General features: G+C 35.8%; 4 protein-coding genes and 3 pseudogenes across 4 annotated transcripts; 5 read left to right on the top strand and 2 right to left on the bottom strand.

Annotated features, from left to right (window-relative positions):
* Positions 1–24,026: 24,026 nt before the first annotated feature.
* LOC116130657 (mannan endo-1,4-beta-mannosidase 5-like) lies at positions 24,027–26,180 on the bottom strand. The gene is made up of 5 exons (XM_031416386.1): positions 25,851–26,180; positions 25,176–25,370; positions 24,950–25,072; positions 24,614–24,816; positions 24,027–24,432 (listed from the first exon to the last, which is right to left on the bottom strand). The coding sequence occupies exons 1-5, from the start codon at positions 26,178–26,180 to the stop codon at positions 24,027–24,029; spliced, it is 1,257 nt and encodes a 418-aa protein (XP_031272246.1).
* Positions 26,181–34,536: 8,356 nt separating this feature from the next.
* LOC116130623 lies at positions 34,537–46,923 on the top strand (annotated as a pseudogene).
* Positions 46,924–55,933: 9,010 nt separating this feature from the next.
* LOC116130656 (zinc finger BED domain-containing protein RICESLEEPER 2-like) lies at positions 55,934–57,582 on the bottom strand. The gene is made up of 3 exons (XM_031416385.1): positions 56,888–57,582; positions 56,618–56,791; positions 55,934–56,531 (listed from the first exon to the last, which is right to left on the bottom strand). Exons 1-3 carry the CDS (start codon positions 57,580–57,582, stop codon positions 55,934–55,936), a joined length of 1,467 nt encoding a protein of 488 aa, XP_031272245.1.
* A 6,082-nt stretch (positions 57,583–63,664) lies between these two features.
* On the top strand, positions 63,665–64,003 carry LOC116130655 (uncharacterized mitochondrial protein AtMg00810-like). Its single transcript, XM_031416384.1, has one exon. It carries the CDS (start codon positions 63,665–63,667, stop codon positions 64,001–64,003), a length of 339 nt encoding a protein of 112 aa, XP_031272244.1.
* A 1,695-nt stretch (positions 64,004–65,698) lies between these two features.
* LOC116130654 lies at positions 65,699–66,801 on the top strand (annotated as a pseudogene).
* A 15,255-nt stretch (positions 66,802–82,056) lies between these two features.
* On the top strand, positions 82,057–84,658 carry LOC116130639 (annotated as a pseudogene).
* A 13,427-nt stretch (positions 84,659–98,085) lies between these two features.
* On the top strand, positions 98,086–100,829 carry LOC116130611 (endoglucanase 9-like). The gene is made up of 6 exons (XM_031416333.1): positions 98,086–98,323; positions 98,690–99,193; positions 99,790–99,939; positions 100,030–100,141; positions 100,248–100,411; positions 100,497–100,829. The coding sequence occupies exons 1-6, from the start codon at positions 98,117–98,119 to the stop codon at positions 100,827–100,829; spliced, it is 1,470 nt and encodes a 489-aa protein (XP_031272193.1). The 5' UTR covers positions 98,086–98,116.
* The last annotated feature ends 30,541 nt before the right edge of the window (positions 100,830–131,370 follow it).

Genomic DNA, 131,370 nt, shown 5'->3' with positions numbered 1-131,370 from the left:
CTATACACCAGACTTTTAGCAGATCGCTTAAGCGATCTTATGCCACATACCTAATCGCTTAAGCAATCTATCTACTGTATTACCAGCGTACCAGATCGCTTAAGCGACACACCAGATCGCTTAAGCGATCCATCATATCCAGAGTACATTTTCAATCTCTCCGCCTACAATCAGTGCTACCACCCCCAGCTACCCATAATGCAAGACATTTTTCAACAAATTTCACTCCTTTTAACTTCCATTACATCAAACAAAACCTAAACAACTAAATCAAAATCAAAATCATAACCCGAACCCAATCCATCATTAAATCTTTGTAAATCAAAATATAAAATCGAAAGGGGAGATACACATACCTGGACGAAATGTCACGAGGAGGAAGAAGAGGACGACGACAACGGCGATCTATGTTGGAGAAGATATCAATGGCGGAGGAATGCGTTAATGTCGCGGGAGGAAGAAGAAGGTGTTTGGGTTTGTTTGCAAGAATTTCGACTCTTTGGGGACATATCATAATTTTTAAAAGATTACAGAATTATTCATTATTCGTAATTAACCCCTAATCAAGTTTAATTAAGCTTAATAAAAAACATGGCTATTTAGTTAAATTTTACAAACTGTAGCCTTTTAATTAAATTTTAACTCTAAATGGTCTTTTAATAAAATCCCCCCCACTCTGGCAGTGAAAGACCAAGCTTTATGGTTACAACACAAAAATTGCATAAAAAGTAATGATAAATTTGAATGCAAATTTAATAAATCCGATGAATAAAAGGAGAAAATTTAACTCCCTGGCCATCCCAAGTTTCCATTTAACAAAATGGCCTTGAAAATGTTTTTCATGTTTTTTAATTTAGAGAAGTTGACGTGGCACAGTTAGGATTCATTAAACATGTAAAATGGGTTAAAATTAAAAAATTAAAACATATGTGGGAAAAATCATAATTAATGAAAGTTTTTCAAAGTTTGAAATTTAAAAATGAGTCCCCCAATTCAAATCGCTTAATCGAAACTGATTAGGGCAAAAATCGATTTCTTGAACCCTAAACGGAGACTGTGCGATTTTTTATCGAAACTACAAATTTTTACACCATATTCAATCCTAAAATCGATTTCTTGAACCCTAAACGGAATCTCTGTGATTTTCGATGATACAGTCTAGATTTTCAATCAAAACTGCAAATTTTCACACCAAAGTCAATCCTAAAATCGATTTCTTGAACCCTAAATGGAATCTTTGCGATTTTCGGCTATACAGTCCACATTCACAATCGAAACTGTAAATTTTCACACCAAATTCAATCCTAAACCATGGCTGACATTCACAATGGGGAGAAAAACCCAACGCCACTTCGAATCCTAGAGTCCAGTGGTGCAAGTAGTTCAATGGCTGCTCTGGTGGATCATCTGATCAGTGAAGGTGGTCCACAGGTAGAGGAGACGACGACGACACAACAACAGAGAGAAGAATCACAAAACGGTTTTGAAGAGGAGGAGGCCAGCGAGAATTTAAGCGAGGAGAAGACCGAAGAGAATGCAGGCGACGAGGAGGCCAGCAAAGAAAGGGTACGTATTTGTTTTGGGAGTATTACTCTGTACTATCGCTTAAGCGATCATTTGTATCGCTTAAGCGATTCATCTCTTTTACTCATGGTCGCTTAAGCGATTCCAGATCGCTTAAGCGATTTTGTCCGAGGCAGAATCAACATCTGCCCAGATTTAAGATCGCTTAAGCGATCTTTTGTATCGCTTAAGTGATTCATCTTTACGATTCCAGATCGCTTAAGCGATCTTGTCCGACGTAAAATCATCTGCCCAGATCTAAGATCGCTTAAGCTATCTTTTGTATCGCTTAAGCGATCTTGTCCGAGGCAGAATCATCTGCCTAGATCTAAGATCACTTAAACGATCTTTTGTATGTTTAAGCGATTCATTCAGTTTACTCTTAGTCGCTTAAGCGATTTCGGATCGCTTAAGCGACCACATAGGTAATTTTTTGTTGCTGATATTTTGTTTATTAGTTGTTTTGGTTTATTTTTGTTGCTGATATTTTGTTTATATCGATTGTGCAGATTGTGCGAACCGTAAACTATAAAGACTACGGGTTGGACATTATAAGCGATAATGTACCGTACTTCCCTGTAAGGGTGACGTTCAGGTCGAGTTGGGATGTTTTTGAGAGAATAAAGGGGATTTTAGATGGATTGAGGAATGGTGAAGAACGATTCAAAGAGACTTGCTTCGGTCGGTTTTTTAAAATCGGAACAAATTGGAAAAAGGCATTATGGGGGCAGGGAGTGCATTATATGTTGTTGCACTCAGTAAAATGCAAAAAAAAAAAAAAAAAAAAAAAAAAAGCAAGAAATGTGGTTCGTGGTGGATGAAAAGTCACTACATTTTGGGATGATGGAATATGCCTTGGTGACCAGCTTAGGATGTGGGAAAATTCTAGATGAGAATGAGGCAAAGGCAATAAAGGAGAGTAAGGCAGCCATAAGGTTGGCTAACAAGGTTTTGTAGGGGGAAGCGTCTATTACATGATGTGATTTAGAGTAGAGGATAGAAAGAGTTTGGTTTACCGATTTAGAGAAGTTCAAACTGTGCTTGGTATTGTTCTTACATTCGATCCTAATGGCTGGTGACTCAACAAAAGCCGTTGATATGGATTGGGTGAGGTTTGCAAGCAACTTGGACTTTTTTAATTCTTATCCGTGGGGACGGGTATCATTTAAGTGAACCATGGACTCCTTGCAAGGGAAAGACATGGCGTTGAAGCAGTCACAATGGGTCAGGAAGGATAAACCGAGCATGTACAATTTGTTTGGCTTCCTATGGGCAATGCAGGTAAATATTAATAGCCTTTTGTTATATTTTTTGTAATATATGTGTTTGAATTATGATATGGACTATTTTTTTACAATGTAGGCTTGGATGTATGAAGTCGTCCCTGTCTTTTCTAGGGCCCGGGAGAAGGGGAGGAGGAGGAAGAGTTCAAATGTGCGACAGCAATTTCCTAGGATGTTGCGGTGGCATGTCAAGAAGTGTACCCATTGGGATTACGACCAAATAGACATTGAAATTGAAGCGGTTCTGGTAAGATTAAAGAATTAAGCTTTTGAATATGTAGTTGCTTTAAAATGTCGCTTTGCAAGGAGTCATTTGTCCTTTTCTCACTGCTACTATGGGTGAAGCGGAAAAGGAGTTTGTCACATCTTTCGAACCATTGGAGGATGAAAGGGATTAATGGATAGACCGCCTGATGCAGGAACTAGCAGGGGTCACGCATGTGATGGCAGTTGCAGGGCCACTGTTTGAGAACTTGGTTGAAGCCGATGATGATGAAGCTCCAATCGGCGGGAGGGAGAAGGAGGAGGAGGCGGAGGAGAGGGAGGAAAAGGTTTGTGTGCCTCAGCAAATCGATACAACAAGTACCCCTTTACCGAGACGTCGGCGTCGGGAAAATGAGGTGGTTGACCTCATAAATAGCCTGTTTGAGAGTTTTACAACAGCCGTTTATGACAGGTTTGACAAGATGGAAGAGCGGATGAAAAGGGTGGAGGAGAAAGTGGATAAGGTGGCAAAGAAAGTTGGTATGGTGGAGGAGGAAGTTGGTGGAGTATTAAAGGCAGTTGAAGTGCAACCTAGGCTGAAAAGAGAGAGTCGAAAGAGCAAGTTTGTCAAATCACTTTACACGGTAGTAACACATGGAAAGAAGAGAAAAATTAAGAAACAAATAGAGGAAGAAGCAAAAATGGAGGAGGTTGGTGGAGGAAGTGGGGCAGTGATAATAGAGGAGGGTGAGGTGGGAGGCGAAGGAAGCGGGGATGTACAAATGGAGGAAGGGGTAGGAAGTGGGCAAGCAAAAATAGACTCAAAGGTCAATTTGTATAGGCCAATAGAGGAGGAAAAGAAAAAACTCTTCTATGTCTATTACAATGAATCATGAAGTGATGCCCATGTAGAGTGTAAGACAGGGGATTATCGTCGGGAATGATTTGAACAGTTGTTGACGATGGGCATGTGGCTTGAGGACTTGGTGAGTTATTTTCGTTTAATTTTCCTTAATTTTTCTTATGTTTTCCATACTTATCATGTTGTTTTTATTTGATGCAGCACATCGATGAGGTATTGGCATTGATAAGGCTACGACAGACCGGTAATGGTTATCTATTGTATCCCAACTGTGTCATCACCGATGTGGTGTTTGGCCAAACGCTTGTTTCGACATATCGCAATTTAATTAAAAAGGCCATTGGTAAAGGTGTAGCAAAAGGAGCCAAGCGAAAAAGATTGAGCCCAGAAGACTTGGTCTGTGTCCCTGATGATTTTAAGTTTGATGACAGGATGATGTAGTATGTACGGGGGGGAAAGGCCCAAATATGGCCACAGTTAGGCAAAGTTAAAAGAGTCTACTGCATCATCAACATCAAGGATATGCATTGGATATCAGTCGTTACGCTTCTAGAGGAGGGTTGCTGAACATCCTTGACTGCAACCTATCTATTTGTCGAGGCAAGCAGTTGGAAACCGAGTTGGAGCCACTATCCGTGTTGTTCCAAGGGTTGTTGCGCGACAGCGCGATGTTTGAGCACTTTGGTGATCAAGTACTGACCGGAAAATGGCCAATTAAGTGCTCTCCCGTCCCAACAACTGATTCAGGTTAAATTTTGTATAAAACTAACTTACATAATACAATTGTTATATAAGTTGATTCTAATGCTAATGTCTTCTTCCTATTGTAGTGTTGATTGTGGGGCATATGCCCTGAAATTTATTCAGTTAGACATGACCAACACCCTGATGGACGGCTTGAATGACGAAACAATGAGCAACTGTCGAGAGCGCTAGGCTTTTGAGTGCTTCCAGGGGCATATGGATCCGTTTTAAGTCACCAGAACCCAATCAAAAGGTATGGAAGTTGGACTTTGAATATTATAGTTTATGTGATGTTAATGTTGATACTTGGGTTATGGTGCTGATGCTGCAAGTGTCATGCTTATACAGAGCTTTATCGAAAGAGACGGACTCAGTGAACTTCTCAATCTTGCACTTCATAACTTTTTGGATTTTTTTTTTTTAATTTACAAAAGCTGACATGGCTGCAAGTATATGCCGGATAATTTTGCAGGTTCTTGGCAAACAATGAGAGGAAACTTCTCAAAGGCTGGTTGCCAGGAGGAGGCATCTGCAATTAAGGCTGTTGGCAAGGCATGGTACCAAACAATGATCTTAGACAATGATTATACAAAATTTGAAAACTTCTCAAAGGCCGGTTGCCAAGAGGAGGCATCTGCAATCAAGGCTGCTGGCAAGGCATGATACCAAACAATGATCTCAGATAGTGATTATACAGAATTCGAAAACTTCTCAGAGGCTTGTTGGCAAGAGGAGGCATCTGCAATCAAGGCTGCTAGCAAGGCATGGTACCAAACAATGATCTCAGACAGTGATTATACAGAATTCGAAAACTTCTCAGAGGCTTGTTGGCAAGAGGAGGCATCTGCAATCAAGGCTGCTAGCAAGGCATGGTACCAAACAATGATCTCAGACAGTGATTATACAGAATTCAAAAACTTCTCAGATGCTGATTGGTAGGAGGAGGCATCTACAATCAAGGCTGCTAGCAAGGCATGGTACCAAACAATGATCTCAGACAGTGATTATACAGAATTTGAAAACTTCTCAAAGGCTAGTTGGCAGGTCACAAGAGGGAAATGAGAATGTATTGAAGGGAAATGAGAATGTATTGAAGGGAAATGAGACGAAAAATGATACTTGGAATTGGGTTCTTCTTTGCAATTGTTTGGATGGAGGAAATTTTATTACAATCAGAACTAGAGTTAAATGTCTTAGGAATTATTGCGTTTCGGCACTATTATGGATGATTTTAAGTTTAAACTTTCAATTACATTGATGTCTCTTATATTTTGATTTGTGATGAATTAGATTGATATAAATTACTTAATTTTGAGATACAAATTCTTTTTGGATTTGGGAGGGAAATGAGTGAGGTAGAAATGTATCCCAATCACAGTCATTTCGAAATTGATTAACTTAAAGACAGGCATGGTACCAAACAATTACGTATATGAGCGACCACGTATATCTCTTAAACGATCAAGAGTTTTCTAGAAATGAGTGCTTAAGCAATCTTAAATCGCTTAAGCGACCAAGAGTTCTTTTACGAAGAATCGCTTAAGCGATACATAAGATCGCTTAAGCGATCATAGATCTGGGCAGAGTTTGATTATGCCTCAGACAAGATCGTTTAAGCGACCAAGAGTCTTTTACGAAGAATCGCTTAAGCGATACAAAGGGATCGCTTAAGCGATCATAGATCTGAGCCGAAGATTATGCTTGGAACAAGATCGCTTAAGCGATCTAAAATCGCTTAAGCGACCAAGAGTAAAAGCCAGGAATCGCTTAAGCGATACGTAAGGATCGCTTAAGCGATCATAGATCTGGGCAGATGTTGATTCTGCTGCGGACAAGATCGCTTAGGCGATCTGAAATCGCTTAAGCGACCAAGAATAAAAGCAAAGAATCGCTTAAGTGATACAAACGGATCGCATAGATCTGGGCAGATGATTCTGCCTCGGTAATGATCGCTTAAGCGATTTAAGATCGCTTAAGCGATCATGTCCGCAGACATCGCTTAAGCGATCGTCCGTGTGGGCACTTATGTATTCTTTGCTCATGATTGCTTAAGCGATCGTAAATCGCTTAAGCGACCAAATGTAAAAGGTTAGATCGGTTAAGCGATATCATAAATACCACTGGATCTCTTAAGCAACTAAGTCTAAATACACAGGATCGCTTAAGCGATATAGTAAATCACTTAAGCAATCTTGTGTATTCGGATTCTATTTATTGTATTTCAGAAGATCGGTTAAGCGATTAACGCTATCTTAAACATATAAGGTGTACGATTCGTTCTCAGTAGAACATGATCGTTATTATATTTTAATTAAACATATAGTTCTTTTATATCAATATGAAACATATAAGGTGTATAATGTTTACGTCTATGCTAAACATATAGGGTTTATGATTCATTTAGTGGACCATGACCGTTATTATATTTATATCAAACATATAGTTCTTTTACGTCTATATCAAACATATGAGATGTAGAATGTTTACGTCTATGCTAAACATATAGGGTTTACGATTTGTTCAGTGGACCATGACTGTTATTATATTTATATTAAACATATAGTTCTTTTACATCTATATCAAACATATAAGGTATATAATGTTTACGTCTATGCTAAACATATAAGGTTTATGACTCGTTCAGTGGACCATAACCGTTATTATATTTATTAAACATATAGTTTTTTTATGTCTATATCAAACATATATGGTATAGAATGTTTACGTCTATATTAAACATATGTACATAAACTTGGGAGATAAATATTGAAGTAAATTACCCTTAATCAGTTATGCGATCCCGTCTATTTAGCCTTAGTCCCTTAAGAAGGTTACAGCAGTTGTGCTGAAAAACTTATTGTGATAAGAGGAGCGAACCGTTGTTCATAGTGAAAAAGTTTCTGAAAAATTCTAGCACTCTCTTGGTCTACATAATGCAGAGCATATGGTTACATAGTTCAATTTTATATTTTTTATATATTACTTTCTTGCCAAGAACTAACAAAAATAATAGAATAACAATAGATCTTTCAGTGTTAAACGAGAAATTAAATCGCTTAAGCGATCAAGCGAATTTCTTCTTCTTCTTTCTCCATAACATAAATGGTGCGTTTGGTTGAATATTCCTATCCATATTCCTAATCCTATTCTCAAAATATTTGTTTGTTTAATTATTTAGGAAATATTAGTATATATTTTTTAATTATTTAGATCCCTTAAGTTTATTAATTTCATAAAATACCCCCATAAAAAGAGTTTAAAAATTAATAGAAACACCCTCACTTACCCATACTTGCCAGATTTCGGCAACCACAGTCGGTCGTCTCCAGAATCTGTCATAACGGCCTACAAACGACCGAAACTGGCCCATAATTCACCGATGTGGCCTTTTCCGGCCATATCCACAGTAGATCTGGCCGAAAAAAATCAGATGTGGCCGTCATCGCTTTCCGACCAGATCTGGATTTTTGCAGTTGTCGACGGCCACATCTGGCCGTAGATCTGGCATTTTTCGGCCAGATCCGTGGTCGATGTGGCCGTAATAGGCCATATTGATGCCCTACCCGCCAAATCCGATCGATTTGCGTCGTAACACCTTATTCCGGCCAAATTCCGGTGGTGGTGGCCGGAATCTGGTACCGTGGGTAGGTGGGGGTGTTTTTGTTAATTTTTAAACTTTTTTCTGGGGGTATTTATGAAATTAATTAACTTAAGGGGACTAAAATAATTATTTTGGAAAAATACTAATGTTTCCTAAATAATTAAACAAACAATCATTCTGGCAAAAAATTAGTATATTGTTTTACGAAGGAAATTAGGATATTAGTTAAGTAAATCATGGCTTATGTATAATGTCTCGCTTAACATTGAAAGATCTATTATTTTTTGTTAGTTCTTGGCAAGAAAATAATACATAACAAATATAATAATAATATAAAATTGAACTTTGTAACCATATGCTCTCCAATCTGTAGACCAAGAGGGTGTCTGAACTCTGTAATCATGGAGTAAACGAAGTTTGAATGACTAATCAACAGATTGTTTGTGCCGATAGTTTTGCATAGTTACAGCTCCATACGATTCGTTGATTAAAGAATACTTAATAATAATAAATATTAAATAAAAAAAAAACTAACAACAGTATTATAATAAGTGTAGATAATTTAATTTAATGTACGGAGTTGTGACTGTGCAAAACCATTTGAACAAACAATCTGTTCAGTAGTCATTCAAAAGTCTAAATACACAGGGTCGCTTAAGCGATTTTTGATCGCTTAAGTGATCAAGTCCGAGGCAGAATCAATATCTGCCTAGGTGCATGATCGCCTAAGCGATCCGTAATATCGCTTAAGCGATTCTTCTCTTTTTCAATTGGTCGACTAAGCGATCGTAGATCATTTAAGCGATCATGTGATGGGTAGAATCAATATCTGCCCAGGTGCATGATCGCCCAAGCGATCTGTGATATCGCTTAAGCGATTCTTCTCTTTTTTCACTTGGTCGATTAAGCGATCATAAGCGATCATGTGATGGGCAGAATCAATATCTGCCCAGGTGCATGATCACCCAAGCGATCCGTGATATCGCTTAAGCGATTCTTTTTTTTTTTTACTTGGTCGATTAAGCGATTGTAGATCGCTTAAGCGATCATTTATGAAAAAACCTTTGTCGCTTAAGTGATCATGGGCAATACATACTTTTCCATCTTTTCCCCTGAATTTTGACAAACTAAAATTACCAACACATATTAATTCCATACTTTCTCCTCAATTTGACAACCTAATTCCAAACTAAAATCACCAACAAATATTTACGCCATGTAACAAGAATACTAAATATAAAGAATGATTTATTCAAGGTAACAATAAAATTAAAAAAATCAATAATTGAAAACAATAACTCATCAACGATTGGCCTTGGCAACTCCCTGAATTTCATCCTTCTTCGAACCTAATTTCTGGATCTGCATGTGATTACTTATGGCAACTGCTTCTCTTGTGGCCAGGTTGCTTGCAAATTGAGCACTTATTCATCTTCCGGGGAACCTCAGAGGCTGATGGAAAACGATTAACTCTTTTTCTCCCTTTTGTTGTCTTCTTGAATGGCGGATGGATGATAATGTGTGCCAACTCTGGCGGCACTACCCACTGCTCTTCTGGGGCACTGGATATATCGTTTCTGAATAAGCTAGCATGTAGTGATTTGCCATATAGAGAGGGGAGCAAAGTTCCATGTAAATTCTTGAACCAAAATCCGACTTCCCTTGGTGTTTCAGTGCTACTAGTGCATGAGGACAAGGTAAACATTTATTGTCAAGCACTTTACAGTTGTAAGTTTTACTAACAAGGTTAACTAGGGCATCCGGACCATAGCCGCGCACAGTGAACTCTTGAGCATTAAGAGGATAGACAAACAGTGCATTTGACAGGTCCATACGTTCTCGCAATAATTTTTCAGCCGATGGAACAAGGGTTGTAGTAAAATTATCTGACTCCGTACAACGTTCATGGAACCACCGTGACAATGTCCTCTGGATTGTATCAAAAAGTGCAACTATTGGAAACTCTCTTTCTATTAACAACTTCGAATTTATGGACTCGGCTATGTTCGTGGTCATGACATCAAACCTTCTTCCAAGAAAGTAAGCTCTATTACATCGCTCGAAACCAACATCCTGCTCAAGATACTTAGCAACTCTATTATCCTTGATTCGGATTTGCTGGAAGTGCTCCTCGAACTCATCAACCCGATAAGCTTTTGTTTTATGTTCTCACCAAGGTGCCTCATACAGAATATGTGATGTGCTTGAGGGTAAATAGTGGCAATCCCTTTCTTTATAGAGTTGTGCCTATCGGATATTATGCACAACTCGTCACTGTTAGGCGCTATCATATGTAATTACTGAAAAAACCAAGTCCACGACTTGTCATTCTCATAATCAACCACACATCATGCAACAAGATATATGTGATTCTCGCTGTCTTGGCCCTCCACCAACAATGTACTTCCATACTTTCCCGTCAAAAAGCAACCATCAACAGCTAACACCTTTCTTATGTTTACAAAACCCCTTAGAACAGAACCGTAAGCAACAAAAAAATATTTAAATATCATATTCTTGTCCCACTTCAAAGCCGTCTTGCTACCTTGGTTTGTCAACTCAAGCATATAACGGTATGCTTCTAATACTGCGTACCCATGCTCTGGCGTGCCCTTCACAAAATCTTGTGCATGTTGTCTCCATTTCTAGCATTTCCAGTAACTAACAGCACATCCCAACTTTGTGCGCACAAGTCTCTGAATCTCTTTAGGAGATGGACCTTTCCCTTCAACGAACTGACTTTTGACAAATTGTCCAATAACATCAGCGGAGGCTTGTCGATGCTCACCTGAAATATGTCCCAAACCATATGTGTGCTCATGTGTATATGTGCTAAGAATAAATTTTTTTGTCTCTGTCATCCTTCTATAATAAACTCGTTACTTTCACTTTTGGTCACGACATGTAATTGTCATTGCCAATGAATTTGACTTTTTGGTGATGAACTCAAAATTACCTCTCACGGCAACAAGTTTTAGCTTCCTCACCACTTCATCTTTGTTGTCAAATAAATACCCTATGCGCAACTCCGATCCATCCGTAAAAACATGAGCTGATTCACTACTACCTGCAATTGCCCCTTCTGAACCTACATAAACGGCCAATGTGTTCTCTTCCTCACAAACTACACCTTCTGCATAATCTGTATTTAAAGGAATCTCTACATCCGCGGGCACATGTACGGGGTCCTTCTCCTCAATATTTTCATTCTGCCCCCCATGACCAACCTCTTCTACAATGTCCTCCTCACCACCCAATTCACCGTCTACTCTTGATTTTTCAACTAACAAATCATTGCCGCCCTTGTAGTTCAAATTAAGACCAGGCAAATCTCCGCCAACTTCCTCGTTATCCCTTTCCTTTGAACCAACTTCCAACGGTTTTTCTACAAAAGAAACCCTTAAAATCAGCCTCGAACCATTATCGGCCACATCAATCATATATAACTTCACACTTTCATTCGACTTTAATATAGCAGGAGGTACCTTATAATGTTGAGGAACTCTTCTTAAAACACACCTCACAACTATATCACTACGTGAGCAACTCAATTCACCTCTTCTAATTATTTCATCAATCAACTCATCAAAACTAACCTCTGTGCTCACAACAATTGGTATAACTTCTTTGCTCTTCCCAATCCACTTCCAGCTACTTTCTTCCTCCACCCACTCACCAAAATATTCAACACCCAAAACAACTTGTTCCATGTCTCATAATAGCCAACTACCTATAATGCAAGAAAAAAACTATTCTTAACTGATGTACTAAGGGTTGATATATTTTAAAAAGCATTTGCACAGTCGCTTGACAGATCTGGTGTATCGCTTAAGCGATCTGGTATATCGTTTACTGGATCACTTAAGCGATATCATGGATCGCTTAAGCGATCCAGTATAAATAAGCATGATCGCTTAAGCGATCTTATGCCATTTACTGATCACTTAAGCAATCTACTGCTATACACCAGACTTTTAGCAGATCGCTTAAGCGATCTTATGCCACATACTTGATCGCTTAAGCGATATATCTGCTGTATTACCAGCATACCAGATCGCTTAAGCGACACACCAGATCGCTTAAGCGATCCATCATATCCAGAACACATTTTCAGTCTCTCCGCCTACAATCGGTGCTACCACCCCCAGCTACCCACAATGCAAGACATTTTTCAACAAATTTCACTCCTTTCAACTTCCATTACATCAAACACAACCTAAACAACTAAATCAAAATCATAACCCAAACCCAATCTATCATTAAATCTTTATAAATCAAAATATAAAATCGAAAGGGGAGATACACATACCTAGACGAAATGTCACGAGGAGGAGGAAGAGGACAACGACGACGACGATCTGTGTTGGAGAAGATGTTAATGTCGCGGGAGGAAGAAGAAGGTATTTGGGTTTGTTTGCAAGAATTTCGACTCTTTGGGGACATATATAATTTTTAAAAGATTACATAATTATTCATTATTCGTAATTAACCCCTAATTAAGTTTAACTAAGCTTAATAAAAAACATGGCTATTTAGTTAAATTTTACAAACTGTATAGCCTTTTAATTAAATTTTAACTCTAAATGGTTTTTTAATAAAATCCCCCGAATAAAGGCTGATCTATTGAAACACAAATTACTACAATACCCTTACCTGTTATTACTGATGTCATTATGAAATTACTATAATTTCCTGATATTAAATATGAATAAGAATAACACGCTGTTTCATTAGAGAAAATTTTGTTTTAGTTTAAACAGATGATTTTTTTATTAAAAAATAAATATTAACCTCCTTTTTAGTTAGTCTCGCCAGAACTTTCCTCGCCATTCGGAGGCGATGTTTCTTGGCAGCTTCATTCACAACTTCTTTCGTCGGTCTCGTCGGCACTCAAGCTGTGGTAAAGCCGTGTTTCTGGCAGATTGGATTTAGGTGGTGTTAATAGAAGCTTCGTCGACAACTTACTTCGTCACTATTGCTGGAATTCAGAGCTGCTCGTGATTCCTTGCTCGCGATGTTGCTTTGTTAGCCATTTTCGTCACTGAGATTGAGAAAAGTGACACTTGAGTGTCAAATCTGAAAATGACACCATTGCAATACATAAAATAAAATTTATTAGAAAAATAAACATAAAGATTATAGATGGACACTCCCAGCCACCCCCACAAAAGACTGGTTTCCTCTGAAAATAGTTGGTCAAGCCAGGCCGATGGCTAAGCATGGCCACGCCTTGCGTAGCCAATAACTGACTAGGATCTGGTAGCGTAGGCCAGATCTGACGCTGCAAGGCCATAGGTGTTGGTCGCTCTTGCTGGCCAATTTTTTTAAAATTTTTTAACACTTTCTATATATTTTTCAGATTTTTTTTTCAATTTTCATATTCCTTAACTTTTAATTTTTTTTTAGATTTTAAAATATTTTCATATTTTCATATCTATTTTGTTGATTTGTTTATGTTTCAAAATATTTTAGTTTTTATGTTCTTCTTTTTCAGATTTTTTTTTTAATTTATTTTCGTTTTTTAGATTATTATATTATTAATCTTTCAGTTAGTTTTAATTCTTTTATTTTATTCTTTATAAAAAAATTATTTACAAAATATAATATCTTTTTTTTTTTAACTTAAAAGGTCCGTTTTATCCTTCATTTGTTAGAACTAATGGCTAAAAATTAATAGACAGCATGGGGTGTTTTTGGTAGTTTTTGAATATTAAGGGGTGCCATTAGTTTCTTGAGTTTCAGAGGTGAAAAATAGTATGAGTAATACTATAGTTACCGACGGGTGTGCACCGAATTTGTGCACCGAATGACGTGGCAAAATCCTGACCGTTTATTTATTATCAGTTAATATTAATCAACGGTCAGGATTTTATCACGTCATTCAGTGCACAAATTTGGTGTAAACTTTTCGGTAACTCTATCATTTTCCAAATAGTATTAGCCCTAGGTTTGTTATAAAAAAAAAAAAATGTATTTAAACAAATTTTTTTTGGTGACTTAGGGCATGTCAGGGCCAATTTACAAGTACCTTGACCAATCATCCGGGGTTAATTTAATCTCCGAAGCCTTGAAATTATTGATCGGATAAACCTTCTAATGATTATCCCTATTAATAACTAAGTAGAATCAAACTAAAAAATAATATATTTATGAGTCCCTATCGTCCCACCCAACCATTTAGGGATGGTTAATTGTATGTAAAAATTGAGAGAATAATAATGTAATACAACTTCCATACATTGGCTTAAATTTGGCCAATTATTCGGCGAGGGCAAAATTGTTTTTGTTGTTATTTTATTTATTTATTTTAAATCCTAGAAATAATTAACCCTCTTTCCCATTACAGGTAATGAATTTTTTGTTATTGAGGATTGGGAAAAGTTACAAAATAAAATTTAAAAAACCCTGAATTTGTTTGTTTATTTTGAGTTTGTCAAATTTCCAACGGCTGTGTTAGATTTAACCGGTAGTGGCTGTGTTGTGGCAAGAGTTAAGGGTATCATAAAGTTCAGTTAGTTTCTCAGAACAAAATATGCAATCAAGCAACATAAAATTTATTGAGCATAGAAATTTATAAGTTTATTAGTATAACTTAAAAAAATAATATCGACATCAAGTTGCATTTGTTGTGCCTCGTGCACTCCAATTTTTCTACTCCCTAATCCAAAGACTATTGCGAATCAATAATGCTACGGACACCGGGATTATACATCGAAATCTTTCACCGAATGACGTGTCTCGTGACTCAGACCAGCCATGTATAAATTTGAAAAATATTTTGCGAGTGAACGGCCGTCCATAAATTAGGGATGGCCGTTCACTTACGATGGACCCTCATCCATATTATATGGACAGGAGTCCATTTACTATGGACGGGAGTCCATATAATATGGACGCCCGTTCATCAGTAAATGGAGAAAAAACACATTAACAAAATAATGGACGACCGTTCACTCGCAATGGACGGTCGTCCCTAAATAATGGACGGGCGTCCCATAATTTAAATAAAATAATTTATAGCCGAAATTCAGGGATGCCCGTGGACAGGAGTCCATTTACTATGGACGGTAGTCCTTATAATATGGACGCCCGTTCATCAGTAAATGGAGAAAAAACACATTAACAAAATAATGGACGACCATTCACTCGCAATGGACGGTCGTCCCTAAATAATGGACAGGCGTCCCATAATTTAAATAAAATAATTTATGGCCGAAATTCAGGGATGCCCGTTCATCAGTTATGGACGGCCATCCTTGAATTTTGGACGAGCGTCCGAAAATAAGGGACGCCCATCCATAATGTAAATATAACAAATGGTTGGACGGGCGTCCATAAGTTGTGGACGGCAGTCCCTAACTTGTGGACCGTCATCCCTAACTTGTGGATGCCCATCCATACTGTACATTAAAAAAAATTAAACAAATTTTTGGATGCCCGTCCATTATTTAGTGGACGAACGTCCCTAAATTGTGGACGGGCGTCAAAATATAATGGACGCCCTTCAATACTTTCAATTAATACAAAAATTTTTAAAACAAATTTTTCAGACGCCCGTCCATATTTTATGGATGGGGGTCCATATAAAAAGGACGGTTGTCCATGTAATATGGATGACCGTCCATAATATAATAAATGTTTTTTTTTTTTTTATTTGCAAAAGACATTAGCTTATCCAACACGATTTCTCTAAAACAAGCGGCAAAATTTTGCGAGCGAAAGAAAAAAGAAAAAATCTCATTTTATACCTATACTTTCTGCTTCATCGTTCCTGTTCTTCGCGTCTGCATTCTTCTCATCTGTGGCTCTACCAGATTCTTCCTCAACAACTGTTTCTTCCTCAACAACCAACTACCGTGACAAGAACAAAAGCCATAAATTTTTCAAGCAACAATTGTTTAGGTTGGAAAGAGAGTTAAGAAGATCAAAATTTGTTCAGTTTAGAAAGATTTGTTGAGGTTGTTAAGAGGTTTTTATTTAACTTATGCATTTATTTAGTTTTGTATTATATTTTGGATTGAATATATGTTACAATAGAAAATAACTGATAGATAATATTTGTTGGTGATTGTTGTGAATCAGATTCGTGAACGTGAACAGTAGTATTGGTTTTGCATTAAATTACAGAATATGGAAGAGTCCAGTTTGCCTCATTTCAATGATGTTGAGGTAAATTGTACTCGAAACCTTAACTTTTTCGTTAACATGATTTTAAATTTATTGTATCATATTGTTTCTTATGATGTGTTGTATTAGTACATTCTAATTTTGTCAATTATAAAACTATTAAATGATCAAGAAAATGAACGTGATGAATTACAAGATATGGGATGTGCAGAGGAAGAAGTGAAGCCTCATATTGGAATGGTGTTTAATTCAGTTGATAGTTTAGTGAAGTATTACAAACGGTATGGTAACAAAATGAGATTTGAAGCAATGATACGTACGTCAAAGAAAGGCGATGATGGAGAGATGAGATATGTGACAATGGCATGTTCTTGTTCTGGGAAGGAGAGATGTAAATCCAAAAATATCTTGAAAAAGCAACCTGTTGCCAAAACAGATTGCAAGAGTCGAATTAGTGCAGCTTTGAATGGTGAATGCAAATGAGAAATTAAATTAGTTGTACTTGAATATAACCATGATCTTACAAGTCTGACAAAAAGAAGATATTTCAAGGTTAACCGAACAATACAACCTTATGTGAAAAGGAGGCTTGAAGTTAATGATGTGACTAGGATTAGACCATGTAAAAATTTTCATTCATGTTTAGTTAAGGCAAGAGGTGTAGAGAATTTGATGTTTCTACAAAAAGATTGTAGGAACTATATTGAAAAAGTGAGAAGGCTATGACTTGGAGTTAGAGATGCTTCGGCAGTACTTGAGTATTTTATGAAAATGCAAAAAGAGAATTCAAATTTCTGGTACATGATTGATGTAGATGAAGAGAGTCGATTACAGAATGTGCTATGGGTTGATACTAGATGTATGGTTGCATATAAAGAATTCGGTGATGTTGTCACCTTCGACACAATGTATCTGATGAACAAATATAATATGCCATTTGCTGCTTTTGTGGGGGTTGATCATCATGGACATTCGACGTTGTTAGGTTATGGGTTAATTTCTCATGAGGACACTAAGACATTGTATGGCTATTTCGTTCTTGGCTTGAATGCATAGATGTTCCTCCTAATGGAATTATCACTGATCAAGATAAGGTCATGCAAAATGCAATTGAGATTGTTTTACCTGGTACAAGAAATAGGTGGTGTTTGTGGCATATAATGAAGAACTAATTGAAAAGTTAAGAGGGTATAAGGAATATGAAACTATAAAGTTTAAGTTGCAAAATATTGTGTATGATTCCTTAACGCGTGAAGAGTTTGAAGAACAATGGAACCAATTCGTTGATATGCACAACCTTCATGAGAATGGATGGTTATGTGGATTGTACAAAGAAAGAGTACGATGGGTGCTTGCATTTCTTAAAGATACTTTCTGGGCAGGTATGTCTACTACCCAATGTAGTGAAAGAATGCATGCATTTTTTGATGGATATGTAAATTCCAAAACTACTTTGAAACAATTTGTGGAACAATATGATAATGCATTGCGAGAAAAAGTGGAAAAAGAAAGGGAGGCTGATTTTAGATCTTTCAAATCTTGGATACCATGCATAACTAATTACCCTATTGAGAAACTATTTCAAAATGCATACACAACTGCAAAGTTTAAAGAGTTTCAAGAAGAGATTGCGGGGAAGATTTATTGTGAATTATCTTTTCTGAATAAATGCAATTCATATGAGAAGTATCAAGTTTTGGAAGATGTTTGGTTTGGAGATAGTAGTCGTCGTGTTCCCTTTGTGGTATACTTTGAAGAAAGTTCGTGTGATATTTGTTGTACTTGTCATTTGTTTGAGTTCAAGGGGATTTTATGCAGACATGCCATTATGGTGTTGATTCATAAAAGGGTTTCACATGTTCTAGAAAAGTACATTTTATGGCGTTGGAGGAAAAATATAAACAGATGTCATACGGAAATTAAGGTGAGTTATAATAGGTGGAGCACCAACATTGAAGGACAACGTTTTGATAACTTGTCTAATCTAGTGCTGACAGTAGCCGATATGGCATCAAACAATGAGGAAGATTATATTAATATGTTGATGGAGTTCATGATTGACATGAGAAAAAAGTTGGAGCAAAAGGAAAATGAGGGAGGGCTTGGTACAAAAGTGAACATCTCTTCCACAACTGGTTTGAGTAGTAAAGATAAGGACAGTCCTCCGAAAGAGGGGAAAATTGTAATTATTAGTCCACAGGCAGCTCGTAGCAAAGGTCGTCCTCCATGTAGAAGAAAACAATCGAAGGTGGAAGAAATTGTACGTAGGGTTAAAAAGAAAAAATTACAAAATCAAATAATTAGTATGAGTTATACACATATTCTTATATAATATTTCTTTTTTGAAACATTATTTACTTATTTGAAGTTTATAATAACATCGACTTGATTATTAATGTGTTATAATACTTTTTAGGAAAATGACCATCAGTAGAGTGAGAAAAGGAACAGTTTCTTTCATCTATTTCAGTGGCCGATGCGGAAACTCAAGTGTTGTCGAATGATGTTGTTACTACCTAGGTATGTGTTATGTATGTTGTATAATTGTAATTGGCTTAAGTTTTCTATAATGTGTGCTAAATTGTGGTTGTTAAACAATGACAGTTGTCCACTGGTCCGGTTCAGAATCTCACAGGACAAAGTAATTTCTGTACTGGATAAGAGTTTGTAAATGATGAACATATCTCATTGGGAGATGTTTGATATTGTTGACAAGTTGAAGCATATAGAATTGTATTTGGTAGAAATTATTCATGTTTTGGTTAATTTCTGTCGAATGCAGTTGAGTTGTATGCTGGTAGTTTTGTTTTTAGTATTTTGTCATTGGTTGTGTATGAGTAGGCTATCTGCTGTAGGATTGTGAATTCATGATAATGACCTTAATGTAACTTATTATGAATGTTTTCAGCATATATTATCGTCATATTGCAGACTCCAGTTGTAGATGGAATTTTGATGTCTAGTATTACATATACATATGCATTCAAAAGAGTAGTTCAGATATGTATAAACAAAAAGCAAATATATTTATAAACAAAAGGCAATCTTTATTAAGAACATCTACTGAAATTAATATATTTATAAACAAAAGGCAAATATAATATTCATACATAAAGCTTAATATTTGAAGTACACATAATGACAATTAATATTCATAGTGCGTTCCCAAAGAATGTTGACAAGGAGGAGGCTGTTGAGAAATTTTTCATCATGGTGCAAGGGGCGGAGGTTGACTAGAGGAGGAGGACGTTGTTGAGAAGTTCTTCATCATGCTGAAAATTTCTGTCATGCATTCCCCAATGATGTCAACTGTTTCTTCTATTCTTGATGCGAACGAGTTGAAATCACTTTGCAATTGATCATGTTGTTCTTGCATTTTCCTCTCAATACGTGAAAAACGCTCCTCTTGAAACTTTTCCACCCACTCAAATCTGCTTACTACTTCGTCTAAAGCATGAGAGGACATATCTTTTACATTTTGAGATGATCCAGGTTCAATACTCATTCTTCTTCTTACATAGACTTGTCCTTCATTAACCCCTTCTGGAACACTAACACCTTCCTGAACCGTTGCATCTCCCTCCATTTCATCCCTAATCACAAACCATTCTCCTGCAATATTCTTTTTAATCAAACCCATTTTAGACAATGTCACATCCCCCAACACATTATTTGTAGAAAACTTAATCTTATTTGCTTCATCATTAGGGGTGATCTGAATATCCAACTTCTGACATACTAATGTAACAAGCATCCTCCAATATATTTCTCCTTTTTCTGCTTGAACCTCTCCCAACTTCTTAATCAATAACTTCGCTGAATTTACTTGCCTCCCTGCTATTGCTGCTTCCATGAACATTAAATCCTTAACCATCACATTTCCATTTGTCTCTTTCCTACTATTAAATGTGTAAGTCAGATATCTGTGAAATACTCTGATAGCAGGATTCTTTAACTTTGTAGATTTACACCTATGTGGATGATAAATCCCTATCCCAGAAATATCCATCCAAGCTTGTTTGGAATCCCACGTTCTAGATACGTTATCTAAACCTTCAAAATCAAATCCTATCCAAGTTGCTAAATCTTGTGGTCTCACTACAAAATTCTGATTCTTTAATCTAAAAAACATTGTATACACTGGAAACTCATCAGTATCTATCTCCACAACTTCCAAACTACCAAAAAACTCATAGATCAAATGCTTATATCCATCACATCTAATACTCACCAACCGGTCCCATTTCAAATTATGAATCCAACCATTCATTTCATCACCTAAACCCAAACTTGTTATAAGTCCTCAATCCAAACTTCTTCCAAGGCAAGTATCTCTTTTTGACACCTCCTCATATTGTTTTTTATGTCGCAAGTCTCAAAATTAGATTACAGATGACGATGTGCCTTCATGAGGAATGATTGTATTTTTTGCTCTCACCATTTTCTGCTTTCTTCTAAAACCTGTATACATAAAAAATTCATCATCATAATTAGTCATAACTGAATTCATCATCATTCCTTACTGTTAGTTTGCAGATAAGACAATATGAAAACTTTGAAACAAGGAACTTATTTAATCAACAGCATCACATGAAAGCTTTCAATAAGTAGAGATCCATTTAGTAGAAAAAAGCACCACTTAAATGATCAGCCCATAACTTAGGCTTAAATAAACAAAGACATCATGACAAAAGATTTGATTGAAAATATAAAAGATGTTTAGTCAATTCTCAATTTTCATATCAGTCAAGAGTTCCTTCAACCTCAGCCCTCTCTATATCTTGTTCTCTTCAATCCTTCATGTGTGAGTTCAGCAAGGATGCAAATGGAAACCATATAATTGCTGCTACTCTTTCCAATCAAATTTACTTAAGAGTTGAAATTTGTAGCGCATGACTGTAATCCAGCTTGAGGGTAATTTAATTTGATTGAGGACAACAAATGCAGTTGTGCTGAATATAACATAGTATTTGAGTGAGAACAACTAATGCGGTTTTGTTGGAGTGAAGAAAAGAGTTCAAAAGGTGCTAGGGTATTTAAAGCGTGAAATTCATTTTTGGCAGTGTTGAAGGTTGACAAGCACTAAGAAAATGCTTTCTGCTTGCCAGCTTTTCGATTATGTTTATATTTAACACAAATCAAGAAAATTATATAATTATACCAAGAAATGAAAGATAAAATCAAAGCCGAAATATATCAAACAACTCTCATGTCTGGTCAAGACCTTTTGAAATGTAAAGACATCCCAAGGAAAGAACCTGCATATATTCAAGAGCCCTTTTTGTAACACAAGTTTTGACACAATTTTCAAGCACTAGAAAATGCATAAAAATGGTTAAGATTGCATCAAAGTGCATAATTTCCAAGATAACATCAATTGTGCAAGTGAAATTGAATCTCAACTGTTTTGAAAGTGTCTTAATCTAGTGGCTAAAAACTTGTATCATAGTTTGTGTCAAAAGTGGTGGCCTTGAATCTATATGTATATACATTAGGTTGAGATATTGTAACTTAATCTATGAAACTATTTGTTAACAACTGATTTCTTTTCAATCCAATGTTGTTGAGAGTTGCTAACTTGGCCTTAAAAACACCAACCTTAAAATTCCTTTTCAACATCATTGAATTTAAATTAATCAATGATTAACAAATGATATCACTAAATCAAACCCAAAATTTAAGTTATATATATATACACACACACACAAACACATTACATATATACACACAACTGCCCTTTCAACATCATTGAATTGAAGTTAAAAAATGTTATCATAAATTAAACCAAAAATAAAAATACCACACACACATGCAATAATGCTCTAATCCAGACTCCCAAAATTCATACAAAATACTGACTTCTCTTTCTGGCTTTAAGAATATCCAACCATCCACAATCACATTCATACGTTCTTCATGCAAGGGTGGTCAATAGCTTCTTTTTCAATGCTGCCTGCAACAATTAAAAGCAGGGAGCATTATATACTTTATGCACTATATATTACCTTAATAATAGAAAAAACTATTTAAAGGAAATGATGAGTAAAGATTCTAAGTAAAGAATTATGTGTAGTTAAATGATTTATGTTACTTTTATTTTACTTCTTTGCGAAAATCCCCATTTATAGAGATTCAGATTTCATAAGGATTTCAATTAGAAAAATTCAATTTGATTTTGTATTCTTTTAGCCATATTGTTTTTACTCTCTTCAGCGAAGATAAATGATTTCAATCAAATATTTGATAAATTTATTGAAATGAAAATGTATTTTCTAAATTAGTGTCATCTCAAACTGTCATTTTTTTATTTTATAGGAAACACGGAGTATATAGAAAATGAGAATAAAATTTTACATGTCAATGGTTAAACTACACATATTTCTCTAGGTAAATTCTTTGAAGCATGATTATCATAAATATCTCAATGCTAAGACAATTTCAAAGCAATACAAGATAATACATTTTCCAAGATGCTAGTGAACAGGGTTGGTGAAACAAGAATATGAGTCCATTCAACCAAAAACTCTGTAGTAAATACAATCTAAGCTTTTTCCAAGCCAAAAACACTCAAAAGAGATAAATTTCTTTGAAGTGGCTTTTAAAAGCAAAATTACAAATCACAATTGCAGGTTGTTATTTGACAACACGTTGGGAGGATTTTGAGGTGAGATAATGTAACAAATCACAATTACAAACTGTGAACACTTCTATTTATCAATCACACAAACTAGTCCCACCAAATTGATTGGATTTCTCTTTATCAACTCAATTCAAGAAATCACAACACAAATAATATTCCACTCCAATTCCATTCAACACAAATTTCAAATCCAACACATTCATCCAACATTTAAAAAAAAAAAATTGAGAAACCAAAGTGACTAATTACCTTACAATAATAATGGCAGATGAGGAACTTGAAGAAGAATCACGGTAGATGAGGATCTTCGATGAAGAAGATGAGCACGGCAGATGAGAACTTTGAAGAAGAAGAAGAGTGCAGATGAGGAATGAAGACGAAGAAGAAGAGCGCAGATGGGGAATGAAGACGAAGAAGAAGAAGCGATTGTGTTTTAATTTTAAAAACTTCCCCCAAATTTGTGATTTAACCCAATATTTTTTTTTTTAATTTTTCTTTTAATTTACAGTACGGACGCCCGTCCAAAAATAAAGGACGGTCATTCATAGGTTATAGACGGTCGCCTATTTCTAATGGACGAGCATCCAAATATAATGAACAGGAGTCCTTTATATGTGCACGCCCGTCCTCAAATAAGGGATGCCCGTCCAAAATTTTGCTTTATTTTTTTTAATTTACATTATGGACTGGCGTCTCTTATTTGAGGACGCCCGTCCAAAATTTAGGGACGGCCGTCCATAAATGATGAACGGGCATCCTAATTTTTTTTTTTTTTTTTTTTAAACCATTAATAATGGACCGGCGTCTATTAACATATGAACGTCCGTCCATTAATTTTGTTTATAAAAATTTTATTATTTAAAGATTGGACGGGTGTCCATTATATGTGGATTTCGGTGTATAATCCCGGTGTCCGTAGCATTATTGATTGCGAATTGTCTATTTGAGGGTATTTTAGCAAACAATTAACATCATCTAATAGTATCAAATATATCCCCTTAATTACACATTGTTTGGTTTGCGCTTCAAATTATCAAATTTCCTGTTCAATGAGTGAGCTAGGGCAGTGATATTGTTTGAGTGTTGAGTAATAACGTTGGTTGTTGATGGATTTTGTGATAGAACAACCTCATATCCATCATAATATGATTCCATTTGTTCAGCCATCACTTGCCAAACCATGCTACCGTCAATTGTGCCACCATTTTTTGCAAAATCGTAGATGTTGGTGTAAATTGTATTCAAGAATGAATCTCTAACACTTATACTGAATCCAGAATCTTTACTTGATTTTCCAAACTCTGCGAAAACTAATGGCTTCTTTAAAATTGTTCTCGAATCTGTCCAGTGACTCGTCATCCACCTTTGCATGAATTCTATATGGACATTATCGCTCTGTCCTGGTAACCTGTTGATTAACACAAGTAAGAATCAAGTTTTAAATTCAAATATCATTACTCAAACACAAACATCGAAAATTCTGGAATGGACAAATCACTTATGCAGATATGCTAATATTAAGTTGGTAAAAGAGATATATATATATATATATATTCGGTGCATTTGCTAAAAAAAGGTTCTCAACTTACCATTGATCAGGATATGCATGTATTGTTGTGAAATCAATTTCCTTAATCTGATTGTTGGTAATAAAATCTGAGCCAAGTTGGAAACCAGGATTAAATTGCTTTCTGTCTTCAATTGAGTCGCCATAGAAACCTTCCAACCCAATCTCCAGCAAGTGTCTGTTGTCAATAGATTTAACATGAGATGCCATCTCTTGAACCCATCCCTGTCCAATTAAACACATATGTCGGTTAAAAAAATACATAACCCCATTTGAGAACCCGGGAGCTTCAAAATTGGAACCCCACCAAAGCCAACAATCTTTGTCATCAGCCATAACAAAACAAAAACTAACATACATTTAAGGTCTTTCCAGAGTAATCAACTTGGCAGCGTGGCTCATTTATCAGTTCCCATGCCATGATCGTTGGGTCATCTTTATAAGCGATTCCAGTCATCGTGTTGATCCTTGTAAGCACTTTCTGTAGCCAGAAAAGAAAAAGGGCATAAATTAATATATCCAAAAAGTAATTTGTGACCATATTAATTAAATTTGTTATAATTTTTATGAAATTAATTTCTTACCGTGACATGGTTCTTGAAATATCTCTTCACAACTTCGTTAGTGTAAAAATCATCATCGCTTTTAATGGATGCACCGGCAGCTCTACCCCAATTCACATACTGTGGTCTTCCTCCAAAGTCATGGTAATTGTTGCTTAGACTCAATATTAACTGGATTCTATAGTTTCTTGCCTCAGAAATCACAAAATCAAGTCCCTACAAATTGTAATAGCTTTTTAGAAATTAATGCACTAAAATTCTTATTTATTCTTCTGATAATACATATAAAAAAGCTCATGATTTAAAATCATAAAAATGTACACGTCCAATAAATAATTGCATGTGTATTAATCGGAGTAGGGACAGACCCAGGATTTAATGTATGGAGACAAGTGTAAAATAAATAAATAAAATATTAGTGGGGAAGAAATATTCTACTTACCTTTTTTTTTTAGATTTTACTCTTTAATTGATTTCTAATGAATAAAGACAATATAAAAAATATTTTTATTAATAAAATACTTATCTTTTTAAATAAAAAAAAAAACCTAATTTGTTTAATAAACAATAAACAAAAAAAGTTGGTTTTACTTTTAGATGGATGGAGTTTTACAAAGTAGATTACATCAAATTAGAAAGGGAAAAATAATAAGGGGGGTCGTCAGCCCCCACTAATCAGAAATATCTGAAGAAAACCTGAAAGAAAAACTCATTGTAAACCCCAGGAGAAATCTGGAGAGCTCGATCACCTCCATCACTGAAAGCCCAAGTTCTACAGACAGTGAGGCCAGCAGCAGCAGCGTCACGAAACACATTGGTGATTTTATACCTTTCATTTGGCCGCGATGCAACGTTCATTAACCAGTAGGAGTTGAATCCATTGAAGAGGAATGGGGAGCCATTGAGGACAAATTGGGTACCTCTAGTTTCAACAAAACTTGAAGGAAAAGGAACCTTTTGACCAGAAACTAATGTTACAAAGAGAAGAATCGCTAGAAAAATGGTTGTTTTTGTAGAGTTTTTCATTGTACTTGAAGGGCTTTGTTCGACGAATGATGAAAGTATTTTGGTGGGTATTTATAGGTTCAAAAGAAGGATGGAAGTGAGAATGCACGTGAATTTGAGAGGAAATTATGGGAAAGAAGATGGGGTTGGTTGAAGATGATGACGAGAGGGAAAAGTCATTTTAGAGAGATTAAAATAAGAGGTTTTGGTTAGTGTTAGTTGAACGAAGAAGAGGAAGTAGTGAAAATTTTTATGAGAGTTTTAACAGAAATTCCTCAAGAGAAGGGTTAAAGTGCTTAAAGAGGTGAGATGATTGGTGCTAGTTAAAATTGGAAATTCCATTAACTGAATTTATTATTATCATTATTATTATTACTTTTACTTTTTAATTGAATAAATTATTGGATTTGAGAGTTTTAATGAATTGCATTTTATGATGTCTTAAAAAATAAATATTATTTTCTACCAAATTCTTGCCATCAGTCTTTTCTTCTTTCTGATCAGTGATCATGTGTGCTAACCTTAACAGGATAAGGTAAAAATGGTAAATGATATACATTTGAGATGCTTGATTTGATGGCAATATTCATACTATCTCTTATTTGTATATATAGTAATCTTTAATGGAATATTTATTGTCATATAAGCAATAATGGGTAGGCCAAGTGGTAAAGATTTGGAGTCAAGGGATTTGCTCTTCTTATGGTCTCAGATTCAAATTACAAGAACGGTTGTTAATATTGTTAGTCACAGACCGTAAGACTTGTCCTGTTTCATAAACCTTGTTCGAGATCGAGAGATTAGTTGAGATGCATGTAAGTTGGCCCGAATATCCCCCAATAAAAAAATAAAAAAAAAAAATTATTGTCATATTTCATTATATCTAAATAAGACGAAAGAAGCTTGAAATCCATGATGATATAATTTTACATAAAATTTCATATAAGTTTTTCTATTACTAAACATCAGTGCATGATCTTGATACCTTATATTTTTTTGTCATTCTCACTCTAGGAAAATGAATAGATATTTATATCATCATATGGGATATGAAAAATCATAATATAATATTTATGTCATCATTCAACAGGAATTCCGGAGGGATTTTTGTGTGACACAGAGTTTGGCTAACAGAAACTTGATGCGTCTGGGTAGTTTGCTGACTTTGAGCTAACGAATTTTACACTAAATTAAACCATTCATATTTCATGCTATAACATGGGCTACGTAATCTATATGATAATTTCAGTTGAAATTCACATATTTAATGTTTTATTGTTTGTTTTCCCATTTTAAATGAATTTTAGAAAATTAAATGTACTGTTTTAGAAGAACTTTAACTAATTTAAGTATATAAGATTCGGTCTCCAAAAATTAAACAGTTGTATTTGCATTGCACGTGAAATCTGTATTATTTTTTTATGTAAAGGAATGTCAACTTCTTGGGATTTTTTAATGACAAGTCAATGTTTCAAAAATCTTGATTTTTAACTTTTTTTAGAAGTTCTGTGTTAAGTGATTAAATTATGTTGATCATAGAAATCACATGTATTTATAAAGAAACTAATGCTACAGTGGACAAGTTGATTAGTTTAAATTTGGGTTTCTCTTTTGGTGGGATTAACCGTCTTCTCAAATTGCTACGTTACTCATAATAAATTTATTGGGGTTTTCAACCTATCATTACTCTCAATTCGATTTACTTTTTATATTTTTCCTATCTTTGTACTGTTGTTTTGAGCGGATCTTGTTCCTTTAATTATGTAACTTTTTTCCTTCTTTGTTTTTCTTTATTAATCTTCCTTGATTGGAGGTTGATTAATTAAAAAAAAAAAACCTAATATTGTGGACTAAAATTGAAAAATAATGGCATCTCTTTATCATTTTACAAAGTGATTAGTACGAGTGTTGACACAAATGATTGATATACTTATAAAAAAGATGATGAATTAAAATCCTATGATATATTAAATATATGGGTTGAATGTGTATTAAATTATAATACTAAGTTGTTAAGAGAATTTAAGAGACATAATATTTGATCCAAAGGTGTATCCCTTTATTTATTTAAATGAAAGTATACATCTTAATTAAAGGGTCTATTTAATGAATGTGACTTTATGAAGATATGTAATTAAAATATATAACCTATCTGAAGAGGTACAATGACTTATAATGAAGAGTTATGTAAGACGGTATAAATAAAAAACTAGAATTCTAATTCCTACACAACTTTAAACCTCTCTCATTCAAATTACGATCGTCGCAAATTCTCTTGCACACAACTCTTGTATTTTTCTCCTAAATTCATACCGTTTCCAATCAAAGTGTTTTAGGGGAATAATTCAATATATTCTGATTTCATTAACATAATATACATACTTCGATTTTATTTTATTTTTTAAATTAATCATCACGGTGATTGGTTGTTTTAAATAAATAAAAAATTATCAATATAATTGAACATAAATGAATATATACACAATGATATGATATCTGCTACCTCAAGCCTGCTAGTGGGTTTGCTGACCTAACCATCTCGGCTTGCTAGCCTGATGAGATGAACCCACCAGGCCCATAAACTTCAAAATTGTCCCAAAAAAATCAAAACTAAAGCCAATACAAGAGATGGGCTGACAGGCCGAACTTTTCCAAGCCCGCCCAGCTACATATGGAAAGTGGCTTTATGGGAAACTCTTGAGCCTATATTTTATTTGTCTATATAATCTCATTTCTGTAATCCTCACATGATTGATATCATGAAATTAATCAATATTTATGTTTGGATATTAATTTTATGTCACGTCTGTTTTAAAAAATGAGAAAAATAAATCAAATCCTATATGTTTAATTTCCTTGCATGTCACCTGTTTAGTTGGGTTTATTTATTGGTCGAATGAGCTTATTTAAAATTATAAACACTTTTGAAATTTTTTTTAGATTGTTTAGAAGGTGTTTTTCTAAGCTTATAAGCTGGTTTTCTAAGCTTATAAGCTGGGCAAACTAGTTTATAAGCTCTAAAATTAAGTTGACATATTTGTTTATAACTTTTTTAAGCTTATAAGCCAAAATAAATAAGTTGGGAGGAAGGTGCTTTTTTTTTTTCTCTTATAAGCACTCAGCTTATAAGCTAGTTTGACCAAATATACATTATCCTTGTTTAATTTTAAAATTTCATAGTATACCCTTGTTTAATACAGTATCATTTTTAGTTATTTTATAATAAAATGTACTTATAAACCACATTTTACCAAACACGTTAATTACTTATCAATCACTTATAAGTATTTTAAAATTTCAAATGCTTATAAGCTAAAATAACTTATATAAGCTAATTTTCATAAGCTTAGATAAATACCTCTTTAATTGTATTTCATAAGCTTTTACAAGATCTAAAATAAGCTATCTTACAGTTTATGGATAAGTATTGAAATTTTAAAAATATCTTTATTCTATTGTATATATTTGACTTGAATAAGTTCTATTCTGATAAACTTTTTTTCTATAAGCTCTACTCAAATAAGCTATGCCAAATGGAAATTTTTGTTTTATATATATATAAAGTTTGTCTAACAAAAAAGGCCGCCACGAAATCATAGACGCGATTATTCGAAGCAAGTTGCTTCCATATACTGTATTTATACAGGAGAAAGAGTAAAGTGTGAATGAAGTTTATGAATTATTGCTAACTGAGATGAAATATTAAGCAGAGTACATTGCATTAACAGACGTAAACCATTCATTTTCACATTTTTATATGATATTGTTTTTTCAAGACTTGAAATTGCGACAACAAATCTTTAGAAACATTTAAGTTATTAAGAGATCTCCAATTAATGATTATTTCTTGGGTAATTAATTAGTTGCTTTTCCGCTAATCAAGCTAGCTACCTACTTGATTTTGAGCCGTCTTCAATATCCTTTTGAATTTTAGGTAATATTTTGCATAACTAATATGCTAGTAACGCAGTATCATTTTGTTAATTAACAAATCATTTAATATTAATTCTAATGCATCTTATCCTCGTCTATATACTGTTTCTACAAATTCGTTATTGGGAGTTGGGATGTTTTTCCTTCGTTTCTACTTAATAAATATGATTTGACTAAAGCTTTTGCCTTAATTTTATACTTTTAGTTGCAATATACGAAAATTCGGATACTTCGAAGGATTTGCTTTTTTGTTTTGCTCAAATTTTGACAAAATCCCATAAAACCATATTGCATAGAGCCTCGTAATTTGCGCTTACACAAGCAATTCGAAAACGAAATTCAAGCACCAATTACGATAATGGTTTATAGCTTTCACGTGCCTCACATTTTCTTGAATTCTTGGCCCATATCATTTTATTAGACATTTCTTTTAACAAGTCTTTTTCACATTTGTATAAAATTGATCGAAAATGTATTTATTTTAATGTGTTTTTGTCTGTTTGTAATCTCAACATGTGTTTTTCAAATATGTTGACAAAACTTATTATGTATTTGTCTTATAAATTTATATTACATTTATAACTATCAAATGAGTTATTAAATAAATAGATGTCTCAATGGTTTATAAATATACGTTCCAATATCAATCTCTCATAAAGGATCAAAACTCTCATTGCTTTTCCTATCCAAACCGAATTCAATTGTATTTGGTAAAGAAAAAGTCATATTAAACATAAAGAAAACAAAAAGAATAACGAGCTTAGTCCTAAAGCATAGGAAGAAAGTAAGAAAATCCCAAGAAGAGATGATGTGAAATGAAAGCAACAAATTGCAAAAAGCAAGCAAAATTGATTGCGCGCCGGTTTCTTTGCGCAATACAAGGGCCCAAAAAAAGCGCCATTCACGCCTCCACTTTTTAACTACAAAAAAAAAAAATTGTCTAAATAATTTGGCAGATTTCAACTCAACTCATTACCAATTGATTTAGCGGTTTTTTCGGTTGGAATTTCTTCCACTAAACAAGCAATCTAATTTGCCCATTAACGAGGCATGAAACAAGCATTTTAGGGAACAACATCAAAGTTTTGCTGCATGAGTAACTCAATTTGTTGCTATTTAACTGACTATGAGTTTAAAGTACAAATAATGGTGATTTGGCTAGATTATTTTATTATTTCTAACTATGAGTTTAAAGTAGAATAAACAGGTAAATATACAGAATCTTCGTTTTATAAAGTTGGTTCATCTATAAATTTAGTTTAAAAATTATCAATAATTAGGATGATAATGTTTTATTAGATGAAATAAATAGAGCAAACCAGTGTTTTGAAACCCGACCTGAGGTGTCACCCAGCCAAGAGGCCAGTGCCAGGTTGACAACTTAAACAAGTGCTCTATTAGTGATCCAGCAAGTTTAAAATCTAGCAAACATGCCCCTAATAAAATACATATCAGTTCATGTAAGTTTGAAATCTAACAAATACACCTTTGTGACAATTAGGGTTTCGCTTTTCTTGGTCGAATTTTGATGGCCAAAATTCAATTCGACAGTACCACCTAAACCATCAGCCTTTACTCTAGAAAACCACTCTAACCCCAACACTTGGTAGCCCCCTGTTCGTCGATCGTGACTCGCGTATATCGTCGCGATTGGATTGATTTTTGCGGCCAAATTTCGGCATCCAAAATTCAATTCAACACAACCACCTGAACCATTGGCCTCCACTATATAAAACCCCTTTAACCACAACACTTAGTAGCCTTCCATTCACGGACTTGACTTGCGTATACCGCCACGATTGGGTTGAAACAGTGGAAAGCGGTAACCGGACCCAGAGAAGGCCCTAGGTCTCTGTCCAACCAGTTAAACCGATGAGGTCGGGCCAGGCCAAGTTTCAGAACAATGGAAGTAAACATGTAAATATACGCTTATTTTGCTAGCATTTTGTCTGAATATTTTTCAAGTATATCATATTTTTTTTTTTTTTACATTTTACATATTTTCATTTTTTTATATACATATTTTTTTTTTTTTTTACATTTTACATATTTTCATTTTTTTATATAATCAATATATTTATCTAATCGTTTTATGAATAACCTTTAATTTGACCCAAAACTAATTCAACGTTATTTCGGAACCCCTATTTATTGGACTACTCTTATTTTCTAAGGGTATTACAAATGTGTACTCTTAGAGGGTGTTTGGATCATATAATATTTTTTTTTATCTAAGTAATAAGATTATTGGAAAGAAATATTACATTGTAGATTCCTGGGTTTAAATTATTATTGTGCTTGGTTCAATTGGGATGTATTAATAATTAATGTGTTTGGTTGACAGTAATAACAGATATCCTGAAATACCCTTTTACTAGAATGTCTTTGGGATGATTACTTGTATTACTAATTAATCTATTTGGTTGGCTGTAAGAGCAGATGTTTTAATTACATTTTACTAAAATGCCCTTTAGATGATTACTGGGTATAAATAATTAATGTGTTTGGTTAATAAAAGAAATGATCAATTAACAAAATTCTTTTTCTTATATTTTAGCCAATTATTTTATTGTTAAGTCATTGTTAGGAGCAAACAGATGGAGACGAGGACCCGAGGTTGCTGCAGCGGAGATGGTCAACCAACAACAGAGGGAAGAGGGAGAAGTTAGACTAACGAATGCAAACAAAACAGAAAACGAAAAATACAATGGAAAGAGGGCGAGGGACTTACCGGAAATGGCGAATGGAGTGTTGTCCAGATCAAACAGATGGAGACGAAGACCCAAGGTGCTACGGCGAAGATGGTCAACCAATGGTAGAGCCAAGAGCAAGATCTTAGACTAACGGACGCAAAACAAACCCAAAATGAAAAATACAATGGAAAGAGAGCATTTGACTTATCAGAAAATGGTGATCGAAGTGATGAAGTCGCGAATGAGATCAAGAAGAAGAAGACCAGCAGCGACGATGGAGGTTTAGGGCAGAGCCTCAGTCGAAATGTGTATTATTCCCTCCCCCTAGGTAATAATACACATTTTGACTAAGACATAAATTGTCCACTGTTTTGGGGTAAAATTGGACATAAATTTGGATTACCGGAGTAATATTTTAGTGACACCCTCCCCCTAGGTAATATTATTCCTGGTGATTTACCCCCAATTTAGCACCGTTTGACGTTTTTTTTTTTTTTTGTGCGAATGTTTTTTCACAAAACAACCAAACATGGTTATCTACCTAATTTAAAATATATTACCCCCATTATATAATATCAACCCGATCCAAACGGCCCCTTCAAAAGATTCTTGACGTTAGGAGTATTAAAATAAAAATTAAATTAAATATGTACATTTAATTATTCAACAGTGATTGATAAGTTCGTGACTGAGTCAATAGTGGTTTTGCTCTATTTAGTGTGATATGTTTTCTTTTATTTTCAGTACTGGGTCAATATATAGAGTTTAGATTGTAAGATGAACTATTTTTTTTTTTTTTTTTTTTTTTGGTTGAGTAGAGGTTAGTGTGAATGTGTGATGAGTAATTAATATGTCGTGCATAAAGGGTTTTTTTAAAGAAAAAAATTGACCTACAAAGTCATTCTCAATGGGTTAGTTAGAGAGTCACACAAATAGGTCAATGTCGTGGAAAAAAATTATATAGTTGTTGATGATAAAGATTAATGCCAACTCAAGATAGAATCGTTAGACTTCAGTATCAGAAGAAAGTCGCTAGCGTTCGAGTTAACTCGTTCAACTGGGTTCCCATGAAAGAGGTAAAATCAAGAATTTATATTGGGAATAAAAGTAAAGCTTTATCAGCAAGATTATATATTTATAATTAGAAAAAATAAATGGAAAAAGATAAACAGCTAACTTGGGAATCAAAAGAAAATAAAATTGAGAATCAAGCAGCTGAGTCAACTGAAATGAATAAAAACTTTTGTTTTCTACATACATTGCATGGACTAACTTTTCATCATTATAAACCCTAAAATGTTGGCCACGTTGTTGAACTTTGAACATACCAAATCGGTGATATTTAATAATTAATAACAAATTACTCATGCAGTGAGCAAAAGCCTAATATTGCGGTATAATATTAACACTTAGCTTTATTAAGGAATAAACTGATTTTATTCCCTTATTATCATGATTTGTATAATATTTTTTTTTTCTTGTAGTTTTGATTAATTTTATTAGTAGGATGTTTATCTTTCCGTATATTGTATTTCATTGAATAGAATATATTAAACCTATACATTGTACTTTTTTATTAATATTGAATACACAAACTTTTATACATTTCTTCGAGCTTGAGCTCTTTCTCCTATATAAACCTCTCTCATTGTTGAAACTAAACCATAAACTAATTCTTCAGAATAAACCCATTTGGCATTTTTGCAAATACCAAAATATGGCGACGAGAAGGGTAGCTTCTTTGGCTTGCTGCTGCGTCTTTCTTTTGTTTTTCATGGAAAATGTCCATGGTAACCCTAATTATGGAGAGGCTCTTGCAAAATCTTTGTTGTTTTTTCAAGGCCAGAGGTCAGGCAGACTCCCCAAGACTCAACAAATCACTTGGAGATCCAACTCCGGCCTCTCAGATGGCAAGCTTGCCCAAGTATACTCTTCTTTGTCATTCTTTTTTTGAATATTTTTTCTTTGATTTATTTAAATTTTAAGAGTGAATTTCTGTTTGTTGAACTGAGAATGATGGTTTACAGAGATTGCACCATTTGTATTGCTGGTCGAGTAGAGCTCATTTTGTAACTTCAAATTTTCCTTTTGTTTCCTTCTGGTGGCTCGTCGTCCATGATTTTCATGCTTCTTTTTCCCTCCAATTGACACGTGTGGTTATTAGACTACAAAGTGTTATTAAAATGTGTTTGATAAGCAGCGTTTAATTTTTTTCACTTTGGTTATTTGGAATGTTTCTTCTTCTTCTTCTTTCATATCAGCACTTGCTGGTCATTCTTCAACATATATATATATATATATTTCCAATTTTATATTGAAATCTCTCTGTTCAAAAATACAATTATTTTCCGGTCAAAAGATGTCTTGAACCTCAAAAAAAGAAAAAAGAAAAGCAATGAATAGAATTGGGCTTGGGTTCGCAACATATCCACGTACACATCATCATTCTATCTTTTAGCAATGGTTAGATTGTGACCGATATTAAAATTAATAGTCATTTAGGATGATCACTTAAAATTTATCTAATCATTAATTTTAAGGATTTAAAGAAATAATTAAGAGGCATATAAACTGATTTGAACACCCTCAATCACAAAGTTTCAAACTTAATCAAACGTGGTATTTTTTTTTTTTTTTTTTTTTTTTAGAATTAGAATTCTCTCCTAAGCTGAATTCTCTAGAACTTCCTAATCCGTATTCTTCTAAACTTTATAGATTGTGATACTTGTATATTAATCAACATTTTTTTTTTAATCTTTGTTACTACCCATTAATTAGAAGCTTATATTCTATTTGGGTATATTTCAGATAAAGACAGAATACAAATTGTTATAATACATATGATCTCACAGTTTAATAAAATATACGTACCAATATCAATCTTCATAAAGGATCAAAACTCTCATTGCTTTTCCTATCCAAACCGAATTCAATTGTATTTGGTAAAGAAAAAGTCATATTAAACATAAAGAAAACAAAAGAATAACGAGCTTAGTCCTAAAGCATAGGAGAAGTAAGAAAATCCCAAGAAGAGATGATGTGAAATGAAAGCAACAAATTGCAAAAACAAGCAAAATTGATTGGCGCGCTGGTTTCTTTGCGCAATACAAGGGCCCAAAAAAAGCCCATTCACGCTCCACTTTTTAACTACAAAAAAAAAAAAAATTGTCTAAATAATTGGCAGATTTCAACTCAACTCATTACCAATTGATTTAGCGGTTTTTTCGGTTGGAATTTCTTCCACTACAAGCAATCTAATTTGCCCATTACGAGGCATGAAACAAGCATTTTAGGGAACATCAAAGTTTTGCTGCATGAGTAACTCAATTGTTGCTATTTAACTGACTATGAGTTTAAAGTACAAATAATGGTGATTTGGCTAGATTATTTTATTATTTCTAACTATGAGTTTAAAGTAGAATAAACAGGTAAATATACAGAATTTCGTTTTATAAAGTTGGTTCATCTATAAATTTAGTTAAAAAATTATCAATAATTAGGATGATAATGTTTTATTAGATGAAATAAATAGAGCAAACCAGTGTGTTTGAAACCCGACCTGAGGTGTCACCCAGCCAAGAGGCCAGTGCCAGGTTGACAACTTAAACAAGTGCTCTATATGTGCCAGCAAGTTTAAAATCTAGCAAACATCCCCTAATAAAATACATATCAGTTCATGTAAGTTTGAAATCTAACAAATACACCTTTGTGACAATTAGGGTTTCGCTTTTCTTGGCGATTTGATGGCCAAAATCAATTCGACATACCACCTAAACCATCAGCCTTTACTCTAGAACCACTCTAACCCCAACACTTGGTAGCCCCCTGTTCGTCGATCGTACTCGGTATATCGTCGCGATTGGATTGATTTTTGCGGCCAAATTTCGGCATCCAAATTCAATTCAACACAACCACCTGAACCATTGGCCTCCACTATATAAACCCCTTTAACCACAACACTTAGTAGCCTTCCATTCACGGACTTGACTTGCGTATACCGCCACGATTGGGTTGAAACAGTGGAAAGCGGTAACCGACCCAGAAGGCCCTAGGTCTCTGTCCAACCAGTTAAACCGATGAGGTCGGGCCAGGCCAAGTTTCAGAACAATGGAAGTAAACATGTAATAACGCTTATTTTGCTAGCATTTGTCTCAATATTTTTCAAGTATTCTATTTTTTTTTTTACATTTTACATATTTTTTTTTTATATAATCAATATATTATCTAATCGTTTATGAATAACCTTTAATTTGACCCAAAACTAATTCAACGTTATTTCGGAACCCCTATTTATTGACTACTCTTATTTTCTAAGGGTATTACAAATGTGTACTCTTAGAGGGTGTTGGATCATATAATTTTTTTTTATCTAAGTATAAGATTATTGGAAGAATATTACATGTAGATTCCGTGGTTTAAATTATATTGTGCTTGGTTCAATTGGATGTATTAATAATTATGTGTTTGGTTACAGTAATAACAGATACCTGAATACCCTTTTAGAATGTCTTGGGATGTTACTGTTTATAATTAATCTATTTGGTTGGCTGTAAGAGCAGATGTTTTAATTACATTTTACTAAATGCCCTTTAGATGATTACTGGGTATAAATAATAATGTGTTTGGTTAATAAAGAAATGTCAATTAACAAATTCTTTTTCTTATATTTTAGCCAATTATTTTATTGTTAAGTCATTGTTAGGAGCAAACAGATGGAGACGAGGACCCGAGGTTGCTGCAGCGGAGATGGTCAACCAAACACAGAGGGAAGAGGGAGAAGTTGACAACGATGCAAACAAAACAGAAAACGAAAATACAATGGAAGAGGGCGAGGGACTTACCGGAAATGGCGAATGGAGTGTTGTCCAGATCAAACAGATGGAGACGAAGACCCAAGGTGCTATGGCAAATGGTCAACCAATGGTAGAGGCAAGAGCAAGATCTTAGACGAACGGACGCAAAACAAACCCAAAATGAAAAATACAATGGAAAGAGGGCATTTGACTTATCGGAAATGCAATCGAAGTGATGAAGTCGCGAATGAGATCAAGAAGAAGAAGACCAGCAGCGCGATGGAGGTTTAGTAGAGTCTCAGTCAAAATATGTATTGTTCCCTCCCCCCAAGTACATTAAAATATATAACCTATCTGAATAGGTACAATGACTTATAATGAAGAGTTATGTAAGACGGTATAAATAAAAAACTAGAATTCTAATTCCTACACAACTTTAAACCTCTCTCATTCAAATTACGATCGTCGCAAATTCTCTTGCACACAACTCTTGTATTTTTCTCCTAAATTCATACCGTTTCCAATCAAAGTATTTTAGGGGAATAATTCAATATATTCTGATTTCATTAACATAATATACATACTTCGATTTTATTTTATTTTTTAAATTAATCATCACGGTGATTGGTTGTTTTAAATAAATAAAAAATTATCAATATAATTGAACTTAAATGAATATATACACAATGATATGATATCTGTTAATCTATGATCCCACCTCAAGCCTGACGGTGGGTTTGATGGCCTAACCATCTCGGCTTGCTAGCCTGATGAGATGAACCCACCAGGCCCATAAGCTTCAAAATTGTCCCAAAAAAATCAAAACTAAAGCCAATACAAGAGATGGGCTGACAGGCCGAACTTTTCCAAGCCCGCCCAGCTACATATGGAAAGTGGCTTTATGGGAAACTCTTGAGCCTATATTTTATTTGTCTATATAATCTCATTTCTGTAATCCTCACATGATTGATATCATGAAATTAATCAATATTTATGTTTGGATATTAATTTTATGTCACGTCTGTTTTAAAAAATGAGAAAAATAAATCAAATCCTATATGTTTAATTTCCTTGCATGTCACCTGTTTAGTTGGGTTTATTTATTGGTCGAATGAGCTTATTTAAAATTATAAACACTTTTGAAATTTTTTTTAGATTGTTTAGAAGGTGTTTTTCTAAGCTTATAAGCTGGTTTTCTAAGCTTATAAGCTGGGCAAACTAGTTTATAAGCTCTAAAATTAAGTTGACATATTTGTTTATAACTTTTTTAAGCTTATAAGCCAAAATAAATAAGTTGGGAGGAAGGTGCTTTTTTTTTTTCTCTTATAAGCACTCAGCTTATAAGCTAGTTTGACCAAATATACATTATCCTTGTTTAATTTTAAAATTTCATAGTATACCCTTGTTTAATACAGTATCATTTTTAGTTATTTTATAATAAAATGTACTTATAAACCACATTTTACCAAACACGTTAATTACTTATCAATCACTTATAAGTATTTTAAAATTTCAAATGCTTATAAGCTAAAATAACTTATATAAGCTAATTTTCATAAGCTTAGATAAATACCTCTTTAATTGTATTTCATAAGCTTTTACAAGATCTAAAATAAGCTATCTTACAGTTTATGGATAAGTATTGAAATTTTAAAAATATCTTTATTCTATTGTATATATTTGACTTGAATAAGTTCTATTCTGATAAACTTTTTTTCAATAAGCTCTACTCAAATAAGCTATGCCAAACGGAAATTTTTGTTTTATATATATATATATATAAAGTTTGACTAACAAAAAAGGCCGCCACGAAATCATAGAGGCGATTATTCGAAGCAAGTTGCTTCCATATACTGTATTTATACAGGAGAAAGAGTAAAGTGTGAATGAAGTTTATGAATTATTGCTAACTGAGATGAAATATTAAGCAGAGAACATTGCATTAGAAGACGTAAACCATTCATTTTCACATTTTTATATGATATTTTTTTTTCAAGACTTGAAATTGCGACAACAAATCTTTAGACACATTTAAGTTATTAAGAGATCTCCAATTAATGATTATTTCTTGGGTAATTAATTAGTTGCTTTTCCGCTAATCAAGCTAGCTACCTACTTGATTTTGAGCCGTCTTCAATATCCTTTTGAATTTTAGGTAATATTTTGCATAACTAATATGCTAGTAACGCAGTATCATTTTGTTAATTAACAAATCATTTAATATTAATTCTAATGCATCTTATCCTCATCTATATACTGTTTCTACAAATTCGTTATTGGGAGTTGGGATGTTTTTCCTTCGTTTCTACTTAATAAATATGATTTCACTAAAGTTTTTGCCATAATTTTATACTTTTAGTTGCAATATACGAAAATTCGGATACTTTGAAGGATTTGCTTTTTTGTTTTGCTGAAATTTTGACAAAATCCCATAAAACCATATTGCATAGAGCCTCGTAATTTGCGCTTACACAAGCAATTCGAAAACGAAATTCAAGCACCAATTACGATAATGGTTTATAGCTTTCACGTGCCTCACATTTTCTTGAATTCTTGGCCCATATCATTTTATTAGACATTTCTTTTCACAAGTCTTTTTCACATTTGTATAAAATTGATCGAATACAGAGAAGATATATTTATTTTAATGTACCTAATATTGTGTTTAAAATTTGGGTCCAAATTTGTTTAAATTTTTTGTCTGTTTGTAATCTCAACATGTGTTTTTCAAATATGTTAACAAAACTTATTATGTATTTGTCTTATAAATTTATATTGTATTTATAACTATCAAATGAGTTATTAAATAAATAGATGTCTCAATGGTTTATAAATATACGTTCCAATATCAATCTCTCATAAAGGATCAAAACTCTCATTGCTTTCCTATCCAAACCGAATTCCATTGTATTGGTAAAGAAAAAGTCATATTAAACATAAAGAAAACAAAAAGAATAACGAGCTTAGTCCTAAAGCATAGGAAGAAAGTAAGAAAATCCCAAGAAGAGATGATGTGAAATGAAAGCAACAAATTGCAAAAAGCAAGCAAAATTGATTGCGCGCGGTTTCTTTGCGCAATACAAGGGCCCAAAAAACGCCATTCACGCCTCCACTTTTTAACTACAAAAAAAAAAAAAAAAAAAAAATTGTCTAAATAATTTGGCAGATTTCAACTCAACTCATTACCAATTGATTTAGCGGTTTTTTCGGTTGGAATTTCTTCCACTAAACAGCAATCTAATTTGCCCATTAACGAGGCATGAAACAAGCTTTTAGGGCAACATCAAAGTTTTGCTGCATGAGGAACTCAATTTGTTGCTATTTAACTGACTATGAGCTTAAAGTACAAATAATGGTGATTTGGCTAGATTATTTATTATTTCTAACTATGGATTTAAAGTAGAATAAACAGGTAATATACAGAATGTTCGTTTTATAAAGTTGGTTCATATATAATTTAGTTTAAAAATTATCAATAATATGGAGATAATGTTTATTAGATGAAATAAATAGAGCAAACCAGTGTTTGAAACCCGACCCGAGGTGTCACCCAGCCAAGAGGCAGTCCAGGGTTAACAACTTAAACAGGTGTTCTATAGTGATCAATAAGTTTAAAATCTAGCAAACATACCCCTAATAAAAAACATATCAGTTCCTGTAAGTTTGAATATAACAAATACACCTTTGTGACAATTAGGGTTTCGCTTTTCCCGGACGGATTTCGATGGCCAAATTCAATTCGACACTAACCATAAACCAGCCTTTACTTAGAAAACCACTCTAACCCCAACATTGGTAGCTCCCTGTTCGTCGGTCGTGACTCGAGTATATCGTCGCGATTGGATTGATTTTTGCGGCCCAATTCGGCATCCAAAATTCAATTCAACACAACCACTGAAAACATTGGTCTCCACTATATAAAACCCCTTAACCACAAAACTTGGTGCCCTCCATTCACAGACTTGACTTGCGTTACCGCCACGTCGGGTTGAAACAGTGGAAGCGGTAACCGACCCAGAGAAGGCCTAGGTCTCTATCAACCAGTTAAACCGATCATGTCGGGCCAGGCCAGTTTCAGAACAATGGAAGTAAACATGTAATATACGCTTATTTTGCTAGCATTTTGTCTGATATTTTTCAAGTATATCATATTTTTTTTTTTTACATTTTAAATTTTCATTTTTTTATATATCATAATATTACTAATCATTTTATGGATAACCTTTAATTTGACCAAAACTAGAATGCTTGGGATGATACTTGTATTACTAATTAATTATGTTTGGTGGCTGTAAGAGCAGATGTCTTAATAATATTTACTAAAATGCCCTTAGATGATTACTGGGTATAAATAATTAAGTGGTTTGGTAATAAAAGAAATGATCAATTAACAAAATTCTTTTTCTTATATTTTAGCCAATTATTTTATTGTTAAGTCATTGTCAGAGCAAACAGATGGAGACGAAGACCGAGTGTGTAGCGAGATGGTCAACCAACAGAGGGAAGAGGGAAGAGGGAGAAGTTAGACTACGAATGCAAACAAAACAGAAAACGAAAAATACAATGGAAAGAGGGCGAGGGACTTACCGGAAATGGCGAATGGAGTGTTGTCCAGATCAAACAGATGGGGACGAAGACCCAAGGTGCTACGGCGAAGATGGTCAACCAATGGTAGAGGCAAGAGCAAGATCTTAGACTAACGGACGCAAAACAAACCAAAATGAAAAATACAATGGAAAGAGAGCATTTGACTTATCGAAAAAGGTGATCGAAGTGATGAAGTCGCGAATGAGATCAAGAAGAAGAAGACCAGCAGCGACGATGGAGGTTTAGGGCAGAGCTCAGTCAAATGTATTATTCCCTCCCCCAGTAATAATACACATTTTGACTAGACATAAATTGTCCACTGTTTTGGGGTAAAATGGACATAAATTTGGATTACGGAGTAATATTTTAGTGACAACCTCCCCCAGTAATATATTCCTGGTATTTACCCCCATTTAGCACCGTTTGACGTTTTTTTTTTTTTTTGTGCGAATGTTTTTTCACAAAACAACCAAAATGGTTATCTACCAATTTAAAATATATTACCCCATTATATATATCAACCCATCCAAACGGCCCCTTCAAAGATTCTTGAGTTTGGAGTATTAAAAAAAAATAAATTAAATATGTACATTTAATTATCAACAGTGATTGATAAGTTCGTGACTGAGTCAATAGGGTTTTGCTCTATTTAGTGTGATATGTTTTCTTTTATTTTCAGTACTGGGTCAATATATAGAGTTTAGAGTGTAAGATGAACTATTTTTTTTTTTTTTTTTTTTTGTTGAGTAGAGGTTAGTGTGAATGTGTGATGAGTAATTAATATGTCGTGCATAAAGGGTTTTTTTAAAGAAAAAAATTGACTACAAAGTCATTCTCAATGGGTTAGTTAGAGAGTCACACAAATAGGTCAATGTCGTGGAAAAAAATTATATAGTTGTGATAAAGTTATGCCAACTCAAGATAGAATCGTTAGACTTCAGTATCAGAAGAAAGTCGCTAGCGTTCGAGTTAACTCGTCAACTGGGTTCCATGAAAGAGGTAAAATCAAGAATTTATATGGGAATAAAAGTAAAGCTTTATCAGCAAGAGATATTATTTATAATTAGAAAAAATAAATGGAAAAAGATAAACAGCTAACTTGGGAATCAAAAGAAAATAAAATTGAGAAACAAGCAGCTGAGTCAACTGAAATGAATAAAACTTTTGTTTTCTACATACATTGCACTGGACTAACTTTTCATCATTATAAACCCTAAAATGTTGGCCACGTTGTTGAACTTTGAACATACAAATCGGCGATATTTAATAATTAATAACAAATTACTCATGCAGGGAGCAAAAGCCTAATATTGCGGTATAATATTAACACTTAGCTATTAAGGAATAAACTGATTTTATTCCCTTATTATCATGATTGTACAATAATTTTTTCTTATAGTTTTGATTAATTTATTATTAGGAGTTTATCTTTCATCTATGTATATCTATTGTATTTCATTGAATAGAATATATTAAACTTATACATTGTACGTTTATTAATATTGAATACACAAACTTTTATACATTTCTTCGAGCTTGAGCTTTTTCTCCTATATAAACCTCTCTCATTGTTGAAACTAAAACATAAACAATTCTTCAGAAAACCCTTTGGCATATTTGCAAATACCAAAATATGGCGACGAGAAGGGGAGCTTCTTTGGCTTGCTGCTGCGTCTTTCTTTTGTTTTTCATGGAAAATGTCCATGGTAACCCTAATTATGGAGAGGCTCTTGCAAAATCTTTGTTGTTTTTTCAAGGCCAGAGGTCAGGCAGACTCCCCAAGACTCAAAAATCACTTGGAGATCCAACTCCGGCCTCTCAGATGGCAGCTTGCCCAAGTATACTCTTCTTTGTCATTCTTTTTTGAATATTTTTCTTGATTTATTTAAATTTTAAGAGTGAATTTCTGTTTGTTGAACTGAGAATGATGGTTGCAACATTTGTATGGCTGGTCGAGTAGAGCTCACTTTGTAACTTCAAATTTTCCTTTTGTTTCCTTCTGGTGGTTCGTGTCCATGATTTCATGCTTCTTTTCCCCAATTGACACGTTGGGTATTAGACTACAAAGTGTTATTAAAAGTGTTTGATAAGCGTTGTTTAATTTTTTTCACTTTTGTTATTGGAATGTTTCTTCTTCTCTTCTTTCATAGAAGCAATTACTGTTTATCTTAAACATATATAATATTCCAATTTTATGTTGAAATCCTCTGTTCAAAATACAATTATTTTCCGGTCAAAAGATGTCTTGAACCTCAAAAAAGACAAAAAGAAAAGCAATAATAGATTGGGTTGGGTTCGCTCATATCACCTCCCATTAAGTAGAAGCTTAAATTCATTTGGGTGTGCTTAGATAAAGACGATATTCTATGTTATAGTTACAATAGTTTATACTATTCTATCACCGTTACCATGCATAAAATTTTACTTTCCGAGTGTAACATAGTGTTTTTATTACAATTTTTTTTTTCCTTCAGGTGGATTTAACGGAGGCTACTACGATGCTGGAGACAACGTAAAATTCAACTTCCCAATGGCCTTTACAAACCACAATGCTCTCTGGAGCACACTTGAATACGGCAAAAAGTTGGGCTCACACTCTCAAACGCTAGAACATCCATTCGTTGGGCCCCACGAAACTTCCTAAAATGTGCCCCAGCACCCCTGGCAAGCTCTACGTTGGCGTGGGTGACCCCAGTTGACCACAAGTGCTGGGAAAGACTGAAGACATGGACACAGTGAGGTCCGTGTACTCGGTTTCACAGAGCAACCCCGGCTGACGTGGCAGGAGAGACGGCAGCAGCATTGGCTGCAGCCTCCATGGTGTTCAAGAAAGTTGATCCGAAATATTCAAGTTTGTTTAAGGACGCTAAGAAAGTTATGCAATTTGCAATCAATATCGTGGTGTTTATAGTGATTCTCTCGGTTCTGCGTTTGCCCTTTTTATTGCCATATTCCGGATATAATGTAAGTTGAGATATGTTTTATTATTTATTATTTTTAATTTTAATTTTTCCAATCACGATGGAATTACTAAAGTTTATTAATTTATTGATTAGTTAAATAGTAAGTAATGAGTAGTATTTAGTGGGTTGGGTTTATAAAGAATGAGAATTAAGGTATTATTTTGTCGAATTGTTTATGGGAATTATAGTTCACTTTACTTGGGATTTGCATAAAGTACAAATAGATTATGACGAATCTACTCAACGGCCAAGGGGCCCTCAAATTAGGTTTAAAATCGATTAATAATGAATAATATTGTTTATAATTTCAATAAGAGAATTGAATTCTTTGTTGACCCCTTAGTTGTGGGCTTTCAAATACTGGGCTCCCAAGTTTGAAAGTCTGGCCCTGACCCAGAGACAGACAACAATTTGGAATGTTTTAAATTCTTTATAAAATATTAAAATCATAAAAAATCTTACTAAAACTTGTTAAAGACCTTGCAAAAGTTATATTATACATTATATAAAAGATGGTTTTTTTTGGTAGAGTGATTAATGTCTTGTGATAATAGCAATAAGGAGATGAATATTGAATATACCCTTAATTTATTTATGTGCATAGTTTACAGGATGAGCTTATGTGGGGAGCTGCATGGCTTTTTAGGCAACAAATGATGTTACTTATTTCAATTCCTGAAATCCGTAGGAGATGATAGTGGCACTGACATATTCAGCTGGGACAACAAATATGTGGCGTCATGTTCTCTGGCAAGGGTAAATTTTCACTTTATCAAGTCCGTAAAAAACTTGTAATATATCAGAATCTTTTTTTAATTAATTTTTGTTTGATTATATTTTCCAGCGAGCTTTACTGAACAAGGATAAAATTTTGAGCAATATAGACAAGAAGCCGAAAGTTTCATGTGCAAGATTTACCCAACTCGCCGATGACATCTACCCATACACACAAGGTAAACTTATAAAATTATATACTTATAAATTATATAATTACTTTTAGAAGTTAGATTTAATATTACTGAGTTGTATTAATTGAAATGCAGGTGGGCTCATGTTTAAGCTACTGAAAGTAATCTACAATACGTTACATCCATAACATTTCTTTTACCACTTGCTAAGTACATGAAAGCCACACACACAATTTTGACTGTGGCAATTATGTGGTCACCCCAAATCACCTGATAAACCTTGCAAAAAGACAGGCAAGTTGCTTAATTCATTAACTCATCTTCATAATTGTTTCATGATTTCTTTTCATCCATTAATTTTTATCTTGGGAATTTCAGGTGGACTACATATTAGGTGTGAACCCAATTAAAATGTCTTACATGGTTGGATTTGGACCAAATTTTCCAGGGAGAATTCATCATAGAGGGTCTTCTTTGCTTCTGTGTCAAATCACCCACAAAACATAGCTTGTGATGACGGTTTCCAACCATTCTTTTACTCATCGAGCCTAACCCTAACATTTTAGTTGGAGCCATCGTGGGTGTCCAAATCAAAATGACGGGTACCCAGATGACGCGGCGGACTATAGTCACTCAGAACCAGCCACATACATCAATGCTGCTATTGTTGGACCATTAGCATATTTTGCTGGGAGCCGTTCTAGCTGATGATGATGTTATCTTCTTCGTAACTGGTTATTGTATATAGTTTTCTTAGCCTGCCTTCAAAACGGGTATGTGCTACCAAAACAAAGTGGCTAGTGAACTATTTGAATGTTATGATTTAGTTGTACTTTAATATGATCTATGTTGATCTTATTTATCCAAAAGGAAAATATTATCATCGATCAAGATCTAAATTTAGAATCAATACAATCATCATTGTAATCAATGATTGATGTAGAACTCTATAGTAGAATGAACTCTAAGTTTTCGTATTTTTAGATCTAAGAAAAGTTTCATTCACTGTACAATTGCAAGCAATATCTTCATTTTTAAAGACAATATTCAAAAGAGAACATTCAAACGCATCCAATTTCAATCAAGACAAACACCATTTATCAAATTAGATAAAAGTGAACATTTCACAATAAAGTGTCTATCAATCTCAGCCAGCGAATTAAAATCCATTAACTCATACAAGCTAATCATGTCCAAATTAGGGGTGTTAAAAAAAAAATATAGAAACTGAACTGAAAAACTGGTTCGGTTATGGTTCAAAGAATTCAAAAACCTGGATTTTAGGTTCGGTTTCTGGTTTGGGTGAAAATGTAAACCGGTTAACCGAAACTGATTTTATTAAACGGTTTACTAAAATGTATATATATATTAAATTAAAATAAAAAAATAATCGTAACAGATATTATATATTAAAATAAAATAAAAATTAAATTTATTTGTATCAATTTTTAATGTAATGTTAGTTGTGGTCAATGGATATGAATGTTTAATTTTTATTTGGATATGTATTGTTGATGTTTACAATTTAACTCAGGATTTTTTTTTTTTAAAAAAAAAGTTTAATCCAATTTAAGGGGAAAATCGGTTAACCGGTTTTTTCAAAGCAGTTAACCGATTCAATTTCGATTCAAGAAAATTTCTGAAATGAAAAACCGGTTCGATTCAAGAAAGCGGTTAACCGAATTTGGTTAACCGCTATTGAACACTCTTAGTCCAAATGAGAATATTCGATGTCCTTTCAACATCTCAACTCTTAAGCATAACAACACAAATTTATTGAAACAAGAAAATGCAGAAAACTTTACCAACTTTATTAGACGGTCAAAAGATTCTTGCTCGTGAACTCTTAGAAACAATTTAATGAAAACTATTTACAAGCCTACTTTATATATTAAAGAAGATTTCCAGTCTTATTAGTTTACACAAAGTAAATGTGCCCCAACTATTTGGGAATTTGATCTTGGGTTAATTTTTATTTGGGAATTTTTGCTCTAGTTAAAGATCTTCTCAAGAAAACCATTTTGACTGCTTGAGACTTCATTTGGATTCTTGCGCCACCTAGCTCAACTCTTGGTTCTTTAGCTGTCTCTTGGGCTTTGGGCTGGCTCAGGCCTACTTTTGATTTATATTTTGCCTTATTTTGGGCTTTTATCCCTCATTGGACCTTCTGCCTAAGTTTCGGCTTTTGGGCCACTTTTTGTGGGCTAGAATAGGTTTGTATTGGGTTTACCCTTTGCCCTATTTCGGGCTTCTGAACTTCTTGTTGTGCCCTTGCTACAGTATTGGTTTAGTAGAGTCTCATGGGCCTTTCTTTACAACATGGACTGATTGGGCCTGCATATGATTTTATCAATTTAGCCCTAATACATTTATACCCCTTTAACAAAGAAAATAACTTCAGAGTCTTGTGGGCTTGAGCTGCGGCACTATCTTGCTCCATATTTGTGAAGTTAATTATTTTTATAGTCAAGCAATGAATGATTAAAATTAAAGATTAAACAATCAGGAACTAGTCTTTTAAAGAGATCTTAATTGGTATGGATTTAGAAAGGAAAAGGCTTAAAACAAACGTGTAGATAAAAATAGACAAAGTGATATAAATATTAAAATGAAAGGAGATGGAAAACATACAGAATGATTGTTTTATGGGATCCATACATCTAAATTTTTTAATAAGATATCAAAGAAACATGATAAACGAAAAAACAATTACCCAACCTCCCCTGAGGTTTCAATTTTAGTCACACACACCCCAAAGGTGTGAGAAAATATCTTTGACCTTCCTTAACATTTTAAGAATTGTCTAACACCTCCCCTCATTGGCCTTAATTGATAAATTTCTTATGTTTGGTCTACTATTTACCTCCTATGAGATCAATTGATATCACACTTATCCACTATGTTTTAAAAGTATTAAAAACACCCTTATTGTTAGTGATATGTTCTGGTTCCATCCAATTTTTAAATTAAATGTCTATTTTACTGTTCCATCACTTACTGACTCAACAAATTTCTTAAATCCTTCAATTAAAAAATATACAAATCTACAAAATGGGTATGAACTTACAATTACATTTTCCAAGGGAAGGTTACATATTTATATAACACATTTAAACAAACATTTAAGGAAAGAAAAATTTAAAAAATGAATTTTGGTAAAATTAAGTCTTTTCTTTAAAATAAAATTCATAAATAAATGACAAATTATGTAGAAACTATTATACCATTTTAATGTTTTGTAAAATCAATAAGGTAGGAGGAATTAAATAATATTTTTTTAGATTGATAAATGATTGGAAAGAACAAATAGACTTAAATAGAAATATAATATATTTCTATGGGCAAGGGTTTTTTTAATACTTTCGGAATAAAATAGATGTGTTTGATATTAATCAATCTCATAAGATTAGATAAATAAATTATATGGAAGAAATTTATCAATTAAAGCCAATGAGGGGGAGGTATTGGATAATTCTCCAAATGTAGAGGGAGGTTATGTAACTTTTCATACCTTCAGGTTGTGAGCAAATGAAGCGGAAACCTCAGGGGAGGTGTGGGATAGTAGCCGTAAACAAAAATCAATGCTTTGTGAACCAACAAGAGTACTTTCAAAGCCAAATCTAGAAGATAGAAAATTAAATGGGTGAGTATAGTCATGCATGATAACGCTTCTCTTTCCAATATCCTGTCTTATAAACAATTAATTAAGTGTTCTTCTAGTTTATATAAACTAAAAAATTTATAGCACAATTGGAATCACTGATAAAAAGAAATGGATTTTTGACGTGTCCGCATTGGAATTACTTATAAAAAAGAAGGGATTGTCGTGTGTCTTGTGGGGGTCTAAAATCATACGAGCCTTATCAGGCCCAAACAAGAATGTTCCACTACATTGGCCTAAGCATTGTGATCCAATTTCGGTTGGATCAGCACCAAAGCTTGTGACTTGGGCTGAACTGTGACCTTCGGATCTAGCTTTCTTCTAGAATGGGCGACTCTAGCGGCCCACCTAAGGCCAGGCCTTCCAAACCAAGGTAAGTAACGTTCTTCCTGTTTTACTTTATCTTAATTCGCCTAAGATTCCATATCTTAGCCAGATTATGACTCTTATTACTATTAAGTAAGTGAATTAGGATCCTTCCTATTCACGAGACCTTTACTCTTAAGGATTCAGAGTCCTACCAGGATACAAAGACGCAACAACTACTATATAAACAGAGGTCGCACCCCTGTTTAGGCATTCAACTTCAATATCTTCTACCAAGACCCAAGCTCTTACTCTTAAGAGCTATCCTACTACGCCATGGTTCTAGTCTCTGACTCGACCTTTGGTAACCTTTCCTTCCTTTACCCTCACTAAATTGCCTCATTCAGCCTTACTGACTTGAGCGTTGGAATGCCTACGGCAGACACCACATCAGTGTCCAAGTAAACTCCACGCTTGTTTGCTCTTTGTGCATATACAACGAATTGCTATGGGCCTTAACCCCACGGGATCAGACCCTACTTTTGCAACCGTAGATTTTAGCATCTATAGTTTGGCACCTACTGTGGGGCCTTTAGCAATCGACATACGTTCAGAATCCTACTCTACAAAGATTCACGCAATGGCTGAAAACAAGGATACCGCCTCGGCGTATCTCATAGCTAAGGTTGAGGCTCTTTCGGCACTAATGCAACAATAAGCCGACAAAGTCATAGCTCTAGAAGCCTAGAATAATAACATTCGGGCCGAAAATCAAAACCTACGAGAAAAGGCAAACCAGTTTTACTCTATTGATTTCCCATTCAATCAGATACCCAAGAACTGCTTCTGCGTCTCGGTAAACCCCATGTAACCACTAATGACCCAAGACCCTAGAAACTCGGCTTCTGACCCTTAGTCTTCCCAGATTCAGTCATCCATGACAGATGGACTGGCACCCACCACCACAAATACAACAAGCTTAGCCATGCAAACACACACCCTATCAGTCGATCCCTTAATTACTCGTGACCAGATCACCTCAATTGTCCCCATCGGCCACAAGAGATCACCAACCTTGACCAATCCCTTGGCTTCAATGATCCACAATACATCCAAGACCCCTTTAGCTCGGCTCACCCACACAGGTCGACCGATTGATCCTTTCAGATACCATTCGGCTCGGCTCGGCTCATACTAACGGGTTGAACGACACCCAAACCGCACCTTTAACCGTCCATGTCGGTGGAAGCACCCGAACAGTAACACTTGGGATGACTCACTATGAAGGAATGAATGGAGTCTAGAAAACACAAGATAGCCACAAGGCCTACCACAATGACTCGACTCACCCCACCAGACTAAATGGGAGAAACACACAGCATCAAACCATGGACCCAGACCTTTTGTCCGCAACTTCTCCTCTTAAGTAGATATTAGCAAAGAAGCTGGTTGACGTGAAAGCTATGATGAGACGCATACCTGGAGTACCTATCCCAGCCAAGAAGAGCCTTTCCCAGAGTTACGCCGACTCACCCTTCTTAGACTCTATAGCCTTAGTTGAGATGCCCCAGAAATTTTCCATCCCAAACATGAAACCATATGAGGGAATGACCGATCTAGACAATCATATAGCTTCATACAAACAGAAGATGTTTGCTGTCTCCATACCATGGGACCTCGGGGAAGCATGTATGTGCAAGAGCTTTGGTTCTAGTTTATTAGGCCCAACCCTTTAGTGGTACACCAACCTCTCTAACAACTTCATAGGCTCATTTGTCTAGCTCACTGACACATTCGTTAAGCAGTTTGCAAGCAGCAAGAAGTTAGAGAAGCTATCATCCGACTTATACAAGATTTATCAGAAAAGAGGAGAGCCGTTGCATGAGTATGTTAGTTGGTTCAATAAAGAAAAGATATCAATCCCATCTTGCCATCTTGAACCTGCAGTAAATGCTTTTAGAAAGGGGTTGTTTCCTGACGGGGAACTCTACAAAGACCTCACCAAGCTGGGTTACAATTCAATGGAGGACATCTTGGCCCGAGTGATCATCTAGATAAGGTGGGAAGAAGATGAGGTACACCGGAGAAGGCATACATCCTACGATGAACATCGACAAAACTATAGTGAGAGGCACCCAGACACATGATAGTATGAAGCAAACAACTCGGCTCTAGCATGGAATTCCAACAAAAACAATTAGAAACTGTATGATCGGTTGCCAGCCCGGCCTGCATATAAACCATCCAACCCTTCTTCGTTCGTGGTCCTTGAGTGCAACCTCAATGTTGAGCCAACACAAGTGGTTGCCATAATGAAGGGGATGGGTCTAGCAGTTAAGTGGCCATCTAAGCTAGGATTGGATGCCAAGAGAGACACTACCAAGTGGTGCGAATTCCACCATGACCATATACATAATACTGTCGACTGCATAGCTTTGAGATTGGAAGTCGCGACCTTACTTAAGACAAGACATCTTCGCGACTTATTGATCGACAAAGGTAAAAGCACAATAAAAAACAGAGACAAGAAGAACCGATCCTCCCCTCCGCCTAACCCAAAGCCGAAAGGATTTTACAACATGATATCAAGCGGTTTCGAATTAGTAGAGTCAGCTACTCCTCGCAAAGAGGCACGCTTGAGCAAGCTATCATCTGGAAGTTCATTCTTCCCATCCATCCACACAGAAGCCTACTCAGCAAGTCATCCAGTTCGAAGACGAAGAACTAGCCACCTTGGCAGCCCTGCGCCATGATGCCTTGGTTATCTCATTACAAATAGCAAATATTTTGATAGAAAGAGTGTTTGTAGATGGAGGATTTTCCTCCAACATTCTCTTCCTAGAGGCAATCAGGACAATAGGCCTGGACGAATAAGATATTAGCAGGTGTCCCACCATCCTAGTCAGATTCAACTTTGAGCAAAAGTATACTATTGTAGAGATAACCTTGCCTGTCTACATGAATGAAGTAAACCGACAAACCATTTTCCTTGTGATGGATTGCCGTTCACCTTACAACGCCATCCTAGGTAGACCATAGATTCATGACATGAGAGCTGTCCCTTTAACCTTCTATCAGACAATTAGATTCCCTATCAAATAGGGAGTGAGAGAGATAAAGGGCGATCCAAAGTCCTCTAGAGAGTATTACAAAAATGCTTTCAAGGGAAAGTCTAACACCTTATAGCAACTACAGACGAGTTCGACTCGCCCAGTCGAGCCTGACCAACCCTCCATGGAAGAGCTAGATGAAGTATAGATTGATCTCGATCATCCCGTCTAAAAGACTTAGATAGGATACAGGTTGAGTCTCGAAATCAGAGAGTGACTGATTAATTTCCTACAGTAGAATCAAGACTGCTTTGCTTGGTCCTATGCAGGTATGACAAGGATCAGTCTTGACACAATCATGCATCATCTCTAGGTCGACCCCGACTGTCACCTGGTAAGACAAAAACAGAGAAAGTTCGCCCCAGAGTGAAACCGAGTGATCAACAAAGAAGTAGAAAATCTCCTGAACAATGGGCTCATTCGGGAAGTCCACCACCTCGACTGGTTAGCTAATGTGGTCATCATCCAAAAGAAGAATGGGAAGTGGCGAGTCTGCATGACCTGAATAGAGCCTACCCCAAGGACTCCTTCCCTCTGCCACACATTGATATGCCAGTCGTCGCTATAGCAGGCCACGAGTTACTTAGTTTCATGGACGCTTTCTTAGGGTACAATCAGATATTTATGCATTCGGACGACCAAGAGAAAACCTCATTCATCATAGAGAGGGGACTTACTATTATAAAGTGATGCCGTTTGGACTCCAGAATGCTAGGGCCACCTATCAACGACTTGTTAACAAGATGTTCGCAACACTTGGGGACTACCATGTAAGTATATATCGACGACATGTTCATCAAATCACTTCAAACTGGGCAGTACCTAGACCACTTTAGTCAGGCGTTTGTAGTTCTGAGGAAGTACAACATGAAGCTCAACCTAGCCAAGTGTTCACTTAGGGTCTCTTCTCGTAAGTTCGTGGGTTATATGGTGACTCAACGCGGGATATAAGCTAACCCCAATCAGATCCAAGCCGTCCTAAACATCCTATCACCGACATGCATCAAAGATGTTTAGCATTTCTCTAAAAGAGTGGCTGCACTAAGCAAATTTATCTCTCGGTCGATAGACAAATGTTAACCCTTCTTTGCGGTACTTCGAAAGTCAAAGTAATTTGAATGGACCCCAACCTGCGAAGAAGCTCTGTAGAAACTCAAAAGGTACTTGACTTCTCCACCTTTACTTTCTAAACCACTAACTAGAGAAAAAATTATCTACATACCTGACAGTCTTGGAGTCGACAGTTTTAGCCATCCTGATTACGGAAGACAATGTGAAGTAACTACCAGTTTATTTGAGCAAGTCACTCCTTGACGCCAAGTCTCGGTATAGTTAGTTGGAGAAGTTGCCCCTAGCACTCATTCACGCCTCTAAGAAGCTTCGACCATATTTTCAATGCCATTCCATAATTGTGGTCACTACATATTTGCTTAAGAAGATTCTACATACACGAGCTTTTGGGGCGACTCACTCAATAGATAGTCGAGCTAAGTGAATTCGACGTCTCATTCCAACTGCACATGACCGTAAAGTCACAAGTGTTAGAAAATTTCATAGCAGACTTCACCCCTAGCACCTCCACTCAGGCAGAGAAAGAGCTACAATGCCTATCAAGTGAGAAACCTTTAAAGTGGCCACTCTTGGTCGACGGATCGATCAATGTGAATGACAACGGCTTGAGAATCGTGCTAATAACTCCAGATGGGAAAATCATCCAGCGGGCCATCCGGTGCAGCTTTAAATGCATAAATAATGAGGCCGATTATGAGGCTTTGATAGCCGGTCTCTCACTCGCATAGGAGATGAGGGTAACAAGGTTGGAAGTGAAGTTTGATTCTTAGTTGATAGTCAATCAACTTCAAGGAACCTACAAGGCTAGAGACTCAAAGATGATAGCCTACTTGAACCTGGTGAAAGAGCTGCAGTCTGCCTTCAAAAAATTCATGATCACCCAAGTACCAAGAAAAGAAAATACATACACTGATGCCCTCGCCAATCTTGGCTCGGCCCTTCAAGGTACGTCTGACTCTTCCATCCCACTTATTTTCCTCCAATGGCTAGCCAACTGGAAAACGCCTCCATCCGAGGCAATATTGGTCCCTAAAGAACCTTAAGAGGTCATGAACATCGAGCCAGCCAAATCATGGTTGACTTCGATTCTGAAATACTTAGAGAAAGATGAGCTTCCTGTAGACAAGAATGAAGCATGTCGTCTGAGGGGTCGTCTGATTCATAATCTATGAAGGACAACTCTTGAAGAAGTCATTTTCTGGCCCATACATCCAATGCATAATTCCAAAAGAAGCCCAGTATGTATTAGCAGAACTTCATGAAAGCGAATGTGGAAACCACACTGGGGGACACGGCCTGGCACACCGGGTGATCACCTCTGGTTTTTATTGGCCCACCATGCGCTCGGACTCAATCGCATACATCAAGAAGTGCGACAGTTGCCAAAGTTTTGCTAATGTTTCACACCTTCCCCCCGAACAACTTAACTTTGTACTAACCCCTTGGCCATTCATGAAGTGGGGAATGAACATAGTGGGCAAGCTTCCAACGACACCTAGGTAGCGAGTGTACATGTTGGCTGTGATAGACTACTTTACTACGTGGATAGAGGCAGAAGCATTCGCCCAAGTATGAGACCGGGAGGTAAAAGGCTTCATCTAGAAGAACTATAATGATTTATACATTTATNAATTTATCTAAACTAGCCATTACCCCCATCTTTTCAAAATCAGCCTGAGAAGAGCTACTAGAGGATACAGTGAAACTATAAGATTGATGTGTTTGGCAGCCTTGGTGGTTACGCTGTTACTAAACATACAAATCATTACATAATCTCCGAATCCTCATAATCTCATCTACACCATCCTCTCCATAAAGCAAAGGAAAAAAGAAATCTAACAACTTCATTTTAAACCTAGGGTCTAAAACCATTACAATCCCCATGACACCATTAATCACACTCCAATACTTTTTTAACTTTTCATCCATCTGAGTTGCCATCTTCCTCACCAAATCATCCTCATCTGTTAGCATTTTAGTCACACGAAGTCTAATTTCACAAATCTTTGGAAAATAAGAATTGGCAATGGGTTTTTCTGTTGCAAAGAATACAAGTGTGGTATCATAAAATATTTCTAGCTTCTCATTGATATTTTCTACAAACTCCCATTCTTCATCACTTGGTAAACATCTATAATTTGGATCTTGAAACTCTAAACGCCTAAATACCCCTTTATAAATGAAAGCTGTTTGAAGCATCAAATACGTTGAATTACAACGTGTCTTACAATCAAGACCTGGCTTCTTTGTGCTTGGAATGCCTGCATGACGTGCCATTTCCACAAATTTTTGCTCCCTTTTAGGCGATGCCATCCAATAGGAAACAGTTTCACGATTTTGGATATTGCTACTCCAATAATCGATAATCCATCATGAACAGCTAAATTGAGATTATGCACACAACAATGCATATGAAAAAATTCGCCATGTAACATAAGGGTGGAACGTTGAAGCTCACCTAAAATATCTTGGACAACTGCATCATTGGTGGAGCAATTGTTAACCGTCAATGCAGACAGCTTTGAATCAATGTTCCACTCAGAAAAGCAGTCCATCAACACCGTAGAAAGCACATCTCTAGTATGTGGGCAACGCACATGTACAAACCTACAATATAAATTGTAGATAATTAATATTTTAATTTATCTTAAATATTTACAAAGAAATAAAATAATGAAACATAAAAATTAAAAAACAAAATACCTTAAAAGTTGATTATGCAATACCCAATTATCATTAATAAAGTGCACTGTGATGGTCATACATCCTTTGTTCTGGTTGCTGGCAGTCCATAAATCAGTAGTGATGGCAACTCTACTCTGGTTCTTGCTTAACATTTTCATGGACTTCTCTTTCTCAACTTCATACATCTTCATAATGTCTCTCTTAATAGTTCTCCTAGAGACAATATTGAAGGAGGGTGAAATAGTGTTGCAGAATTTTCTAAACCCCAAATCGTCAACCATGCTCAACGGATACTCATGAAGAATAATCATATTAGCAAAATCATCTCTCCCTGCATGTTGATCTAAATGGTAATTGCTTAATGTCTTTATGGAATCTTGTTTTTGCATCCCCGCAAGCATCATTTGTGATACATCTTGATTCTTTTGCCTTGCAGAAATTTTATAATGATCATGCAAATGCCTTGTTCCATTTTTAGAACCACCGAATAGCTGCCGATGATAGTAATTACACTCCGCCTTTTCCTTCCCATCAACTATGAATTTTTTGAAATGTTGCCATACAACTGACCTAGTCCTTCCAGTTCCAGTGATATAAGTTTCCTTTGGGGGAAGCGGGGGAAGGGTTGAACAAGGGGTATCGGTCGTGATTGGTATGCTAGTTCCCTGAGCTGGAGATTGTTCTTTGTCATTCCCATCGGGTGGAATATTCATGTGGGAACTCGCAATAGATACTTTTTTGGATGCTTCAGAAGATCAGTTCACATCCTCTTCTAAACCCCTTCTTTTGGTTGATGTTGACATTGTATAATATAACCTATTAATAACCTGCAGATAACACCCACAAAAGAATAAACATGTTAAAAAATAACTGCAAAAAAACCCCTACAGCAGTTTACACATTTGTTAAAAAAAAATTGTAATTGCAAAAAAAATAATAATAAATAAACATGTTAAAACAAGTGCGAACTGTAGTGCACTTTGCACAAGCAAAACTGCAAAAACTGCACAGCAGATGCAAAAGCAAACTGCAGTGTGGTTTGCTTGGCAATGTGCATTGCAGTTCGCACTTTGCACAAGCAAACTATAATGTAGTTTGCACTTTGCCAGATAAAAAAGCAAACTGCAGTGCATGTGCAAACATAAACTGCAATTACTAAATTTTCAAGCACATAAAATCTTCAATCACATCACATGAACCAATCTAAACCCTTAAACCCCACATAAAATCTTTAATCATAACTCAATTAATCTAAACCCTTAACTCCACACAAAATCTTCCAGTATAACTATAGTGCATAACTCAATCAAACAATCTAAATGGCACATAAAATCTTCACTCATACGAACCAAAATTGATGAAAGTCTGAAACTTTAAAGGAAAACAAACCTATTTTTCTTGAATCTTGAGTTCTTAACGCAAAGGGCATGGAGAAAGAAGAGGTGAAAAGCCACCGATGAAATGTGGAGGCCGGAATCGGCGAAGAGGCGGTGATATTCTGATATTCAGGATTTCTGGTGAAGGTTTGACGATGAAGAGAAGAGGCATATCAAGCAGCAACTTTTTTCAAGATTAGGTATTTAGGGTTTCACTTTCAAACTTTGATTACTTGGGTCCCTTGCGAGTTGAATGGATTTGGGCATAATTTTTGTTTATAAAGGAAGGGGCAAAATTGTTACTATGAAAACATAACAAGGGAAAATGGTAATTATGTAATGGAAAGATGGAATTGCAAATTTGAAATTCCTTGAAAACGAAGGACAAAGTCCTGGTCCATACTTCATTACTCCACAAGGTGTCAAGGACTTTATTTATAAATTATAATGATTAAAAATAATTATAATGATTTATACATTTATTATAATCAATAGCGAATCCAAAAATTTCTGTTAGGGTAGGCCAAAATCTAGAAATTATACATATTAGTATTTTTTTGTTAAAATGCTCACCCTCAACAAGTGTTGGATTCACCCCTGATTAATGATTATAATGAATCCAAATATCAAAATGATAATTATAATACATTATACAAATATATAAATATATTATATATTAACAGTATAATATTATGTATTATTGTATTAAGTAATAAGTATTAACATATATAATGTCTCTTTAATATATAATGTATTATATATGATACATTATACATATATATTATAATAAATTTTAAATAAATAACTACCATATATATTATAATAAATTCTAAATAAATAGCTATCACAATTCACAATATAACAAAGGCAATTAGGTAATAGAATTGAAATAATGATTCAATAAGGGACAAAAAAAAAAAAATTATAATGATTTATTGATTCATTATAATCAATCAAAACAACAAATAATATATTACATATATATTATGTATTAACATAAGATTATAGATAATAGCATATTACGTATAAATTATAATGTACAACATACATGTGTTATATTCATTATACTTATATAGTATATACCATATATAATATATAATATATAATGTATAATGTCAAATGTATACCATATATAATGTATAATATATAATGTCGAATGCATAACTTTTGTTTTATAGCATTAACATATTATGTATAATATATATATATTACAAATATTTATAATGATTTATTATATTTAATCTAGTTTTATTTATTACCTATTTGTATATAGTTTCATAAAATACTTACATAATTATAATTTATCATTGTATAATATATAATTGATTTTCAAATATTAAAATTATTATAGGTATATATGATTGATTTTCAAATATTAAAATTAATATAGGTATATATGATTGATTTTTAATTATTAAAATTAAAATTTATATATATATATATAATATACGGGTCGGGCTGGGGATTTCAGGGCCGGGGTGAGCCGGGGAAAAACCTATCCTGGCCCTGGCCCATCCCCGAATTTCGGGATTAATCTTAGGCCCGATCCCTACCCAAAGCCTGAACGATTCTGGAAAAATCTGCCCCATTCGGCCAGGCCGGGTTGGGTCCCCGTGGGGCCGGGCTTTGTACCCATCCCTATTCAAGTCAACTAATTTGTCAGCTTTTATATCATTCTCGTAAAATTTGGACCTTTATAACTGAAGTATAAATTCTTGTAAAATTAAATTTTTTTTAATGAAATTTTGTAATATTGGCACGTGTTTGATGAATCTCTATTTATTGGACTAGTTTCATTCACTTAGGATCCAATAACATTTTTTTTTTTAAAATTTTGTATCTTATTATATATTATATGTGCATATAAATTTTTCTATAGACTTCTAGTTCACTCTATAGAAAAATATAAATTTTAATATCATATAAATATTTAACAAACCATTAAGAGAAAATAAACTTAAATATGATATGGGTAACTTATTTCAAGATCATTTAGAAAATGCTAAAATAAGCTTTTTAATTTAAAAAGAATTAATTATTTTCCATGAAAAAAAAAATTGTTAACAATCTTTTGGACAAGTTCGGTCCCAGTACTTTATGGGTGCGTTTGATTTAGGGAATGTTGAATTACTGGGATTGTTATATTAATAGAAAGTTAGATTACTTTGAATATTACTGGGAATCTTTAAGGAAATGTATTTGATTAGTTTGAATAAATTGGTAGGAATCTTCGTTTGACTCCAATGGTAACATAACTTTTATGCCCATGAGTAATTTGTTTCTACTAAAAAAGTTTGTATTTATTTAAAGCACATATCTTATTAGATTGTGTTATAAACATTTTACGACTGAATACTATAAAATTTTGTTTTAATGTTAATTGGCATCATCTAATGAAATGATTAAGTTTTGATAAACTAATCGATTAAGTAATATTATAGATTCTAGAAGTGATCATTCAACCCCATTGGCGGAGAGATCATTTTCAATGTCATCAACAACATCAAGTAACTTGAGTGCTCTAGATAATGTAAATTAAAGAGCGGAGGATTTCATAAAAAATATACCCATGAATTTTAAATGCGAGAGACAAATGGACAATAACCCTTGGGAATCGCTTGTAACCCACGCAAGAGACAAATGAACTTTCTATTGTTATATTGTTTCTGATTATAATGTTTTTATCTCAATGAATAGATAAACGTTAAATTAGCGTTTATTATAATGGATAAATACTATTTATAAATGAAAATTTTCAACCTTTTATCATTGATACTTTATGAAAAAGTTGATTAATCAAGATTTTTAAACAAAAAATTTATTGCAATTTGTTGCGTAGACGGGCATGGGGAAGCATCAAGATAGAGCTAGTATTCGCCCTACATTGGATGCTTCATCAGTTTCAGACTCTCAGTTATAGCTTGTGTTAAATGTAAAATAAAAAACATGAAATCAAAATGTTGTAAATCAATACCAATCCTTCAACCTGCAAGATTAGTCACAACACAAAACAGAAACTGCAAAAACAACGAACAATCACACAACACAAGATATACCGTGGTTCGCTTGTTCAATATAGAACAAGTTACATCCACGTTGAACTCCAGAATATGGAGCTCGCTGCACTAGTATTGATCACCTCAAAGATTACACTTTACAGAAGAATCTTCTTCACTGTCACTCACAGAATCAAACACTCATTCATTTCCCTGTATCCCGCAAATCCTAATAAACCCTAGAGTACTCTATACCCTTTAAGGAACCCCTGCCCTCAAACAATACTCTAGAAAGATTCACACAAAGAAAACCCAGAATGAGCGTGAAACCCTAACCCAGAAAAAACGATTTCACAGAGTAGACGAAACGAAGACCTAAAACTCGATTCCCCTCAAATGCGTGAATAGTCCCTTTNATTATGTCAAACAATGAAAAATAACAACAATAATTATTGCTTTGAAACGAGTATAACCCACCTCTGCATCTGCATCCTCTGCCCCACCAACTTTGGTATTGCCATTCACCCTCTGGGCATCTTCTGTTACAATAACAAATAAGAGGAAATTAGACCGAAGATCTTTAATCAAACTAACAAACCCCTGAAGCTGGCATAAGAGATTAACCATCCACTGATTCTGAATCTCTAAATTCCTCAATGCCTTAGCCTTATACTTATCAGCAACTATCCCTACACATCTCTGAACACCACTCCCACATATTTCAGTCACCGTCTCCCATAAAATCTCTTTTGCATACTTAGATGAAACTAATCCTTCAGTAATGACAGCCTTTTGGTACACACTAGTCCTATTAGGTAAATTAACAGTAAACTTAACTAAATTGGGTTAAACAATCAACAATATGCTGAAATTATTAAATTAACGTAATTGATAATTTGACATGCATAAATAAAACGTCCATGATGCTTCCAACTGGAAGGGATGGTCAAAATTTACTTAAGTCAACGCCATGCATTGACAATATTCATCACTGTAATGTTCAGATTACACAATCAAACCTAATTAACCACAGCAGCCATTAGAAACACAAATCAAACAAACAAAATCAAACCAGTCACTAAGTTTGAATCAAATCCAGCCACCAACAATCTTTGGAAACACACAAAAAACCAAACCCAATCAAGACAGTTTGAATCAAACCCAGCCTCCATCAACCTTGTAATTCAAAACGCAAATCAATAATTCAATACTAATGAACAATAGAAGGTTTGTAACCGGGACAAAGAGAGAAGGCACCATATTACGGTGCCATTAACATCAAACTCAAATCAACATCAAAACAAAAACACCCATCAAATTGTACCATTAAGTCATTAACTAACCATCACCAACAATAATAAAGAAATAAGCACCATGTATTCGCACCAGGCTATTACGGTGTGGCAGCAGTCGCCGTAGGCTGTGACAACAATCGATTTGGGGCTTCAATCATCAGAGAGACTGAGATCTGAGAGTGTTCGAGCGAGAGAGAGTGAGACACCGAGAGAGTTGAGACTCTTGAGAGTGTTCGAGCGAGAGAGAGTGAGACACCGAGAGAGTGGCTGACTGACTTTGTGTCTGTCTGTGCGTATTCGAGCGAGAGAGTCAGAGAGTTGAGCGAGAGAGACAGAGTGAGATTGAGATGAGATCTGGTGATTCTGGTCTGAGAGAGTGAAAGGCTTAAGGCTGTGCGTGTTTGAGGCTTTGAGCAAGAGAGACAGTGAGAAACTGAGACGACAGACGAGATCTGGTCTGAGAGAGTGAAACTGTGACTCTGTGAGAGGTTGTACGACTGTGTATGAGCGTGACTGCGTGTTCGTGTTCGAGCGAGAGAGACACTGAGACAGAGAGTGAGACTATTTTTCGTTGGAGACTTGGAGTATAGATAGACTGTTAGTGACTTAGTGTTAGGGTGAATTTAATTTTGAAAACTCAAAACGACGTAGTTTAGCAAAATCCGGATCGAATACGGATATCCGATTTTTTAATAATCTCGATCCGGTATCTGATCCGAATATTCAAATTTTGCTAAATTCTAATCCGTATCCGATTTTAATTTTCAGATATCTGAATTTTCCGGAGCGGAGCGGAGCGAATTAGGATCGGATATCGGATATCGGATTTTTTTTGCACAGCCCTAGAAGCATCAAGATAGAGCTAGTATTCGCCCTACATTGGATGCTTCATCAGTTTCAGACTTTCAGTTATAGCTTGTGTTAAATGTAAAATAAAAAANTGTCCTTGATTTGCTTAATGAAAGAGGCTTGCTAGGGTGTAAACCAACAGAAACACCTATTGAGCTTAACCTCAAATTACAGCCTCCTAAACCTGAAGAAGTCCTGGACAGAGAACAATACCAGAGACTTGTTGGAAAACTGATTTACTTGTCGTATACTCGTCCAGATATAGCATTTGCAGTTAGCATGGTTAGTCAGTTTATGCATTCGCCTGGACAAGAACATTTCAATGCAGTCTATAGAATTCTCACGTATTTGAAAGGGACTCCTGGAAGAGGTTTGTTATTCAAGAATCCTGGGCACTTGCAAGTTGAAGCCTATATTGATGCGGATTGGGCTGGAAATGTTGTTGATAGACGATCAACTTTTGGCTATTGCACATTTGTTGGTGGCAATCTTGTTACATGGCAAAGCAAGAAGCACAATGTGGTGGCAAGAAGCAATGCAGAAGCTGAGTTTAGATCAGTTGCTCATGGGATTTGTGAGTTGTTGTGGATTAAGAGACTCTTGGAAGAATGTTTCTGATCCACTGCCCATGAAAGTGTATTGTGACAATAAAGTTGCTATTTCAATTGCTCATAATCCAGTGCTTCATGATAGAACAAAGCATGTGGAGGTCGACAAACACTTCATCAAGTAAAAACTAGGGAAAGGATTGATCTGTATACCTTACATTCGCACTACTCAACAAGTCGCAGATGCGCTTACTAAGGGGCTTCCTATTGGGCAATTCAACGAGCTAATTGGCAAGCTGGTTATGGAGGATATCTTCAAACCAGCTTGAGGGGGAGTGTAGAAAAGGAAAGAAATATTTGTAATTATAGAGAATTATTAGTTGTAAATGAGAATAAGTCAAATTAGGAATTAGCTAGTACAGCTAGATAGCTGTAAATTAGGAATTAGCTAGTACAGCTAGATAGCTAATTTTTAGTTAGTTTCCTATTTTTATTCTTTGGTTATTTTCCTGATTTGATGTATTCTCCTCTATAAGAGAAATCCATGTAACTCTTTACTCAATAGACAAATGTACAGAAAAGCTTTCAATATTATAATAAATTTTAAATAAATATCTACCACAATATAACATAAGCAATTATATAATAGAATTGAAATAACGATTCAATGAAAGACAAAAAAAAAAAAAAAAAAAAATTATAATGATATATTGATTCATTATCATCAATCAAAACAACAAATAATATATTACATATATAGGTATATATGATTGATTTTCAAATATTAAAATTATTATAGGTATATATGATATATTTTCAAATATTAAAATTAATATATGTATGTATGATTGATTTTTAATTATTAAAATTAATATATATATATATATATATACGGGCTGGGCTGGGCTGGGGATTTCGGGGCCGAGGCAAAATGGGGCTGGGGCAAGACCTATCCTGGCCCCGAATTCCGGGGCTAATCTTAGGCCCGATCCCGGCCCAAAACCTGCATAATTCAGGGAAAATCCACGGGGACAGGCTTTGTGCCCATCCCTAATCGTAAGACTTCAGTATCAGAAGAAAGTCGCTAGCATTCGAGTTAACTCGTTTAACTGAGTTGCCATGAAAGAGGTAAAATCAAGAATTTATACTGGGAATAAAAGTAAAGCTTTATCAGCAAGATTATATATCTATAATTAGAAAAAATAAATGGAAAAAGATAAACAACTAACTTGGGAATCAAAAGAAAATAAAATTGAGAATCAAGCAGCTGAGTCAACTCAAATGAATAAAAACTTTTGTTTTCTACATACATTATTACATTGCATGGACTAACGTAATTTTCATCATTATAAACCCTAAAATGTTGGCCACGCTGTTGAACATATCAAATCGGCAATATTTAATAATTAATAAAAAATTACTCATGCAGTAAGCAAAAGCCTAATATTGCGGTATAATATTAACACTTAGCTTTATTAAGGAATAAACTGATTTTATTCCCTTATTATCATGATTTGTACAATATATTTTTTTCCTTATAGTTTTGATTAATTTTATTTATAGTTTTGATTAATTTTATTAATAGGATGATTATCTTTCCATATATTCTATTTCCTTGAATAGAATATATTGAACCTATACATTGTACGCTTTTATTAATATTGAATACCCAAGTTTTTATACATTTCTTCGAGCTTGAGCTCTTTCTCCTATATAAACCTCTCTCATTGTTCAAACTAAACCATAAACTAATTCTTCAGAATAAACCCATTTGGCATTTTTGCAAATACCAAAATATGGCGACGAGAAGGGGAGCTTCTTTGGCTTGCTGCTGCGTCTTTCTTTTGTTTTTCATGGAAAATGTCCATGGTAACCCTAATTATGGAGAGGCTCTTGCAAAATCTTTGTTGTTTTTTCAAGGCCAGAGGTCAGGCAGACTCCCCAAGACTCAACAAATCACTTGGAGATCCAACTCCGGCCTCTCAGATGGCAAGCTTGCCCAAGTATACTCTTCTTTGTCATTCTTTTTTTGACTATTTTTTCGTTGATTTTATTTAAATTTTAGAGTGAATTTTGTTTGGTTGAAATGGAATGATGTGTTCAAAAATTGTATTGCTGGTCGAGTGAGCTCACTTGTGTAACTTCAAAATTTCCTTTTGTTGCTTCTGGTGGTTCGTTGTCCATGATTTTCATGCTTCTTTTCCCTCCAAGTTGAACGGTGGGTTATTAGACTCAAAGTACAAAATTCTTCTTAAAATGTGTTGATAGCGTGTTTAAATTTTTTCACTTTGGTTGATATGGAATGTTTCTTACTTTTTCCGAGTGTAACATAGTGGTTTTTATTTACAATTTTTTTTTTTCCTTAGGTGGATTTAAAACACGTGGACAGGCGATCGATGCTGGAGACAACCGTAAATCAACTTCCAAGGCCGTCGACAACCACGAGCTCTCTGGAGCACACTTGAATACGGCAAACAATTTGGGCTCAAAACTCTCAAACGCTAGAACAGCCATTCGTTGGGCCACAGACTACTTTCTAAAATGTGCCACAGGCCACCCATGGCAAGCTCTACGTTGGCGTGGGTGATCCAATGTGACACAAGGCTGGGAAAGACCTGAAGACAGGGACACGTGAGGTCCGTGTACTCGGTTCACAGAGCAAACCGGCTCGGAGTGGCAGGACGAGACCGCAGCGGCATTGGCGGCAGCCTCCATGGTTTGTTCAGTACAGTTGATCTAAATATTCAAATTTGTTGCTAAGAACAGCCAAACGAAAGTATGCATTTGCAATGCAATACGTGGTGTTATAGTGACTCTCTCGGATCTGCGGTTTGCCCTTTTTATTGTCATATTCCGGAATATATGTAAGTTGAGAGCTGTTTATTCTTTATTTTATTTAATTTTTTCCAATCTCCGACTGGACATTACTAAAGTTTATTATTATGTTGTGGGTGGGTTTTATAAAGAATGGAATTAAGGCATGATTTTGTCGAATTGTTATAGGGAATTATAGGTCACTTTACTTGGGATTGCATAAAGTACAAGGTATTATGATTTTGACGAATCTACTCAACGCCAAGAGGGCCTCAAATTAGGTTTGAAATAGTGAATAATATGTTATAATTTCAATACTGAAATTGAATTCCGTGTTGACCCCTTAGTTGTGGCTTTCAATAATGGGCTCCCAAGTTTGAAAGTCTGGCCTGACCCAGAGACAGATCTAACATTTGGAATGTTTTAAATTTCTTTATAAAAATATGAAAACTCATAAAAAATCTTACCTAAAAACTTGTAAAGACCTTGCAAAAGTTATATTATCCATTATTAAAGATGGTTTTTTTTTTGGTTAGAGTGATAATGTACTTGTGATAATAGCAAACTAATGGGAGAATGAATATGAATATACCGAATTTATTATTGCATATGTTTACAGGATGGCTTATGTGGGGAGCTGAGGCTTTTTAGGGCACAAATGATGTAACTATTCAATTTCCTGAATCCGTAGGAGATGATAGTGGCACTGACATATTCAGCTGGGACAACAAATATGCTGGAGTCATGTTATCCTGGCAAGGGTAAATTTCACTTTATCAAGTCCATTAAAAAAATTGCAATAATCAGAATCTTTTTTTTAATTCAATTTTTGTTGATTAATTTTCCAGCGAGCTTTATGAACAAGGATACAACTTTTGAGCAATATAGACAAGAAGCCGAAAATTTCATGTGACAAGATTTTACCCAACTCGCCGATGACATCTACTCCAATACACACAAGGTAAACTTATAAAATTTCACGCATATCATTATATAGGGCAAATATAATTCTTTTTAGAAGGTGGATTTAATGAATTTACTGAGTTGTAGTAATTGGAAATGCGGTGGGCTCATGTTTAAGCTACCTGAAAGTAACTACAATACGTTACATCCATACATTTCTTATTACCACTTATGCTAAGACATGACAGCCACACAGCACAATTTGACTGTGGCAATTAGGTGGCACCCCAAATCACTTGATAAACCTTGCAAAAAAGACAGGCAAGTTGCTTAATTATTAAATCATCTTCCTAATTGTTTCTGATTTCTTTTCCTCGATCAATTTTATCTTGGGGATTCAGGTGGACTCACATATTAGGTTGAACCCAATCAAAATGTCTTTACATGGTTGGATTTGGACCAAATTTTCAGGGAGATTCATCATAAGAGGGCTCTTCTTTGCCTTCTGATCAAATCACCCACCAAACATAGTTGTGATGAGGTTTCCAACCATTCTTTTATCACGAGACCAACCTAACATTTTAGTTGGAGCCATGTGGGTGGTCAAATCAAAATGACGAGTACCCAGATGATCGCGGTGACTATAGTCACTCAGAACCAAGCACATCATATCAATGCTCTATGTTGGACCATTACATATTTTGCTGGCAACTTCTAGGCTGATGCTATTATATTTTCGTAACTGGTTTATTGGATAGTTAGTTCTTAGCCTGCCTCAACCAAATACGAAGGGCTATGTAAACTATTGGAATATATGATTTAGTTGTGCTTTAATAGGATCTATGTTGATCTTATTATCCAAAAAAAATATTATCATTAGATCAAGATCTAAATCTAGAATCATACAATCATCATGTGTAATCAATGATTGATGTAAAACTCTATATGGAAATGAAACTCAAGTTTTCGCTTATTTTTTATCTAAGAAAGTTCATTCACTATACAATTACAAGCAATATCTTCATTTTTAAAGACAATATTCAAAAGAATCCAATTCAATCAAGACCACCACCAAGTCAATCTTTGATTAAAAACAAACATTAGTCAAATTAGATAAAGTGACATTTCACAATAAAGTTTCTATCAATCTCAGCCAGCGAATTAAATCGTTAACTATACAAGCATAATCATGTCCAAATTAGGGGTGTTAAAAAAATTCAAAAACTGAAAACCAACGAAAAAGATAACCAAAAATGGTTCGGTTACGGTTCAAAGAATTCAAAAAAAACCCAGATTTTAGATTCGGTGTTTCTGGTTTGGGGTGAAAAGTGCAAAAGGTTAACCGAAAACCGGTTTTTATAAGGGTTTATAATATAATAGTACAATATAATATATATTATATAATATATATATGAAATAAATTAAAAATAAAAAATAATCTTAACAGAATTTATTCTAAAAAAATAAAATAAAGATTATTTGTATTAATTGTTAATGTAATGTTAGGTTGGATCAATGGAATAACTATAATATATATATTATATAATATTAAATAAATGCAAAAAAAATCTTAACAGATATGATAATTAAAATAAAATAAAATTACAATTTATTTGTATTAATTTTGTAGAATGTTAGTCGTGGTCAATGGCTGATGTAAAATGTTTAAATTTTTATTTGGATGATGATTGTGCTGTTTACAATTAAGGGATAAAACCTGTACTGTTTGTTTCAAGCAGTTAACTGGTCAGTTTAGATGTCAAGAAAAATTTCTTGAAGAAAAAATCAGTTCGGTTTAGAAAGCGGTTAACGGCCCGATTAACGCTTTTGAACACCCCTAGTCAAATGAGAGTATTTCCCGACGTCCTTTCAACATATCAACGCTTAAGATAACACACAATTTATTGAAACAAGAAAAGTAGAGAAAACTTACAACGTTTATACACAATCAATTTTAAGTAATGTTAGTTATGATCAATGGATATGTAGAATGTTTAATTTTATTTGGATATGTATGTTGTGTTTTACAATTTATTCAGCGAAAATTAAAAAAAAAAAAAGTTTAATCCAATTTAAGGAGAAAACCGGTTAACTAGTTTTTTTAAAGCAGTTAATCGATTTAGTTTCGATTCAAGAAAATTTCTGAAATGAAAAATCAGTTCGATTTAGGAAAGCGGTTCGGTTAACCGCTTTTGAACACCCTTAGTCCAAATGAGAATATTCAACGTCCTTTCAACATTTCAACTCTTAAGCATAACAACACAAATTTATTGAAACAAGAAAATGTAGAAAACTTTACCAACTTTATCTGTCAAAAGATTATTGCTTGTGAACTTTTAGAAACAATTTAATGAAAACTATTTACAAGCTTACTTTATATATTAAAGAAGATTTCCAGTCTTATTAGTTTACACAAAGTAAATTTGCCTAACTATTTGGGAATTTGATCTTGGTTTAATTTTTATTTGGGAATTTTTGCTCTAGTTAAAGATCTTCTCAAGAAAACCATTTTGATTGCTTGAGAGTTCATTTGGAGTCTTGCGCCACCTAGCTCTAACTCTTAGTTCTTTAGCTGTCTCTTGGGCTTTGGGCTAGCTCAGGCCTACTTTTGATTTATATTTTGCCTTATTTTGGGCTTTTATCCCTCATTGGACCTTCTGCCTAAGTTTAGGCTTTTGGGCCACTGATTGTGGGCTAGAATAGGTTTGAATTTGGTTTACCCTTTGCCCTATTTCAGGCTTCTGAACTTCTTGTTGTGCCCTTTCTACAGTATGGGTTTAGGAGTGTCTCATGGGCCTTTCATTACAACATGGACTGATTGGGCGTCCATATGATTTTACCATTTTAACCCTAATGCATTTATACCCCCTTAACAAAGAAAATAACGTGGGCTTGATCTGCGGCACTATCTTGCTCAATATTTGTGAAGTTAATTATTTTTATAGTCAAGTGATGAATGATTAAAATTAAAGATTAAACAATCAGAAACTAGTCTTTTAAAGAGATCTTAATTGGTATGGATTTAGAAAGGAAAAGGCTTAAAACAAATGTGTAGATAAAAATAGACAAAGTGATATAAATATTAAAATGAAAGGAGATGGAAAACATAAGGAATGATTGTTTTATGGGATCCATACATCTAAATTTTTTATTAAGATATCAAAGAAACATGATAAACAAAAATTCTATTACCCAACCCCCCCTGAGGTTTCAATTTTAGTCACAGACACCCCAAAGGTGTGAGAAAATATCTTTGACCTTCCTTAACATTTGAAGAATTGTCTAAAGTCTAAACACCTCCCCTCATTGGCCTTAATTGATAAATTTCTTATGTTTGGTCTACTATTTACCCCCTATGAGATCAATTAATACCACACTCATCCACTATGTTTAAAAGTATTAAAAACACCCTTATTGTTAGTGATATACTCTGTTTCCATCCAATTTTTAAATTAAATGTCTATTTTACCCTTCCATCACTTAGTAACTCAACAAATTTCTTAAATCCTTCAATTAAAATATATACAAATCCACAAAATCTGTCTGAACTTACAATTACATTTTCCAAGGGAAGGTTACATATTTATATAACACATTTAAACAAACATTTAAGGAAAGAAAAATTTAAAAAATGAATTTTTGTAAAATTAAGTCTTTTCTTTAAAATATAATTAAAATAAAATTCATAAATAAATGACAAATTATGTGGAAACTATTATACCATTTTAATGTTTTACAAAAACAATAAGGTAGGAGGAATTAAATAATATTTTTTTAGATTGATAAATGATGGGAAAGAACAAATAGACTTAAATAGAAATATAATATATTTCTATGGGCAAGGGTTTTTTAATACTTTCAGAATAAAATAGATGTGTTTGATATTAATCAATCTCATAAGATTAAATAAATAAATTATACGGAAGAAATTTATCAATTAAGGCCAATGAGGGTAGGTATTGGATAATTCTCCAAATGTGGAGGAAGGTTATGGCTAACTTTTCATACCTTCAGCTTGTGAGTAACTGAAGCTGAAACCTCAGGGGAGGTGTGGGATAGTAGCCCTAAACAAAAATCAATGCTTTGTGAAGCAACAAGAGTACTTTCAAAGCCAAATCTAGAAGATATCTAGAAGATAGAAAATTAAATGGATGATATAGTCAGGCATGATAATGCTTCTCTTTCCAATCACCTGTCTTATAAACAATTAATTAAGTGTTCTTCTAGTTTCAATAAAGTAAAAAATTTACAGCACAATTGGAATCACTGATAAAAAGAAATGGATTTTGTAATAACTCTTTCTAGCTAGTATACTATGAGAAATATAATATGAAGTCACTAAATATATCATAGAAAATATATATGTAGTTAAGTACAAAATAGTGGGCCTAAAAATTTCTTTACATTAATAAAAGGGTCATATACATAAACTCAAAAACAGTGGGCAGTAGTGCCATTCTCCTCTGCTCTCGACATCCCATCCGACCGCTTCTCACCTATTTCTTGCAAAAACAGAGAAATCAACAGAGTGAGCACTAATTGCTTAGTAAGTAAATCCGCTATGCTACCCTTCTATCTCCGTTACTCATATTCTGAATTTCTTTCCTTACATCACACTTTTCTATTCTTCTCGGTTCTTTCTTTGTTCTTTCTCTATTATTTTTTTTTTCTTTCTCTCTGTTCTTTCTCTATTCTTTCTCTATTCTTTCTCTCTGAGCTTTCTCTATTTCTAATTTCTCACTACTCATGATAGTAAACATGGTATCATGCATATGTAGGATGCAAATGCACAAATACATAGGATGTGCATTTTCTTTCTGTTTTTCTATTTCTTATTCTGTTTTTCTTTCTTCTCTGTGTTTCTTTCTTTTCTTTCTATTCTTCCCTTTCTTTCTCTTTATTCTTTTCTTTATATTCTTTCTTATTCTTCTCCTTTTATTCTCTTCTTTCTTTCTTATTCTCTGCCGATTGGACTCGGTTGATGCATGGATTCGGAACCCTGGCCGTGTGAGTAAGTACAGTCCTCATCTACATGCACTTCTTATAAACTGTACAAATTCTTCTTCTTCTTAGGCTGCTCACTAAAGGCAGCGTGCATGTAGATATATTCTTCTGGGTATAGTCCTCATCCACATGCACTCTTACTGACTGTACAAATTCTTCTTTTTATTCTTAGGCCACTCACTGAAGGCGGCATACATGTGGGAATATTTTTCTTCTTGTCACTCACAGATTCCTCATCGCAACAACCTTCTTTTCTCTTATCTTTCTTTTAGAAATTAGTATTCAATATCTTTTCTTTAGCACTTTTCTTTCTTTCTCTTTATTCTTTAGTGTGCTTATATGCATGTATGCATGTAGATGGACTTTTTTATTGTTCTTTCTCAATTCAAATAATTAAATGCAAGAATGCAATATGGCATGTAAACATGTCATTCTCTACTTTCTCTACCATCTACAAACTCATATCAAAATAATAAATCAACAAATTTCATCAAACACCTTGTATGCACAAATAAAGCACTAAGGTGATTACATTTCCATAACAATCTCTAACCACCAAAATTTTGGAGCAAAGCTCCCTGAAAACAAATTCAAACCTAGCTAGGAAAATACACTCCAAAACTCTACTCAAATTCTTTCTTAACCATCAATTTCTATACACACAATCATCCCTCCTCATGGTGGAATTCTAACCATGGATCATCATCAATTCCATCATCAATTCTCAATAATCAAGCATATGAATACATATAAGAAAATTCTCTACTCAAGTATTGCTTAAAGGTTGGATTTACTTACCTTGATCTTGGGTAGTTCCACACTAGAATCTCTCTTTTTGATAGACTTCCTCTTCTTCTTAAACCCTAAACATATAAACTATAAGAATTCAACACTTTAAAAATTACTTTCACATCTTATTGCAAGAATTCTTACCTTTGTATGCTTAGGATTGAATATCTACCAAAATTCAACAAAAAATTCTGTAAATTGCCTTGGAAATTTGATGAAGAAATTGAGAGAATTTGGGGATGAAAGTGGCGTGTGAGGGGTAGAGAATGGTAGGGTTTTCATTCTTGAACCTTTAATATCTCATTTATTACTTATGCTTTCCCATTTTGCCCTTGTACTTTCTATGAAATTCCATCTTTGTCCTTTAGTCAGTTACAATAATACCCTAATTTCTATTGCATTCTCCATGAAATTCTACTACTTTTCACTCCCCACATTTTCAACTAATTCAGGGTGGAATGACCATTTTGCCCTTAAGGAAGTTTTCTAGAATTTTCTCAAAAATTCCAACAAGTTCTTTGCCCCTGCGAAGCTTTTTCTTCGCCTCGGCAAACCATTGTAGAGTGTACGTTGCCGCGGCGAACTTTCTTCCTTGCCACGGCGAAGACTGCAATTCTAAGAACTTGATTTGGGCAGTGTGTACAAGGCTGCGGCGACGAAACTCCTTTGCCGCGGCGAAATCTACAAATTCTAATTTATCAACATTTCACTTTGAAACAAGTAAAACTAAGGGACTTAAAGCATAACTAAGTTACATACCTCAATGTGGGCATTATAGATTTTTTACATGTCCGCATTGGAATTACTGATAAAGAAGAAAGGATTGTCGTGTGTCTTGTGGGAGTCTAAAATCATACGAGCCTTATCAAGCCAAACAAGAATGTTCCACTACATCAGCCCAAGCATTGTGATCCAATTTCGATTGGATCAGCACAAGAGCTTATGACTTGGGCTGAACCGTGACCACCAGATCCAACTTTCTTTTAGAATGGGTGACTTCAACGGCCCACCTAAGGCTAGGCCTTCTAAACCAAGGTAAGTAACATTCATCCTGTTTTACTTTATCCTAATTCGCATAAGATTCTATATCTTAGCCAGATTAGGACTTCTATTACTATTAAGTTAGTGAATTAGGATCCTTCCTATTCACGAGACTTTAATCCTTAAGGATTCAGAGTCCTACCAAGATACAAAGACCCAACAACTACTATATAAACAAAGGTCGCACTCCTGTTTAGGCATTCAACCTCAATATCTTCTACCAGGACCCAAGCTCTTACTCTTGAGAGCTATCCTAATACGCCGTGGTTCTAGTCTCTTACTTAACCTCTGGTAACCTTTCCTTCCCTTACCCTCACTTAATTGCCTCATTCAGTCTTACTGACTTGAGTGTCGGAGTGCCTACGGCAAACACCATAAAGTGTCCAAGTAAACTCCACGCTTGTTTGCTCTTTGTGCAGGTACAATGAATTGCCAGTGGTCTCAACCTCACTGGATCAGACCCTACTTGTGCAACCATAGATTTTAGCATTTAGAGTTTGGTGCCCACCATGGGGCCTCTGGCAATCGACATACGTTCAGAATCCTGCTCTACAAAGAGTCACGCAATGGCTGAAAACACAGATACTGCCTCGACAAATCTCACAGCTAAAGTTAAGGCTCTTTAAGCACTAATGCAACAACAAGCTGACAAAGTCACAACTCTAGAAGCCGAGAATAATAACATTCAGGCTGAAAATCAAAGCCTACGAGAAAGGTAAACTAGTTTTACTCTCTTGATTTCCCATTCAATCATATACCCAAGAATTGCTTCTATGTCTCGGTAAACCCCATGCAACCACTAATGACCCCAGACCCTGGAAACTCGGCTTCCGACCCTTAGTCTTCCCAGATTCAGTCATCCATGACAGATAGACTGGCACCTACCACCACAAATACAACAAGCTTAGCCATGCAAACACACACCCTATCAGTCAATCCCTCAATTACCCATGACCGGATCACCTCAGCTGTCCCAAGCTACCGACCATAAGACATCACCAACCCTGACCAATCCCTTGGCTGCAATGATCCACAATACATCCAAGACCCCTCTAGCTTGGCTCACCCACATAGGTTGACCGACCGATCCTTTCAGATACCATTCGACTTGGCTCATACTAATGAGTCGAACGACACCTAAACCACACCTTTAACCATCAATGTCGGTGGAAGCACCTAAACAGTAACACTTGGGATGACTCGGTATGAAGGAATGAATGAAGTCCAAAAAACACAAGATAACCACAAGGCCTACTATAATGACTTAGCTCGCCCCACTAGACTGAATGAGAGAAACACATAACATCAAACCATGGACCCAAACCTTTTGTCCATAGCTTCCCCTCTTGAGCAGATATTAGCAAAGAAGGTAGCTGATGTGGAAGCTATGATGAGACGCATACCTGGAGTACCTATCCCAACCAAGAAGAGCCTTCCCCATAGTTACGTTGACTCACCTTTCGTAGACTCCATAGCCTTAGTCAAGATGCCCCAAAAATTTTCCATCGCAAACGTGAAACCATATGAGGGAACGACTGATCCAGACGGTCATATAACTTTATACAAACAGAGGATGTTCGCCATCTCCATACCTCGGGATCTTAGGGAAGCATGCATGTGCAAGAGCTTCGGTTCCAGTTCATCAAGCCCAACCCTTCAATGATACACCAACCTACCTAACAACTTTATAGGCTCATAAGATTTATCAGAAAAGAGGAAAGCCGTTGCATGAGTATGTTAGTCAGTTCAATACAGAAAAGATATCAATCCCATCCTGAACCCGCGGTAGATGCTATTAGAAAGGGGCTACTTCCCAACAGGGAACTTTATAAAGACCTCACCAAGCTGGGTTACAATTCAATGGAGGATGCCCTAGCCCGAGCGATCTTCTGGATAAGGTAGGAAGAAGATGAGGTACACCAGAGAAGGCATACATCCTATGAGGAACGCCGACAAAATCATAGTGAGAGGCGCCCAGACGCGCGACAGTATGAAGTAAACAACTCGGCTTTAGCATGGAATTCCAACAAAAACAACTGGAAACTGTATGATTGGCCGCTAGTTCAACCTACATATAAACCCAGCTCTTCTGTGTTCTTGGTCCTTGAGTACAACCTAAATGTCGAGTCAGCACAAGTGGTTGCTGTAATGAAGGGGATGGGTCCAACAGTTAAGTGGCCACCTAAACTGAGACCGGATGCCAAAAGAGACACTATCAAGTGGTGCGAATTCCACCAAAGGAACTTATTATAAAATATAATGATTAAAAAGAATATAATGATTTAACATATATAATCAATAGCGAATCCAAAGATTGTTTTTAGGGTAGGCCAAAATCTAGAAATTATACATATTAGTATTTTTATTAAAATGCCCACTCTCAACAAGTGTTGGATCCGCCCCTGATTAATGATTATAATGAATCTAAATATCAAAATGATAATTATATACATTAACATTATATAAATATATTACATATTAACAGTATAATATTTAGTATTATTGTATTAAATAATAAGTATTAACATATATAATGTCTCTTTATATATAATGTACTACATATGATACATATCATATATATTATAAAAATTTTAAAAAATAACTACCATATATATTTGTAGAAAAGGAAAGAAATATTTGTAATTATAGAGAATTATTAGTTGTAAAGAGAATACGTCAAATTGGAATTAGCTAGTACAGCTAGATAGCTAAATTAGGAATTAGCTAGTAAGCTAGATAGCTAATTTTTAGTCAGTTTCTGCTTTTATTTTGGTTTTTTCCTGATTTGATGTATTCTCCTCTATAAGAGAAATCCGTGTAACTCTTTACTCAATAGACAAATATACAGAAAAGCTTTATGGTATCAGAGGCATCCTAAAAGTTTTTTTTTTAATTCTAAGGGGTACTTCTCATCAATAGCAGGAAAGGTTTGATTAAATTATCTGAAGAACTAAACCTTAATTCTGTTCACCATGTTCCCAAGGTAGCTTGTAATCTTTTGTCTGTGAGTAAAATAACTAAAGATTCTAATTGTCGAGTGATTTTTTGTGATTACTATGAATTTAGGACCAGACTCGGGGAAGAAGATTGGCAGTGCTAAGTTGATTGGTGGCCTTTACTACTTTGATGATGATTTCTCTGGGAATAAAAAGGCTTAGGGCCTTAGTAGTTTATTCTAATTCTGCTTATGAACAAATAGTGCTTCGGCATTTAAGACTGGGACATCCTAGCTTTCCTTATCTAAACATTTGTTTCCTACTTTATTTAGGGTTTGGATTTTTCATCATTTTATGGTGAAAGTTGTTGCTTATCTAAAAGTCATCGTACTACTTCTTTGCCAAAACCTTATATTCCTTCAAAATCATTTTATTTAATACATAGTGATGTTTGGGGACCTTCAAGAGTCATTACTTTTCAAAGAAAAAAAAAAGGTTTGTCACATCATAGATGATCACACCGCTATGTTGGGTTTACTTAATAAGTGAAAAATTCGAAGTTGGAAATTTTTTTAAAGATTTACACAACGGTTGAAATCAATTTCAAAAGAAAATTAGGGTTCTTCACAATGTAATGGGATTGAACACTATAAAGGCATTTTGGAAAAAATTTGAAAGAAAAGGTATTCATCACCAGTCCACTTGGTCGATACTCCTCAGAAAATGGGATTGCTGAAAGAAAAAATAATCATTTACTTGAAGTAACACATGCTATAATGTTTTCAATGAATATTCCAAATATCTTTGGGGAGAAGTGGTTTTAACAACAACTTATTTAATTAACAGAATGCCTACACGTGTTTTAAAATATAGCACACCTCTAGAATGTTTTAAAAAACGTTTTCCCTTCTCTAGAGTGCAATTAGATTTACCTAAAGGTTTTTGGCTGTACTATATCTTGTTCGTATACCTAATAACACTCAGTCCAAACTTGATCTAAGGGCAGAAAAATGTGTGTTCATAGGGTATGCCTCCAATAAAAAAGGGATATAAGTGCTATAATCCTTAAACAAGGAAAATTATGTGAGTATGGATGTCTCATTTTTTGAAAATAAATCCTACTTCACAAAAGTTCTCTTCAGGGGAGACTGAGGTAATGGAAGAAATTTTTTCGGATTTATCTCCAAATCCTTTACCAAAAGTAATTTTGATACTATACCTCATTCCTCTCTTCCTACCATTTCCTGCCTTCAAGTCAGGAACAATGTGAGAACAATGAGGAAGTTCTGGTAATATAATGCCAAACATTATTGTATCTGAAACAGGGGGAGAATCACTACTACAGCCGAATCAAATAATTCTAACACTGAGCTTCTGGTTTACTCAGAGAAACATCATCAAAAGAGTCAAAGGCAGCAAGTTACTCTTGGTAATGATCAATCACAACCCTCGGGGATTGGACCTGCAAATATCACAAGCATGTCCGATCCTAACTCATCTTCAGTTCCCATATTTTCCCTAGCAAAGAATCATCGACCTTAATATTCCCATTGCTATTAGAAAAGGAATCTGAAATCGCACTAGAATCCTATATATCCCGTTGCTCAATATCTTCTTATGACAAACTTTCTCACACTCATAGGGCATTTACCTTAAAAATCTCACACTGTTTGTCCCAAGAAACATTCAGGAAGCTCTTGGTGATCCAAAATGGAAATTAGCAGTGATGGAAGAGATGAATGCTCTTAGGAGAAGTGGTATTGGGAGATAGTTGATTGCCTAAGGAGAAGTAGACTAAGTTTGCAAATGGGTCTTTATTGTGAAGTGTAAAGCGGATGGTAGCATAGAAAGGTATAAGGCAAGATTAGTAGCTAAGGGGTTCACTCAAACCATGGGATTGATTATCAGGAGACCTTTGCTCAATAGCCAAGATAACTCTATTAGAATTCTAGTATCTATGGCTGTAAATTTGAACTGGCCATTACACCAATTGGATGTAAAAAATGTCTTTTTAAATGGTGATCTTGAGGAAGAGGTTTTATAAGTTTTCCACCAGTTTTGAGAAAAATTTGGGATCAAAGAAAGTCTGTAGAATGAAGAAGTCGTTATATGGCCTCAAGCAGTCCCCTAGAGTTGGTTTGAGAGATTTGGGAAATCGGTGAAGAATTGGGCTATTGTCAAAGCCTAGCTGATCATACTATGTTCTATAAACATGGTAGAGAAGGTAGAGTTGCTATTCTAATTGTTTATGTGGAGATATAGTATGACAGGTGATGACAATGAAGAACTAGAAAGACTGAAGAAGAGACTTGCAGCCGACTTCGAGATCAAGGATTTAGGGACATTGAAATACTTTCTTGGGATGGAGTTTGCTAGATCCAAAGAAGTATATTTGGAATCAACGTAAATATGTCCTTGATTTGCTAATGAAATAGGCTTGCTAGGGTGTAAACCAACAGAAACACCTATTGAGCTTAACCTCAAATTACAGCCTCCTAAACCTGAAGAAGTCCTGGACAGAGAACAATACCAGAGACTTGTTGGAAAACTGATTTACTTGTCGCATACTCGTCCAGATATAGCATTTGCAGTTAGCATGGTTAGTCAGTTTATGCATTCGCCGGACAGAAACATTTCAATGCAGTCTATAGAATTCCAGGTATTTGAAAGGGACTCCTGGAAGAGGTTTGTTATTCAAGAATCGTGGGCACTTGCAAGTTGAAGCCTATATTGATGCGGATGGGCTGGAATGTTATTGATAGACGATCAACTTTGGCTATTGCACGTTCATGGTGGCAATCTTGTTACATGGCAAAGTAAGAAGCATAATGTGGTGGCGAGAAGCAACGAGAAGCTGAGTTTAGATCAGTTGCTCATGGGATTTGTGAGTTGTTGTGGATTAAGAGACTCTTGGAAGAATGTTTCTGATCCACTACCCATGAAAGTGTATTGTGACAATAAAGTTGCCATTTCAATTGCTCATAATCCAGTGCTTCATGATAGAACAAAGCATGTGGAGGTCGACAAACACTTCATCAAGTAAAAACTAGGGAAAGGATTGATCTGTATGCCTTACATTCCCACTACTCAACAAGTCGCAGATGTGTACTAAAGGCGTTCCTATTGGGCAATTCAACAAGCTATTGGCAAGCTGGTTATGGAGGATATCTTCAAACCAGCTTGAGGGGGAGTGTAGAAAAGGAAAGAAATTTGTAATTATAGAGAATTATTAGTGTAAATGAGAATAAGTCAAATTAGGATTAGCTAGTACAGCTAGATAGCTGTAAATTAGGAATCAGCTAGTACAGCTAGATAGCTAATTTTTAGTTAGTTTTCTATTTTTATTCTTTGGTTATTATGATTGATGTGTCTCCTCTATAAGAGAATTCGTGTAACTCTTTACTCAATAGACAAATATACAGAAAAGCTTTCAATATTATAATAAATTTTAAATAATAGCCATCACAATATACATAGGCAATTATGTAAACAATTGAAATAATGATTCAATGAGGGACAAAAAAAAAAAAAAAAAATTATAATGATTTATTGATTCATTACAACAATCAAAACAACAAATAATATTTACATAGATAGGTATATAGATTGATTTTCAAAATTAAAATTATTATAGGTATATAGATTATTTCAAATATTAAAATTAATATATGTATGATTGATTGATTTTTAATTATTAAAATAATATATAATACGGGCTGGGCTGGGCTGGGGATTCGGGGCCGAGGCAAAATGGGGCTGGGCAAGACCTATCTGGCCTGAATCCGGGCTATATCTTAGGCATCCTGGCCAAACCCGAATATTCGGGAAAATCCACGGGGACAGGCTTTGTGCCCATCCCTAATCGTAAGACTTCAGTATCAGAAGAAATCGCTAGCATTCGAGTTAACTCTTCAACTGAGTTACCATGAAAGAGGTAAAATCAAGAATTTATAGGGAATAAAAGTAAAGCTTTATTAGCAAGATTATATATCTATAATTAGAAAATAAAATGAAAAAGAAACAACTAACTTGGGAATCAAAAAAAAATAAAATTGAGATCAAGCATGAGTCAACTCAAATGAATAAAAACTTTTGTTTTCTACATACATTATTACATTGCATGGATACGTAATTTTCATCATTATAAACCCTAAAATGTTGGCCACGCTGTGAACATATCAAATCGGCAATATTTAATAATTAATAACAAAATTACTCATGCAGTAAGCAAAAGCCTAATATTGCGGTATAATATTAACACTTAGCTTTATTAGGAATAAACTGATTTTATTCCCTTATTATCATGATTTGTACAATATATTTTTTTCTTATAGTTTGATTAATTTTATTTATAGTTTTGATTAATTTTATTAATAGGATGATTATCTTTCCATATATTCTATTTCCTTGAATAGAAATATATGAACCTATACTTGTATGCTTTTATTAATATTGAATAGCCAAGCTTATACATTTCTCCGGCTTGAGCTCTTTCTCCTATATAAACGCTCTCATGTGAAACTAAACCATAAATAATTCTTCAGAATAAACCCATTTGGCATTTTTGCAAATACCAAAATATGGCGACGAGAAGGGGAGCTTCTTTGGCTTGCTGCTGCGTCTTTCTTTGTTTTTCATGGAAAATGTCCATGGTAACCCTAATTATGGAGAGGCTCTTGCAAATCTTTGTTGTTTTTTCAAGGCCAGAGGTCAGGCAGACTCCCCAAGACTCAACAAATCACTTGGAGATCCAACTCCGGCCTCTCAGATTGCAAGCTTGCCCAAGTATACTCTTCTTTGTCATTTTTTTTTGAATATTTTTTCTTGATTATTTTTAAATTTAAGAGTGAATTTCGTTTGTTGAACTGAGAATGATGGTTGCAAAATTTGTATTGCTGGTCGAGTAGAGCTCACTTTGTAACTTCAAATTTTCCTTTTGTTTCCTTCTGGTGGTTCGTTGTCCATGATTTTCATGCTTCTTTTCCCTCCAATTGACACGTGTGGTTATTAGACTACAAAGTACAAATCTTCTTAAAATGTGTTTGATAAGCGTTGTTTAATTTTTCACTTTGGTTATATGGAATGTTTTACTTTCCGAGTGTAACATAGTGTTTTATTTACAATTTTTTTTTTTCCTTCAGGTGGATTTAACTGGAGGCTACTACGATGCTGGAGACAACGTAAAATTCAACTTCCCAATGGCCTTCACAACCACGATGCTCTCCTGGAGCACTTGAATACGGCAAAAATTTGGGCTCAAACTCTCAAACGCTAGAACATCCATTCGTTGGGCCACAGACTACCTTCTAAAATGTGCCACAGCCACCCCTGGCAAGCTTACGTTGGCGTGGGTGATCCCAATGTTGACCACAAGGCTGGGAAAGACGAAGACATGGACACAGTGAGGTCCGTGTACTCGGTTTCACAGAGCAAAACCTGGCTCGGACTGGCAGGAGAGACCGCAGCGGCATTGGCGGCAGCCTCCATGGTGTTCAGTACAGTTGATCTAAAATATTCAAATTTGTTGCTAAGAACAGCCAGAAAAGTTATGCAATTTGCAATGCAATATCGTGGTGCTTATAGTGACTCTCTCGGATCTGGGTTTGCCTTTTTATTGTTCATATTCCGGATATACTTTGTAAGTTTGAGGCATGTTTATTCTTTATTTTATTTAATTTTTTCCAATCTCCGATGGAATTACTAAAGTTTATTAATTTATGTTGTGGGTTGGGTTTTATAAAGAATGAGAATAAGGCATGATTTTGTCGAATTGTTTATAGGGAATTATAGTTCACTTTACTTGGGTTTGCATAAAGTACAAGTAGATTATGAATTATGACGAATCTACTCAACGGCCAAGAGGGCCCTCAAATTAGTTTTTAAAATGAATAATATTGTTTATAATTTCAATATGAAATTGAATTTCCTTTGTTGACCCCTTAGTTGGGGCTTTCAAATAATGGGCTCCCAAGTTTGAAAGTCTGGCCCTGACCCAGAGACAGATCTAACAATTTGGAATGTTTTAAATTTCTTTATAAAATATTGAAAACTCATAAAAAATCTTACTTAAAACTTGTAAAGACCTTGCAAAAGTTATATTATATCATATATAAAAGATGGTTTTTTTTTTGGTAGAGTGATTAATGTACTTGTGATAATAGCAAACTAAATGGGAGATGATATTGAATATACCCTTAATTATTTATGTGCATATGTTTACAGGATGAGCTTAGTGGGGAGCTGCATGGCTTTTTAGGGCAACAATGATGTAATTATTCAATTCCTGAAATCCGTAGGAGATGATAGTGGCACTGACATATCAGCTGGGACAACAAATATGTGGAGCTCATGTTCTCCTGGCAAGGGTAAATTTTTCACTTATCAAGTCCATTAAAAAAATTGCAATATATCAGAATCTTTTTTTAATTCAATTTTTGTTTGATTATATTTTCCAGCGAGCTTTACTGAACAAGGATACAAATTTTGAGCAATATAGACAGAAGCCGAAAATTCATGTGCAAGATTTTACCCAACTCGCCGATGACATCTACTAATAACCACAAGGTAAACTTATAAAATTTCACGCCATTAATATTATGTGTGCAAATATAATTATCTTTTAGAAGGTGGATTTAATAATTTACTGAGTTGTATTAATTGAAATGCAGGTGGGCTCATGTTTAAGCTACCTGAAAGTAACCTACAATACGTTACACCAACATTTCTTCTTACCACTTATGCTAAGCACATGACAGCCCACAGCACAATTTTGACTGTGGCAATTAGTGGTCACCCCAAATCACTTGATAAACCTTGCAAAAAGACAGGCAAGTTGCTTAATTCATTAACTCATCTTCATAATTGTTTTTGATTTCTTTTCATCGATCAATTTTTTATCTTGGGGATTTCAGGTGGACTACATATTAGGTGTGAACCCAATCAAAATGTTACATGGTTGGATTTGGACCAAATTTTCCAGGGAGAATTCATCATAGAGGGTCTTCTTTGCCTTCTGTATCAAATCACCCACAAAACATAGGTTGTGATGAGGGTTTCCAACCATTCTTTTACTCATCGAGCCTAACCCTAACATTTTAGTTGGAGCCATTGTGGGTGGTCCAAATCAAAATGCAGTACCCAGATGATCGCGGTGACTATAGTCACTCAGAAACACGCCACATTATCAATGCTGCTATGTTGGACCATTAGCATATTTTGCTGGCAACCATTCTAGCTGATGATGATATTATCTTCTTCGTAACTGGTTATGTATATAGTTTTCTTAGCCTGCCTCAACCAAATACGAAGTGGCTAGTAAACTATTTGAAATTATGATTTAGTGTGCTAATATGATCTATGTTGATCTTATTTATCCAAAGAAAAATATTATCATAGATCAAGATCAAATCTAGAATCAATACAATCATCATTGTAATCATGATTGATGTAAAACTCTATATTGGAATAAACTCTAGTTTTCGCCTTTTAGATTAAGAAAAGTTTCATTCACTATACAATTACAAGCAATATCTTCATTTTTAAAGACAATCTCAAAAGCATCCAATTTCAATCCAGACCAACACAATTACAATCTTTGATTTAAAAGAAAACATATAGATCAAATTAGATAAAAGTGTACATTTCACAATAAGTTTCTATCAATTCAGCCAGCGAATTAAAATCCGTTAACTCATACAAGCTAATCATGTCCAAATTAGGGGTGTAAAAAAATTCAAAAACTGAACAACCGAGAAAAACCGATAACAAAAAAATGGTTCGGTTACGGTTCAAAGAATTAAAAAAACCAGATTTTAGATTCGGTTTTCTGGTTTGGGTGAAAATGCAAAATGGTTACCGAAACCGGTTTTATTAAGGGTTTACTAATATATATATATATATATATATATTTATATATATATATATATTAAATTAAATTAAAATAAAAAAAAAATCTAACAGATATATAATAAAATAAAATAAAATAAAATTTATTTGTATTAATTTTTAATGTAATGTTATTGTGATCAATGGTATAATATATATATATATATATAAATATTAATTAAAATAAAAAAAATTCTTAACAGATATATAATTAAAATAAAATAAAAATTAAATTTATTTGTATAATTTTTAATGTAATGTTAGTCGTGGTCAATGGATATGTTAAATGTTTAATTTTTATTTGGATATGTATTGTGATGTTTACAATTTAAGGGAAAAACCTGTTAACGGTTTTTTCAAAGCAGTTAACTGGTTCAGTGTGATTCAAGAAAATTTCTAAATGAAAAATCAGTTCGGTTTAAGAAAGCGGTTAACCGGCCCCGATTAACCGCTGAAAACCCCTAGTCCAAATGAGAGTATTCGACGTCCTTTCAACATCTCAACTCTTAAGCATAACAACACAAATTTATTGAAACAAGAAAATGTAGAAAACTTTACCAACTATCACACAATCAATTTTTAATGTAATGTTAGTTATGATCAATGGATATGTATGAATGTTTAATTTTTATTTGGATATGTATTGTTGATGTTTACAATTTAATTCAGGAAAATTAAAAAAAAAAAAAAGTTAATCCAATTTAAGGGAAAACCGGTTAACTAGTTTTTTAAAGCAGTTAATCGATTTAGTTTCGATTCAAGAAAATTTCTGAAATGAAAATCAGTTCGATTTAGGAAAGCGGTCGGTTAACCGCTTTTGAACACCCTTAGTCAAATGAGAATATTCAACGTCCTTTCAACATTTCAACTCTTAAGCATAACAACACAAATTTATTGAAACAAGAAAATGTAGAAAACTTTACAACTTTATCTGTCAAAAGATTATTGCTTGTGAACTTTTAGAAACAATTAATGAAAACTATTTACAAGCTTACTTTATATATTAAAGAAAGATTTCCAGTCTATTAGTTTCACAAAGTAAATTTGCCTAACTATTTGGGAATTTGATCTGGTTTAATTTTTATTGGGAATTTTTGCTCTAGTTAAAGATCTTCTCAAGAAAACCATTTTGATTGCTTGGAAGTTCATTTGGAGTCTTGCGCCACCTAGCTCTAATTTAGTTCTTTAGCTGTCTCTTGGGCTTTGGGCTAGCTCAGGCCTACTTTTGATTATATTTTGCCTTATTTGGGCTTTATCCTCATGGACCTTCTGCCTAAGTTTAGGCTTTTGGGCCACGATTGTGGGCTAGAATAGGTTTGAATTTGGTTTACCCTTTGCCCTATTTCAGGCTTCTGAACTTCTTGTTGTGCCCTTTCTACAGTATGGGTTTAGGAGTGTCTCATGGGCCTTTCATACAACATGGACTGATTGGGCGTCCATATGATTTTACCATTTTAACCCTAATGCATTTATACCCCTACCAACAAGAAAATAACGGGGGCTTGATCTGCGGGACTATCTTGCTCAATATTTGTGAAGTTAATTATTTTATAGTCAAGTGATGAAGATTAAAATTAAAGATTAAACAATCAGAAACTAGTCTTTTAAAGAGATCTTAATTGGTATGGATTTAGAAAGGAAAAGGCTTAAAACAAATGTGTAGATAAAAATAGACAAAGTGATATAAATATTAAATGAAAGGAGATGGAAACAACAGAAGAATGATTGTTTTATGGGATCCATACATCTAAATTTTTATTAAGATATCAAAGAAACATGATAAACAAAAAAACTATTACCCAACCCCCCCTGAGGTTTCAATTTTAGTCACAGACACCCAAAGGTGTGAGAAAATATCTTTGACCTTCCTTAACATTTGAAGAATTGTCTAACACCTCCCCTCATGGCCTTAATTGATAAATTTCTTATGTTTGGTCTACTATTTACCCCTATGGATCAATTAATATCACACTCATCCACTATGTTTAAAGTATTAAAAAACACCCTTATGTTAGTGATATATTCTGTTTCCTTCCAATTTTAAATTAAATGTCTATTTTACCCTTCCATCACTTACTAACTCAACAAATTTCTTAAATCCTTCAATAAAAATATATACAAATCCAAAAATCGGCCTGAACTTCAATGAAGGTTACATATTTATATAACACATTTAAACAAACATTTAAGGAAAGAAAAATTTAAAAAATGAATTTTGGTAAAATTAGTCTTTTCTTTAAAATAAATTAAAATAAAATTCATAAATAAATGACAAATTATGTGGAAACTATTATACCATTTTAATGTTTAAAAAACAATAAGGTAGGAGGAATAAATAATATTTTTTTAGATTGAAAATGATGGGAAAGAACAAATAGACTTAAATGGAAATCTAATATATTTCTATGGGCAAGGGTTTTTTAATACTGTCGGAATAAAAAGAGTTTGATATTAATCAATCTCATAAGATTAAAAAATAAATTATACGGAAGAAATTTATCAATTAAGGCCAATAAGGGAGGTATGGATAATTCTCCAAATGTGGAGGAGGTATGGCTAACTTTTCATACCTTCAGCTTGAGTAACTGAAGCTGAAACCTCAGGGAGGTGTGGGATAGTAGCCCTAAACAAAAATCAATGCTTTGTGAAGCAACAAGAGTACTTTCAAAGCCAATCTAGAAGATATCTAGAAGATAGAAAATTAAAGGATGATATAGGCATGATAATGCTTCTCTTTCCAATCACCTGTCTATAAACAATTAATTAAGTGTTCTTCTAGTTCAATAAAGTAAAAAATTTACAGCACAATTGGAATCGCGACAAAAAAGAAATGGATTTTGTAAAACTCTTTCTAGTTAGTATACTTGAGAAATATATATGAAGTCACTAAATTATCATAGAAAATATATATGTAGTTAAGTACAAAATAGTGTGCCCAAAAATTTCTTTCATTAATAAAAGGGTCATATACATAAACTCAAAAACAGTGGGCAGTAGTGCCATTCTCCTCGCTCTCGACATCCCATCCGACCGCTTCTACCTTTCTTGCAAACAGAGAAATCAACGGAGTGAGCACTAATTGCTTAGTAAGTAAATCCGTTATGCTACCCTTCTATCTCCGTTGCTCATATTGAATTCTTTCTTCTCTGTGTTTCTTTCTTTTTCTTTTATTCTTTCTTTCTTTATATCTCTTTCTTCTCTTTATTATTTTCTTTATATTCTTTCTTCTTATTCTTCTCCTTCTATTCTCTTCTTTCTTATTCTCTACGATCGGACTCGGTTGAGGCATGGATTCGGAACCTGGCCGTGTGAGTGAGTACACTCATCTACATGCACTTCATGAACTGTACAAATCTTCTTCTTTTAGGCCGCTCACTAAAGGCAGCGTGCATGTAAGTATATTCTTTGGGTACAGTCCTCATCCACATGCACTCTTACTGACTGTACAAATTCTTCTTCTATTCTAGGCCGCTCACTGAAGGCGGCGTACATGTGGGAATATTTTTCTTCTTGTCACTCACGGATTCCCATCGCAACAACCTTTTTTTCTCTTATTTCTTTTAGAAATTAGTATTCAATTTCTTTCTTTAGCACTTTTCTTTCTCTCTATTCTTAGTGTGCTTATATGCATGTATGCATGTAGTGGACTTTCCTATTGTTCTTTTCAATTCAAATAATTAAATGCAAGAATGCAAATGGCATGTAAACATGCATTCTCTACTTTCTCACCATCTAAAAACTCATATCAAAATAATAAACAACATACTATACATGACTTCTCTATGAAATTTCATCAAACACTTTGTATGCACAAATAAAGCACTAAGGTGTACATCCATAACAATCTCTAACACCAAAATTTTCGAGCAAAGCTTCCTAAAAACAACTTCCAACTGGCCAGGAAATACACTCCATAACTCTACTCAAATTCTTTCTTAACTCATCCAACTTCCATCAATTTCTATACACACAATCATCACTCCTCATGGTGGAATTCTAAACCTGGATCATCATCAATTCCATCATCAATTCTCAATAATCAAGCATATGAATACATATAAGAAAATTCTCACTCAATATTGCTTAAAGGTTGGATTTACTACCTTGATCTTGGGTAGTTCCACACTAGAATATCTCTCTTTGATAGACTTCCTCTTCTTCTAAACCCTAACTATAAACTATAAGAATTCAACACTTTAAAAATTACTCTCAATTTATTGCAAGAATCTTACCTTGTATGCTTAGGATTGATATCTACCAAAATTCAACCAAAAAATTCTCTAAATTGCCTGGAAATTGATGAAGAAATTGAGAGAATTGGGGATGAAAGTGGCGTGTGAGGGGTAGAGAATGGTAGGGTTTTCATTCTTGAACCCTTAATATCTCATTTATACTTATGCTTCCCATTTTGCCTTGTACTTCTATGAAATTCCATCTTTGCCCTTTAGTCAGTTACAATAATACCCTATTTCCATTGCATTTTCCATGAAATCTAATACTTTTCACTCCCTAATTTTCAACTAATTCAGGGTGGAATGACCATTTTGCCCTTAAGGAAGTTTTCTAGAATTTTCTCAAAAATTCCAAAAAGTTTTTTGCCCCTACGAAGCTTTTTCTTGCCTCGGCAAACCATTGCAAAGTGACATTGCCGCGACGACTTTCTTCCTTCCACGGCGAAGACTGCAATTCTAAGAACTGATTTAGGCAGTGTGTACAAGGTCGTGGCGACGAAACTCCTTTGCCGCGGCGAAATCACAAATTCTAATTTTCAAATTTTCTTTGAAACAAGTAAAACTAAGGGACTTAAAGCATAACTAAGTATACCTCAATGTGGGCTTATAGATTTTTTTGTGTCGCATTGGAATTACGGATAAAGAAGAAAGGATTGTGTGTGTCTTGTGGGGTCTAAAATCATACAACATATATAATGTCTCTTTAATATATAATGTATTACATATGATACATTATAAATATATATTATAATAAATTTTAAATAAATAACTACCATATATATTATAATAAATTCTAAATAAATAGCTATCACAATATAACATAGCCAATTAGGTAATAGAATTGAAATAATGATTCAGTGAGGGACAAAAAAATAAATTATAATGATTTATTGATTCATTATAATCAATCAAAACAACAAATAATATATTACATATATATTATAGATAATAGCATATAATGTATAAATTATAATGTACAACATATATATGTTATATACATTATACTTATATAGTATATACCATATATAATATATAATATATAATGTCATATGTATACCATATATAATGTATAATATATAATATTGAATGTATAATTTTTGTTTCATAGCATTAACATATTATGTATAATATGTATATTACAAATATTTATAATGATTTATTATATTTAATCTAGTTTTATTTATTACCTATTTGTATATAGTTTCATAAAATACTTACACAACTATAATTTGTCATTGTATAATGTATAATTGATTTTCAAATATTAAAATTATTATAGGTATATATGATTGATTTTCAAGCCGGGGCAAGACCTATCCTGGCCTCGAATTCCAGGGCTAATCTTAGGCCCGATCTTGGCCCAAAGCCCTAATGATTCGGGAAAAATCCACCCGTTCGGGCTTGGTCGGGGCAGGCCCTTGCGGGTCTGGGCTTTGTGCCCATCCCTATACATCTTCATAATGTCCCTCTCAATAGTTATCCTAGAGATAATATTGAAGGAGGGTGAAATAGTGTTGCAGAATTTTCTAAACCCTAGATCGTCAACCATGCTCAACGGATACTCATGAAGAATAATCATATTAGCAAGATCATCTCTCCCTACCTGTTGATCTAAATGATAATTGCTTAATGTATTTATGGAATCTTGTTTTTGCATCCTCGCAAGCATCATTTGTGATACATCTTGATTCTTTCGCCTTGCACAAATTTTATAATGATCATGCAAATGCCTTGTTCCGTTTTTAGAACCACCGACGAGCTGTCGATGATAGTAATTACACTCCGCCTTTTCCTTCCTATCAACTGAGACTTTTTTGAAATGTTGCCATACAACTAACCTAGGCCTTCCAGTTCCAGTGACATAAGTTTCCTCTGGGGGAAGCAGGGGAAGGGTTGAACCAGGGTTATCAGTCGTGATTGGTATGCTAGTTCCCTGAGCTATAGATTGTTCTTCGTCATTCCCATCGGGTGGAATATTCATGTGGGAACTCGCAATAGATAATTTTTTGGATGCTTAAGAAAATCGATTCACATCCTCTTCTAAACCCTTTCTTTTGGTCAATGTTGACATTGTGTAATGTAACCTATTAATAACCTGCAGATAACACCCACAAAAGAATAAAAATGTTAAAAAATAACTGTAAAAAAACCCCTATAGCAGTTTACACATTTGTTAAAAAAAAATTGCAATTGCAAAAAAAAAATAAATAAATAAACATGTTAAAACAAGTGTGAACTGTAGTGCACTTTACATGTGCAAACTGTACAGCAGATGCAAAAGAAAACTACATTGCAGTTTGCACTTTGCACGTGCAAGCTACACAACAGATGCAAAAGCAAACTGTAGTGCAGTTTGCACTTTGCACAAGCAAACTGCAGTGCAGTTTGCACTTTGCCAGATGAAAAGGCAAACTGCAGTGCAAGTGCAAACATAAACTACATTGCAGTTTGCTTGTGCGAACTCCTCTGCAGTTTGCACTTTGCACTTTACACACTGCATAGCAGGTGCAAACATAAACTGCAATTACTAAATTTTCAAGCACATAAAATCTTCAATCACATCACATGAACCAATCTAAACCTTTAAACCCCACATAAAATCTTTAAACATAACTCAATTAATCTAAACCCTTAAACCCCACACAAAATCTTCCAGTCTAACTACAGTGCATAAGTCAATCAAACAATCTAAATGGCACATAAAATCTTCACTCATATGAACCAAAACTGATGAAAGCCTGACACTTTAAAGGAAAACAAACCTATTTTTCTTGAATCTTGAGTTCTTAATGCAAAAGGCATGGAGAAAGAAGAGGTAAAGAGCCACCGATTAAACGTGGAGGCCGAAATCGGCGAAGAGGCGGTATATTCAGGATTTTCGGTAAAGGTTTGACGATGAAGAGAAGAGGCACACCAGGCATCAACTTTTTTCAAGATTGGGTATTCAGGGTTTCACTTTCAAACTTTGATTACTTGGGTCCCTCGTGAGTTGAATGGATTTAGGCATAATTTGTGTTTATAAAGGAAGGACAAAATTGTTATTATGAAAACATAACAAGGGAAAATGGTAATTATGTAATGGAAAGATGGAATTGAAAATTTGAAATTCATTGAAAACGAAGGACAAGGTCTTGGTCCATACTCCATTACTCCATAAGGTGTCAAGAACTTTATTTATAAAATATAATGATTAAAAAGAATTATAATGATTTATACATTTATTATAATCAATAGCGAATCCAAAGATTTCTGTTAGGGTAGGCCAAAATCTAGAAATTATACATATTAGTATTTTTTTATTAAAATGCCCACTCTCAACAAGTGTTGGATCCGCCCCTGATTAATGATTATAATGAATCTAAATATCAAAATGATAATTATAATACATTATACATATATATAAATATATTACATATTAACAGTATAATATTATGTATTATTGTATTAAGTAATAAGTATTAACATATATAATGTCTCTTTAATATATAATGTATTACATATGATACATTATACATATATATTATAATAAATTTTAAATAAATAACTACCATATATATTTGTAGAAAAGGAAAGAAATATTTGTAATTATAGAGAATTATTAGTTGTAAATGAGAATACGTCAAATTAGGAATTAGCTAGTACAGCTAGATAGCTATAAATTAGGAATTAGCTAGTAAAGCTAGATAGCTAATTTTTAGTCAGTTTCCTGCTTTTATTCTTTGGTTATTTTCCTGATTTGATGTATTCTCCTCTATAAGAGAAATCCGTGTAACTCTTTACTCAATAGACAAATATACAGAAAAGCTTTCATGTTATCAGAGCCATCCTAAAAGTTTTTTTTAAATTCTGTGGGGTACTTTCTCATCAATAGCAGGGAAAGGTTTGATTAAATTATCTGAAGAACTAAACCTTAATTCTGTTCACCATGTTCCCAAGGTAGCTTGTAATCTTTTGTCTGTGAGTAAAATAACTAAAGATTCTAATTGTCGAGTGATTTTTTGTGATTCTTACTATGAATTTTAGGACCAGACCTCGGGGAAGAAGATTGGCAGTGCTAAGTTGATTGGTGGCCTTTACTACTTTGATGATGATTTCTCTGGGAATAAAAAGGCTTAGGGCCTTAGTAGTTTAATTCTAATTCTGCTTATGAACAAATAGTGCTTCGGCATTTAAGACTGGGACATCCTAGCTTTCCTTATCTTAAACATTTGTTTCCTACTTTATTTAAGGGTTTGGATTTTTCATCATTTTATGGTGAAAGTTGTTGCTTATCTAAAAGTCATCGTACTACTTCTTTGCCAAAACCTTATATTCCTTCAAAATCATTTTATTTAATACATAGTGATGTTTGGGGACCTTCAAGAGTCATTACTATTTCAAAGAAAAAATGGTTTGTCACATCATAGATGATCACACCGCTATGTTGGGTTTACTTAATAAGTGAAAAATTCGAAGTTGGAAATTTTTTTAAAGATTTTTACACAACGGTTGAAACTCAATTTCAAAAGAAAATTAGGGTTCTTCACAATGATAATGGGATTGAACACTATAAAGGCATTTTGGAAAAAATTTTGAAAGAAAAAGGTATTCATCACCAGTCCACTTGTGTCGATACTCCTCAGCAAAATGGGATTGCTGAAAGAAAAAATAATCATTTACTTGAAGTAACACATGCTATAATGTTTTCAATGAATATTCCAAAATATCTTTGGGGAGAAGTGGTTTTAACAACAACTTATTTAATTAACAGAATGCCTACACGTGTTTTAAAATATAGCACACCTCTAGAATGTTTTAAAAAACGTTTTCCCTTCTCTAGAGTGCAATTAGATTTACCTTTAAAGGTTTTTGGCTGTACTATCTTTGTTCGTATACCTAATAACACTCAGTCCAAACTTGATCTAAGGGCAGAAAAATGTGTGTTCATAGGGTATGCCTCCAATAAAAAAGGGATATAAGTGCTATAATCCTTAAACAAGGAAAATTTATGTGAGTATGGATGTCTCATTTTTTGAAAATAAATCCTACTTTCACAAAAGTTCTCTTTAGGGGGAGACTGAGGTAATGGAAGAAATTTTTTTGGATTTATCTCCAAATCCTTTACCAAAAGTAATTTTGACTACTATACCTCATTCCTCTCTTCCTACCATTTCCTGCCTTCAAAGTCAGGAACAATGTGAGAACAATGAAGGAAGTTCTGGTAATATAATGCCAAACATTATTGTATCTGAAACAGGGGGAGAATCACTACTACAGCCGAATCAAAATAATTCTAACACTGAGCTTCTGGTTTGTACTCAGAGAAAACATCATCAAAAGAGTCAAAGGCAGCAAGTTACTCTTGGTAATGATCAATCACAACCCTCGGGGATTGGACCTGCAAATATCACAAGCATGTTCGATCCTAACTCATCTTTAGTTCCCATCATTTTCCCTAGCAAAGAATCATCAGACCTTAATATTCCCATTGCTATTAGAAAAGGAATCTGAAATCGCACTAGAATCCTATATATCCCGTTGCTCAATATCTTTCTTATGACAAACTTTCTCACACTCATAGGGCATTTACCTTAAAAATCTCACACTTGTTTGTCCCAAGAAACATTCAGGAAGCTCTTGGTGATCCAAAATGGAAATTAGCAGTGATGGAAGAGATGAATGCTCTTAGGAGAAGTGGTACTTGGGAGATAGTTGACTTGCCTAAGGAGAAGTAGACTATAGTTTGCAAATGGGTCTTTATTGTGAAGTGTAAAGCGGATGGTAGCATAGAAAGGTATAAGGCAAGATTAGTAGCTAAGGGGTTCACTCAAACCTATGGGATTGATTATCAGGAGACCTTTGCTCCAATAGCCAAGATAAACTCTATTAGAATTCTAGTATCTATGGCTGTAAATTTGAACTGGCCATTACACCAATTGGATGTAAAAAATGTCTTTTTAAATGGTGATCTTGAGGAAGAGGTTTTTATAAGTTTTCCACCCAGTTTTGAGAAAAATTTGGGATCAAAGAAAGTCTGTAGACTGAAGAAGTCGTTATATGGCCTCAAGCAGTCCCCTAGAGTTTGGTTTGAGAGATTTGGGAAATCGGTGAAGAATTGTGGCTATTGTCAAAGCCTAGCTGATCATACTATGTTCTATAAACATGGTAGAGAAGGTAGAGTTGCTATTCTAATTGTTTATGTGGATGATATAGTAATGACAGGTGATGACAATGAAGAACTAGAAAGACTGAAGAAGAGACTTGCAGCCGACTTCGAGATCAAGGATTTATGGACATTGAAATACTTTCTTGGGATGGAGTTTGCTAGATCCAAAGAAGTATATTTGTGAATCAACGTAAATATGTCCTTGATTTGCTTAATGAAATAGGCTTGCTAGGGTGTAAACCAACAGAAACACCTATTGAGCTTAACCTCAAATTACAGCCTCCTAAACCTGAAGAAGTCCTGGACAGAGAACAATACCAGAGACTTGTTGGAAAACTGATTTACTTGTCGTATACTCGTCCAGATATAGCATTTGCAGTTAGCATGGTTAGTCAGTTTATGCATTCGCCTGGACAAGAACATTTCAATGCAGTCTATAGAATTCTCAGGTATTTGAAAGGGACTCCTGGAAGAGGTTTGTTATTCAAGAATCGTGGGCACTTGCAAGTTGAAGCCTATATTGATGCGGATTGGGCTGGAAATGTTATTGATAGACGATCAACTTTTGGCTATTGCACGTTCATTGGTGGCAATCTTGTTACATGGCAAAGTAAGAAGCATAATGTGGTGGCGAGAAGCAACGCAGAAGCTGAGTTTAGATCAGTTGCTCATGGGATTTGTGAGTTGTTGTGGATTAAGAGACTCTTGGAAGAATGTTTCTGATCCACTACCCATGAAAGTGTATTGTGACAATAAAGTTGCCATTTCAATTGCTCATAATCCAGTGCTTCATGATAGAACAAAGCATGTGGAGGTCGACAAACACTTCATCAAGTAAAAACTAGGGAAAGGATTGATCTGTATGCCTTACATTCCCACTACTCAACAAGTCGCAGATGTGCTTACTAAGGGGCTTCCTATTGGGCAATTCAACAAGCTAATTGGCAAGCTGGTTATGGAGGATATCTTCAAACCAGCTTGAGGGGGAGTGTAGAAAAGGAAAGAAATATTTGTAATTATAGAGAATTATTAGTTGTAAATGAGAATAAGTCAAATTAGGAATTAGCTAGTACAGCTAGATAGCTGTAAATTAGGAATCAGCTAGTACAGCTAGATAGCTAATTTTTAGTTAGTTTTCTATTTTTATTCTTTGGTTATTTTACTGATTTGATGTGTTCTCCTCTATAAGAGAAATTCGTGTAACTCTTTACTCAATAGACAAATATACAGAAAAGCTTTCAATATTATAATAAATTTTAAATAAATAGCCATCACAATATAACATAGGCAATTATGTAATACAATTGAAATAATGATTCAATGAGGGACAAAAAAAAAAAAAAAAAATTATAATGATTTATTGATTCATTACAATCAATCAAAACAACAAATAATATATTACATAGATAGGTATATATGATTGATTTTCAAATATTAAAATTATTATAGGTATATATGATATATTTTCAAATATTAAAATTAATATATGTATGATTGATTGATTTTTAATTATTAAAATTAATATATATATACGGGCTGGGCTGGGCTGGGGATTTCGGGGCCGAGGCAAAATGGGGCTGGGGCAAGACCTATCCTGGCCCTGAATTCCGGGGCTAATCTTAGGCCCGATCCTGGCCCAAAACCCGAATAATTCAGGGAAAATCCACGGGGACAGGCTTTGTGCCCATCCCTAATCGTAAGACTTCAGTATCAGAAGAAAGTCGCTAGCATTCGAGTTAACTCTTTCAACTGAGTTACCATGAAAGAGGTAAAATCAAGAATTTATATTGGGAATAAAAGTAAAGCTTTATTAGCAAGATTATATATCTATAATTAGAAAAAATAAATGGAAAAAGATAACAACTAACTTGGGAATCAAAAGAAAATAAAATTGAGAATCAAGCAGCTGAGTCAACTCAAATGAATAAAAACTTTTGTTTTCTACATACATTATTACATTGCATGGACTAACGTAATTTTCATCATTATAAACCCTAAAATGTTGGCCACGCTGTTGAACATATCAAATCGGCAATATTTAATAATTAATAACAAATTACTCATGCAGTAAGCAAAAGCCTAATATTGCGGTATAATATTAACACTTAGCTTTATTAAGGAATAAACTGATTTTATTCCCTTATTATCATGATTTGTACAATATATTTTTTTCCTTATAGTTTTGATTAATTTTATTTATAGTTTTGATTAATTTTATTAATAGGATGATTATCTTTCCATATATTCTATTTCCTTGAATAGAATATATTGAACCTATACATTGTATGCTTTTATTAATATTGAATAGCCAAGCTTTTATACATTTCTCCGAGCTTGAGCTCTTTCTCCTATATAAACGTCTCTCATTGTTGAAACTAAACCATAAACTAATTCTTCAGAATAAACCCATTTGGCATTTTTGCAAATACCAAAATATGGCGACGAGAAGGGGAGCTTCTTTGGCTTGCTGCTGCGTCTTTCTTTTGTTTTTCATGGAAAATGTCCATGGTAACCCTAATTATGGAGAGGCTCTTGCAAAATCTTTGTTGTTTTTTCAAGGCCAGAGGTCAGGCAGACTCCCCAAGACTCAACAAATCACTTGGAGATCCAACTCCGGCCTCTCAGATGGCAAGCTTGCCCAAGTATACTCTTCTTTGTCATTCTTTTTTTGAATATTTTTTCTTTGATTTATTTAAATTTTAAGAGTGAATTTCTGTTTGTTGAACTGAGAATGATGGTTGCAACATTTGTATTGCTGGTCGAGTAGAGCTCACTTTGTAACTTCAAATTTTCCTTTTGTTTCCTTCTGGTGGTTCGTTGTCCATGATTTTCATGCTTCTTTTTCCCTCCAATTGACACGTGTGGTTATTAGACTACAAAGTACAAAATCTTCTTAAAATGTGTTTGATAAGCGTTGTTTAATTTTTTTCACTTTGGTTATATGGAATGTTTCTTACTTTCCGAGTGTAACATAGTGTTTTTATTTACAATTTTTTTTTTTCCTTCAGGTGGATTTAACTGGAGGCTACTACGATGCTGGAGACAACGTAAAATTCAACTTCCCAATGGCCTTCACAACCACAATGCTCTCCTGGAGCACACTTGAATACGGCAAAAATTTGGGCTCACAACTCTCAAACGCTAGAACATCCATTCGTTGGGCCACAGACTACCTTCTAAAATGTGCCACAGCCACCCCTGGCAAGCTCTACGTTGGCGTGGGTGATCCCAATGTTGACCACAAGTGCTGGGAAAGACCTGAAGACATGGACACAGTGAGGTCCGTGTACTCGGTTTCACAGAGCAACCCTGGCTCGGACGTGGCAGGAGAGACCGCAGCGGCATTGGCGGCAGCCTCCATGGTGTTCAGTACAGTTGATCTAAAATATTCAAATTTGTTGCTAAGAACAGCCAAGAAAGTTATGCAATTTGCAATGCAATATCGTGGTGCTTATAGTGACTCTCTCGGATCTGTCGTTTGCCCTTTTTATTGTTCATATTCCGGATATACTGTAAGTTTGAGGCATGTTTATTCTTTTATTTTATTTTAATTTTTTCCAATCTCCGATGGAATTACTAAAGTTTATTAATTTATGTTGTGGGTTGGGTTTTATAAAGAATGAGAATTAAGGCATGATTTTGTCGAATTGTTTATAGGGAATTATAGTTCACTTTACTTGGGATTTGCATAAAGTACAAGTAGATTATGAATTTATGACGAATCTACTCAACGGCCAAGAGGGCCCTCAAATTAGTTTTTAAAATTGAATAATATTGTTTATAATTTCAATACTGAAATTGAATTTCCTTTGTTGACCCCTTAGTTGTGGGCTTTCAAATAATGGGCTCCCAAGTTTGAAAGTCTGGCCCTGACCCAGAGACAGATCTAACAATTTGGAATGTTTTAAATTTCTTTATAAAATATTGAAAACTCATAAAAAATCTTACTTAAAACTTGTTAAAGACCTTGCAAAAGTTATATTATATCATTATATAAAAGATGGTTTTTTTTTTGGTAGAGTGATTAATGTACTTGTGATAATAGCAAACTAAATGGGAGATGAATATTGAATATACCCTTAATTTATTTATGTGCATATGTTTACAGGATGAGCTTATGTGGGGAGCTGCATGGCTTTTTAGCGCAACAAATGATGTAACTTATTTCAATTTCCTGAAATCCGTAGGAGATGATAGTGGCACTGACATATTCAGCTGGGACAACAAATATGCTGGAGCTCATGTTCTCCTGGCAAGGGTAAATTTTCACTTTATCAAGTCCTTTAAAAATTTTTTATTTTTTTTTATTTTTTTTTTAATTCAATTTTTGTTTGATTATATTTTCCAGCGAGCTTTACTGAACAAGGATACAAATTTTGAGCAATATAGACAAGAAGCCGAAAATTTCATGTGCAAGATTTTACCCAACTCGCCGATGACATCTACTCAATACACACAAGGTAAACTTATAAAATTTCACGCCATTAATTATATATGTGTGCAAATATAATTATCTTTTAGAAGGTGGATTTAATAATTTACTGAGTTGTATTAATTGAAATGCAGGTGGGCTCATGTTTAAGCTACCTGAAAGTAATCTACAATACGTTACATCCATAACATTTCTTCTTACCACTTATGCTAAGCACATGACAGCCACACAGCACAATTTTGACTGTGGCAATTATGTGGTCACCCCAAATCACTTGATAAACCTTGCAAAAAGACAGGCAAGTTGCTTAATTCATTAACTCATCTTCATAATTGTTTCTTGATTTCTTTTCATCGATCAATTTTTTATCTTGGGGATTTCAGGTGGACTACATATTAGGTGTGAACCCAATTAAAATGTCTTACATGGTTGGATTTGGACCAAATTTTCCAGGGAGAATTCATCATAGAGGGTCTTCTTTGCCTTCTGTTTCAAATCACCCACAAAACATAGGTTGTGATGAGGGTTTCCAACCATTCTTTTACTCATCGAGCCCTAACCCTAACATTTTAGTTGGAGCCATTGTGGGTGGTCCAAATCAAAATGACGAGTACCCAGATGATCGTGGTGACTATAGTCACTCAGAACCAGCCACATATATCAATGCTGCTATTGTTGGACCATTAGCATATTTTGCTGGCAGCCGTTCTAGCTGATGATGATATTATCTTCTTCGTAACTGGTTATTGTATATAGTTTTCTTAGCCCGCCTCAACCAAAAAGAAGTGGCTAGTAAACTATTTGAATATTATGATTTAGTTGTGCTTTAATATGATCTATGTTGATCTTATTTATCCAAAAGAAAAATATTATCATAGATCAAGATCTAAATCTAGAATCAATACAATCATCATTGTAATCAATGATTGATGTAAAACTCTATATTGGAATAAACTCTAAGTTTTCGCATTTTTAGATCTAAGAAAAGTTTCATTCACTATACAATTACAAGCAATATCTTCATTTTTAAAGACAATCTTCAAAAGCATCCAATTTCAATCAAGACCAACACCAATTACAATCTTTGATTTAAAAAGAAAACATATAGATCAAATTAGATAAAAGTGTACATTTCACAATAAAGTTTCTATCAATCTCAGCCAGCGAATTAAAATCCGTTAACTCATACAAGCTAATCATGTCCAAATTAGGGGTGTTAAAAAAAAAATATAGAAACTGAACTGAAAAACTGGTTCGGTTATGGTTCAAAGAATTCAAAAACCTGGATTTTAGGTTCGGTTTCTGGTTTGGGTGAAAATGTAAACCGGTTAACCGAAACTGATTTTATTAAACGGTTTACTAAAATGTATATATATATTAAATTAAAATAAAAAAATAATCTTAACAGATATTATATATTAAAATAAAATAAAAATTAAATTTATTTGTATTAATTTTTAATGTAATGTTAGTCGTGGTCAATGGATATGTATAAATGTTTAATTTTTATTTGGATATGTATTGTTGATGTTTACAATTTAAGGGAAAAACCTGTTAACTGGTTTTTTCAAAGCAGTTAACTGGTTCAGTTTCGATTCAAGAAAATTTCTGAAATGAAAAATCAGTTCGGTTTAAGAAAGCGGTTAACCGGCCCCGATTAACCGCTTTTGAACACCCCTAGTCCAAATGAGAGTATTCGACGTCCTTTCAACATCTCAACTCTTAAGCATAACAACACAAATTTATTGAAACAAGAAAATGTAGAAAACTTTACCAACTTTATCACACAATCAATTTTTAATGTAATGTTAGTTATGATCAATGGATATGTATGAATGTTTAATTTTTATTTGGATATGTATTGTTGATGTTTACAATTTAATTCAGGAAAATTAAAAAAAAAAAAAAGTTTAATCCAATTTAAGGAGAAAACCGGTTAACTAGTTTTTTTAAAGCAGTTAATCGATTTAGTTTCGATTCAAGAAAATTTCTGAAATGAAAAATCAGTTCGATTTAGGAAAGCGGTTCGGTTAACCGCTTTTGAACACCCTTAGTCCAAATGAGAATATTCAACGTCCTTTCAACATTTCAACTCTTAAGCATAACAACACAAATTTATTGAAACAAGAAAATGTAGAAAACTTTACCAACTTTATCTGTCAAAAGATTATTGCTTGTGAACTTTTAGAAACAATTTAATGAAAACTATTTACAAGCTTACTTTATATATTAAAGAAGATTTCCAGTCTTATTAGTTTACACAAAGTAAATTTGCCTAACTATTTGGGAATTTGATCTTGGGTTAATTTTTATTTGGGAATTTTTGCTCTAGTTAAAGATCTTCTCAAGAAAACCATTTTGATTGCTTGAGAGTTCATTTGGAGTCTTGCGCCACCTAGCTCTAACTCTTAGTTCTTTAGCTGTCTCTTGGGCTTTGGGCTAGCTCAGGCCTACTTTTGATTTATATTTTGCCTTATTTTGGGCTTTTATCCCTCATTGGACCTTCTGCCTAAGTTTAGGCTTTTGGGCCACTGATTGTGGGCTAGAATAGGTTTGAATTTGGTTTACCCTTTGCCCTATTTCTGGCTTCTGAACTTCTTGTTGTGCCCTTTCTACAGTATGGGTTTAGGAGTGTCTCATGGGCCTTTCATTACAACATGGACTGATTGGGCCTGCATATGATTTTACCATTTTAACCCTAATACATTTATACCCCCTTAACAAAGAAAATAACGTGGGTTTGAGCTGCGGCACTATCTTGCTCAATATTTGTGAAGTTAATTATTTTTATAGTCAAGCAATGAATGATTAAAATTAAAGATTAAACAATCAGAAACTAGTCTTTTAAAGAGATCTTAATTGGTATGGATTTAGAAAGGAAAAGGCTTAAAACAAACGTGTAGATAAAAATAGACAAAGTGATATAAATATTAAAATGAAAGGAGATGGAAAACATAAGGAATGATTGTTTTATGGGATCCATACATCTAAATTTTTTATTAAGATATCAAAGAAACATGATAAACGAAAAAACAATTACCCAACCTCCCCTGAGGTTTCAATTTTAGTCACAGACACCCCAAAGGTGTGAGAAAATATCTTTGACCTTCCTTAACATTTGAAGAATTGTCTAACACCTCCCCTCATTGGCCTTAATTGATAAATTTCTTATGTTTGGTCTACTATTTACCCCCTATGAGATCAATTAATATCACACTCATCCACTATGTTTAAAAGTATTAAAAACACCCTTATTGTTAGTGATATATTCTGTTTCCTTCCAATTTTTAAATTAAATGTCTATTTTACCCTTCCATCACTTACTAACTCAACAAATTTCTTAAATCCTTCAATAAAAATATATACAAATCCAAAAAATCGGCCTGAACTTACAATGAAGGTTACATATTTATATAACACATTTAAACAAACATTTAAGGAAAGAAAAATTTAAAAAATGAATTTTGGTAAAATTAGGTCTTTTCTTTAAAATATAATTAAAATAAAATTCATAAATAAATGACAAATTATGTGGAAACTATTATACCATTTTAATGTTTTACAAAAACAATAAGGTAGGAGGAATTAAATAATATTTTTTTAGATTGATAAATGATGGGAAAGAACAAATAGACTTAAATGGAAATCTAATATATTTCTATGGGCAAGGGTTTTTTAATACTGTCGGAATAAAATAGATGTGTTTGATATTAATCAATCTCATAAGATTAAATAAATAAATTATACGGAAGAAATTTATCAATTAAGGCCAATAAGGGGAGGTATTGGATAATTCTCCAAATGTGGAGGGAGGTTATGGCTAACTTTTCATACCTTCAGCTTGTGAGTAACTGAAGCTGAAACCTCAGGGGAGGTGTGGGATAGTAGCCCTAAACAAAAATCAATGCTTTGTGAAGCAACAAGAGTACTTTCAAAGCCAAATCTAGAAGATATCTAGAAGATAGAAAATTAAATGGATGATATAGTCATGCATGATAATGCTTCTCTTTCCAATCACCTGTCTTATAAACAATTAATTAAGTGTTCTTCTAGTTTCAATAAAGTAAAAAATTTACAGCACAATTGGAATCGCTGACAAAAAGAAATGGATTTTGTAATAACTCTTTCTAGTTAGTATACTTTGAGAAATATAATATGAAGTCACTAAATATATCATAGAAAATATATATGTAGTTAAGTACAAAATAGTGTGCCCAAAAATTTCTTTACATTAATAAAAGGGTCATATACATAAACTCAAAAACAGTGGGCAGTAGTGCCATTCTCCTCCGCTCTCGACATCCCATCCGACCGCTTCTCACCTATTTCTTGCAAAAACAGAGAAATCAACGGAGTGAGCACTAATTGCTTAGTAAGTAAATCCGTTATGCTACCCTTCTATCTCCGTTGCTCATATTCTGAATTTCTTTCTTCTCTGTGTTTCTTTCTTTTCTTTCTATTCTTTCTTTTCTTTATATTCTTCCTTTTCTTTCTCTTTATTATTTTCTTTATATTCTTTCTTTCTTATTCTTCTCCTTCTATTCTCTTCTTTCTTTCTTATTCTCTACCGATCGGACTCGGTTGAGGCATGGATTCGGAACCCTGGCCGTGTGAGTGAGTACAGTCCTCATCTACATGCACTTCTTATGAACTGTACAAATTCTTCTTCTTCTTAGGCCGCTCACTAAAGGCAGCGTGCATGTAAGTATATTCTTTTGGGTACAGTCCTCATCCACATGCACTCTTACTGACTGTACAAATTCTTCTTCTTATTCTTAGGCCGCTCACTGAAGGCGGCGTACATGTGGGAATATTTTTCTTCTTGTCACTCACGGATTCCCCATCGCAACAACCTTTTTTTCTCTTATCTTTCTTTTAGAAATTAGTATTCAATTTCTTTTCTTTAGCACTTTTCTTTCTTTCTCTTTATTCTTTAGTGTGCTTATATGCATGTATGCATGTAGATGGACTTTCCTATTGTTCTTTCTCAATTCAAATAATTAAATGCAAGAATGCAATATGGCATGTAAACATGTCATTCTCTACTTTCTCTACCATCTACAAACTCATATCAAAATAATAAATCAACATACTCATACATGCACTTCTCTATGAAATTTCATCAAACACTTTGTATGCACAAATAAAGCACTAAGGTGATTACACTTCCATAACAATCTCTAACCACCAAAATTTTCGAGCAAAGCTTCCTAAAAACAACTTCAAACCTGGCCAGGAAAATACACTCCATAACTCTACTCAAATTCTTTCTTAACTCATCCAAACTTCCATCAATTTCTATACACACAATCATCACTCCTCATGGTGGAATTCTAAACATGGATCATCATCAATTCCATCATCAATTCTCAATAATCAAGCATATGAATACATATAAGAAAATTCTCTACTCAATATTGCTTAAAGGTTGGATTTACTTACCTTGATCTTGGGTAGTTCCACACTAGAATCTCTCTTTTTGATAGACTTCCTCTTCTTCCTAAACCCTAAACATATAAACTATAAGAATTCAACACTTTAAAAATTACTCTCACATCTTATTGCAAGAATTCTTACCTTTGTATGCTTAGGATTGAATATCTACCAAAATTCAACCAAAAATTCTCTAAATTGCCTTGGAAATTTGATGAAGAAATTGAGAGAATTTGGGGATGAAAGTGGCGTGTGAGGGGTAGAGAATGGTAGGGTTTTCATTCTTGAACCCTTAATATCTCATTTATTACTTATGCTTTCCCATTTTGCCCTTGTACTTTCTATGAAATTCCATCTTTGCCCTTTAGTCAGTTACAATAATACCCTAATTTCCATTGCATTTTTCCATGAAATTCTACTACTTTTCACTCCCTACATTTTCAACTAATTCAGGGTGGAATGACCATTTTGCCCTTAAGGAAGTTTTCTAGAATTTTCTCAAAAATTCCAACAAGTTTTTTGCCCCTACGAAGCTTTTTCTTTGCCTCGGCAAACCATTGCAAAGTGTACATTGCCGCGACGAACTTTCTTCCTTGCCACGGCGAAGACTGCAATTCTAAGAACTCGATTTAGGCAGTGTGTACAAGGTCGTGGCGACGAAACTCCTTTGCCGCGGCGAAATCTACAAATTCTAATTTTTCAATATTTTGCTTTGAAACAAGTAAAACTAAGGGACTTAAAGCATAACTAAGTTACGTACCTCAATGTGGGCGTTATAGATTTTTTACGTGTTCGCATTGGAATTACGGATAAAGAAGAAGGGATTGTCGTGTGTCTTATGGGGGTCTAAAATCATACAAGCCTTATCAAGCCAAACAAGAATGTTCCACTACATCAGCCCAAGCATTGTGATCCAATTTCGGTTGGATAAGCACCAGAGCTCATGACTTGGGCCGAACTGTGACCGCCAGATCCAACTTTCTTCTAGAATGGATGACTTCAATGGCCCACCTAAGGCAAGGCCTTCCAAACCAAGGTAAGTAACGTTCTTCCTGTTTTACTTTATCCTAATTCACATAAGATTCTATATCTTAGCCAGATTAGGACTTCTATTACAATTAAGTAAGTGAATTAGGATCCTTCCTATTCACGAGACTTTAATCCTTAAGGATTCAGAGTCCTACCAAGATACAAAGATCCAACAACTACTATATAAACAAAGGTCGCACCCCTGTTTAGGCATTCAACCTCAATATCTTCTACCAAGACCCAAGCTCTTACTCTTGAGAGCTATCCTACTACGCCATGGTTCTAGTCTATCACTCAACCTCTGGTAACCTTTCCTTCCCTTACCCTCACTAAATTGCCTCATTCAGCCTTACTGACTTGAGCGTCGGAGTGCCTACGGCAAACACCACACAGTGTCCAAGTAAACTCCATGCTTGTTTGCTCTTTCTGTAGGTACAATGAATTGCCAGTGGTCTCAAACTCACTGGATCGGACCCTACTTTTGCAACCGTAGATTTTAGCATTTACAGTTTGGCGCCCACCGTGGGGCCTCTGGCAATCGACATACGTTCAAAATCCTGCTCTACAAAGAGTCACGCAATGGCTGAAAACACAGATACCACCTCGACAGATCTCACAGCTAAAGTTAAGGCTCTTTAAGCACTAATGCAACAACAAGCCGACAAAGTCACAGCTCTAGAGGCCAAGAATAATAACATTCGGGTTGAAAATCAAAGCTTACGAGAAAAGGTAAACCAGTTTTACTCTCTTGATTTCCCATGCAATCAGATACCCAAGAACTGCTTCTGTGTCTCAGTAAACCCCATGCAACCACTAATGACCCCAGACCCTGGAAACTCGGCTTCCGACCCTCAGTCTTCCCAGATTCAGTCATCCATGACAGATAGACTATCACCTACCACCACAAATACAACAAGCTTAGCTATGCAAACACACACCCTATCAGTCGATCCCTCAATTACCTATGACCAGATCACCTCAGCTGTCCCAAGCCACCGACTACAAGACATCACCAACCCTGACCAATCCCTTGGCTTCAATGATCCACAATATATCCAAGACCCCTCTAGCTCGACTTACCTACACAGGTTGACTGACCGATCCTTTTAGATACCGTTCCACTTGGCTCATACTAATGAGTCGAACGACACTGAAACCACACCTTTAACCATCAATGTCGGTGGAAGCACCTGAATAGGAACACTTGGGATGACTCGGTATGAAGGAATGAATGGAGTCCAAAAAACACAAGATAACCACAAGGCCTACCATAATGACTCAGCTCGCCCCACCAGACTGAATGAGAGAAACACACAACATCAAACCATGGACCCAAACCTTTTGTCCACGACTTCCCCTCTTGAGCAGATATTAGCAAAGAAGCTGGCTGATGTGGAAGCTATGATGAGACGCATACCTGGAGTACCTATCCCAACCAAGAAGAGCCTTCCCCATAGTTACGTTGACTCACCCTTCGTAGACTCCATAGCCTTAGTCAAGATGTCCCAGAAATTTTCCATCCCAAACGTGAAACCATATGAGGGAACGACTGATCCAGACGATCATATAGCTTCAACAAACAGAGGATGTTCGCCATCTCCATACCTTGGGACCTCAGGGAAGCATGCATGTGCAAGAGCTTCGGTTCTAGTTTATCAAGCCCAACCCTTTAATGATACACCAACCTCTCTAACAACTTCATAGGCTCATAAGATTTATCAAAAAAGAGGAGAGCCGTTGCATGAGTATGTTAGTCGGTTCAATACAGAAAAGATATCAATCCCATCTTGAACCCGCGGTAGATGCTATTAGAAAAGGAATGCTTCCCGACGGGGAACTCTATAAAGACCTCACCAAGCTGGGTTACAATTCAATGGAGGATGCCCTGACCCGAGCGATCATCTGGATAAGGTGGGAAGAAGATGAGGTACACCGGATAAGGCATACATCCTATGAGGAACACTGACAAAACCGTAGTGAGAGGCACCCAAATGCGTGACAGTATGAAGTAAATAACTCGACTTTAGCATGGAATTCCAACAAAAACAACTGGAAACTGTATGATTGGCTGCCAGCTTGACCTACATATAAACCCAGCTCTTCTTTGTTCTTAGTCCTTGAGTACAACCTAAATGTCGAGTCAGCACAAGTGGTTGCCGTAATGAAGGGGATGGGTCCAGTAGTTAAGTGGCCACCTAAACTGAGACCGGATGCCAAGAGAGACACTATCAAGTGGTGCGAATTCCACCATGACCACAGGCATAATGCTGCTGAATGCATAGCTTTGAGATAGGAAGTCGTGGCCTTACTTAAGACATCACATCTTTGTGACTTATTGACCGACAAAGGTTTTAGGAAACGATCATCTATGGCAGCGGAAAATAAAATAATTTACATGATAGATCGTTCCTTAGAACCAAGATTAGGGCACAAATTTATAGTTTATATATAAAATAAGAATATGCAGAAAATCAGTTTAGAGTTTAAGAAATCATATGCACGTTTGGAGGCTCCTCCAACTTGTCTCTGAGCATATTTCGCTATCGACCCAAGTGTAGGATCGAACTGGTGTAGTCCACACGAAGATAACCTCAATGAACTAAAGAGGGATTTGCTAGATCCTCTTTAGCCTTTAAGAACCAAGAAGAAAAATCAAAGTAATTTGATTCAAGCAAAAAATGCAATCTGGCGTGGAGAGTGTTTCAAGGGGCTGGAGTGGTTTTCTTTTTTTTCAATGAATCAAATGAGTGAATGAATAATTCTCATCCTCATTCACAAAAAAAACTTACACTTATATAGTGCAAGTGTAATTGCCCTATTCCCTTATGGAATAGGCTTGGGCTCCAACCCAAACACCCCTTGTATCCAAACATTCCTATTTAGATATTTTAATTTTAATTTATCATTATCTCAATTAAATTCAATTAATATATATTTATAATATATATTAACATTTAACAATAATGATAATTTATTTAAATATATGCGAACACATATTTAAACGTAATCTCACTTATTTAATTTTAATATCAAATTAAATAAAGGCTACGATTTTAGCAAATTTAATTGCACTGTGAAATTATCAAAATACTCTTTTGCTTATAAAGACGAAAACGCCCTTCATTGACTCTTAAATTATCTTCTATGTGTGTGATCTATAGGCTTCTCATCATACCGGTAGTGCATAGTATCGTGATTAACACCAATTAATCGCCTCACTACACACAAACCAAGATTGGCCCCTAGCAAGGCATCATGGCCACCCGATAGATTTGGATTCAATGGAGTAGTTGCTTGTCAACGATATGGTTACCGTACAATCCAATCCTTTCATCATATGTTATCTCAACGAGACCGAGGCATAGAAATAGTGTCAACCTCAGTTACTCTCGATATTTTGTATTCAGTTACTGGACCAATGACCTGAATTATAAACTGGATAGAGCAACAACTCAATCCCACTGTGGCCACAATTTTAGTGTCATTGCCATTTACTGAATTGCGTCGTGAGATAACTTCTCCCGTACTCGGGAGTGATGAATCCTCTGTCTATTCACCATAGTCTTGATACACTCCTTGATACAACCAATCACCACAATATTGACAGCTTTAAATAGAACTGCGTTAGGCTAGTGTCAAACTACACCAATCGGTGCACAAGGCGCTGCGGTGATCTCAAGTCTAAGGATCACATGCACCACCATTCGTTAGAGGATTTGTTCCATAGACACTGGGGTTACCATCCATATGGAATCCTCTGGTGGGTCAGTCCAACGAACTTGCCTATAGTAAGCACCCATGTGTTGCACTAGGTTGCCACCAAACAACCTTGACAAGTGAGATCAATCACTGCCTTTTGACAAGGTCGTCCAACACTATGATAGCCTTACCGTATTATTTGTGCCCTTACTTCAGAATAATATTGGGGCTACAGACGTTTCTAGAATGACCACCATACGTGCTCATAGGGTTCTCACTATCAAGATTTGAAACACTTGATACCCTCGTCACGGTTCTACCATTCTAAGGACATATATCAATACATACAATGATGATTTACGCGATATAGTATAAGATGCCTTTTGTTGATCAATAAACATTATTACAAAAAGTCAATTCTACAATAATTGATTGGCTCTAGGGCATCTACTCTAACAAAAGGTAAAAGCACAATAAAAAACAGAGACAAGAAGAACCAATCCTCCCCTTCGCCTGACCCAAAGCCAAAAGGATTCTGCAACATGATATCAGGCGGTTCAGAATTAGCAGAGTCAACTATCCTCACAAACCCGAGCAAGCTATCATCTGGAAGCTCATTCTTCCCATCCATCCACACAGAAGCCTACTCAGCAAGTCATCTAGTTCGAAGACGACGAACTAGCCACCCTGGCAGCCCCGCACCATGATGCCTTGGTTATCTCTTTGCAAATAGCAAATATTCTAATACGAAGAGTGTTTGTAGATGGAGGATCTTCCGCCAACATTCTCTTCCTAGAGGCAATTAGGACAATAAGCTTGGACGAATTAGATATTAGCAGGTGTCCCACCATCCTGGTTAGATTCAGATTTGAGTAGAAGTATACTATTGGAGAGATAACCTTGCCTGTTTACATGAATGGAGTAAACCGATAAACCATCTTCCTTATGATGGATTGCCCCTCCCCTTACAATGCCATCCTAGGTAGACTCTAGATTCATAACATGAGAGTTGTCCCTTCAACCGTCCATCAGACAATTAGATTCCTTACCAAATGGGGAGTGAGAGAGATAAGGGCAACCCAAAGTCCTCTGGAGAGTATTACAAAAATGCCTTCAAGGGAAAGCCCAACACCTTATAACAACTACAAACGAGTTGGACTCGTCCAACCGAGCCGGACCAACCTTTCATGGAAGAGCTAGATGAAGTATAGATTGATCACGATCATCCTGACTGAAAGACTCAGATAGGATCGGGGTTGAGTCCCGAATCAGAGAGCGACTAATCAATTTCCTGTAGTAGAATCGAGACTGCTTCGCTTGGTCCCCTGCATATATGACAAGGATCAGTATTGATGCAATCATGCATCATCTCTAGGTCGACTGCAACTGTCACCTGGTAAGACAAAAACAGAGAAAGTTCACCCCAAAGCGAAACCGAGTGATCAACAAAGAAGTAGAAAAACTCCTGAACAATGGGCTCATTCGGGAAGTCCACCACCTCGACTGGTTAGCTAATGTGGTGGTCATCCAAAAGAAGAATGGGAAGTGGCGAGTCTTCATGACCTGAATAGAGCTTGCCCTAAGGACTCCTTCCCTTTGCCACACATTGATATGCTAGTCGACGCTACAATTGGCCACAAGTTTCTTAGTTTCATGGATGCTTTCTTAAGGTACAATCAAATACTCATGCTTCAGGACGACCAAGAGAAAACCTCATTCATCATAGAGAGCGACACTTTCCATTATAAAGTGATGTCGTTTGGACTCAGGAATGTTGGGGCCACCTATCAACGACTTGTCAACAAGATGTTCGCAGAGCACCTAGGGACTACCATGGAAGTATATATCGATGACATACTCGTTGTAGACGTAAAAATCTACCTGTACGGAAGGAGGGACTGATCTCGTGAGGTTAAGGCCACTAGCGATCTATTGTACCTGCACACGCAGAGAAACAAACGTGAAGCGACGAAAAACATCGGGGTGGTATTTGCCATAGGCGCTCTGACACTCAAGTCAGCAAGGCTAAAAGGTTGATTTAGTGAGGGCTAGGAAGTAGAGAGGTTACCAGAAGTCTAGTCAGGGACTGTGACTACGACTGTGATACAAGCTAGAACTCCGGGGTCTGTAGGTGTAGTGTAATTTGCCCTGTGATAGGGCTGGCCTCTGTTTAAATAATGACTGTCTGGTCTCCCAATCCTGGTGGGATTGGGAGTTCTCGTAGTAATCCGTTCCCTCTCGGGATAAATCCTCTGGTCCCATTATCCCAGCATGAAGAGGAGTCCAGGTGTGACTCTGACACGGACTTTAGAGGAGTTGGGGTTGTAGTGGGCTACTTTACTTGTGCTCGGATAGGAATGTGATATGTGGTGACCACGGGCTCTAGTTTCGTTCATAGGTCCAGCAAGTGAACTGGGACTAGAAGGCTTGTGTTTGAACTGTTTGGGCCGACTGTGCTTCGTATCAAATGGGCCTAAACTAGTGAGTTTTGTATTGGGCCGCATAGGGATTGGGCCTAGTCTTTACCTCATTGTTAGACTCGTTTTCTCATTTGGGCCGGGGATAGTTTTTGACCCTAATAGTTTGCCCCCCACTCTCTGAGTTAAGGTTTTCTTAAGTGAAAGAGTAGGAAGCGAAAGAGGCTTATTCTGTCGCCCTACTTGGGCGACTGATTGTCAGAGTAGCTGACCAGCTTGATGCGGGTGATTCGTAGTCAAGGGTCGCTTAGTATCCACTATTGATCCAGAATATGCACTCATCCCAACATGGTGTGCTCGATCGGTGTGAAGGGTCGAAGAGACTGAGAACGAGACTTCTGGGGTTCAGGTACTCGTTCGGTGTGTCCTGCCAATTACAGAAATGAGCTAGCATCCCACGACAGAGGCATCGGCTTGGTATGCCGAGTCGAGTGAGTTAGAGGCAACCTTAAACTAAAGGTTCGTTCGGTCGAGATACTCGGGCGATCGAATGGATGAAATGGACTCGGTTGGCTTGCTGGACAGTATGACGCGCGCTTGTGATACCACAGGGCTTTCTACTGGATGCCAGAGGGACAACTCCATGAGCAAACTTTGCCTATTTGTCCGTTACAGAAGACCGAATGGGCGAGGCTTCTTAGCTTGATCGTCTTGAGTGTGAACATGAGCCAGATCTCTCCCAGCCATCCAACCGGTCAGGAGAATCTCTCGGATTAGTGAAACATGGGAGCCTGTTGGGTCCACTCCGGTAGTTGCGTGCTGAGTTAGTCAGGAAGGCAGGGCGGTTGGACATGGCATCCGTATAGTGCTGCAATTCCTTAGGTGTCATGGATGCCTACCACGTGTACGGTGGTGATCAGCCCATCGTTTTGGAGGCGGGAAAACGAAGAGTCGCTCTGACAGTTGGCCAATCGTGGGCTGCCACGTGTCTGTTTCCCTCAGATTTCCCTTATAAAAACAAGGGGTAGATTGTTCGTCTCCCATTTGCGTTTTTCCTGAATTTTCTGCAAAAAAAAAATTTCCTTTCCTTTTCTTTTCTTCATTTTTGTTCCAGTTTCTTGAGCAATGGTGGTTTCCTTCTGCAGTTTCTGGGATCGTTGTACGGTAAACACTATTCCCTTAGGTTGAACTTTCGTTTGTTTTGCTTGTTCGTTTATTTTTACTGAGGTTTTGGGAGAGAGCCTGAGATTTTTTGAAGTTTCGGGGGATTTCAAGTGGGCCTTGAGGTGTTTAGATTACAGATTTTCAGAAATAGGTGTGAATTTTGGAGTTTTCTGGTGGGTTTCTGGTGATGTGGTCCGTTTCTGGGTATTTTCGAGTGTTCTGGGCAGAAACGAGGAAACAAAACGATCTAATTGTTTTCTTGACTCGGATCGGTCGGCCTGCCTGACCAAATCAAGTGAGGTTGGTCTTGGGTTGAGTGGATAGGTAGGTCATCTGGTCTATCCGACTGAGTGGAAGGGGGTCGTGCGAAGTGGACTTGAACCAGGGGTTAGTCATCTAGACCGAGTGGGCAGTTTTAGTGATTGAATTGGTGGGTTGGTGACTCAAGACGGGTAGACTCACTGGAACGGTGAGCTGGAGCATTGGTTGGTAGCGAGGGTAGTGCTAAGTCTTCGATTTGGTCGGTCGGTAGCGAGGGACGATCTATGTTCTAAGTTCCCTTAAGTTAACAGGTAATCTGTTGGGATAGGTTGATCGGTGCTGAAGGGTGAGCAATAACTGGGGTTCTTCATTTTGTTGTTCGGTCGGATGTACAGGGTGAGTGGTGGTCCGACACTTAGGTTTTTGGAAGGTTGAGTTATCGAGAACAATCAATTGATCAGGTAGGTTGGATGGGCTAAGATGTCAGATTCAGAATCGAGTAATCCGAGCGAGGTTGGGGCGGATGTTAGGAATGAGTATGAACGTGCCCCGACCATAGTGATGATGCCCGAAGGCTTTGTTCCGACGGGTGTACCGACCAATGTTACTGTAGTTGCCCAAGGGACTAGTGCTGCTGGTCTGAGTGGTTCGGGCAGGCATGGGGAAAGTGAGAAAGACTCTAAAGGAGTTGGTAGTTCACCCTCGTCTAGTAGTAACTCTGAGGAGCCAAGCTAACAGGGTAGTGGAATCTTGGCTAGGGATTATCCGCTAGTGCTTAAGGATAGTGACGTGTGGTGAATCTGGACTATGTATCACATTCCAGGTTCGGTGGAGATCTGGGCGCCACGGTCGTACGAGTGGGTTGATTGGGAGGCAAAAGGCTGGGTTAGTGTTTATGAGAAGTGGTTCCATGATGGGCTGAGGTTGCCTATTCCTCGCCTTGTCTGGGAGGTGCTGAACCATTTCATGATTGCCTTATCGCAGATCATGCTGAACGGTTGAAGGTTATTTATGGCCCTGGAGGATCTCTGTGTACGGAACCAGGTGATGTTTGGGCTGCACAAGCTGTTGTACTCATATTTTCTGAAGCAGAATGACAAAGAGAAGGGTCGATATCTGATTAACCTCAGGCATGATCGGTATCACCTGGTGACCGACCTCCGTTCTAGTGACAAGAACTGGAAGGATCAGTACTTTTTTAAGCGGGGTCAGGCTATCTTTGAGGAGAGAGGCCAGGGCGATATTCTGAGCAATTGGCGAGCCACTGGTGAGAACCTTTGTCTTTCTTTGTACTTTGTTTACTAAATCTTATTGTGTTTTTTGCTTGCAGAGCTTGAGTACAATCAAGCCGGGCAGAGCAGAGACGGTTTGGACGTGCAGACCTAGAAGGTGCTAGCCATTTTGAAAGCGCAGAGGGATTGGCGAGTAGTATCGGCAGAGGCCAACCTCCAGACCAGCCATCTCTGGGTCGGAGTGGAGGCAATTCAGCGAGGTATTCCTTTCCCTTCGTTGAAGCAGACTTGGGATGTGCTTTTGACCCGGTACTGCAATCATACCATTTATGGTGAGTCCCAGCTGAACCCACTAACCATTGGAGAGTTTGTGCTTGCAAAGACATTGATGAAGAAGCTGACCGTCCCTAGTGCGAGCGAGTCCATCGCTCGGCATCGGGAGAAGAGGAGAAGGGAATCCTCGGCCAGAGAGGATAGGAGAGTGGAGGATGTAGTGGTGACACTACCGAGCTGTCAGCCCATCACCAGAGCAGGGTCATCCCAAACAACGATCTTGGATGAAGAGACTGAGACGATCACCTTTTGTATTTCGGCTTCTACGTCGACCTACTCTGACGCAGCTTCCATGAGCAAATTAGCTGACTCCTTTTTGTTCCCGGCGGATGAGACCTGTTTGAACCAGATAGGGGGGTCGTGGCCACTGACTGAGGGGTGTCAAGCGCTTTTCAGGTAGATCAGTGGTTTTATTTAATCTTGTTCATCACGGTTTGTACTAATGACAATGTTTTGTTGTGCAGGCATTCACGAGCAGTTTTCATCTGAGGAAGTCCATAGTGGCGTAGGAGAAAAGGATACAGGATGTGTCCAAGGTGAACTCCAGTTTGCGCCAAGGGAGGCGGCAGCCCAGAAGGCTGAGCAGGAGAGCCAGCAACGTCTGAAGGCGGCAGAGGGTGAGTTGGAGAGGCTGAAGAGAGAGTTAGCCGAGAAGACTGCAGATATTGAGTCCCTCAAGGAGCAATGCCTCACTATTGCTGATAATGCCATCATTAGGGCCTAGGGGGAGCTCATGCTTGAGTATAAAGCCGGGAACACTTTCCACTGGAATTTGGATGAGGACATCCAGCTCATGCATGAGATACTAGAGGAGAGGGCTGAGAATACGGAGGAGCAGATTGATGAGCAGATGCTCGATTTTGCTAGTCAGCCGAGCCCATCGGTTATTGGGGATGTGAACGACCAGGCTGCAGTGACAGGTATTGGTGCTGGCGATGGAATGACTGAGTTGGAGATAGGAGAGATGACTCGCATCGATGACACTTAGCTTTATTTCTGTTTGCTCATATATTTTGGGGGCCTGTGATGCCCATTCTTGGCGTGTATGCCTTTTATTGTATTTCTGAACTAAGCCGCCTGAGGCTGTTTATATGTTAAAACATGCTATTCTGTTTTTGATGTTTTCCTGATGGGTGAATGATTTGTTGATTGCTTCTTTCTTCGTAGATGCACTAGGGGCTGAACTCTTATGCTTGTGCTGTGACTTTGGTGCGGCCCAGTGGCTGAATCGCGTAGACTTTCTGCTAGGCTGGATCGATTACTTATCGATTTTTGAGGTGTAAGAACCTTTCATTCGATCTGGCTGTCTGGATGGGTAGCTTCATGAACCGGGCAGGGCCGATTGACGGTGTAAATTCGAAGGTGTGATTTTGTGGATCTGGCAGGTCGATCCGAAGGTGTAAATCCATGGATCGAGCAAGGTCGATCCGAAGGTGTAGATCCGTGGATCGAGCAGGGTCGATCTGAAGGTATAATTCCCTGGATCAAGTAGGGTCGATCCGAAGGTGTAATTCCGTGGATCGAGCAGGGTCGATCCAAAGGTGTAATTCCATGGATCGAGTAAGGTCAATCCGAAGGTGTAATTCTATGGATCGAGCAGGGTCGATCCGAATGTGTAAATCCGTAGATCGAGCAGGGTCGATTCGAAGGTGTAAATCCGTGGATCGAGTAGGGTCAATCCAAAGGTGTAAAATAATTTGATCGAGCAAGGTCGATCTGAAGATGTGAAATTCTGAATAATACTTCATTAAATTCGGGCCATAAGGCCGACTGTCTATGAGGAGGTAGATAAGCCCACTTATCCCTTTAAAAATAAAAACAAAAGAAACAAACATTTAAATGAATGAGTTCACCTAAAAGTAGTAGCGTTTGAGGTGGACTGCATTCCAATTGTTGCTGATGTCTTTGCCTTCCGGAGTCTAGAGTCGGTAGGCGCCCTTCCCCGCTTCTTTGATTATCTTGTAAGGACCCTCCCAAGTAGGCTCGAGTTTGCCAAAATTGATCTCCTTGGTGTTTTGAAAGACCTTGCGGAGGACCCAGTCACCGGTTTTGAAAGTTCTGATCCTGACGCTGCGGTTTTAGTGCCGAGTGGCCTGCTGTTGGTAGATAGCGTTGCGGATGCTCACCTGTTCGTGGAGCTCATCGACGGTGTCCAAGTTCTGGCAAAGGTTCTGACTATTGATTTCCTCGTCCGCCTATTGGAGTCTAGTGGATGAAACTAATACTTCAGTTGGGATGACCCCTTCAAAACCGTATGTGAGGGTAAAAGCGGTTTCGCTTGTTGACGAGCGAGCTGTAGTTCGGTATGACCAAAGGACTCTGGGTAGCTCATCTGCCCATGCACCCTTCGCTTTCTGCAATCGCTTTTTTAGGGTCTGCATGATGGTTTTATTTGATGACTCGGCCTGGCCGCTGGATTGGGGGTTGCAGGGGGTGGAGAAGCTAAGCTTGATCCCCTACATGTCACAGAAATCCTTGAAGCCTGAGCTAATAAATTGGTATCCGTTGTCGGTGACGATTTCCTTCGATATCCCGAACCTACAGATGACATGTTTCCATATAAAAGCTTTTACCTCTCTGTCCCTAACTTGTGCGAAAGCTTCGGCTTCGATCCACTTGGTGAAGTAATCTGTCACAGCCAACATGAAGACTCGTTGTCCAGGTGCGGTTAGTAGTTTCCCCACTATATCCATCCCCCACTTCATGAAGGGCCAAGGTGTGAGGATGGAGTGGAGTCGCTCAGGTGGGAGGTGTGAGACATGAGCAAATCTTTGACAACTGTCACACTTCTTAACATAAGCAGCTGAATCAGTGCATATGGTTGGCCAGTAGTATCCAGCGGTGATCACCTGGTGTGCAAGGTTGCGTCCCCCAGCATGGTTTCCACATTCGCCTTCATGGAGTTCGGCGAGAACACGTTTGGCCTCCTCTGGGCTTGCGCACTTGAGATAGGGACCCGAGAATGATTTCCTGAGGAGTTGGCCTTTATAGATGGTGAATCTGGCAGCTCTTGCTTTCAGTCGGCATGCTTCGTTCTTGTCAGCCGGGAGTTCGTTGTGCTCTAAGTACTTCACTATCGGGGTCATCTAATAGTCAGCTAGCTCAATATCCATTGCTTCCTCGGGCGACTTGTTTGGTGGTTGCTCCTTCCAGTTGGCTGGCCACTGTAGAAAAATAGAGGGATGGATGATTGGAAAGAACATTGAAGTGCTGAGCCGAGATTGGCAAGGGCGTCAGCATGAGAGTTCTCCGCTCTTGGGACCTAGGTGATGGAGAACTCTTCAAACTGGCCCTGCAGTTCTTTGAACAGGTTTAAGTATCATCTTCGAGTCACGTACCTAGTAAGTATCTTGCAGCTGGTTGACTACGAGTTGGGAGTTGGACTTCACTTCCAGTCTCTTCGCTCTGATTTCTTTGGCTAGGGAGAGTCCAACGATGAGAGCCTCATATTCAGCTTCGTTATTTGTGCACTTGAACCCATACCATATTACTTGATGAATGACGTCTCCCTCTGGTGTAGTCAGTACTAGCCCGAGTCTGCTTCTATTCACGTTACTTGATCCATCCACAGAAAGAGTCCACTTGGAGGGCGACCCACTGTTCTTGCATAGTATTTCATCCTGCTTGTATGGTGGTGCTCGGGGTGAAATCAACAATGAAGTTTGCCAATGCTTGGGACTTGATGGCAGTACGGGGCTAGTATGATATGTCGAACTCACCAAGCTCCACTGTCCATTGTGTGAGTAGGCCTAATAGCTCTGGTTTGTACAGTATCTTCTTGAGTGGGAAGGAGGTGAGTACGACTATAGAGTGACACTGAAAGTACGACCTGAGCTTCTTGGATGCATGAATGAGCGCGATGGCCAATTTCTCCAACTGACTGTACCGTGTTTCAACCACGCTTAGGCATGCTTCCAACCACACTTGGGCAGCGAGTATACATGTTGGCTGTGACGGACTACTTTACTAAATGGATAGAGGTAGAAGCATTCTCCCAAGTGCGAGACTGGGAGGTAAAAGGCTTCATCTAGAAAAACCTTATCTATCAGTTTTGGATTCTAAAGGAGATAGTCACAGACAATTGGTCCCAATTCATTAGCTCTGATTTTAGAGATTTTTATGAAACATAGGAAATCAAGCTCAGCTTCTCAACTCCCCAGAGCCCCCAGTCAAACGACCAGGCCAAGTCATCCAACAAGACGGTCATGCAAACATTGAAGAAGTGCCTTCAGAAAGCAAAAAGAGCATGAGCAGATGAACTACCAGGAGTATTATGTTCTTACAGAACAATCGCTGGCTCGTCCACAAGCGAGACACTTTTCTCCTAGTATATGGCTCGAAGGCAGTCATCCTAACAGAAGTTTCGGTCTCGTCTCCCCAGCTTTAATGGATGAACGACAAATCAAACAACCTTAACTTATGCCATAACTTGGACACCATTGATGAGCTGCGTGAAAAGGTATAGTTTAGAAATGCCATCTACCAACAATAGGTTGCCCGGCACTACAACCGCAATGTTCGAATGAGGTCTTTCAAAGAAGGCGACTGGGTCTTCTAGAAAGTCTTTTAAAACACAAAGGAGATAAATGTTGGCAAGCTCCCACTTGGGAAGGCCCGTACAAGATCACCTAGTCAGTCGACAAGGGCGCCTATAAGCTTCAATCACTGGAGGGCAAGGATATTAGCCATAGTTGGAACGCACCTTAAACGGTATCACTTCTGACAAACCATAACTTAGCTTTGTTTCTGTAGCTTCCTTTGTTTTTTGTTTTTTCAAAAGGAATGAGTGGGCATGTCCACCTTCTTCAACGATAGTCAGCCCTAAAGCCTTGAATCAATAAAAATAATTATTCAGAGAAATTATGTTCAACTATTCTACTACTAAGTTTCAACTACACAATCGGTCACGCCGACTAGCCCCATGTCATCAGGGCAGACTTTTTCAACTACAAAGTCGGTCATGTTGACTGGGCCACATAACCCTAAAATGTTTTCAACTACAAGGTCAGTCACTCCAACTAGGCCACATAGCCCTCAAATGTTTTCAACTACAAAGTTGGTCACACCGACTGGGCCACATAGCCCTCGAATGCTTCCAACTACAAAGTTGGTCGTACCGATTGGGCCACATAACCTTTGAATGTTTCCAACTACAAAGTCGGTCACGTTGACTGGGCCACATAGCCCTCAAATGCTTCTAACTACAAAGTCGGTCACGTCGATTAGGTCACATAACCCTTATATGTTTTCAACTACAAAGTCAGCCATGTCAACTGGGCCATATAGCCCTTGAATTTTTCAACACAAAGTCGGTCACACCAACTCAGTTCACGTGTGATACAGGTTCCAACTACTCGAAATCCGCCCCAACACTTAGAAATTGTCAATTGGACAACGCAAAGTCATTCTGCCAGAGTGACTAAATCAATCGGTTACTACTTAGAACAAGTATTAATTGCATCAATACGTAGTCAGTTGGTCATGCTGACGACACCCAAGTGGCTATAAACAAAAACTTAGAAGCTTGACAAGACTACATCAATTAGCAAAATATCAAATTTTATTAAGGTCCCCGTAGGGGCTGATCCAAATACATAGTCATGGAAGTTCAACACCCGAAGTACAAACTAAAAAAAAAAAACTACATTTAAGGAGCGGCATGCTTTGGGTTATCTCCTGAGTCGGATGCCCTATGGTTGGCTCGACCTCCTTCCCCTTGCTCGTCAAAGCCCCAATCACCGAATCATCCCAAGGAAGAGTCTCAATTGACTTAGTAAGCAACCCTTCCAAGTCTCTAGCAAAGTCGTCCATTGCATCCTTGAGCTCGATCTCAACCTGACCTTTCTATTAGCATGTGATTGGGTTTACGCAACGGAAAAATGCAATTTCAAAACAAATAAAAAACCGATCATATGCTTAATCCCAAATCTGGGTACAGATTATAGTGTTTATAAAATTTGCATTACAACAATATAATAAATCCATACAAGGATTCAGAATACTTACACACATTTAGAGGCTCCTCCAAATATCTCTGATTACACTCATGAACACTGTTCACAGCACTGTTCATCAGATACTGTTCATTGATACTATTCATGTGATTCTTCGCTAATCGATCCAAAGTAGGATCATACTCATGTAAATTCACACGAAGACAATCCGCAGAACCCTTGATTATTTTGCTAGAACAACTAAGGGCTTCAAGAATCAATGTTTTAATGATCAAGAAGAGAAAGAATATTTTTCTCTTCAATCAATGAGTGGGGCGTGAGAGAGAGAGTAAAAGGGTGGCTAGGGTTTCAATTATTGAATCAATGAATATTTTTGTTTTAAGTTGCACTTATATAGTGCAACAATTAAAACCCTATTCCAATAAGGAATAGCCATGGGCACCAACCCTAATTCACCCTTGCAACCAAACACACCCTTATGGTATTTTAATTCATTAATTATTATTACAGTAAAACCTCTCTACGGTGATACTCTATATAGGAATAAACTCTACATAGTCCTAAAAAAAATTATTCCCAATTTGGGATAGTTATAAATAAGAATAAACTCCATATTGTAATAAGTTATAATTTTTTTAATTCCCGTCTTAAGGAAAGTTGCCTCCACATAGTAATAATTATCTGTCTAAGATGAAATAAAAATATTTATCTAAAGTTGTTTAGGACAATGATTTATGCTTTAGAGTTGTTACCACATCTTTTAACTTGTAGGTACATTACCCGCTAGTATTGACATTTTCTTATTGAAGCCAAAACATTTCTATCTTCTCAAACATGTTTAGAGCTTCTTGACACAACTTTTTGTGTTTTTGTACTATCATCCTCATTATTATTTCCTTTCTCTTCTTGTCTAATTGTAGCAATGATTTCTTCTTTAGTTAAAGCATACATGACTTGTTGCTCATTTGGATGATTGAGGAAGACATTGATATCCATTCAATTAGTATATTGAAGTTGCCGAATTCTGATCACTCAATTCTACAATGATTCTTTGATCCTCCTCATCCACTTCATTTGTAATTTGCAATTCACTAATATCGAGGGTCTTAATTTTGCAATGCTTAAAATAATTGGCAATTGTTTGTAGCTTCACATCAATTGACCATACAGTAATTGCATTTACAATTCCATCAAGGACTCTTATTTTTGTTGGTTCCAAGATATAATCTTCTATCCGTTTCAAAAGCAGGCAATTAAAGCGCTAAATTAAAACCCTAATACTATTAAAACATGAATTGAAATCCTAATATTGTACTACTAAAACATGAATTATGAAATAAGAAATTTTTGTAACTACACCTCTATTAAGTTATAACCTTCTTATAGTAATAAAATTAGTCAGTCCCACCATTATGACTATAGAGAGGTTTTACTGTATAATTAAAATCAATTAATATATAATAATATATTAACGTTTAATTAATAATAATAATTCATTTAAATATATACGTAGATATATTTAAATATAATCTCACTAATTTAATTTTAATATTAAAATTAAATACAGGCAACAACTTTAGCAAATTTAATTGCATTGTGAGATTACCAAAATACCTTTTCGTCTTGAAAGATGAAAATACCCTTCTCACAAATTGATTCTTAAATTATCTTCTAAGTTGTGACCTGTAGGCTTCTCATCATATCGGTAGTATGCAGTATCGCGATTAACATTAATTAATCGTCTCACTACACACAGACCAAGATTGGCCCCTAGCAAGACATCATAGCCACCCGATAGATTTGAATTCAATGAAATCATAGCCTATCAATGGTATGGTTACCATACAATCAAATCCTTTTATCATCTGTTATCTCATCGAGGCTGAGGTACAGAAATAGTGTCAACCTCAGATTTCCTCGACATGTTTGTATTCAGTTAATGAACCAATGATCGAAATAATAAATTGGATTGAGCAACAACTCAATCCCACTGTGGCCACAGATTTAGTGTCATTGTCATTTACTGAATTATCCAATAGATAACTTCTCCCGTACCCAGGAGTGATGAATCCTTTGTCGATCCACCATAGTCTCGATACACTTCTTAATGCAGCCAGTCACTACCGTATTGATAGCTCTGAATAGAACTATATTGGGCTAGTGTTAAACTACACCAATTGGTGCACAAGGCGCTCTAGTGATCTCAAGTCTAAGGATCACATGCACCACCATCCGTTAGAGGATTTATTCCATAGATACTAGGGTTACCATCCATATGGAATTCTCAGGTGGGTCTGTCTAGTGAACTTGCCTCTAGCAAGCACCAATGCGTTGCACCAGGTTGTCGGCAAACAACCTTGACAAGTGAGATCAGTCACTACCTTTCGATAGGGTCGTTCAACACTATGATAGCCTTACCGTATTATCTGTGTCGTTGGTCAGAATAATACTATGGCTACGGACATTTCTAAAATGGCCACCATATATGATCATAAGGTTCTCACTATCAAGATTTGAAACACTTGATATCTTTGTCATGGTTCTACCATCCTAATGATATATATCATTACATATAATTATGATTTACACGATATAGAAGAATATGCCTTTTATTGATAAATAAATATTTATCACAGAGTCAATTTTACAATAATAGATTGGCTCTAGGGCACCTACTCTAACACTTTCTCTGTTCCATTGCCATCACCAGCCGACTCTACTTTAATCTCTTCCCACAATTCAATATCCTCATCAAGATTCCAATGGGAAGTGTTGCCTGCTTTGTACTCTCTCATCAGTTCAGCGTGGGCCTTGATCATGGCGTCAGTGGCAATTGACTAGCATCACTCTCTAAGGGCGACCAACTCCTCCTCATTTTCAGTAAGCGCCTCATCCCTCTCGGCCATCGCTTTTTCCTTCTCTGCCAGCATTTTCATCAGCTTTGCCAACTCCAGTTCAGCCTGGCATAGCTTAGCAGTACTCTCCTTCGATAATTTCAAGGCTGAAGCCTCCCAAGTACGAAGGCCTGTGTTAGACTTAGTCAAGTCTTGGATCTTCGCGACTTGGGCAACCATGACCTTTTTTAGATATAAACTCCCTGTCAGAGCCTGCACAAAACCGAACAGTTAGAAGCAGTTCCTTATGGAACAAAGTGTTCAAAGATAGAATTTACCTGAAACTATCAAGACACAGCCCATTCGACAGCCACACGCATTCCCATTTGATCCAACCGGCTCTCCTGTAGCAAGAAAGAGTTGGCTAACTTCCCTATCCCTGTTGCATTAGAGTAAATAGAAGGAATCATCAGAAGCATGACAGTCATCTTCTCAGTGTCCTCGTCAATCTGGACGCTCTTCAACGACCCTACTCCAACACTAGGCGGCGTAGCTGGTGGGACTGACTCGGTTCGTTCCACTTGGATATTTTCACTCGGCCTAGCCGCTAACTCTCTCTTTCTCTTAGCTCAATGTTGGACGATCACCTCGCTCGCGTTTGGGATGTCGATGTTAATACTCTTCATCATTCTCTCTGCAAGAGCAAACTCTCTAGGAGTTAGGAGATGAAGAAATGAATGTCCAAAGCAGATGTGACTGCAGTAGCATGTCAACAGAACATTCCACGTCTGCCTCAACAAACGGAAAGGTGTATCTCTTTGTATTGTAGTGACCCCGCTCCAAAGATGACTCGCGCTAAGGTTTGCGTCTTGTAAGAGCACTCTCCAATCTCTCTGCTTTAACGGTATGGCAAACAATTCCCAGGTTGGCACATCCAAGCTGTCTCCACTCCGCCTAGCCCTGTTGTGTCTCGAATCTATAGAAGAATGAAAGAAAAGGTGTTGGTTTTGGATCGTTTACGAAGTGGAAATATAAAATTTTTTTATCACAAAAGCCATAAAACCAATGATCCAATTACGGATCTACATCATTTTAATACAAGAAAAATGTTTAAATCAAGTTAAATGTCATACCAACATTTGTAGGCTTTTCCGATTGATGTGATTCGCTCCCACTCCAAGTTAAGAATGAACTCCCGGTATCCACACGAAGACAGGACAAATGTCGTTAAGGAATTATTAGGCTAGGTAATTCACTCAACTAAAAAAATAAAAACTGCAGAATTTTTCTTTGAGAGAAAAATTCTTCTCTCTCCAATGGAGGCTCACGTTTTGAGAGATAGAGATGAGGCTATGGTTTCTTTTAATTGTTGCAATATATTATTTCATTCAACTTAATGAATCAATTTTAGTTGCACTTAAATAGTGCACACTAAAACCTATTCCAAATTGGAATAGCCATCTATTCCAGTTGGATATAGGAATAGATTAACTTTACAACCAAACATGGAATTTTTCAATTCAAATTTAAAAACCAAATTTGAATTCACATTATCAATATTAAAAATAAATATTAATATTGGACAATATCCATTATATATATATCTATATATAAACTAATATTTAAATATATAAATCTCATTAATTTATTCCACATGAAATTAAATTTAGGCAACAACGTCAATAAATTTAATTACACTGTGAGATTACCAAAATCCCTTTCATCTTAAAAGTGAAAATGCCCTTTCATCATAAATGATGAAAATACCATTTTCACTAATTTTATTCTTAATTCGTCTTCTATGTATGCGACTCGAAAGCTCCTCATCATATCGGTAGTGAATCGTATCAGGATTGACAATCAGTCAATCGTCCCACTAAACACATACCAAGATTGGCCTCTAGCTAGGCATCATGGCCACCTGATAGATTCGAATTCAGCAAAATTGCTACCTATCAATGATATGGTTACCGTGCAATCAAATCATTTCATCATCTATTATCTCATCAAGGTTGAGGCATAGAAGTAGTGTCAACCTCGGATATCCTTGATATCTCGATATTCGGTTATTGGACCAACGACTAGAATATATTGGATTGAGCTACAACTCAATCCTGCTGTGGCCATAGATTTAATGTCGTTGCCATCTATCGAATTACTTAGTGAGATAATTTCTTACATTCCCGAGAGTGATGAATCCTCTATCGATCCACCATAGTCTCAATATACTTTTCAATGCAGTCAACCACCACCGTTCTGATAGTCCTGAATAGAACTACATTGGGCTAGTGTCAAACTACCCCAATCGGTGCACAAGGCACTCCGATGATCTAAAGTCTAAGGATCACATGTACCACCATTCGTTGGAGGATTTGCTCCACAGACACTAGGGTAACCATCTATGTGGAATTCTCCGGTGGGTCAATCCGGTGAACTTGCCTCCAGTGAGCACCCATGTGTTGCATCAAGTTGTCACCAAACAACCATGACAAGTGAGATCTGTCACTGCCTTTCGACAGATCGTCTAACACTATGATAGCCTTACCGTATTATCTGTGCACTGGGTCAAGATAATACTAGGGCTATGGACATTTCTAGAATGGCCACCATATGTGCTCATAAGGTTTTCACTATCAAGATTTCAAACACTCGATACCCTGTCACAATTCTACCATCCTAAGGACATATATCATTTTCTTATACGAATATAATCAGATCACATGATATAGACAAATGCCTTTATTGATAATAAAACATGATTACAAAGAGTCAATTTACAAAATTGGATTGGCTCTAGGGCACCTACTATAACATAAGGCTCAGTACTCAAAACAAAAAACAAGCAAAAGTTACTAACTAGTCACCTTCCATGTAAAGGGTACGACACCCTGCCTTCTCTCTCCAAAGACTACATCACCCTTCACGAAGAAGAACTTCTCCTTCCAGTTCTTATCGCTCGATCCTAGGAACGTCACCAGGTGGATTTGGTCATGTCTTAGTGTGACTGAGTATCTACCTTGTCAATGTCATGCTTCTTTAAATAGTAAGAATAGAGGAACTCATGCAGGCTGAACCCTACTTGGTGCATAGTGCAGAGAAGCTCTAACGCTATCAGTAACCTCCAACCATTTGGCATGATCTAAGTCGGGGCTATCATGAAGTGGTTCAATACCTCCTAAACCAAGCAAGGAATTGGCAACCTAAGCCTGTCATAGAAGTAGATATCATACATAACGACCCATCCTGGAACGTCCTAGTCGACCTGTTTGTGATCTCTAGGCAAACGTATCTCGACTGAGTCAAGGATATGGTACATGGTCCTTATCCTCCATTCATTATCCGGGGTAAGCTCTAGGGGATAATCCAATGGGAAGATCCCTCCACCCGGTTGGTTGGTTACATCCCATATAGTCCCACTTGTAGAAGGCTCACCCTTGGCACTACTGCTTGACTCTTTATCGCTATCTTCCCCACTCTCCCATTGCCTATCAAAATTCTCACCACTCGACTCAACAGTAACTAGATCGATCTTGGCTACACTTAACCCTTTAGGGATTCCCATGGGCACGTTACCTTCCTCTAGTAACACCACCATAGTGGGGGCGTTCTCATACTCTCCTCCCCCATCTATCTCTCCCTGACTGTTCCCACTTGACTCGGAGCTCGACATCGTACTCAGATAACAAACCATCCTCACTGCGAAACACTTGGTCAGATAGGCCGATCGAATGATTAAATAAACTTTCATCTAAGGATGAAACTGCACCTTACCCTAAAAAACTTTCCACTCGACTCGGTCAACCACTTCAGGCATGCCGAAAGGTGATAGTGAGTAAATCGACTCCTCTTTCTCCCACAAACCAAACTCAAAGTTTCCAAAAATTTTCCCAGCAACGCCTACACTCCTAAATCCAAATCCTTCAAAGCTTTTTCTCCCACAATTTCGAAAAACTTAACCAAATCGCCCCAAAAACTTGTCCTAATCTTGGAACCTAATGAGATCTAGACATATCTTCTATGAACTCCGGAAAGAACCGAAGAGACCAAAAAAGAAAAGTTGAACGCTGGACTGCTCAAAGAAAGACGATCCTAAAAACTTGCCTAAATTGACTCTAAAGTAAAAGGAAAGCAAAAGCAAAAACAAAGAAGACAATTTTTGTGAAGTAAAAGAGAATTACCATGAACAATCATTGAAAACTCTTGAAAAAATTTCGACGACGATTAAAGAAAAGTTTTTGAAAGAAGTAGAAAACGAAGTGATGACGAAGATGAATAGTCGCCAGCGAGTTCCTTCTCTTTTTAATCACCCAACTTGCCATGACAACATGCGCAGTAACCAATTGGCTGCGACTATTTGATTTCCCACTTAAAAGAAAGAAGAAATCCTAATCTTACATGTGTAATACGATAGGTTTAGTCACTAATGGGGTTTACGCAACGGAAAACAAAAATAAAATCCCAATCAACAACATTGAACCTAAGAACCTTATACCCAATTTACGTTATTTATATGAAATGATATTGAATATAAAATTTCCAGATTTCATACCAACGTTGTTAGTGTATATTAGTGTATGCCCTAGAAACTATTCATGTTGTCAGTTTCAGAGCATTTTGTCTTGTATTTATATATCATAAATAATAGAAGAAAGAGTTCTTCAATTCATATATGTAAATTGCTTTCTTTATTCAGTCATGCATTTAAAATAAAGTATGTATATCCAGATGATGCATTTAATTGATAAATGAATTATTGAAAAGGGTTCCCTACGGAAGCAATATAATTTGGGCAACTATATTGCATAGTAGGCATATTGGATGCTTCTGAAAGATATCATGAGTTGATATAAGTACGGATGATGATGATAGTAATGTCATTGGGGCATTGGTATGGATTAGCGGTTGGTGAACTGTTTTTCGAACATGACCGAATAACGACAAATCACTTGGAAAAGCATGTAGTAAATGATTTATCGTTCGGTTATATCAGTGCACGATGTAGTTCTTTGACCTAAGACATTGTGGTCGGATCTGATAAGGATGCGTATGGTTCATACGGTGTATAAGTACGAGACTAGTCATGTTTCGTATGATAAAGCCTATTTGATCATGCATTGTTCATATGCGGAAACGAACGATGGTCAAGAAGGGATCCATTGACTCGAAAATATAGGATTAGGAGTACCGCTAACTCCATCCGGATTCGAGTTCCTAGTTGAACGTCGATAAATGTCAGAAATCAGAATCTCTGGCCATATTCTATTATTAGTCATACAAAAGCAAGTTTGTGATGACGAGTTCTGGACATATTGATCGATGATCCGGTAGAAGATCGAGTTTAGGATTTTGACGTTCCATGAATCCGTGCTCGATCAGGACATATCAATGAAGGGACTTTACCTGTATGGTACATATGACCTGAAATGGGTTCAATGAAGTATTTCTTCATCGTGGTTTAGGGAGTATGGCACATTGCTGGATGTTTACCATAGTCGTTGGGCTTCCGGACAGATTTTCAGATTCATCTAGAACGGCTAATCCACGGTGGACCTACATGGTCACACCAATAGCCTTGAGAAGTTAGAGAAGGATAAGAGAGAGAAATGATTATCCGAAGAGGGCTAGCACCTTTCGAGGGTAATGACGGGATTTCTATGGTAATAGTTACATAGAAAATTGTTTGTGACATTTTAAGGGTTAAAATGGTCAAGCAATAATTAATTATATTTAATTATTATATCTTAAAACGTTAAGATAAATGAGATGAACTAAAATAACCTTTTAATAGTTATAGGACAAAAGGGTAAACTAATGGGTTGTTGATGTAAACTAGTTTAGTTTACATGGACCCTTGAATAATATTGATTATTCAAAGGGTGACATAATAAATACTTGGGCTCCCTTTTAAGATAAGATTTTATTGGGGCTTGAAAGTGAAAAATAAATAATTGCAAAATTGCCCAAGTATATATAAATGCAAATGGTTGCATTTTAGATCATTATTCACTTTGTTCACTCAAAAAGCAAACTAAAAGCTCTCTCTCTAGCCACGCGGCCACTCTCTAACTCTCTCAAGGTGGTGTTAAAGTGTAGAGGTCTCATCATTTTGAGTTTTGTCTTCATCAACCCAAAGCAAAGGAGTAGGTATAATGCTTTTTCCATGCTTTGTTTGAAAACATTTTTTTTTTTAATCCAACCTTTCATGCTTTCATTCTTCATTTCCGCCACTCTTCATGCATGTTGTTCTTTCAAGTGTCTGGAGGCTCATTCAATCGATACGAATTGCTCACACTCTAAGATAAGAGTGAACTCTCGGCATCCACAGGAAGACAAGATGGCGATCGACTTGCGGTCTCAAGTGCTAGCAAGACACACAAGCAAAAAAGATGCAGAATTTTTCTTCAAGAAAAATTCTCTTCTCCACCAAGTGAAAAACGTGAGAGAGAGTGAGGTGAGTGGCTTGGATTTAATTAATGTGTTCTCCTTTTTTTTTTTTTTTTAATTTTAAGTTGCCTTTTATATGCAACAAAAATTAAAACCCTGATCTAGTTAGAATAAATTTATCTATAACTAGAATAGTAAATCCTCATTACCAAAGAAGGTAATAATCCACATCGCATCTTATTCAAATTCAAATATGATTTTCTAATTTATATATTATCTTTATTAATATCATCAAATATTAATATTGAATATATATTTAAATTCAAATATGAATTTATATTTCATATATATTATCTTCACTAATATTAATATCATCAAATATTAATATTAAATACATAATCTCACTAATTTTAATTTCAATATGAAATTAAATATAGGCAATGACCTCAGCAAATTCAATTGCACTATGAGATTACCAAAATACTCTTTCATCTCAAAAGACAAAAATATATTTTCC

The sequence above is a fragment of the Pistacia vera genome, unplaced genomic scaffold (assembly GCF_008641045.1).
Source record: "Pistacia vera cultivar Batoury unplaced genomic scaffold, PisVer_v2 Contig223, whole genome shotgun sequence".
Lineage (NCBI taxonomy): Eukaryota > Viridiplantae > Streptophyta > Magnoliopsida > Sapindales > Anacardiaceae > Pistacia > Pistacia vera.
This window is presented reverse-complemented; position numbering and strand designations above follow the sequence as displayed.

What these genes read in the sequence shown, in the direction of transcription:
- LOC116130655 (XM_031416384.1), top strand. Translation starts at nt 63,665, where the DNA reads ATGGTTAGTCAGTTTATGCATTCGCCTGGACAAGAACATTTCAATGCA.
- LOC116130657 (XM_031416386.1), bottom strand. Translation starts at nt 26,180, where the DNA reads ATGAAAAACTCTACAAAAACAACCATTTTTCTAGCGATTCTTCTCTTT. An exon ending in ACAATGAGTTTTTCTTTCAG is followed by an intron (nt 25,371 to 25,850) that starts GTTTTCTTCAGA and finishes TACAATTTGTAG; the next exon opens with GGACTTGATTTTGTGATTTC. An exon ending in ATTTCAAGAACCATGTCACG is followed by an intron (nt 25,073 to 25,175) that starts GTAAGAAATTAA and finishes TTCTGGCTACAG; the next exon opens with AAAGTGCTTACAAGGATCAA.
- LOC116130611 (XM_031416333.1), top strand. Translation starts at nt 98,117, where the DNA reads ATGGCGACGAGAAGGGGAGCTTCTTTGGCTTGCTGCTGCGTCTTTCTT. An exon ending in CAGATGGCAAGCTTGCCCAA is followed by an intron (nt 98,324 to 98,689) that starts GTATACTCTTCT and finishes TTTTTCCTTCAG; the next exon opens with GTGGATTTAACTGGAGGCTA. An exon ending in GTTCATATTCCGGATATACT is followed by an intron (nt 99,194 to 99,789) that starts GTAAGTTTGAGG and finishes ATATGTTTACAG; the next exon opens with GATGAGCTTATGTGGGGAGC.
- LOC116130656 (XM_031416385.1), bottom strand. Translation starts at nt 57,582, where the DNA reads ATGAATATTCCACCCGATGGGAATGACAAAGAACAATCTCCAGCTCAG. An exon ending in TTGCATAATCAACTTTTAAG is followed by an intron (nt 56,792 to 56,887) that starts GTATTTTGTTTT and finishes TTTATATTGTAG; the next exon opens with GTTTGTACATGTGCGTTGCC. An exon ending in CTTCAACGTTCCACCCTTAT is followed by an intron (nt 56,532 to 56,617) that starts GTTACATGGCGA and finishes TTATTGGAGTAG; the next exon opens with CAATATCCAAAATCGTGAAA.